At 46.2% G+C, this 143,847-nt stretch overlaps 1 protein-coding gene across 1 annotated transcript; it reads right to left on the reverse strand.

Annotated features, from left to right (window-relative positions):
• Positions 1-765: 765 nt before the first annotated feature.
• Positions 766-80,969, reverse strand: HS3ST6 (heparan sulfate-glucosamine 3-sulfotransferase 6). Its single transcript, XM_079952636.1, has 2 exons — positions 80,178-80,969; positions 766-2,869 (listed from the first exon to the last, which is right to left on the reverse strand). Exons 1-2 carry the CDS (start codon positions 80,717-80,719, stop codon positions 2,251-2,253), a joined length of 1,161 nt encoding a protein of 386 aa, XP_079808762.1. The 5' UTR covers positions 80,720-80,969; the 3' UTR covers positions 766-2,250.
• Positions 80,970-143,847: the final 62,878 nt, after the last annotated feature.

Genomic DNA, 143,847 nt, shown 5'->3' on the forward strand with positions numbered 1-143,847 from the left:
CCGGAACGTTCCACTTTTTCTTAGGATGCCCCTATTTTCATTGGGGAAATGTTGGAGGGTATGCAGTTATGCAATCCCCAAGCCAAGGTTCTAAACAACCTTTAGAAGACATCTGAAGGCAGCCCTGTATATACAAGCTTTAAAAATGTTTAATGTTTCATTATGTTTTTATATACCGGTATGTTGGAAGCCGCCCAGAGTGGTTGGAGGAACTTCTTCTTCTTCTTCTTCTTCTTCTTCTTCTTCTTCTTCTTCTTCTTATTATTATTATTATTATTATTATTACTGAATAAGACAACCCTAGTTTCATTGGAGAAATGTTGGAGGGTATGCATAAAATTTGCAAGCCCCCCCCCCCCCCTTGAGCAGAAAACTAGGCATGTTGTAGAGGCTCCAATCGGACATACATTTGATTCATGTCAGTATGGCTCTCTGCTTTTTCAGTCAACAGATTAACTAGCTGTCTGAAGAGGGCTTGTGACTGTGTGCAGTCCTCAAAGAAGGCTGAAGAGTCCTTAAGCAACACCTGTACTAAATTGCTGGAGGGCTAAATAGTTTGAGAAAACAAAGACTTGTTAAGTCTCCTGTTACAGGCACTTAAGGCTCATATAACCCTCTCTAGATTTCGCTCCAGGGAATTATTTGTCTCGGGTATTGCCTTTCGATCCTGTTCCTAGAAGCATCCATCTTGATCCGTGAGTTTGCACAGCCCATGCAGGACAGTGCCTGACATGTAAGAAGAAAAGAGATCTTAAACATTTGGAGTCTATTCAGAGCTTTTGTATTTTCCCTTTTATTAGTTCATATTTCTCACAGAAATGTTTTGAGGGGCCATAAAAAATGGGTTAGCGTTTGCCAGATCTGTTGTAAAAAGAGAACAACAGGCCTCTTCTCTAAAAGGTTTGCATGGGGATGTTATCCTACGATGTAGACCTCCTCACCCTGCAAAGCAAGAGTGAAATGAACACCCACAATGCTTAAAAGTTGTTAGGAGACCCCCTATTCCCTTTACAGGGCTTCAATTCCAAGAGTTCCTAGGGAAGAAGGACTGATTGTTGAACCTCTCTGGAAACTGTAGCTCTGTGGCAGGAATAGGGGTCCCTGAACAACTTTCAGTGCCCTTGACAACCTGCAGTTCCCACAATTCTATGACTGTTCAAAGTGGTATAACAATGCTTAAAATATATGGTGTGGAAGTGACTTCAGAGTCCACCACTGAGCCTTTTATGAACCTACCACTTCCTTGCTCAGTGTTCTTTGATAATAGATGCAGATTCTGGGCATGTGTGGGGCAACTTTGTGTGTAGTTGTGCATCTTATGATATCCACTTGTTGCAGTGGTCAAATGGGCCAGAACGTGCTGGCCTGCTTGCTCCACATCTTAGAACATTATTAGCACAAAAGGAGGCTCTTCTCACATGCCACTTGGAGAACACTGATCGTCTCCCAGGTGGATGAACTGGGAGAGCCGTTAGGAGACTCTTATTCCACTCAGAGAATTACAGTTCCCACTGTTCCTCAGGGAGAGGGACTGATTCTTAAACTAGTTCTGGGGGAAACAGGGTTCTCCTAATCACTCTCAGCTCCTTTAACAAATTACAGCTTCCAGAATTCTTTTGGAGAGGGAGCTATGCCTGTTTATGGGACCCTAGTGCTTTAAATGTATGGTTTGAATGTGGCCTTAGTTCTGCCCAGAGCACATCAATTGAAATCAGTGGCTCAACATTAGTTATGTCCATCAATATCAAAAGGCTGACCCTGAGCAGGACTAAAGTTGGATTCATCCCAAAGGATGTGTGGAGAAGAACATAGTGGGCTGTGCCATTAGTCAAGGCTGTGTTCTGCGTTCTTCCTCCCTTGCTCGCATTCTCATTCACTCACACTCCTTCAAAAACTTCCATGCCTTGTCTATATTAGCCAGGTTTATTCAGCAGAATATTTTGTCAGATCTGGGTTTCCTGGACTTGATCTCTTCTGTTGCTGATGGAGGTTAAAAAACGAAACAAAAACAAAACTTAAATACTTTCTCTCTACTCGGTAAGCGTACATTTCTTCCTTACTGGCAAGAGGTGATATAAATTATAAAGAAAAGGAGACGTCCCCCCCTGACCCGAGACCCATTTCAGACGTCCCTTGCCCTACGACTGTGTGTGGGAGGGGCCTGCAGCATTCAACAGGCTGCTGGGAATAGGGCCATTCCACCCTCTAGCAAGTTCAACTTTCCCCCTGTCACGTGAAGGGGTCTCTCCATCAGTCCCAGCCAAAGTCCTGCCCTGTCATCTGGTAAAATTTCATGTTAAAGGGTCTGTAGAACTCCTGCAGGCGGCGGATGACCTGCGGGTCGATTTTGGGGTGCGGCCTCCCTTTGGATTTCCCTAGGCACCGGGGTCGGCTGCTCCCTTCGGGCTTCTTCAAGCAAGGGAAGCCCTTAGTCTCGTTGAAGTAGAAGTGCTTGTCCGTCACCACCCGCTTGATCCCCAGAAAGTCTTGGACGCGGGCCATCTCCCCGGCTGGGTCGCTCACCAGCCTCTCCCCACTGACAAAGAGGAACTTGGACAGGGGGAAATACCGCAGCCAGCTGTCCAGGTGTTTGGCATAAATGCCGATCCGCACGGCACTCCAGGTGGTGTCGATGAGGCCCGTGCTGACGTTCTTGAAGGCCAAGGCTTGGAAGCTAGGGATGGTGGGGTTCTTGGAAAGGGTCTGAGTGTAGTCTGAAATGGCCCGCGTCACCGGGTTGCGCACGACCACAATCAGCTTGGTGTCCCTGGACATGTTGTAAATGCGCTGGGGGGCTTCCTTGGTCACAAAGTAGCTCGGCGTCTTCTCCATGGTGATCTGTCCCTCCAAGGTGCGGGGCATCAAGTTTCTGGGGAAATAAAAGGGCACTGGTAAGGATCCTGCCTCGATAATTCTACATCCTTCAGACCTCCACCAACTCTCTATGGGTGCAATCAGATACAACTAAGATCACATTGGTTTTCTTTTTTCTTTTTCTTTTTTTTAAAAAATTATGTGTATCATTGATTTGTCCGCAGGCACAAAAAATGCAAGCCTAAGAAAACCAAAAATTAAAAATATAAAGCATAAAGCACTGCAGCCTGGAAGGACAAAAGTACAAACATATAGCACAGATCCGACAGGATAATCAAGTATTTACTCATGTAAAGATTCTCTTTACAAATAATAAAGACATATAAAAATATAAATATTCTCCACCTGTGAATTCCATACTGCTTTGGTTTTCCTGATTATAATGCAAGTGCTTCCATCCTGTTTTCTAACATTCCTTTCACACTGCAGTGACTGCTGTATTATGAGGGGACTGTGGCTTTACCAATATACTGGCATTGCACCAAGACTGTAACAAGGAGCTTTTAATTTACTTTTTAAAATTTTCAGAACAATATATATTCTGAAAAACAAATAATAACACTATTTTAAAGCCAGATATTTTTTTAAAAAAATGCGCATATATGAATATGAGAGAATCTGTCCACTCAGTTTTCTTATTTGTTGAATCATCTGTTCAAGTTCTACAGATTTCCACATCGATTTGTGGATACATATATATATATACACACACATATAGTCAGCAGGAATTTTTTCCTGTTATTTTATTTTGAATTCCCCCTAATTAATGCATTTTTGGATGTTACTGTCTCCAATATATTGACTTTAATGTTCCTTTCCTGCTGATATATGCATGGGAGAACTGAATTGCAAAATTCAGACATGGGCAGATTTCGCAGGGGAACTGTGTTTCATTTTTCATATTGTTTCAGAAAAAAAAAATGAAATTAAATGTGAACAGAATTCGGTTTTTCTTCCCCACCTCACACCAGATACACTGCATTGCAGTAGCCTAATCAGGAGTTACCAGAGCATGCATTACTGCTATGGAACAATTAACTTTCCCCAGCTGTTGTGAGTCTGTTGCAGCATAACAACAAAGAGGACTTGGAGTCTTTGTTGTGTGTATTCCCTTTTGGTGCTGTAAGGACAGAACCCTCTCCTGTGTTTGTGTGTGGCTTGCCACCTGGGGCTCTTTTACAAACAAAAAAACAAGACCTGCATTCATGCTTGAAAGCTGCGATGACCTGTTGGGCATTCTTGATAAACTTGAAAACAAGCTCTCTGGGTTTCAGCCGCAGCCTTGAAGTGAGTAATACTCTTGGGAGCTGCAAAGATAACACTTCTTAGACGCAGAGGGGAGCGGGCACTCCAAATTGGGCACGGTTTGAAGAGCCAGGTCACAAGACGATACAATGCCATGTCCTCAAGCTACCAAATCAAATTGCCCTTCCAAGACCGGGCAGTCAGCAAACACTGACAGCTCTTGCTAACTGGCTGAGGTTTCTGGCACGGCACAGGTTTAAAAAAAGGGACCATTGTTCTTCCGTTCCATGGCGCCTCCAAACACCAGTTTGTTCTCCTGTCACTTCATGACTTATCTGCCAGCCTCGTCCTCAGGAAAACGAGACCCACTTAAAAGCCTTCCCAAGATGTTGGCGCCTCCCTGACTGGAGTGCAGAAAACATGGGACGAGCAACAGGGAGCAAAGTGTGGTGGCTGGTGCAAAGTTGGAGGGTCTTAACTCGGCGGCAAAGCTCCTGCCTTGCATGCAGAAGGTCACAGGTTCAATACCCAATGGCACCTCCAGGTAGGGCTGGCAATGCCCCCTGTCTGAAATCCTGGAGAGCTGCTGCAGTGTAGACAATACTGAGCTACTTGGACCAGTATGAAGCAACTGCTTGTGTTCCTTCCCATGTACCTCAGCTCAGCGGTAGTTTTTTCCTGGGCTCTTCCTATTCCATTGTTCCTCTTCGACCTCAATGCCTCTACTTCTGTCTTGCCATTATCGACCTACTGTTCATTCACATCATTCCCTACCTTTCAGCTTCTGGACCCTCTTCCCTTCAGATTCAGATTAGAGAGCTGGTGTTGTGGTTAGAGCGTTGAACTAGGGTTCAAATCCCCACTTAGCCATGAAGCTCTCCAGGTGACCGTGGGCTAATCACTCACTCTCAACCTAACCTACCTCAAAGGGTTGTTATGAGGATAACATGGGGAGGCGGAGAACTGTGGATGCCACCTTGATTAATTAATTTTTTTAAACCCCCCTTGCTGTATATCAGCAGTGCAAAGCTTTCTCCCATCTGAAGTCTCTGTGCAATATATATATATATATATATATATATATATATATATATATATGGAAAAATAAGACTATTTCCCTGAAAGGATTTGAATGACTTGTCCGAATTTTGTCAATGCAGGAAGTGGGCAGAACATCCATGAACACACCATGACATCACAGCAGTTCTGCCAATAGCTGGAGATGGTGGACAAATGACAGGCAGGATTTAGTGTATTAAAATATTTCATCAAACATTCACAGTTCCTAACCAGCCCAAAACCCTAGAGCCATATTGAAGGGGAATCTTCCCCTTGCAACTAATATTTGCAGATTATACTCTTTTCCATACACGGTCAGAGCCTTAAAATAAAAATAAAAATCAGTCATGCTCCTGCTCTCTTCCTCGCCGTCCCCCACCACATCCCATGCCCACGGCTTCCACATGTCAAACATTAACGCTCTGCGTTCTTTCAGATCCGGGCTTTGGTCACAGGACATTTCTGAGGGGTGGGGACGGCCATGAACCCATTTCAACGAGACTTTCGGGAGTGGAGCCAAGTTCCCCTTCCCCCACTGGAAAAGGAATACCAAACAGTTCAGTTGCATGTCAATTATTTTAATGACAATCAGATGTCAGAAATTAGGAAAGATCTGGGGGAGGGAGGGGTGTGTGAGAAGGAATAAGTTTAGCATGTACATATGTGAAATGTGTCAGAAAGCTTTCCTGTTTGGAAAAAAAAAACTTCTGGAGGATATTCACCTTCAGACAATACGCTTCTCCTTTCCTGTAATACTGCTATTTATTTATTTATTTATTTATTTATTTATTTATTTGTATCCAGGGCTGCACAGAGTTCCACTCGCACAACTTCTTTTCTTTCCCCTGCGAACCCCTAAATATTCTCTGATTTTGAGGGTGCCTGTGGGTGGGGCTGGAGGGGACAGGAGAGGCAGAGGGAGAAGAGGGGGCTGGAGGGACAGGAGAGGCAGAGCTGCAGCCACATAATAAGATATACCAATATTATTCAGTTCGATGTTGCTAGCTTTTCCAAATGGTCTGCCACTTGCAGACATTAACAGCAAATGATTGTGTTCGCTTCCATGCTTTGGAAAAACACTCATGCAGGAAATCTGCACTGAAGATGCTGACAAAATTTCATGAGAAAACACACACACACAAAAATTGATGTGAAAAAGTAGCAAACTGAATGTAAAGATTTGAAAAAGGAGAAACCGAAATCATGAGATGCAATCATCATCATTAGACAGCCCCACATAAAGCGTGTTACAGTAATTGAGTCTTGACGCAATGAGCAAATTATCATGGGCTGTCTGAGTCAGGACGATACAGATTGCGGATTGGCCGAGAACCTGGGCGGCTAAGCAAGGACTGGGGGCAAGGCTTCCCTCAACCAGCTCTCTTGTCTCATCTGTTCCCAGAATGAGAGCCACATGTCCTGCCTCCCTCTCCATCCCCAGCCCTCTCCATCTGACACTCCTATGGTGCTCATTGCACTGCCCATCTTGTTGCTGGGAGTAGCTCTGCCTACCTCAAGGGAAAAGGTTCACCCATCCCAGACACTATCTCAGGAGGCAGAGACACATTCCCCATCACCTAGGTCTAGGAGGAACCAAAAGAGAAGAGAGCCTACTTGGCGTAGCGAGAGATTTCAGAAATGCTTACTGCCCAAAAATGAGCCTGGCTCATTCCTATATATAGGATGCCAAGGGGTGTGACAGTGTCGGATCAACGTCTAAAACTTTGGCAGTTGGAGCACCTGCCTTTGTTGCAGCTGAATTTGGGATTAACCGTGTGCATTGCCTGGGGTGCCTTAAGCCAGCAATTTGCATCTGCACTGCAGTGATCTAAGCATTAAAGCCTTTGGAAAGAATCCTTCTTCAGGTCTTTGTTCTTCAGCAACTGGGAGCCAGGACATGAATGAGCCGCTGTGTTCAGCGAAACAGGTCCAGGAATGGTAGCAGCTGGTGTACCAGCTAAAGTTGGTAGAAGATGCCCCTCCATTCCATGTACTGAAGCTGAACGGGCCAGCAGTTTAGACAGGGTCTTCCGACAGGCTAGCATAGGGGAGAGTAGGAGGGAATACACACAGCTCTGCCTGGGTCCCATGACTGCCACCCCTATGCATCTGCCACCTGAGGAAGCAGCCTCACTCTGCCTAATGGTAGGGACCGGCTCTAGTTTGACTGTATTACCACTGTACATGGACATGGATTTTGTTAGCTATCATAACACAGTGGTATAATAACATGAGCTATTCCACCAGAAGCCCAGATCAAGAGTGAACATCTCAAGGATGCTTTTTGGAAAGAATAATGTACAAAAAGAAAGGGAAGTCCATCAAGGGGGCTTATTGATCGTTGGTTAAAATCAAAGCTTGTTCCAGTTTCATTTGAGCATCTTCGAGACAGATTCAGGACTGATCAAAGAAAGTCCTTCTTCACACATTGCAGAGTTAAACTATGGAACTCGCTCCCCCAGGAGGCTGTGATGGTCACCAGCTTGGATTGCTTTCAAAGAGGACTGGGCAAATTCATGGAGAGGGCTATCGATGGCTACCAGCCACAATGACTATGCTCTTCTTCCACTGTTGGAAACAGTAATTGTTTCTGAATACCAGTTGCTGGAAATTGCTGTGCTCTTGTGCTCAGGTCCTACTTGCCAGTTTCTCACGGGCATCTGGTTGGCCACTGTAAGAACAAGATGCTGGACTAGATGAGCCACTGGCCTGATCCAGCAGAACTACACAGACAAATATGACTCCTTTAAATGTTAGAGGCCCTCTTCAGATTCCTCCTGTGTTTGCTCTCGGCTGGATCGCATCTGAGCTCAGCCAAGCCCGTTTCTCCTTCACCCAAAAGACTCTCCAATCATCACTTTATTGTTACGCCAATAAATATTTACTGAGCGTTCAATGGCTTTTGTTCTTCATTTAGCGAAATGCAAGTTGTAAGTGTAACTGTTAAGGGCTCTTTTCTCCAGCCAGGCATTTTCACAACTATAGAGCACCTGTCTTAATGATGGATGGGTAAATCACTCCGTGTTAAGTGCTTAATCAATGCTGGCTGTTAAGGGGCCAGCAAGGGCTGGTCTTGAGGCTGCCAGTGGCACAGAGCTGAGAGCAAAGAAACAAAAACACCCCACATAAAGCCAGGCCGAGCTCTAATTCCTTTATTAATTCTCTCCTCTACGCCTTCTGCTAAGACCTAGTTTGTTCCTTGACACCTTATTCTTAGCTGCCTTCAGTTTGAGACCCTAAGGGATTGAAGGATGGAGGATAGAGCCCTTGAATAAATAGGGGCTCTAGAATATAAGTGTGATCAGGGCTGGCACAATGCTGACTAAGATGGGCCCAGTGCCAGCTCCAAGCCACTGATTCCTGGATGATGATGATGATGATGATGATGATGATTATGCCTTTCTCCCAAGGTGGGATTCCAGGTGGCTTCCAACATTTAAAAACACATTATAAAACACAAAGTAATAAAAGCAAACTAGTTAAAAACAATAACTAAAATACAGCAAAACACATTTGGAAGCAACAATTAAAATGCAGTGGCCAGAATCATCTGCATCTTCCCCAAGCAAAGCCTTCAGAACAGGAAGGTCTTAGCTTGCTGCTGGAAGGATAAAGAGGGGGAGCCAGTCTAAACCCTCCTGGGAGGGAATCCCACACTCTGGGCACAGCCACAGAAAAGGCTCTCTCTCATGTCACCACCAACTATGCTTCTGATGTTGATGGGAACTGAGAGATGGTGCTCATTCGAGGGTCTCAGCACCCAGGCAGGTACAGAGAGGGAGATATCATATTTCAGGTAGCCTTAGCCCAATCTATATAGGGCCTTATAGATCACAACCAGCACTTTGAATTATTCCCAGAAATGGACCAGTAGCCAGGGACTTATTTGCTTATTTATTTTAAAAAGTAAAAAATAATAATACACAAATAGAAACGTTAGTATGTAAATTCATGAACATGACCAACAGTCTTTTTTTAAAAAACCAAACAGAACACATACACATTTTCAAAATAGGGATATCATATCCAAATCTCAGTTTATTATCAAGTTTTAGAGTGGTGTGTGCGTGCTCCAGAATTTGCACACCGTTCAGAAATGTCCAGATTGCCTAAACCCTTCACAAAATGGTCATCAGTAAAGGCATCATAATAAATGGCACAGTTGCTGGTGTGATAGAAGGTCCCACTGAGCAACTTAGATACCCCATTCTGCACCAACTGCACCTTCTAGGCCAACCTTGAGGGCAGCCCCACATGAAGCGTGTTACAGTAGTCCAACCCTGAGGTTGTGAAAAAATGGGTCATACAGCACCTTCCACTTTGGCAAAATGGTCAGAGTGTCAGACTAGGATATGGGAGACCTGGGTTCGAATCCTCACTCGGCCATGAAGCTCACTGGGTGATCCTAGGCCAGTCACTGCCTCTCAACCTAACCTACCTCACAGGGTTGTTGTGGGGATTAAATGAGCATGGGGAGAACTATGTAAACCACCTCGAGCACCTAGGTGGAAAAGGTGGGATAGAAATGCAATAGGTGGATAGATAATTCATTGGCAACTCTAGGTGATACATTTTTCATCCCTTTGTAGGATCCTCCTTGCTCTCTTCTGACTCTTGCTTCCGCTTACCAACTGCCTTTGTGAAATCGGGAGCCCAACGCTGAATGCAAGCATTGTTTGTCTTCTGCCACGGCCCCACCCACCTTACCCCATAGGTGGTCTTTGGCACCTCTTGGCCCCACAGAATCCCCCTCCCCCTGTGTCAGGGGAACTGTTGCTTTGTTGGGTCAAAGCCAAGGAAGAGGAAACGGAGCTAAACAGCTGCCCAGGAGGCCTCTGCTAATCACTACTTTTTCTTTTTCCTGAGAAGCAATATGGGATAATCATAATGACTTGTAAAAAAACACACACACACAGCAGTTTGATCTGGAGCCAATCTGTCTCATTATGTCGGCCTGTACAATATGCAGACTTCTTTGATGTACAAAGCAATGGGAGATGCACGCCATAAATCCGAATGGGGGCGGCAACATCTCGTTGCAGCCCAGCCAAGCACCGATGGCCTTTCTCAGCCTGTTCTCTGGGAACATCCGCTTTGCAATACTTAAATATTTCCCTCCCCACCTTCTCACTATATAAAAGGGTCTGGTGACTTCTGTTTCAGTGTATCTGAAGAAGTGTGCATGCACGCGAAAGCTCATACCAAGAACTAACTTAGTTGGTCTTTAAGGTGCTACTGGAAGGAATTTTTTTATTTTGTTTTGACTATAGCAGACCAACACGGCTACCTATCTGTAACTAAATATTTCCCTGTTAGCAGAAGGAGTTAAGAACTGCCTTACACGATTAGCACAAAGGCTGACCTAGAACAGGCAACCTGCAGCTCTCCAGGGATTTTAGACTATTGCTCCCACCCACTCCCTGGCATCTTACAGCCTGTGATGGATGGAGATTTCACCCAGAGTTCCCTGCGATAGTTGAGATTCCTGCATTTCAGGGGGTTGGACTAGATCAATGATGGCCAAACGTGGCCCTCCAGCTGTTTTGGGACTACAACTCCCACCATCCCTAGCAAACAGGACCAGTGGTCAGGGATGATGGGAATTGTAGTCCCAAACAGCTGGAGGGCCAAGTTGGGCCATCACTGGACTAGATGATCCTCGAGGACCCTTCCAACTCTACAATTCTAAGATAAACCAATCTGAAAACTGTAGCTTGGTAAGGGGGGTAGGGGTTTCCTAAGAACTCTCAGCACTATTAACAAACTATACTTCCTAGAAGTCTTTGGGGGAAGCCATGACTTTTTAAAGTGGAATTATATTGCTTTAAATACATGGTGTGGGAGTGACCTTTGCTGTGACTGCTCTCTTCTCTTTAATAATATTAAATATCACCTTCTGAGGCCCTTATTTCTGTGCCTCATCCATGAGAGGTCTGGAGGGTGGCAAAACAAGAACAGGCCTTTTCTGTAGCGGCTTTCTGCTTATGGAATGCGCTCCCCAGGGAGGTTTGGCTGGTGTCTTCATTATACACCTTTAGGCACCAGGTGAAAATGTTCCTCTTTAACCAGGCCTTTGGCTGATTGACATTAAAATGCTTTGGGGAGGGGGCAATTATAGGGTTGTTCTTGTTTTTATTTCTATTATGTATTTTGTGTTTTTATATCGTGACTTTATCTTGTGAGCCACCCTGAGACCTGAAACTATAGGATGGTATACAAATTCTCCTCCTCCTCATCTCTTTCATCATCATCATCATCATCATCATCATCATCATCATCGCTTTCATTTAAAAATGCTTAAAAATGCTTTTTGATTCTTGTAGGCCATCTTAGGGCTCATCCACACTTCTGCTTTCTAACCACAGGTCCAATAAGTTTTGCCTTTGCTTCTCTGCTCTTCCCCAGAAAACCTGCTCTTTAGTACTGAATCACAGCAAACATCATTTCGGAGGAAACCTGATGGATGTTTTCTCCGATTTAGTGGTAAACAGTGGGTTCTCCAGGGGAAAGCGGCAGGGCAAGTGGAAATTCGGGTGAGCCCTTATAGGTTGGTACACACTATACCTATAAACCCCACTGAAAGCAAATCCCCTCTCAAAGAATTCTGGGCACTGTAGTTTATCCTTTACAGAGTTACAATTCCCAGTAACTCTTAACAAACTACAGTGCTCAGAAATCTTTGAGGGGCGGGGGGGAATGTCCTTCGAATGGACTTTAAAGTTGCAGCCTTATTCAAGAACAAGTTGAACTGCAGATGTGAATAGGCAGCATAGCTTTTGAAAGGCTAGAGGTGAGTGAGGGTTTTGTGCTGTGAGTAACAGTTTCAGAAGCAATCACGAGCGGTGAGAAATTCAGGAGCCATCCAGTGAATGAGTCAGCCAGAAGAAAATAATTTTGCTTCTGAACTCCTTTGATCTTGCCTCCTGCCCACACAGAGAACGGAGGCGGCTGCCCAGGCAGCTGTACTAAGCAACAGGCTCAACATTGCCCAGCAAAGATTTATTAGGGTTTATACTTCTTTCCCACCTTATCCCTTTGGCACGTAGGGTCGGTAATGTTTCCTTCTTTCCTGGTTTAGAAAGTTTATTCCTTGCCTTTAAATGGATTATCTGGTTGCCTTGAATAACAAATTTGCCGTTTGCCATGTTTGACATTAGTTGTAGAGCTAATATAGAGAGTTATGAAAGCAGGTGGGGGGCATAGATGGTGACACAGAGGTTACATTCACACCAGACATTTAAACCACTTTATACACTCATTGGTTCCTCCAGAGAATCCTGGTGAGGCATCTAATCATAAGCCTGCATTTTTATCAAAGCTTATATTTTTGATTAAGGCCTGTGTATTAAAATGAGCTTAAAGATTTTCAAATGTTTCATGCCAGGCAGAAGACCAGCTGCCTAAGAACCTTGGCAATGTTTATTCTCCTGGACAAGGGGGCCCCCTGATTTATAGCAGAAAACAATTCTCAAAGTCGTAAAAAGGGAATTACAGGCTGAGAGCCAAGGTTACACTGACCCTACATATTACAGAAGATAAAAAAAGAGATAAACATAATTAAGAGTGGGTAAATAGTAAAATGGGACGCAGGTGGCGCTGTGGGTTAAAGCCTCAGCGCCTAGGGCTTGCTGATCAAAAGGTTGGCGGTTCGAATCCCTGCGGCGGGGTGCGCTCCCGCTGCTCGGTCCCAGCGCCTGCCAACCTAGCAGTTCGAAAGCACCTCCGGGTGCAAGTAGATAAATAGGGACCGCTTACCAGCGGGAAGGTAAACGGCGTTTCCGTGTGCGGCTCTGGCTCTGGCTCTGGCTCTGGCCAGAGCAGCGATGTCACGCTGGCCACGTGACCCGGAAGTGTCTCCGGACAGCGCTGGCCCCTGGCCTCTTAAGTGAGATGGGCGCACAACCCCAGAGTCTGTCAAGACTGGCCCGTACGGGCAGGGGTACCTTTACCTTTAAATAGTAAAATAAAACCATGTGCCTCCCATTAAACTTGAGCCATATTTTCCTAAGGTTAAAAGGCCAAGAGCATCTGGCTGGCAGAAAGGAAGAGAGTATTTTGGGAAGTCTTTTTCTAAAGTTGTTTCTTTCTTAAACTGAGATCCTTTTAAGATTTCTTTTCCTTTTAAAAGGTTATTTATGTTATGTATTAAATATATTGGCTTAAATGTAATTATGCAAAGGATTTAGAAACTAAGAAATGTTAAATCCTTATGCTAGATTCTTATTTCATATAGTTGAAAGAGATCACAGGGGCCACCAGCCCAGCCCCCTTGCCAAGCAGGAAACATCATTAGAGCACACATATGGTTGTCAGGCCTTTGTTTAAAGACCTCCAAAAGAGGGAGATCTTTCAATGATGATGTGAACTCAAGATCCTTGACATCTGTTTAAGATAAAAATTTAAGATTAACCATTTGTTTTGGAGGGCAATAGGGCAAGGAGGGCAAGAGGTGAGCTGGTAATTAAGGTTCCTTGTTGAGACACATGTAAGATATATTACTACTTATTTGTCATTTATAGATAGAAGAATATATAGCTTTTTGTTTCCCATAAAAGGGCAAAAGGAAATGGGTGTATCTTTTGTGATTGGTTCTAGCAAACAGCCAATAGGAATTTCAACCAGGCTGATTGGACAGAGGCAGCCACAGGAGGAGCAAGGGGGCTGGATTAAGGAAATATAAGTGCTGGCCAGAATGGCAGGAGGGCAGGCCAGAGCTTGGTAACCATATACCACTGTGCCTCTCATTTATTTGTCTGACAAATAAATTATTATTTTAATTTCTCTATTGCTGCGTTGAATATTTCATTCCAGCTAAGCGTTAACCACAAGCAGGGTGCTACACTGGGATCTGAAGTTTGTTAAGGTGCTGAGAAGTTGCTAGGAGACCCTCATTCCCCTTTCCAGAGTTGCAATTCCCAGAGTTCTCTGGAAAGAGGTTTTGATTGTTAAACCACTCTGGGAACTGTAGTTCTGGAAGGGCAGTTGGGGTCTCCTAGCTACTCTCAGCATTATGGGTGCTCACTTCACTCTTTTACTTGCCTTCCTTTTCCCCACAAAGAGCTACAATTTCCATAATTCCCTGTGACGAAGGACTGATCATTAAACAACTCTAGGAATCATAGCTCTGTGAGAATTAATTATTTGGGGGTGGGAAGAACCCATGGCGATTTAAAGTGGTGTCATAGTGTTTTAAATGCATGATGTGAATGTGGTTCTGTCCCAATTTCTAACATTCCTTTTGCGTGGTTTTACCTGTTGCATTATGGAAATGTGTAGCTTTTGGCTTGATGTACTGCCATGCCATACTAAATTTCATTCACATCTGTGGTTTGACACAACATCGGCCCTGACTGGACATGTTGCCACCCTTCTTTTCCTCCAGGATTCCCCGGGGGGGGGGGGGACCATACATGCTGAAATATTACCCCATTTTTCCTCCACATGACATGATCCACGAAAACGGTGGGAAAATTACAGAGCAAAACTCTCCTGACTTTCCAAACCAACAGGGTTGCAAAGAGTTTTCTTCTTCTTCCTGGAAGCAATTAAGATGTAAATGAGGGCTAAACTTCCTCTAGATTTTCAGAAGTGACCTTTACGTCATGTGAAAGATGTAAAATGCGAAAATTATCGCAGAGGCATGTCCTGCAAATACCGTGTTATTAGGAGGTCTGTTCTGCACAATGTAAGAACTGTGGCTGCTACCCTTTGGAATTCCCTCCTGTTAAATCTTAGACAGCCATCTTCTCTTATGTCTTTCCACTGCCTGCCGAAGACCTTCCTCTGTCAAGAAGGCTTTTAAACAGAGATCGTGCCCACTCTGCAGCTGTATTGGAATTGTTTTTAAGATGCTTTAAATCTGTTTTTACTGTTTTATTGCTTGTCGTTGACTGCCCTGGGCTCATTTGTGAGGAAGGGCAGGGTGTAAATTGAATTAACTAAACAACAACCTTTCAGGCTTGCCCAGGTGGAGCGATATCTGTGTTCAAAACCTCTGACTTTGGCATGGACAGAATGTACAATGTACAAAAGTAAATTGTGTCTGTTGCCCTGCCCACTTTTGCCTCTGGCCCTGCCCACCCCCAGCATGTGGCCCCCCAAAAGTTGGCCATGAGACATTGGGGCCCTTGGGCTGGAAAAGCGTGCCCACGCCTAGCCTACAGGAACAACCACAGTCCCCTCAACCCCACAGTTTTGCCCTACTCTACCGATCAAGCAGAGAGTTTTAGATATAATATTACACACAGCTACTGTGTGCCGATTTATGGAATAATTTATGTCCTTTCCAAATGTTTTTCTGAGTTTCTCATTGAATTTTTTTTTTAGTAGTATAGGAAAATGATTCTTTCCATGTGTTCCTTCCGAATGTTAAAAAAATATCACTCAGCAAACACAAGCTTAGGAACTAAATCAATCATTCTGCTTAACGTGCAATAAAATGTTCATTATCAAGTGGGGGCAGGGGGGAAAAACCCCCAGGCCGTGATGTCATTTGAGATACTGGAAAGGACTGCATTAAACCAGGCCAGTAAATCCTTCCAGCCTATCTCGAAAACACACGAGCGCATTCATTCAGCTCAAAAAGTGGAGGAATGTAATATTCTGCCCAGACTTCTTTCCCTTTTTCTTTCAATAATAAAACATGCCACTTCAGATTTATTTTATACGCCATAACATTTCTAGCTTCAAATAAACTCAGGAGGGAAACTCGCAAGATGCACTAACAAGCTGGGAAACCCTCCTTGCTTTTGGAATTGCCTCTTCCAATGTAGCTGTGGAAAAGCAGCTCACTCGCTCGCTCTTTTTTGGTGATGTGGGCCGATTAAAAACTGATTTTAAGCATTCCCCACACAAGGGGAAAAAGCTGCTTTGCATATATAATGTAACACCTTGGCTGGAAGAATAAATTCCTTCAGCAAGGGAAGTCGCCCACCAGAGACCAACTTCTGTTTATAAAAACCAGGAACTACCAGAATAGTGAAAGAACATGGGTGGTCAGAAGAGCTTGGAACACCTCTCTACAAATCTCTTTCTCCCCCAGCCCAGTGAGCAGCAGCACTCAGCTGTTGACTCACAGCTCTCTGTTCCATAGTTCCAGTTACAGATAGGTAGCCGTGTTGGTCTGCCATAGTCAAAACAAAATAAAAGAAAAAAAAATCCTTCCAGTAGCAACTTAAAGACCAACTAAGTTAGTTCTGGGGAGATAAGGTGGCGCTGTGGGTTAAAGCCTCAGCGCCTAGGGCTTGCCGATCGAAAGGTCGGCGGTTTGAATCCCTGCGGCGGGGTGCGCTCCCGCTGCTCGGTCCCAGCGCCTGCCAACCTAGCAGTTCGAAAGCACCTCCGGGTGCAAGTAGATAAATAGGGACCGCTTACCAGCGGGAAGGTAAACGGCGTTTCCGTGTGCGGCTCTGGCTTGCCAGAGCAGCGATTGTCACGCTGGCCACGTGACCCGGAAGTGTCTCCGGACAGCGCTGGCCCCTGGCCTCTTAAGTGAGATGGGTGCACAACCCCAGAGTCTGTCAAGACTGGCCCGTACGGGCAGGGGTACCTTTACCTTTACCTTTAAGTTAGTTCTAGGTATGAGCTTTCGTGTGCATGCACACTTCTTCAGAAGTATGCATGCACACGAAAGCTCATACCTAGAACTAACTTAGTTGGTCTTTAAGGTGCTACTGGAAGGAATTTTTTTCTTTTATTTTGTTTTCTCTCTGTTCCATGTTATCTTCAGCAATAGCGGAAGCAATACAGTGCAGCCAGCCTCTTCCTGAGCTGTGCAGTAAAACTGGGCAGTAGCATCTGAATAATGCAAATTCACACTGGACACCTTAAAATCAACAGACTTTAGGGGACAGGATGTAGCTCAGTAGCAGAGCATTCGTTTTGCATGCAGAAACCCCCATTTTCAACCCCTGACATCTCCAGGTAGGGCAGGGAAAAGATTTCTGCCTGAAATCCTACAGAACCACTGTCAATCAGTGCAGACAATCGTGAGCTGGATGAAGATGAGGGTGTTAGATTTATATTCTGCCCCTCATCAAAAGATCTCAGGGTGGTTCACAAGTTAAAAATGCAAGATAAAAGCACAAATAAATAGTTAAAACAGGAACAACAAAGCAACGACCCCCTTCCACAAACACATTTAAAAAGCGGTAGAATATAATAAGCCAAAGGCCTGGTTGAAGAAGAACGTTTTCGCCTGGCACTGCAATATACTCAAACTGTCTTGGCATGCTGAGCAACTGGGCTGCCTAATTCTGTACCACCCAAAGTTTCTGAACCATCTTCAGAGGCAGCCCTACATATAACACATTGCAGTACAGTCGTACCTTGGATCTGGAATGGCTTAGTAGCCGAACAAATTGGCTCCTGAGTGCTGCAAACCCAGAAGTAGGTGTTCCGGTTTGCAAACGTTTTTCGGAAGCTGAACTTCCTACATGGTTTCCATGGCTTCCGATTGAGTGCAGGAAGCTCCTGCAGGCAATTAGAAGCTGCGCCTTGGTTTTTGAACAGTTCCAGGAGCCAAATGGACTGCCCGAATGGATTAAGTTCAAGATCCAATGTACAACTGTAATCTAATTTAGAGTGTACCAGAGCATAGACCACAGAAGTTAGACTATCCCCTTCCAGATAAGGGCACAGCTGGACCACCAGTCAAAGCTGTTGGAAGGCACTCTGAAGGAAGCTTCTTATGCTCCTATGTATTCAGATAAACAAACTGCAGGAAGCGGCATCACCAGGAGTCCATATGCATCTAATGGTGTGCAAATCGAGAGAACTGTATGTGGCAATGCAATGGCCTGTAGCACCTCCAAAACTAGGCTATGAAGTTGGAACCGCTGAGCCTGTGCCAAAAACCTACACCTGCATATGGTAGACAACAGGGGTGCCAACTTGAACAAAATATTGGGGGGGGGGAGGTTTGTCAGGTAAGCCCCGCTCTGCATAATCGATCACATGATGTAGCACATGCACACCATTTGAATGGCAATGCCCATCAACTTTGTGGGGGCCCAGTCCCCTCAGTATTTTATGGGGGGGGGATGAAGTGGCATTGGCCCCCAGGAGTTGGCTCCTATGGTGAACAAGCCACACGGCAGAAGTATTAGAGGAAATAATTGTTGAAGCAAGTGCTATTGGGAACATACCTATGGATTCTACTCAAGTTTGAGGTTCCCTGTTCAGCCTCCTAGTAGATTTAGACCCCATTTAAAGCAGTACCATACCCCTTTAAATAGTCATGGCATCCCCCCACAAAAAAATCCCAGGAACTATATTTTGTAAAGTGTGCTGAGGGTTGTTAGGAGAACCCTTCCCCCCATAATTTCCAGAGTGGCTGAATTATCAGTCTCTGTTCCCAGGGAATTCTGGGGATTGGAGTTCTGGGAGGGGAACAGGAGGTCTCCTAACAGCCCTCAGCACCCTCAACAAACTACATCTCCCAGGATTCTTTGAATGTATGGAGTGAAGGTGGCCCAAGTATGACAGCCATGCACATCAGAGCACCTAACAGAGCTGCTCTTCACTGCCTGAACAGCATTCTCAAGGCAAGTCTCGGCTGAAATGCCACAGTGCTTCATTTCCCTATCCACTCTTTCCGGCAACTTGCAAGATAATTTCATGTTTCCCACATTTTCATTAAGTCTCTAATTCTCCCTCTGAAATTACCTCTGTTCATTATTGATAACCCCCTTCAAGCTCGAGTTAAGTTCTTTTTCCGGGGTGGGGTGGGGGGGTGGGTGGGCGGGGTGCTGTAGCGGGAAGGCCAGATAGAAGATACCCATTACACACCACTTTAAGCAAAAGCACTGGGAACTTTAATTAAATTTCCTGTTAATTTGTATTGACCTTAAGAGAATGCCTTTGGAATGCTAAGCATTGCCTGCAGGTAGAAAGGGTGGCAAGCAACTGAAACGAAGGAGCCATGTTAGATTTCAAGAAAAGAAGAGATGGAGGGGAGGAAAGGATGAAGAACCTTCTTTGTATCAGCTGAGACAAAGGTTGTACAAATCAATTAGACAGTAAAGTTCCCATTACGATCAACTGCAGAACTGTCTTCTCACTCACAACAAATAAAGAAGTTTATATGGTGGGTTGCCAACATGCTGTCCATGAGCTCATGTGTGCCTGCAAAGGTTCCTGTCTGGGCACCTGCAGGGTCCTGCTCCCCTACTGAAATTAGGCTGGAAAGACTCCTTAAATTGTAGACAATATATGACTTTTCCCATGCCTAACTGCTGGGGTGGGAGGGAGAGTAAGTGTGTGGGGGTACAATTTTTGGGTGCATGCCTGCATGGTTGTGATGTGTGCATGATTCCCACACCACCATGTGCCCACAGGTGCAAAAAAAGATTGGCGACCCAACAGATGTTCCCCAATGCAGATCCTAACCTCCTTTCTGCTGTACATGCCTTGCCTCACTCAGGGTACATCTGCAGTTCCACTTGACCATCACTTTCTCCTGGAAAACTCACTGCTTAGTGCTGAATTGGAGCAAATGTCAACTAGGTTTTCTTCTGATTGATGCTTTCTACGATTTAGCGTCAAAGAGTGGGCTTTCTAGGGGAAAGCAGTGGGGCAAAGGCAAAACCACTTGGACCTCTTGCCTAGAGAGCAGGGGACAAGTAGAAAACTGGTTGGATCCATGCTCACAAGGCACAAGCCCTCAGTGTAAGCAAGCTAGCCAATTCCCACCCCCAAATTGTGGATATATGTAGATCTGCTTCTCCATTTGCGAATGGGGCAGTACTAGCGGAGACCTATGGTTTCTCCCTCTCAGTGTGAATAACAGAGGCAAGTAAATCTTGTAGCTATTAAATCAGTGGCCAAGCTTAAGATTCATCATACTACTCAGGTCTCTATTTTTCGATGGGAAGCGGTGCATACTCAAACCAGAATCTGGGCTTTTTACCAGGAGAATTGTGCACAAAGAAGTCAAATGGGCAAGCAAAACACAAACAACAATTCTGCAATCCTGCTTTTGATTAAAAGTGTCCCCACCCATAACTGCTTGATATTAGGGACCCCACCATATTGGATGGCTCTGCACATGGGCTGTGAAGCCACAACGCATGTCTCTCTGGGTGTGTAACAAGTGCAAAATGGCAGAAGCCACGCCACGTTGCTGAGAACCATGGAGCTTGCTGAGTTTGTAGCAGGAACCAAAAACAGTACAGCAAAGGCTGCTGTCTATCAATGGGCAGTGAGTTCCAAAGAGTAGGTGCTGCCCCTCTGAAGGACTGAATCTTTAGAACTGCAGAACAAACATAGAAACATGTCAGTTCTGCCATTTTGAACTGAAAATATAATCCTGTGGAAATCCGAGGAACCTGGTTTTCCTCAAGGCTCTCTGGGCAAGGTCTCATTCAAATCCAACCATCTCTTCTCAATAGTTGGACAGATGCATTTGGGCAAGCAGCCTTGCCAAGCTTCCATCTGATGCCACCAGCCTGGAGGGGCAGGTTTGGCAAAGAACGTGAGAGGGCACCTAATTTTATTCTCTCCCGAAACATCGGTGGCTATAGTTCTGGAGAGGCCAGAGGTCCAGGTTCATTACGAGGCAGGATTGATTTCACATCAGGCTCCCTCATTAGAGCTAGGATGCACGAGGGCTGTTTGTAATGACACCTAATGGCTCTCCAGGAAGATGCTCAATTATGGAAGATAAACAGGCCTCCCCTGTCCCTATCCAAATGAACCGACTGAGATGAAATAATGGAATCTGCTTGGGGGCAAAGCACACCTTAAGTCCCCCCGCCCCCATTACAGGAGGAACAATTGATCATTGAGGATCATGGACGAGACATTATGCTTAAACTCTGATGAGCCAGAAATCTACAATGGAGCCAAACGAACTGGGTGCCTGCGGCACACCATCATGGTTTGCTGTGTTGGCTAAAAAGGACGCCTAGAATAAGGAAACAAAGTTTAAATGCTACTGAAACTTTAACATCTCCACACACCCACGCCCATTATTTTAGACATCATGGCCACCAAGCAAATCATGCCATTGGCTCAGGCCACCCCACCCAGAATGCTTTGCTCTAAGAAAGGACTTTGGCCCTTCCCAGAGCTAGACAGAGAGGGAGGAGGCAGAGGACTTTGCTGGCGCTGCAGCAGAAGCCCAGAAAATAAGAAAGTGGAATGGGGGTTGGACAGCCACCACCATAAAGAGAAGGGATGCGGGTTGGTTGAAGTGGCTGCACCTCAGGAGGCATAATTTCTTGCGCCAGAACTCTTGCTTTCCCTAGGAACTCCACTGAAAAAGCACCCTAAGAATAATAGAATTGTAGAGTTGGGAGGGATCCTGAGTTTCATAATAATAATAAATAATAAAATTTTATTTATATCCCGCCTTCCCCAGCTGAAGCTGGGCTCAGAGCGGCTAACAACAACAGAAGTAACACAGCATTCGAAAATCAATTCATTTTAAAATCAATTCAAAATCAGACTAATGGCAACCATTGGGCTAGAGTTCTGTGAGGATTACCAAAGGAGGGGGGTCAGACTGTGCCTTGGTCAAAGGCCTGGTGGAACAGCTCTGTCTTGCAGGCCCTGCGGAAAGATATCAGGTCCCGCAGGGCCCTAGTCTCTTGTGACAGAGCGTTTCACCAGATCGGGGCCACAGCTGAAAAAGCCCTGGCTCTGGTTGAGGCCAGCCTAACCTCCCTCTGGCCTGGGACCTCCAAGATGTTTTTGTTTGAAGACCGTAAGGTCCTCCATGGGACATACAAGGAGAGGCGGTCCAGTAGGTACAAGGGTCCAATCTAGTCCAATCCCCTACAACCCAGGAATCACAGTTAAAGAATCTCTGACAGATGGCCCTCCAAACTCGGTTTAAGAACATCTAATGAAGGGGGTCCACCACCTTCTGAGGGAGTCTGTTCCACTGTTAAACAGCTCCTACCCTCAGAAAGTTCTTCCTGATATTTGGTCAGAATAACGTATCCTTTCTTGTCATTTGAATATCATCTGTTTGGGTTGCATCCTCTGCAGCAGCAGAAAACAAGCTTGCTTCATCGTCCATGTGGCAGCCCTTCAGATCTTTGAAGATGGTTCTCATATCTTCTCTCAATCTCCTCTTCTCCAGGCTAAACATACCCAACTCCCTCAACCATTCCTCATAAGGCTTGGTTTCCAGACCCTTGATCCTCTTGGTCGCTCTCCTTTGCACATGTCCCAGTTTGTCAATATCCTTCTTAACCTATGGTGCACAGAAGTAGACACAGGACTTCAGGTGGGTTCTGACCAAGGCAGAATAGAGTAGTACTTGGGACTCAGCTACATTAGTGGATTTATAATGTTATAAATGTGTTATAACAATGTGACACCAGATGACACTGTAGAGCTGAAATCCAAAGTCCATGATATAAATAAAATTTATGATGATGATAATTTCCATTGTGAACGTTTATAACTCTCCCCCCCCCATAGTGTTTTAAATAGCTGTTTAGAACCAGCCTTGGTCTGTACATCTGTTGATGCAGCCTAGATATGCATTAGCTCCCCCCCCCCCCGCTGTGCATCTGTGGCATCAACAACACATTCATCCCAACAAAGACTAAGGTCACATTCAAACCATACATTTCAATCACATTTGAAGCACAGTGGTACCGTGGGTTACATATGCTTCAGGTTACATACTGTCAGGGGCTCAGGAGCAGAGGCACAGGGAAGAGAGGAGATGGAGAGCGAAGGGGAAGAATCTGAGGGGAGCGTAGGAGAAGAGGACAGTGGACCGAGGGATTCCATGAGCCTCTCCAGCGAATCGGAAGATTCACAGAAGGGGGCGCCAGTGGCCAGGGGTAGGGGGTTCCCAAGGGGAACGCCCCAGGAGCAAGGGGGCAGCAGGGACTCCCAGAGCAGTAGTTGGAAATCAGGACCAGCTTCCCCACCAGAGCAGAGTGGGGGGGAAGAGTCCCAAGGATCGGGGCCAGTGCATTACCCACCAGGGAGAGAAGATGAGGCAGGGCTGACCACGCCTCCATCAGAAAGTCGGACAACGGAGGGGAGGTCAGATCCGGTCAGTATCCCGGAAGAGGGAAGCAGTGACCGAAGTAGTGTAACGGTTAGGAGAAAGGTCACTGGGTTGGCGCGAGAGGCAAGTTCAAATGTACAGGAGCGTGGGACAGCAGAGAATGAGGATTGGGAACCGGGTCCTAAAGCCCGCCGGAGGCAGGGGGAGGAGCTAAGCGACTCAGCGTCGGAAGAGTCCAGAAAGGGCAATGCCCCAGCGGGCAGGAGGACCCAGAAGAGGAGAGAGCAGCGGAAAAGGTGGAGCAGGGCTAGGATCTTAAACTGGTGTCAGAGGGGAGGAGACTCAGACGGGACTTCGCCGATCTAGGGTTTAGGACGTAGGGCTGCGCGCTGCGGCTTTGAAATGGAAATTGAACTTCAATAAAGACTTTTGTACATTACGACAGCCTAGCGTTGGTCCTCTGTGAGCTGGGACCTAGAGGCAGCTCTGACACATACGCTTCAGGTTACAGACTCCGCTAACCCAGAAATAGTGCTTCAGGTTAAGAACTTTGCTTCAGGATGAGAACAGAAATTGTGCTCCGGCGGCACGGTGGCAGCAGGAGGCCCCATTAGCTAAAGTGGTGCTTCAGGTTAAGAACAGTTTCAGGTTAAGTATGGACCTCTGGAATGAATTAAGTACTTAACCTGAGGTACCACTGTATATGGGTCCCCCACAAGAATTCCAGGAACAGTCATTTACCCTCACGGCGCTACAATTCCCAGCACCCTTAATGGACTGCAGTTCCCATTATTCTTTAGGAGAAGTCATATGCTTTAAAAGTATATAATGGGCCTCAAGTGTATCCTGTGGATGATTTTGGATTTGCCAGATTTTGCTTTGGACAACCCCAAGGAACAAAGTCAGATGCCCCAGATTTTGTAATGTAGAGGGAAAGATGAGTGGCATTAAAACAGCCAGTAATGTGCCCCAGTCTATTGGTCTGAAGGCTTCAGCTGACAATAATTCCAGCATCTTTTTGGAAGATTAACAGGCATTGGTGTCATGATGTGTATGTGTGTGTATATACGCCTGAATTTCCTCTTAATTTTGCCCCAGTTAAGCCCCCTTTTATCGCTCCCATAATTCTTCTCACCAACTTCAGCATTTATATCCTTCAAATATTTCCAGACATTTAACATGCTCACCCCCCGCACCCTCCACACACCAGCTCCTGATCCTTCCTAATGAATTACCGCTTAGGTAAGCGGAACGTATTTCCCACTATTAATCTCTTCTCATAAATCAGGCCCTCACCACTCCCAGGACTCCTTTACAAACTTCTTTTTCCCCCAGGGTTCTCCCAGGTGCCCGAAAGAAAGCCTAATGTGAATTAGCACCACACACACCTTGAACTACCTGGAGACGGAGGCACTGGGGAAAATAAATATTGCATTCCTAGCCATTGCAGAGTTATAATAGCCAATCCCAAAGTGTTTTGAGCTCTAAGAAGGCTGGGTTGCAAGTAGCATTGAGCCCCGGTGCTTAAAAAACCACCCAAAACTAGCTAGCCATAGGCCATGGAGGCTGTGACTGATCCACCCCCCCCCCAGCTACTTTGTTATTAAAAGAGCAAAGTGAACCTTAATGCCTTCCCAGGAGGTCCAACAGACTGGCTGACCTGTCATATAGAAGTATTTCCCCTGAGCAAAAGAGGGGACGAGTTGTAGCTCAGTGGCAGAGGATCTGTTTTGCATGCTGAAGCTCCTGGGTTCAATCGGCTGGTGTCTCCAAGTATGGCTGGGAACACCCCTTCTCCAAAACTCTGGAGAGCAGCTGCCAGTCAGTGTAGACAACACTGAACTGGATGGACAAGGGGTCTGACTAATTATAAGGCAGCTTCCTATGTTCCTAAATTGCTGGAATGGTTAATATAATCCATATTTGGGGAACAACAGACCACGTGGTGTCTAGACAAGGAATGAGGGAGCATCAGGTTCACAAGCCTAGACTGTCCTCGGAGTCCCTCTCCCTTAGACTAGCTTACCTCTCAGGGTTGTTGTGATGGAGAGCAAGAATGACGTATGCAGCCATAAGCACATTCAAAGGGTGGGATAGAAATGTAACAAATGGCTAAAATATATTTGTTTGTCAAGCTGCTTCCCCAGTTGGCCAAAGAATAACAAATAATCCTGGGAACTATAGTTTGTTAAAGGGTGCTGAGAGTTGCCGGGAGACCCCTATTCCTCCCACAGAGCCAGACCCTCCCAGTGTCCCTATTTTCCAGGGACATCCCTGATTTAGAGAAGCCATCCTGGTTTCTTATTTGATCCCGGAATGTCCTGCTTTTCCTTAAAAGGTAAAGAGTAAAGGGACCCCTGACCATTAGGTCCAGTCGTGAGTGCTCATCTCGTTTTATTGGCCGAGGGAGCCAGCGTACAGCTTCCGGGTCATGTGGCCAGCATGACTAAGCCGCTTCTGGCGAACCAGAGCAGCGCACGGAAACGCCATTTACCTTCCCGCTGGAGCGGTACCTATTTATCTACTTGCACTTTGACGTGCTTTCAAACTGCTAGTTGGCAGGATCTGGGACTGAGCAACGGGAGCTCACCCTGTCGTGGGGATTCGAACCGCTGACCTTCTGATCGGCAAGTCCTAGGCTCTGTGGTTTAACCCACAGCGTAACCTGCATCCCTTCGCTTTTCCTTAGGAGGTCCCTATTTTCATTGGTGAAATGTTGGAGGGTATGGAGTTATCTGACCCCTGAGCCGTTTAAAGGCAATCCTGTATAGGGAATGTTTTTTTTAAATGTTTAATGTTTTATTATGTTTTTACATATGTTGGAAGATGCCCAGAGTGCCTGGGGCAACCCAGTAAGATGTGTGGTGTATAAATAGTAAAATTATCCTTATGGAATGGGACATCCCTATTTTCATCAGATAAATGTTGGAGGGTATGCAGAGCTACAATATACAGAGTGGTTTAACATTCAATCCCTCTTCCCAGGGAAGTCTGGAAACTTTAGCTCTGCAAGAGAGAATGGAGGTCACCTAACAATTCTCAGCACCCTTAACAAACCACAGCTCCCAGGATTATTATTTTGGGGGGAAGGGGGACCCATAACAGTTTGAAGTTGAATGTATAGTGTGGGTGGGGACCTTAAAGTCCTTTAGAGGTGTTGTTCTTCCTCTGGCTAAATATTTTGTGCCAGTGGAACATTGTCACGCAAGAGAACGCATAAGCAGGTTGCTCGTAACTTTGTGATAGATTGAGCCATCTGAGGTGAAACAAACTCCCACGAGCACAACTGTTGCATTGGATTCCTATGGTATGCTATGCAACATTAAAACGCAACCACCCACTAGCACAAGAGCCCTTGCTCTGGTGGACAGAGAATGCCAGATATGGCCCGAAAAGCGTCTCCTGCCCCCTTTGAGGTTAGATGAAATCAAGGATTAAATCACCGCCTGTTTGACAGTGAAACAGACCCCCTCAGAAAGGTAGTGGACTCTTCTTCAACAGAGATTTTTAAACAGAGGCTGGATGGCCATCTGTCAGGAAATCGTTAACTGTTATTCCTGCATTGCAGGGGGCTGGACTAGATGACCCTTGGGTCCCTTCCAAATTTAAAATTCTATTATGCTAAGGGCCAGAGCAAGTGACTTACCATCAAGGAGACACAGTATATTCTTTCCCATTGGGGAATATTCACAAGAAATGTCTTGCTACACCCACCTGTCTTGAGTTATGAGGGGACATGGGAATACACACACTCACCCACTGAAGAAAGCCAAGGCAAATTAAAAGCAAAATACTGTGATTTGGTTGATAGAAGCCTTCTGGGCTATGAAGCACCACCTGTAAGACTTGGATAACTTTGCAGAACTATTTTTTTTTTTTTTGGCGGGGGTGGGGGGGACGCCAACTGAAGGAAAGGAAGATTAACTTCTGTGTCTGTTTCAGCCTCTGTCCCACCCCTGCTCCACCCCTGTTAATTCACACGGTCGGCAAGGGTGACATTCTCAATGAAGTCCGGGCGCAACCCCTTTTTGAAAAGGCACCGTGACAGGCTGCCCCCAGAACGCAGATTAAAGGGGACAGAACCTTTTTTGTATAAAAATGTAAAGCAGGCGAGATCCATGACAAAAAAATAAAAATGCGGGGGACGGGAGCAGAAAGGGGAGCGGAGAGTGAGGAGATGCGTGTAGATTTATCCCCTCAGCCTGGAAACGCAGAACCTCCCAGATCTGCATATCAATTGCAATATGCAGGCCTATCTGCCATTTCTTTCTTAAAAGAGAGGGAGAATAAAATCAGGGAGGAACAAGGAAGCCTTTGTCGAAAGGGAAAACAGAGCTCTCCAGAGTGGCTCAACTGGGGCTAAAATGGCCTTTTCCAGACAGCAGTTTTATTGCGCAAGGAAGGCGTCGCCATTCATGGGCTGAGGTGGGGATTTGCAAATGCCTTTCCTGCTGGGAATGTGGCTGTTGCATTTCTCCAGCGCTGGAACCATGCCTCGTAGGCAGCAGGAAGTTTGAGGGTGGTCTTATCAGTGGGTTTCTTTGCAGGGAGGGATTGTAGGAGACCTTGGCACCCCAAGTCAGCAAGGGATGCAGGCAGGCATTCCATGTGACTAACCTACTGAGGGCTTTATTCAGCTAATGCATACAATCTCTTGACTGTCTACACACACACACACACACACACACACACACACACAGCCCTCTGATTCCTGTATTGTGGGGTTGGGCTAGATGACCCTTGGGATCCCTTCCGACTCTACAGTTCCATGATTCTATCCGCCCAGCAGTAGTAACAAGTGCTTTCAGAGAGGGAGCAGTTAGGGATGTAAGCAGGCAGCCACTAGCATAGCTGGGAGATGGCGAGGGCAGCTGAGGGGGCGGCACTTACCACGGGGGGCTTGCAGCGCACCTGAGCCACCTGTCTCTCCTGGGAGTGACATGGTGGCTTGGCCGCATGTGGGCACCGTGCCTGTAGCTGAGGGGGAGGCAGTGGCTGGAGCAGACTCCACGCAGGCTCCTTGCGCCCTGCCATGGCTCATCTCGAGTGGCAAACTCTGCCACTGCAGGCAGCAGTTTCTCCCTCCCGCTCTGTGTTTTCATCACAATCGGTGCTGTTTCCATTACCACAGCAGTTTTGGCGTCTGCTCAAACCTACATTATTTGTCTCGCCATCCACTATAGCCGAAACTAACGTAATTAATTATGTTGCCAATTACATAATTAACTCCAACACATTTCAACGGAAGGGAAATGTCAAAAATGACACAGAAAACAACCCAGTGATTTATGTCAGGTTCATAGACTGGAGAAAAGAAAAAGAATAGCCCAGCGACAGCTGATACTGCTCATACTTCCACCTCCTTCCTGACCTCAGGCGAACATGCAAATTTGGGCAATCGCTGCTCCTATATTCATTTCCAATGGGATTCTCCTGACACCCCTGGGCAGCAGGAGGATGGGCTGAATCCTCCCTTGGCCCCTTCCATTCCCCATAACAGCTGATTGACCTTTCAGAGCAGGCCTCATCTGAATCCAGATTGGTTCTGGCAGGAAGGTGGCAGGGCTGGACACTCTGAGGAGGACAGGACCCCTCTCCTCCTTTATCCTTACAACAACCCTGTATGGTAGGTTAATTTGAGATGGGGGGGCCTCTGAGCATCGTGGCCCAGTGGGAATGTGGGTCTCGCCATTCCAAGCCCAACATTCAGACACCTACCCTATGCTGTCTCTCTAATATGCCTAGCTATCCACGAGAGGTCCATTTCTGCAGCAAAATACCAGGACCACCTTCAGAAGAACAGCAGCCTTCACAATCACAGCCCATCCTTGTTCTACAACAGGGAAGAGAAAGCTCAGGTCTGGGGGAACAAAAATGCCCCTCAAGCCTCTATATCTGGCCCCCAGGGACTTTCCACAGACCACGCCTCCTCCCCAGGCAACAACCCTCTTCTTTGGCCACACCCCAAATGGTCCACCCCCCCTCCTCAAGCTCTTTCGCCCTAGAAGGCCAGACACAGGGGGATGTGGCCCGCAGGCTTGCCCCTCCATTGGAGAATGATGTCTGAGTGATCTGCCTGGGAGACTGTGGATGGTTTCAGCAACAGGTGGGTAGGCAGAGGAATTGAAGATTTGATGGTGGAGTGGTCCATAGGTTGGAACACACCAGACGCTTGATTACGGTCCAAGCAGGCGGCTCAAAGTTTCAGCCACAGGACTTCCCTCCCTCCCTCCTAATTACCGTATTTTTCGCTCTATAAGATGCACCAGACCACAAGACGCACCTAGTTTTTGGAGGAGGAAAACAAGAAGAAAAAAATTCTGAATCTCAGAAGCCAGAACAGCAAGAGGGATCGCTGTGCAGTGAAAGCAGCAATCCCTCTTGCTGTTCTGGCTTCTGGGATAGCTGCACAGCCTGCATTCGCTCCATAAGATGCACACACATTTCCCCTTAACTTTTAGGAGGGGAAAAAGTGAGTCTTATAGAGCAAAAAATACGGTACTTGCCTCTCTCTCTCCCCCCCTCCCCTCCCGCCTCCATAAGGCTCGAGCCATTTCCCCACCCCTCTTCTCACAAAAGCAGCTACGGAAACGAGTCCCCCACTGGCGTCTTTATTGAGACCCCCCCCCCCGCTCTGAGTTTGTTATTCTTTCAACGATTCCAACGTGCCAATGAAGCCGGTGGGTTTCCAATCAAGCTCGGTCCATGAGCTAATTGGCTTTGAGAGGCCGGACCCCATACATGCTAATGGAGGCCAACGTGAGCTTATGATACGGCCCGTCCGTCCTTGGCACGAACGCCTCTTCCTTCTCTTGGCTGCACAACCTCCCAGTTTTGAGACATGACAATTAACAAGAAGGAGAATAATTTATTAGCACCCCTCGCCCTCTCCTCTGCCAACCCCATCCTTTGCCCTTTATACCTAATTAGAGTTTGATACAAGGGAGTGAGATCGGGGTGGGGTGGGGGTGGGAGAGAAACACCCCAGAGGCAAGTGAGGACTGCGCCCCTCATGCCCTCCTCTTCCTGCTCCAAGACCGGCAGGCGAGCAAAACAACAGTGAGTTTGAGAGCTGAATGTCAGTGGGGGCTCAGCCCCAGAACGCCCTTTGAATGCTGAGACGGAAGCATCTGGAAGCCCTGGCAAATGCGGAAGTCCTTTTGAGTGCGTCTACCGAGCCTTTTTCTCACCATTCAGCTCTTGGGTGTGATTGTGGGATTCCACCTTATACAGAGATGGATGATTGGCACATATACCGTATTTTTCAGTGTATTGTCCAGCCTTCAGTGTATTGTCCACACTGATTGGCAGCAGCTCTCCAGAGTTTTAGACAAGAAAGTATCTCCAGAAACTCACCATAAATCCAAGGCCCAAAAAAGGTTGGCAAGACTTGGGAGACCCTCACCAGGCTAGCAAAGGGCTTTGTTTTATTTATAAGACGCACTTTTCCCCTCCTAAAAAGTAAGGGGAAATGTGTGTGCGTCTTATGGAGCGAATGCAGGCAGGAGGCTCTGCTCAGCGCTCCCTTTACAGAGCCGCGTGGAGCGTGTGTGCGGCTCTTGGGGGCTTTTCCCTGAGGAGGGAGAAGGGCTGCCCTTCTCCCACCTCGGGGGAAAGCCCCCAAGAACCGCACACATGCTCCATGCAGCTCTTTAAAGGGAGCGCGGCTCTTGGGGGAGCCTTCCTCCCACTGCCCGGAAGAGGCTGTGCGCTGTCCTGGCTTCTGCCTTAGCCGCCCGTAGCCTCTTCTGAGCAGGGGGGGCCTTCATCCCGCTGCCCGGGAGAGGCTGCGTGCGGCTATCACATAAGCCAGGACAGCAAGAGGCTATCCCAGAAGCCAGATCCCTCTTGCTGTTCTCACTTCTGGGATTCAGAATATTTTTTTTCTTGTTTTCCTTCCCTAAAAACTGGTGCGTCTTATGGTCTGGTGCGTCTTATAGAGCGAAAAATACGGTAGCTCAGTATTGTCCACACTGACTGGCAGCCACTCTCCAGGGCTTCAGGCAGGAGTCCTTTCCAACCCTACCTGGAGATGCCACTGCGGATTGAACCTGGGACGTTCTGCATGCAAGGCAGATGTTCTACCACTGAGGCAAGGCCTTTCCACAAAGGAGAGGATGGACATGTGTCTGTGCAGAAACCTCTTATTTTACATGTCTGGAATGTAGCTCACTGAATGCAAGGCTGACATTCCAACACTGAGTTATGGACCTTCCCTTCAGAAGCCCAGCCTTCAGTGTATTGTCCACACTGATTGGCAGCAGCTCTCCAGAGTTTTAGACAAGAAAGTATCTCCAGAAACTCACCATAAATCCAAGGCCCAAAAAAGGTTGGCAAGACTTGGGAGACCCTCACCAGGCTAGCAAAGGGCTTTGTTTTATTTCTTAGACTTACGATCAGGATCGGGAACTTCTAGAGAAGTTAAACCTGACTGTAATTAAATAGCATAATAGAAAAGCTATTATGTAGCATGATGTGAAGCGATAAACCTCCCCAGCTTTCCCAGCCTTTGGTTTAGCTAATAGCTAAAGATGATGTTTTAATGGACAGAAGATGCTCGCTTAAATGAACATTAATGGCTGGTGGCTACTAGCTACGGTAAACTGCGGCACTCCCAATCCTCTGGGAGTCTGGAGAGAGACAGTTTGGGAGCCAGTAAAGGAGGCCAATGTCAGTGTTTCGCAGCTTCCGCACCATACATTTGTGAATTAGCAGAAGTAACAAAAATAAACATGACATCTTTTTATCTCTGGTAGATCCCTGCTGGATCGGATCAATGCCCCATCTAGGACTCAGTTACATTACTAAAGAAAAAGCATTTTAAATGTGTTATAACACTGTGACACCAGATGGTGCTGTGGAATTCGTCTTTGCCAACGTAATTTCCCTTTATGAGGCTTACAACGTGTTTTCCTGAAACATTTTTTTTAAAAATGTGTCTAGATCCGGCCCTAGTCCAGCATCCTGTTCTCACAGTGATCAACTGGATGCTCCAAATGGAAGCCGACCAGCAGACCCTGAGCACAAGAGCCCTCTCTCCTCCAGAAACTGCTATTCATTTCTGCCTCCAAGTGTGGGAGCAGAGCAGAGCCATCATAGTGCTCCTTCCTTCCAATGAAATGTACCCTGTAGTAGTTGCCTCAGAAACTACCTGCCACTTGAAGAAGTAAGGAAATACAGTGGGATCCACATTAGAGGTGTCAGAATCCCTACGAAGACAGAACCGGGAGCAGAAATTGCCAGTGCCCACTTACTCACTCCATGCTCAGAATGGACATAAATCCAGTTAATATGATTGACAAGTGTCGCCATCATTGCTTTCAGTCTGGAAATGATATGCAACTGAATATGCTTCCACCCCAACTTGCATTGCATTTCGCTTTACATTGAAAAATAATTGCATGGAATAATGTGATTAATATGATAATTAAATAAGTTGTGTAATTTTGCCAGTGGACAGCAAGACAGACAATGTATTTATTGGAAGAAGACTGCAGCAGAAAAGAAACAGGGCTTCATGCAGCAAATGCAGTGAAAAATGGAATATGGTGCCCTCTGACATCTCTTGTCCATGCTGTGAGCCAGAGGAAGAACCTTTCAAAGCACCAGCCCTTTCTCTCATGCAAGAAAGAGGAGGAGATGCTCTATACAAAAGCAGAATCACGGTCCGGTGACTACAGACCCAATCAGGATTTTTCTACAAATGAAAATCTCCACAATAAGCTGTATCCAGATTCCTGGCCAATATTTAAACACTGGATTACTTTTCCACATTTTGAAGTTCAGATTTCGATTTCTCCTCTTTAACCTAAATTACAAGGTCCATTTCGATTCCCTTGGTAAATTTAAAACAGATCCTAATTTGAGAAGTAAAGTTTCCGAAAACCACTAACCAAACACAAGAGAGGAGAGAAGAAGAAAGAGCGAGTGAGAATGTCTAGATGTAGAACCACAAGCTGAGTTTGCAGGATCATCAGAAATATTAAGAAGAATAGATGCTTGATGAATTCAATCGCCGTAGTGAAAAATATGCTTAGAAAAGCATATTTTGAGAGAAAACACATATCTAACCCATGCACAATTTTTGTGTGGTTTTTTAAAAAAACAAATCTGCAGATTAATGCAGAAATAGGATGATATCAAGTGGCCACTGAGAGACTCCACTCCCTGACTCCCAGCAATATATATATTGGCAATATAATGGCAAGGGGGAAACTAGCCTGGCTCATTCATTGGCCAGAGACGGAGCAGCTGCAGGGAGTTGCCATCCCCACCCAGAAAGAGCCCTTGACTCCATCTCCTTGTTTTGCTTGGGACTGCAGAAGCGAGGGCAAAAGAAACTCTGGCCCCATCCGCTGGTCAACGGAACAAGAGTCACACACACAAAAGCGACAAGGAACCAGACTCATTGGACCACCATCTCTACCAAACAATTCAGCATCTCTTTGGAGAGCTTTGGGCTGAAAACGCTAGTGACCTTTTCAAAATTTATCCTAATCGGTGCCGTGTGAGCCCCTTGATGCCCCCTCTGAAAGCGACATGCTGTGTGCGTGTGTGCATAAAGGGGGGTTGCATTTGTGGGCATCGCCCAAGCAGCAGACATTGCTTCAATCACTCTTTGCTTCAGTGCTAATCAAAGTGAATGAAGTTTAAACAATCTGAGCTGTAAAGTACACACAAGTCAACGATCACTACTGGAGGTCACAACCTGGAAGTGTCTAATCACAACTGTGAACACTCAAGCAGGCTGAGGGGGGGAGGGGGAGATTCTCTTTCTCTCCCAGCTATTTACTTTAAAGATCTGGAGGGATTTGGAGTGACAGAACTCTCCGAATCCTGACTCAGAGCCAACATTATTTCCAGCTGGAGTTGCTCTTAAATTAAATAGTTTGATTCAGTGACCTGGTTATTAACTTCAGATAACAAGAGGCTTGAGCTCCTGAATGTCAAGTAGCAACAGCCCCATGTGAGACGGAAAAGTTAATCGGTGTCACGGCAAACACTGGCGAGAGAGAGAGATGGACTGCTCTTGGAGAACTTGAGCCATTGGGAGATGCTTTGTTGGTGGTGACAGATTTGGGCGCAATCCCCCAGGCAAACCCCCTGAGATTCTGGTTTTTATTATTCCCTAGGAAAGTAAGAACCTAAGGGGAGTCTGCAGGGTCAGGCTAATGGCCCATCTCGTCCAGCATCCTGTTCTGGCAGTGGCCAACCAGATGCCCCAATGGGAAACCCACAAGTAGGACCCGGAAACTACAACTAATCCAGAATGCGGCAGCTAGACAGGTGACTGGAAGTGGCCGCTGAGACCACATAATACCGGTCTTGAAAGACCTATATTGGCTCCCAGTACGTTTCCGAGCACAATTCAAAGTGTTGGTGCTGACCTTTAAAGCCCTAAACGGCCTTGGCCCATTGTACCTGAAGGAGTGTCTCCACCCCCATCGTTCTGCCCAGACACTGAGGTCCAGCTCTGAGGGCCTTCTGGCGGTTCCCTCACTGTGAGAAGCCAAGTTACAGGGAACCAGGCAGAGGGCCTTCTTGGTAGTGGCACCCGCCCTGTGGAATGCCCAGATGTCAAAGAGAACAACAACCACCAGACTTTTAGAAGACATCTGAAGGCAGCCCTGTTTAGGGAAGCTTTTAATGTTCGATGCATTACTGTATTTTAATATTTTGTTGGAAGCTGCCCAGAGTGACTGGGGAAGCCCAGCCAGATGGGCGGGGTATAAAAAATCATCATCATCATCATCATCATCATCATCATCATCATCATCATCATCTTATGATTTCCAGCAACTGGTATTCAGAAGCATTGCTGCCTCCAACTGTAGAGGCAGAGCATAGCCATCCTGGCTAGTAGCTATTGATAGTTTTCTCCACCATGAATTGGTCCAATCCAATCCAAGCCATCAGTGTTGGAAATGGTTCCAAAATGCCAGAAGACCAGGACACTCTAGCTTTTCAAATTTGGTCCAGCTCTTTGGGAAATTTCTCTTAGCTGAGCCGAGGGCATAGTCTCACAAACTGACCGATACAAACCCCTCCACATTGAACCAAATGCTTTGCGCACATGTACATGCAAAATTTAAAAACCTCCGATCGAACCTATTGATTTGCTTTTGCTGTTGCTTCCCAAGTGCCACAGACCTAAGCGCTGGAATCCCCGCGCGCTCTCTTTTAATCTCTGCTTGTGAAAACGAGAAAGTTCCCAGAGGGTGGAGTGAGTCTTGGCTTCTGCCCCTGGAGACGCTGGCGAGGAGTCGATAAAGAGCAATGCTCGGCTCCTGGGGGAGGAATTAGAATGTTTTGCTTTCTAGGCCCCCAAAGCCAAACTTTGATTGCACGAGATCATTATGGGCAGAGGCCGTTTTAGCAAACACGTTGGAGAATCAATTGTGAGCTTCTCCTACAAGCAGCATCAGGGCAATGCACAGCCCGACTGAGGCCAGGGGAAGGAGAAACCATTGGCCCAGATACAGTTCAGGCTGCTATTGCCATAAATGAGGGTCTAGGGTTCAACCCCTGCCACCTCCAGTCCATGCAAACCAGGGATGGTGAACCATTTTCAGCCTGGTGGCTGCATTCCCTTCCAAGCAGCCTTCCAGGGGACTTCATCCTAGTGGTGGGCAGGGCCTGAAGCAAACCTGGGCAGAGTAGTGAATATAAATTTTACAAAATAGGCACTCTGCTTCTCTCTGTTTTCCACCCAAATGAAGCAGGTGTTTTATATTGCTTTTTTTGCTGGTTTAAGGTTGAGTTTCTATGTTTTAATAATACATTGTTTGTTTTAGACTGTACATTGCATGATACCCTCCAACATCTGGGTGCTCCTGATTGGGACGGTAGTTTTGGTCTGGTGCTCTGGCACGAACTAGCTGACTCGTGCCAAAGTGCCGGACCAAAAAGTGCGACATTCCAGGATCCAATCAGAAGCAAGGAATGGCTTCTGTAATTCTGGGGTGTTTGCTTAAATTTGGATGGTTAGGCTTAGGGTTAGATTTTTGAAATATTAAGTACAGTGGTACCTTGGGCTAAGTACTTAATTCATTCCGGATGTCTGTTCTTAACCTGAAACTGTTCTTAACCTGAAGCACCACTTGAGCTAATGGGGCTTCCTGCTACCGCCACGCCACCGGAGCACGATTTCTGTTCTCATCCTGAAGCAAAGTTCTTAACCTGAAGCACTATTTCTGGGTTAGCAGAGTCTGTAACCTGAAGCGTATGTAACCTGAGTACCACTGTAGTATATAAATGGCTTTTAATAATTTTAAAATCATGCTTTCAGTCATCCTCACAAAAGAAGAATGTGAAAATTTATTTTTCCATTAAACCTGCCTTGGGACTTCATTGGTGAAAAAATCCAAACAACAATAATAAATAAATTTGTACATACAGATTTGCATGCACAAATCTTATGCAAATCTGTGCTCTCTTTTGCCCTCCTTTTTTGCCCTCTTTTTGGCGATCCACTTCCTCTGATTTGATAATACCTAAATGGTCACCCTACCCAAAGGTTAATGAGAAATCTCTCCTTCCTTAAAATTGGCCCATGTGCTTTGCCACCCCAGTTTCACCCAACCACCACAGGTTTGGATAAAAAACTCCTGTGAAGTCTCTCCATCCCTGTAGATCAGCGGTAGTCCATCTGCCATTGGACTACAACTCTTATCACCCCTGACCACTGGCCATGCTGGTTGGAGCTGATGGGAGCTCCAACCACACCTGGAGGGTACCACATTGGCTACTCCTGTCTTAGGGCCGAGGTCTGGATCCTGTGTCTCTCCAAATATTGTTGGACTGTGACCATTCTGTGATCATTCTTGACCATTGGGCATGCCGGTTGGGTTGGTAGAATCCAAAGACATCTGGAGCTGGCCAGTTAAGAAAGACTGCCACCCTATAATGCAACTTAGATTATTTTGACTCTGCAGAGGACTTTATTGTTTCAGTCCTGATTTGGTTTTCCATTTATGAGCACAAATCCTAACATTCTCATTTCCATGCTGTGTGTGGCAGGGTGGGGTGGGGGCTGCGATGTGCTGTGGTTTATTTCTGCAGAAATCATCCTCTATTTTTGCTAACAACCAGCAGATTCTTTTTAACCGAAGAGGGTGATATGCTCCCCTCCCAATGCTCCTGTCTTTTTCCTTTTTCAAAATAAGAACTTCTTCCAAGGGCTGATTTCCAAGCCCCAAATCCTGAAAAGAATGAGCATGTTTACGGAGAGCTGAGCAAGACAGAGGAGGAGGTGGCAGCAGCGGGAGAAAGCAGGAAGAATGAGATGGACCAAAACCCTCCCCAGCCCCCAGCATGAACTGTGTCTGGAAAAGCAGCAATTAGAAATCCTTTTATTGATATTCACTCCCTGGAGTCCCTTTGATTCACAGGTCTGTATTGCCACTGGGCGGCGGAGGGTTGGGGGGGGGGTGTTGCAAAAGAGGGAAGAAAGGGGGGCAGCTCAGTGACAGGTGTCATGCCTGTGACCCGGGTCAAGCGAAGGCTGTGATCGCCCAGTGACCCTTGCCATCAATGACGATGTCGAGCAGCGCCAAACAGCTTGCAGATGAAGGCGCAGCCGTGTGGAGATGATATATTCAGGAATTAAAGGCCCAGCTCTCCCCTTTAAAGACTTTTCAGACACCCCCACTGTCAACCTCCATTGCACGCAATTAAAAGGGTGCATGGCGGGCCTGGCTCCCTTGCTCTCTCTCAAAGGGAAATTGCAAGCAAGCGAGTGAGCAAGCAAGCAAGCGAATGGATGCTTCTCCCAGGCAGCCATTGCCTCTAGCACAGTCTTACAAAGAAAAGTTTGTAGTCTGAATTGTTTTTTCTTAAAGTCGGCTAACAATGAGAGGGGGGAAATTTGCCCAGCTTGCATTTTTAAAATTTTCTTTATTTTTTAAAAATATTTTTATTTCACTAATTCATAAAGAAAACAGCAAAGCAGTTTACAATAATTGTGCATAAAAGCATATAATGAAAGCCCCACATTGGGCAAAATATTCCTGCATTGCAGGGGGTTGACCTAGATGTCCCTCGTGGTCCCTTCCAACTCTAGAGTTCTGTGATTCTGTGTTCTATGATTCTATATTTTAAAAGCTGAAATCAGAAATCAGCCAACTATTGAAGAAAGATGCATTCTTAATGGCCTGCATAAGCCTGATGGAAAAGTTTTCAGCAGGCTTTTAGAAACTGAAACAGAAGGAGGCACCTGCTGAATCTGTGTTGGCAGAGTATTCCACAAGACAGAGCTGATGACACTCAAGGCTTCATTTCATGTTGTTGTCAAATGAGCCTTGCCAAGTCAGAGAAATACTAATGATGCTCCTGCAGATGATCTCAGTGACTGAGCTGGGATAAAAGAGTTCAGGTGATCCCTGAGGTAAGGTAAAGGTAAAGGGACCCCTGGCGATTAGGTCCAGTCGTGGCTGAATCTGGGGTTGAGGCGCTCATCTCACTTTACTGGCCGAGGGAGCCGGCGTACAGCTTCCGGGTCATGTGGCCAGCATGACTAAGCCACTTCTGGTGAACCAGAGCAGCGCACGGAAATGCCGTTTACCTTCCCGCCGGAGTGGTACCTATTTATCTACTTGCACTTTGACGTGCTTTCGAACTGCTAGGTTGGCAGGAGCTGGGACCGAAAGACGGGAGCTCACCCCGTCACAGGGATTCAAACCACCGAACCGCCAAACCTATCTGCAGTATGAAACATGGCACAAATCTGCATTAGTTTGCGACCTCCTTTTTTTTTTTGCAAGCAATGTTCCCTAAGAGAATGCATTTTTGTATGTTATTTTCACCAATATATGCATGCTTATGTACACCTTCTCCAAATGGACACACCTCCCCTTTGAATTATTTGACTGGAGAACTACACCACAAAATTTGGACACGTGTGGATTTCAAAATATTTTTGCTTTGTGTCTTGTTCTGGAAGTGTAAATTGTGAGGATTTGCCTCTCTGGTCAGACAGCAATGTTTCTGATTACTGGTTGCTGGAAACCACAGGAGGGGAGAGTAGCTCTTATGTTTGAATCCTGCTTGTAGGTTTCCTACAGACATCCGGTTGGCCATGGTCAGAACAGGATGCTGGGCTAAAATGAGCCACAGGACTGATCCAGCGGGGCTCTTCTAACCTTATTAAATTCTGCCAAACTTGTTTGAAACCTAAATATTACTCTGGATGTCAGACCACACCTGGGTAAACTGCTGCTGATTGTCCAAACTGCTTTCAGCTTTATTTCTTTTGTGTGTATGTGTGTGTGTGTGTGTGTGTGTGTGTGTGTGTGTCCCCACCCCCCACTGCCAAACTGCTGGAATAATAGCTATTTACAAGGATTGCTTAATGGCTCGGTGGCAAAAGATCAGGGCAAAGCGAGGCCTCTGAAAAGCTATCCCAAGTCTTCCTCCTGCTTTTAAGCTTCCCACTGAGCTTCTCGCCAGCATGACAGGCATCCAATGAAGGAGAGTGGCTCAGGTCCAACTGGGATAATTAATTGAGTTGACTGGATAATTTGTAGCATGCAAATTTAGTCATCAACGCGGATGACTTCTGCTGCTATGAGGCATCCGAAAACTCCCTTGAACTGTTGCGACTCCTCTCCTCCCAGCACCTGATTCATTAAAGGAAATATTTAGGATTTATGCATTTCATTATCCATTTTATACAGTCTTCAGAAAGCTCTAAGCAATTTAAATGGGTGTGTGTGTGTCCTGGAGGTCTCATCTACGCCCACTTAGCTTCAAGTTGTGCTACTGTCTCGGGTGCTACCAAATCACTCACAGACACATAAGACCTTCACATACAGCCTGCAAACTGCTGCCTCCCAGATGGTTTGGGCTACAACTCCCGTCAGCCGCAGCCAGCCAGGGGCAGCCCATCCCATTTCACCACCTGAGGCGAAATGGGAATGTGCCCCTGCTCTCCCCTTTTCCCGCCGCGTACCAGAACGCTGTCCCCTTTCATCGAACACGGCAAGAGCATTCCACAAGGCAACAGCAGTGGTGGGTTAGGGTGGGGTGTCTGCTCTTGCGCTCCCGCCACCTGAGGTGGGTGCTTCGCCCTGCCTCATCAGGAGGCCGGCTCTGCAGCCAGCACAGCCATGTTTTGAACTACAACTCCCATCAGCCTCAGTGCTCTACAGCCATGCTGGTGGGGGCTGACAGGAGTTATAGTCTAAAGGCATTATTGCCTCTGACCATGGAGGCAGAGAATAGCCATCCTGCCTAGCAGCCATCACTAGCCTCCTCCATCTCCATGAATTTATCTAATCCTCTTTTAAAGCCACTGAAATAAAAAAAATTAAGGTCTTATATATATAATAAATGTTCATAAATGTACCAACCAAGCACGTACATAGATATGTGGACCACATGTCTGGAGCAGAACAGGAAGACATTCCTGAAACCATTCTGACTCCCAAACTGACCAAATGTTTTCTCTGCAAGGAGGGAGGGGTTGAGGGAACCTTCCCATTGTCTCAGGAATTGGGTAATCACCATCTCAAAGGAATGTCCAGACTACCAGGAAAGGCAATCAGATAAGGCATTATCAGATAACCTGGCAGACAGGAAAAACAACAACATTCAAATTTCTGTTGTAGACCACCTTTTCTGTGATGTAGGTATGATGTTTGTGGAGGGTGGTCTTGGGTTACACGCCTTCTGTGATGTATGTATGATGTATGGAGGGTGGTCTTGAGCTCCAGGGAAGGCAATTTAAAATGTCTATATAAGGGCAGGCACATCTTTGTTCTGGGTCATCCTCCTTTCTCCTGTGTGTGAGCACCCTGTTGCAACAGTTCAATAAAGATCAGGCTTACTAGTTGCTTTGTTTCTCAATATTCTCTGGTTGGCCTCTGCTATTTTCTCCTACCGATGGAAAACCTGCAAAGGACTCTGTAAGGGCTCTTGTGTCCCCCATAAGAGAATAAGGGCAGATTTTGTTTATTACACCATTCAAACTGGTGCTGATCACTACCTCTTGCAGTTGTGGAATCCATAGTTTTAACTACAGGCAGTGTAAATAAGTGCTTCCTTTTATTTTTATCTTGTACTGAAGGTTTCTTTTCTGAGCTGTTGGGACAGGGCGTGTGCTTTTATGCTCTACTAAAAAAGGAGGGGGGGGGGAAATGGAATTCTTTACATGAGCGGAGGCACTCAGGACTGCAGGCATTTTGGAAAGCAAAAAGACGCCAAACCTTCCAGTCCATCAGACTCCTCTAGATGAAACCTTGAAGTAGGAAAAGTGTGAGTCGGTGCAAATTTTGGGGCCTTAGAAGTGGAGTGTATTAAGAAACTGATGACAGCTTAAGTGAAGGCTTGCTGCAGATGCCTTTTAAGCCACTTAGCACTCCTGTTCCAGACTAATCTCCTCTCCACCAAGTGGCCAGAAAGCCCACTTTGGAAAAGAGAAAAGGGGGCCCCAGCCCCACACCACAATGCAAGCCCCTAATTCGAGGCAGATGAGAGAAGCCACCATGTGCCTTTCATCAGCCCCCACAAGAAGAAACCCAGATCAGCATCCAAGCTAATGCTTGGCTGTGAAGTCTGAAGGCAAAGCACTCAGTTGCCCCACTGGCTGCCCTCAGGGATGGGAGAATCTGTTCATTACGCTTTCTCTCCATTTCTCATTTTTGCAGCACCCCACATTTCCGTTTTCAAAAAGCTATTGTGAAAATTCACCAGGGTCTTAGTGCAAATTTCTCTTAATAGACACATTTTTGTAAGCAGATTTAAGCAACACACACATATTTCTGCAAAACAATTTTCTTTAGTATAATGTACATTATTTTTCACTAATATATGGATTTATGTGCACACTTTACCCTGCCGTATGCATTTTTGTACTTGGCTGGAGAACTGTACAGCAAAATCGAGTGAAGTATATTAGAGCAAATATGCTTTGCAAAAATGTGTATAAATTGCATAAAAAATGTGTATTTTAGCTGCTCTGTCTAAGCTACCTTGCAGAGTTGTAATGAGGTTGTAATGGTTAAACCCTGCACTATGCTCCCCGAGTTCCTTAAATGAAGCACAGGATTATCACTATAATATTCCTTCCCCTGTATGCATATTTTAGCTGTTTTAACAATCTGCTTTGGAAAAAGACAGGGGAGTGGAATACAAGTTGCCTCTAATGCTCACTTTCCTTTATGGAATTGGTAATGGGGGGTGGGTGGGAAGGATCCCTATCCTTTCATCCCTGTGCAGGTGCTTATTTCGGTTTCCGGAACAGTCATGCAAACAATGTACATTAGGATTCAAAACCCAAGGGCCTTCCACCGCGGAAGCTTTTGACTGCGACCAGCACTCCCAGGGATGGCGGAAGCAACATCTGTTCCCTTGCAACCACGGTGGGGAATCAACGCTTTTGTGCTGAGCAGCTGTTTAAGGAATTTTAAAGAGAGGGCAGATCAGCTGTGAAAAGGCCACAACCCACCTGGGAGGGACCCTTCAGCTGGTGCTGATAATTCAAAACCAGTTGCCAGCACCAGAGCCATTGGGTGAAAGGGTGAAGCTCTGAACCAGAGAGGAAACTTGCTGAATTCTGTCCCGTTTCAGTTTCAATGACAGGAAACACAGCTCTGTCCTGTTTTTGAAAATTCGTCTGAACACACAAAAAGTCCTCATTCAAATTCTCTGCACGTTTTTGAATGTGTTTTCCCCAAATTGCATAAGTTCTGTGCATATACAGTGGTACCTCGGGTTAAGTACTTAATTCGTTCCGGAGGTCCGTTCTTAACCTGAAACTGTTCTTAACCTGAAGCACCACTTTAGCTACTGGGGTGTCCTGCTGTCGCCACGCAGCCGGAACATGATTTCTGTTCTTATCCTGAAGCAGAGTTCTTAACCTGAAGCACTATTTCTGGGTTAGCGGAGTCTGTAACCTGAAGCGTATGTAACCCGAGGTACCACTCTGTGTGTGTGTGTGTGTGTGTGTGTGTGTGTGTGTTAAAGTATGCATTTTGCAGGCATATTTGCAGCACAGTACAGTCAAACCTTGGTTCCCGAACAGCTTAGCTGCTGAGCAAATTGGCTCCTGAACGCCGCAAACCCAGAAGTAAGTGTTCCGGTTTGCGTATGTAAGCCGAATATGTAAGCCGAATGTCCGACGCAGCTTCTGCTTGGGTGCAGGAAGCTCCTGCAGCCAATCAGAAGCTGTGCCTTGTTTTTTGAAGGATTTTGCAAGTCGAACAGACTCCCGGAACGGATTAAGTTTGAGAACCAAGGTGCCACTGTATGTAGTTTTGTATAGACCAAGACTGCATAGCAAAATCTAGAAAAGTGCATAATTCAATTGAGAACTGTGTTCCAATCCACAAATGCATTTGAAACTGTTGAATTAGGTCAGCCTGCTGCAAAACGTAGACAGAGTAGCTTAACCAGCAACACCTCTTCTCAGGGAACTCTGGGAACTGTGGCTCTACAAGGGGGAATAAGATCTAGTAACTCACAGCAGCCATAGCAAACTACAATTCCCAGGATTCTTTGGGAGAAGCCACGAGTGGGCGCCACTCCAACCCCACGAAAGGACAATAGATTTCTACACCACACACCCTTTCCTCTAGGAGAGCCAGAAGCATTGCACTTCAACAAAGCTTTGCAGCCAAGCAAAAGAAGCACTCAAGGAGAAGCAGTGGCGTAGCGTGGGGGGTGCAGGGGGGGCCGGCCGCACCGGGCGCAACATCTGGGGGTTAGGGTTAGGGGGCACAAATCCATGGGTTAGGGGGTGCAAATTACCTGCCTTGCCCCGGGTGCTGACAACCCACGCTACGCCACTGAGAAGGCAGAGGATATCTTTTTTAAATCCCTGAGCCTACTAAAAGTTTAACCAATTCCCCCCGTTCCCTGCAGCAATCTGGAAAACACATTAGTTCACACCCCAGACTCAGAACTGGATACAATTATATTTATATATATGAAGGGGGAGGAGTTCAAAGCTTTACAGAACTTGGCCCTGAGTTATCCTACGTTGTATCGCGAATTTTGGGCAGAGGCTACATCCTCAGAAGTCACAGCCTGGCCAAGGTGCAGGAATTCAAGAGTCCAGAATCCTGCCAGAAAATAAAGTTGCTGCTGACTTTCCACATCCGCTCCACTGTGACGCCCAGACCAAATAACACTTGATAAGTCTCAGCATTTTCTGGCCAAATGGACAAGTCTAGAACACCTACTTTGCTTATGTTTCCATTTCCAGATGCCAATTTTAGCAGTCTTTTTAGAAGGAAGAGGGATATTTGTGTTTGTGTGTGTATTATATTAATGATATTACATTATATTATAGCTACTAAATGTTTTGGAAAGTAGTTTGTCTCTTCATCTGGTCTCCATAGGTTTGGCTCCCTCTCAAGATACTGTTGCCAAACGTGGCATGAGGGTTCCTGAATTGGGTTTGGCAGCCATCAGTGTTTGGATGCCAGCCGCCATTTTGAATCAAGATGGTGGACCAAAATGTGACTTTGACATGACTTTGCCTGGTTGTGTTTTTTTGGCACAAGTTCAGTGAAAATCAGGTTCACATTTAAATGCAAATCTCTCCCCAAGCCCTAGTTTCCATCCCTTGCAGAAATCACAACCTAAACCTCATTTTTATTCAGTAGGAAGTTGCGAACTGCCACATCTTTGCTGAGACCACCATGGCAGAATCACAGAATCATAGAAGTGTAAAGTTGGAAGGGACTCAAAAGGATCATCTAGTCTAACCCCTTGCAATGCAGGAGCCTTAATTCTTGAACACTGGAACCTGGCTCGTGCAAAGGCAGCCTGCAGGTTTAAGCCTGGGGGCGGGGGATGCTATCTTTTATCTATGTTGTCCTGAAAAAAGACCATCACTTTCTGCGCCAGACCTGTTGTCCTCCCAGGGAAGGCATGGAATGTTCCCAATATTCTAGCTGACGGTGACCGCTGAAAACCAGCATAGATGATGGGAGGGTGGGGGAATCAATTTGGCAAGGGGGGATGGAAACAAGAAGAAATTCTGACGAAAGAAGAATGGCAGACGAAATTAATGGACTATGCAGAATTGGACAAAATGACAGCAAAGATTTGAAACCTGCGGAACCAGAGATTTACAGAAGACTGGAAGAAGTATATGAATTATTTGAAGAGCAACTGTAATCAATAAATTACGCTAGTAGGACTACAAGAAGGGGAAATATACGAAGTGTTACAAAGTAGAAAAAGATAGAGATATTGGTTATGAGTTTGAAATGTAATAGGGAAGATAAGAAATGCATACTGAGAGATTAGATTAGAAAATTTTCAGACAGGATTGATGGAAGTAAAAAATTTGAATAATATGTAAAAGTATGTTTAATTACGGTTGAAAATGATATTTTTTAAAAACTAATAAAAAATTATATCTATAAAAAATTGGCAAGGGGGGCAGAGGAAACTTCACACTGCAATTAGGGACAGAGTGATCCCTAGTGAGCAAATTGCAAAAGGTTAAGCTCATTGTGATTCAAAAGCAACCCGATTGCAAGAGTTCCCCAACCCCACACTCCCCTCGCAAACATTAACTGCTTCATCTGTTGCCAAATATAAACTGAAAAGGTAACCTGGTCAATCCCAGGAAGTGCAGCTCTTTTTCAAATCAATGTCTCCTGCTCCCTGGTGGGATAAACGGGTCACTTTCCCCGCCTCAGCCCCTCTGAACCGCTCCGGAGAGTGTTGTTCCTCGTCCTAAATTTATCAGCAGCAAAATGCTTCCATGTGTCAGCTCTGCTCTGCCTTGCAAGTCTGGCAGGAAAGAAAATCACACACGCTCTGGGAGTAAATTACAGTTGGTGATTTTGGGATGATGTTTGTGGTTTGGGCCCAGCTTTGGGTTACCAGTTCTGGGATGGGCTCAGGAGAACAGGGCCAGGAGAAACAGCTCTCCAGACAAGCAGCTGAGCCAAGAGAAAAAGGAGCAGGGAATAGCTTGCCTTTGGTACGTTCAATGGCAAAATGGTGGTCACCAGAATAAAGATCTTGAATTAGAACAGACTTTCTCCAAAAGGAAAAGGGGGGGGGGGAGGCCAAGCAAACATTTTTGTGGTGCAAGCACTCCATGCCCAGCAATCACCAAACACCAGGCTGCCATCGCTGGAAGCAGGGAGACCACACAGAGACTTTAATATGTGGCACTCTCTCTGGGGAAGGCCACATCACTTCATGCACATAATGCTCTCCAATAATGCCGCAACCTAATGAGGCCATTCCATGAAGCTGCAAGCTGGAACTTTTGGGAAGAAACCAAAGGAGGTACTTCTTCACACAGCACATAGTTAGACTAGGGAACTCACTGCCACAAGATGGGCTTAATTCACATTCGGTTCCCCCAGCAATTATGAGATCTACATTCAGGTACGGTCTCGAGATTTTTTGAACAAATTCAATGAAGTTTGTTAAGGACACCAGGCTGGTGGCCCATCTAGTTCTGCATCTTGTTCTCACAGCAGCCAACCAGATGCTTCCATGGGAAGCCTTCAAGCAGGACTCAGGCACAAGAGCTCTCCTCTGATGCATTTTCCAGCAACTTGGTATTGAGAAGCATTATTGCCTTTGGCTGTGGAGACAGACCCATAGCCATTGTGGCTGATAAAAGGTAAAGGGACCCCTGACCATTAGGTCCAGTCGTGGCCGACTCTGGGGTTGCAGCGCTCATCTCGCTTTATTGGCCGAGGGAGCCGGTGTACAGCTTCCGGGTCATGTGGCCAGCATGACTAAGCCGCTTCTGGAGAACCAGATCAGTGCACGGAAACGTCGTTTAGCTTCCCGCTGGAGTGGTACCTATTTATCTACTTGCACTTTGACGTGCTTTCGAACTGCTAGGTTGGCAGGAGCAGGGACTGAGCAATGGGAGCTCACCCCGTTGCGGGGATTCGAACCGCCGACCTTCTGATCGTCAAGTCCTAGGCTCTGTAGTTTAACCTACAGCGCCACCCACGTCCCATTGTGGCCGATTGCGTCTGTGTTAAACTGAACCAGATCATTCCATGCACGGCTTGAAGCAGCGTAGCCATCTTCAAGGCAGGACTGAAATCTTGACACAAGCCGCCCTTTGAGAGGTGGGTGCATTTGTGGAGAGGGAGGATGGGGTGCTGGAGACTTGATGCATTCTTCAGAGCCTGCTGGAAAAGCCAGGCAATGGGTTGCATCTTGCTTAGGAGGAGGTGGCAGCAACAACAACACAACTACAGGCTTGTGATCCTGACCTCTCAACCTTGCCTCATGGGTAGGCTGGTCCTGCGTTCATCCCAGCCAGGAACCACCAAGTCAAAAAGCAAGCAAACGTAAAGGCTTAAGAGTCTGAAAATTCAGACTGCTGCCAATAAATATCCACAGAAGGTTTGGTATCTATGTCTGGATATGCAGCGAAGCTCAGTAGTAGAGCGACTGCTCTGCATGCAGAAGACCTCAGGTTCAATTCCTGGCACCTCTAAGTAGGAATAAGAGAGAGAGTTTGTATTTGATATCCCGCTTTATCACTACCCGAAGGAGTCTCAAAGCGGCTAACATTCTCCTTTTCCCTTCCTCCCCACAACAAACACTCTGTGAGGTGAGTGGGGCTGAGAGACTTCAGAGAAGTGTGACAGGCCCAAGGTCCCCCAGCAGCTGCATGTGGAGGAGCGGAGACGCGAACCCGGTTCACTAGATTACGAGTCTACCGCTCTTAACCACTACACCACACTGGCTCTCTAACTGAAACTGTGCATAGTTCAACTATAGAACTCACTCCCGCAGGAGGCAATGAGAGCATCAACTTGGATGGCTTTTAAAAAACGATTGGATAAACTCATGGTGGAAAAGGAGGGGTCTCTGCCCCTACAGTTGGATGCAGTAATGGTTCTAAAATCCAGATGCTGGAAAACACAGGAAGGCAGAGTGCTGCCGTGCTTGAATCCTGCTTGCAGGTTTCCCATGAAGCCATCAGGTTGGCCACTGTGAGAACAGGATGCTGGACTAGGTAGGCCTTTGCCCAGATCCATCAGCGTTCTTCTTCTTCTTCTTCTTCTTCTTCTTCTTCTTCTTCTTCTTCTTCTTCTTCTAAAAAATTCATTTTTCATTTTCGTTCATTACATGCATCTCAAATTCTTAACATTCCCCAACTTGCGTTTCTGGTTTGCTTCTATTTTCACCTGCTTTGCTATCTCTTAACAGAAAAAGTTATTAATAACATAACATCAAACCTTAAAAACATAAAAATAAAATTAAATGCATCATCTTATTTCACTATCTTCCAAACATTTTCTGATGCTAATAATGCAAATGTTTATTTAAATCCTGCCATCAAGTCTATTGCCTTTCTTTGTTTCTGCAAATATAATATGAATGGTTCCCACTCTTTTTCAAAGTCTCTGTTGTCTTTTTCTCTTAGTCTTTCTGTCATTTTTGCCAGTTCAGGGTTCTTATGTTCTTCTATTAAAGGAAATGGGCACTAAATTGCCAAGTGAGCTCAAGAGACCCTTAATCTCAGGGTTGTGGGTTTGAGCCCCACGTTGGGCAAAAGATTTCTGCATTGCAGGGGGTTAGACTAATGACCCTCATGGTCTCTTCTACAATTCTACAATTATATGATTTTTTTTTTAAAAAAAAATTGTGATACAGAAATATGGAGAACTGAGGTTAAGAGCAGAAAAATGAGAAAACTAAAATGGGCAAATGCACTCATCCTTCATCTCTGGCATTTCCAAAAGAAGATAAATAAAGGAGCAAGTTAAGTTAATTTGGATGTGCAGAAGATAGTAAAAATAAACTGAAGGAACCACAGAAAGAGAGGGAAGGAAGTCAAGTTTTAAAATGTCAAAATGAATGTAAAATCAGTGAAATGTATATATCTGAAAAGTATATATATATATATATATATATATATATTTTAAAATAAGCTCTGGCATTTCCAGGTGGGGAGAGGAAAAGCTCCCTGCTGTACTGAGCTAAATGGCCATTAGCCTGTTTTGGCATCATGCTTCCAATGTTCCCAGGTAAGGTGGCGTCTCCAGCTCCTGCTATCAAGGGCCAGCCTTCCTGATCTGGGGAAATGGCCCCTTCCCAACCCCTGCTCTTCCATTTCAAGGCCCAAGTGAAATTGCAACCAGCTCTCCAAACTATCATGGGAAGTGGTGCAGATTTTCTTTCTGCACCTCCTGCTCTGCACATCCCATAGGCACGGAGCCCTTTGATTCTCCATACGTGTTCGCTACAGCCCCCAAGGGTGAGTGCCATTTTATGACCTCCTATTTATTTCTTTTCAAGAAATCAATCTTTTTAATTATCGCAAAAACACTTTTCTGGCTGTTCTGAACAAAAGAGAGCTATGGTGCTATAATGTCAATTTATTACGGCGATAAACTACAATAACGCTAGATCATGCCTTTTGGTCTGGAGGGCTGCGGGGAGGGAAATGGCCAGATTGTGCTCAGGTGAGCAGCAAATGGACATAAGGGGTGGCGTGGCAGCCAGTGTAGTGTAGTGGAAAGAGCATCAGACTAGGACCTGGGAGGTAAAAGGTAAAGGTAAAGAGACCCCTGACCATTAGGTCCAGTCGTGACCGACTCTGGGGTTGCAGCGTTCATCTCGCTTTATTGGCCAAGGGAGCCGGCGTACAGTTTCCAGGTCATGTGGCCAGCATGACTAAGCCGCTTCTGGCGAACCAGAGCAGCGCACGGAAATGCCGTTTACCTTCCCGCCGGAGCGGTACCTATTTATCAACTTGCACTTTGATGTGCTTTCAAACTGCTAGGTTGGCAGGAGCTGGGACCGAGGAATGGGAGCTCACCCCATCATGGGGATTTGAACCGCCGACCTTCTGATCGGCAAGCCCTAGGCTCTGTGGTTTAACCCACAGCGCCACCCACATCCCAGGACCTGGGAGACCAGCGTTCAAATCCCCACTAGGTGCCCTTGGGCCAGTTCCTGCCACAGGGACCCTGTTTTAAGTCTGAGGGCCACATTCCCTTCTGGACAGCCTTCCAGGGGCCACATACCAATAGAGGACATGGTCAGCAGCAAAAGTGGGGAGAGCAATAAATATAAATGTTACCTTTGTACAGAAGGCTAGTAGCTATACATGCTCTCACACCCCTCAGAAAGCAACACTCCAAGAGGGGCAGAGCTGGGCAGGTGAGGACTGTGGCTTTGGGAGCACCCGAAAGGGCAGCTAAAGTGGTCCCAGCCCCTGGTATTATGGGCTGATTTTGTACTTACCAGATTTTCTTTGGTAATGTGAAGTGCAGGTTAAATCTTTAAAAAACAACCCAGAAAGAAAAATGTTTGGCCTGGCAGTTGGATGGTGGTGATAGTTTAGACAAGAACAACCAAAATTATTAAGGAGATGGAGTGGTTCCCCTCTGGGGAAATGCTGCAATGTTTTGAACTTTGTAGTTTAGAGAAAATAAGAGGCAAGCTTGTAAAGATGTGCTTGGCCTGGAGAAAGCAGACAGGTGAAAGTCTTTCTCTGTCTTCCATAATACTAGAACTCCATTGAAGCTAAATGTGGGATTCAGGGCAGATAAAAGAAAGTCCTTATTCATGCAGCATATAGTTAAACGATGGAACTCACTCTTGCAGGAAGCAGTGATGGCCACCAACCTGGGTGGTTTAAAAGACGGCTGGACCAATTCATGGAGGAGACCACTATTGATGTCTATTAGCCATGATGGTTTTGCTCTGCCTCTGCAGTTGGAGGCAGCGATGCTTCTGAATACCACTTGCTGGAAACTGCAGGAGGGGAGAGAACTCTTGTACTCAGATCCTGCTTTCAGGTTTCACCTTTGGGACATCTGGTTGGCCACTGATAGGACAGGATGCTGGACTAGATGGTCCATTGGCCTGATCCAGAAGGGTTCTTATTATGTCCTTAAGTCGTGAAAATGCTGCAAAAATACTTGCACAGAGTCCAAAAGAAACTAGTGCCTAACACCCCATATCTCTTGCACAGAATGGTCCATATTCTGCATGAGTCCCAAGATGCTTTTCCTGCTGCCTTTCATTCACCTTACTTATTTTATTTTAAGCCAGGCAAAGAGAGAGGGGTGTGGAGGTGGGATATGATCTCAGCTCAGCTGCAACCCGTTGCCCTTCTGCAGCTCTCCCCTCCTGGCAAGGGCTCTCCAGTGGTGGTCAAAGGCTTTCCTATGAACAAGCGTAATGACAGCTCTGCGGGGGGATGAACAGCACTCGAGGGGCCTGCAATCTTGGATGCACAACCCCGAACAACAACCCTGCTCTCTGCTGCCAAATCTCAGCCACTCAAATTAGCAACAGAAGGAGAGTTGCAGAAACCAGCCCCCACATCAGAAAAGTGGGAAATTACACCCCAGAGGACTATCGGCATGCACAACACAACACAGCTGGTTCTGGCGAGGGACAGGCAAATCTGTCCATTTTGGTTTCTTGTTTTTCCAGTGTGGTTGAAATGCTTTGCATTGGTTTGTGATGCCTGGTGATGCTGATGAATTTAAAAGTCATTGTGAAAACTCATCAGTGTGCACTAATATACGTGATTTTCTACAATGCCACTTAATACACCCCAAATTGCAAGCCATCTTCCACCAACGCAGTGAATTTTTATAAGTTATTTTCACTAATCTGTGCATGCTTGGGCATCCTCTTTGGTTGGAAAACTGCATCCCACAATTTGGAGAAGTACAGATTTTGAAGGGTCTGCATGCATGTTTTGGGGAACTGATTGAAGATAGCTGAAATCGTATTTCCACATTGGTGATGGGACAACATTCTCCACAGCACCTGAGAGCACCTGGCTAGCTTAGAAGGTGCAAAGAAAACTAGTTTAGGGCACTGGTTCTCAAACTCCCCCCGCTCTCCGGACCACTTGAAAATTGCTGAGGGTCTTGGTGGACCACTTAATGATTCTCCTGCCCATTGTAGCCATTGCAATGCACTGTGCTAGATACTGGGTGGTTTTTAATTGGGTTGCGGGTGGCGCTGTGGTCTAAACCACTGAGCCTCTTGGGCTTGCCAATCAGAAGGTTGGCAGTTCGAATCCGCACAATGGGGCAAGCTCCTGTTGTTCTGTCCCAGCTCCTGCCAACCTAGCAGTTCGAAAGCATGCCAGTGCAAGTAGATAAATAGGTACCGCTGTGACAGGAAGGTAAATGGTCTTTCTGTGCACTCTGGTTTCCATCATGGTGTTCCGTTGCGCCAGAAGTGGTTTAGTCCTGCTGGCCACATGACCCGGAAAGCTGTCTGTGGACAAACACTGGCTTCCTCGGCCTAAAGCAAGATGAGCGCCACAACCCCATAGTCGCCTTTGACTGGACTTAACCATCCAGGGGTCCTTTACTTTTAACTTTTAATTGGATTTTTATGGCTTCCTTTATTTCTTATGTTTTATTTTATTGTATTACAACCTGAATTCTGTAGAATGCAAATGGTAACACGATATAAAAAATGAAAGATGCAACAAAAATACAATTCTATATGAATATTTACTGCGACAGATGTACCATCTCCTGTCTCTGAGAACAAATCCACAGACATGCCATGGTCAACCTGAATGAACTTGTGGCCCACCAGTTTACAGGATTCAGGTGAAAAGGTGGCAGCAGTGGGACTGTGGCTGACCCCTGCATCTGCTCCCTGAGGCTGCTGTTTCACTTTGCCTAATGGCAGAGCCATGTCAGGAGTCTGAACAGAGGAGGTAATGGGTCCTATGTGAAATAAGGGGAGATAGCAGGGAGATGGCATGGAGTGAAGCTGCAGAGGAGCTTGAGCTGGATTCAGGAAGAGAGGCGAAGGGAGAGGGGAGCTTTCAGGCAGGGGAGACAATGAGAGACACAAAACCCTAATTAGAAGGAACAGGGACAGATGCTATTCCTGAACGCAGCCCATCATCATCCGTGCCTCCGTGCTCCTAAGCTCATCCGTTCTGCTGTTTCTCTTAGTGGTTTAGTGTATTAAATGTATGTGGCTCATCTTTCCTGGTGATGAAAGAGGGTTGCCTTGAAAGCTCATGCTCACCCATCCCATTTGCTAAAACCCTCACATTTTAAACCAGTCTCCCCCAGCCTGGTTCCCCTCCAGTTATTTTGGATGGCAACTCCCATCGGCTCCAGCCAGCAGTCCAAAATGTCCAGAGGGCACCGCGTTGGGGAAGGCTGGTTTAAAAAGTGTGGGCTCAAAGCACAGAAGTTGCCCTCGCCCTTTTCCTGCCCTGTCCACTGCCAGCCTCTCTCTCCCTATTCCAGGAGGTGCCAGTTACGAGGGATCAGCCATTAAGGGGACACTAGATCCCTCGGCTTTGGAGTCAAGCATCTGAAATCCCGGCGTTTCCCCTTGGCTTGGTTTATAGGCACAGCCAAAGGAAATTATTTCAGTGAGGCCCAAACCATTTCTGCAGGAAGAGAAATCCACTGTTCATTGTCAGGCCCTGGGAACCGCTTGTGCAAAGGGTTCCAGAAAAAATATTAGAGCATCTTTTTCTAATCGAAAGCAGTTTCAGACTCCATTGCGCAGACTCAGAAAGACACGAGAAAAGCAAAAAATGCAGAGGTTTGATGTGAAGTTCGCCCCATATATTGAGTTCCATGATTTGTCCATTATTCACATATGGTGGAGTCCCCCCCTCTCCTGTCCCCATCTCACAACTGCAAGCAAACTCTAAGTCTAAGCTGTTCAGAATAACTTTCTTGGGTCAGGAGACCTTTGGAGGAGACAATGACAAAGAAGGTGTGAATTCCTTGCATATGCAAATATAAGAGGCAAGGATCTGATCCAGAGTTCTGTCACTTTAGAACCCCAGCTTTCCTTCTGAAAATGCAATAGGTTCTAGGCCTATGGCTAAGCAGGCCCTTATTTCCAATAAGGTCAAAGCTACATGACCAATGAATGCCTGGTGAAACATCAAGAGCCCAGGAGAGGTGGAGGGAAAGTATCAGCGACCAAGGCTGCGTTGCAAAGCTTCATCCTCTCTCCCTCTCTGTGGCTCAAGGAAAGTGAGGCAAAAGCAGCTTAAAGTATTCAAGACACCCAACGGAGGTATGCATGTTCTGTGTAAAGAGACAACCTTGCTTAGAGCACCTTTGCAAAAAAGAAAAATAAGAAGTTAATCTATTTATACATTTACACTTCAAAGCATTTATTAGAGGGCTACAGCAGGCAGTGCGAGTTCTGACATCATACACTTTCCTGCAAAAGAGGAAATGAATCACCGAGAAGAAAGAAAAGAGGGCACAGGGTTGCATATGCGAATCCGCTTGTGCATAGATGCACATTTATAGATAACGGCTATTGTTTTTAGTAAGAATAAGCTCTGCTGGATCAGGCCAGTGGCTCAGCATCCTTGTGGAAACCAGATGCCCCAGTGGGAAGCCTGCAAATGCAACAGGAGCACAGTGTCACTCTTCCACTCATGATTCCCAGCAACAAGACATCAGAAGAGCCTGGCTGCTGAATCAGGCCAAGTGACCCCTGTTCCCCTTCCAGGCAGTGCTAGATTACTAAATAGGCAGAGTAGGCACTGGACTATGACCCCCCCCCAGGCATTTTAGGGGCCTTGTGACAATGGATCAAAATAATATTGATTTGATCTTGAAAGAAAATTGCAATCAAGCTTTCTTAGTTTTAGGAGATAATTTGTGAGGGTCCCCCACCCCTGAAATTTTGATAGCCTAGGGGGCCTCCACAGGGTTTAATCTTGCACTGCTCCCAGAGCTACAATTCCCAGAATGCTTAGCAGTCAAACCCTCTTCCCAGGGAACTCTGGGAACTGCAGCTCTGGGAGTCTGCCCTTAAGAAACTGCAGCTCCCAGAATTCTTTGGGGGAAGCAGTGAGTATTTAAGTGGTATCATAGTCCTTTCAATGTATGGGGTGAATGTGGCTCAGAAAAAAAAGCATCCAAAGCAGCCTCCCCCAACCTGGTGCCCTCCAGATGGGTCAGGCAGTACACCTGTGCTGGCTGGGGGGGCTGATGGGAGTTGTAGTTCGGAACATCTGGAGGGCACTAAGTTGAGAAGGGCTGGCCCACAGAATCTAAAGGAAAGCCAAACCAGGTTTTGGATGATCAGCATCTCTCTGGGACCTCATCTCTCCGTATCTCTTCCTCTCCAGTTTTCTGCTTTTATAGCTTTTCGGCTTTTGCTTTTTATTATAGTTTTTAAAAAGAGTTACAGCAGAAAATGGTTTGGGCTGGAACGCTCTGCTCCCTGACAGCCCTGACAGCTTCATCAGGCAGCCATTTGAAAAATTCCCTTACAGTCCTTGATGGCAATCGGATATTCTTGGGTCAGTGGAACTTATTATTCACTCAAGATTCCTCCCTCCTCCTTTTGCCTCTTTTTTAAAAAAATAATAATAAGCAAGATGGATTATTTTAGCCTTACTGCAAACCTAGAAACATTATCCAAAATATAGAGGGAGGGGGGGAAGGAAGGAAGGGGAAAGCAAGCCACATCTCTCTTTCCTTCTCAAAGAACAAGAGAAGCTGGACGGAAACTGTCAAAAGCAAAAGAAATTAATCAGAAACAGCTCCTGAAAAATTCTAAGTGGCCACAGTTTACATTTGTTACCAGCAAACACAGAAAACGTCTCCATCTGCAATTCCCTAGGAACTCATATTCTTGAATGGAGACTTGCTGGTGGGGGGGGGGGGGCTAGAATTAAATGGGCGGCTTTTTCAAGCTGCCGGTTCAAACTTCAGAAAATGAATCATCCCATCAGAACGGGGATGCTGAGAGCATTTGGGGGCCCCTGAGAAAATATGAGGCTGCCCATCCTAATCCTTGGAACTGGGCAGAATTGCCCCCCCCCTTTCCCGCTCATGAATTCTTCCACTGATGAACTCTGGGCTCACCCGCAATTACCTTTTGCCCCATCTTTCTAGGCACAGGCCTAAGATCTAAAGCTCAGGGTCTGAGTACTTCCCCACCCTCTTCTGCTTTTCCAGGAAAACTGGCTCTTTAGCGCTAAATTGGAACAAATGGCAGTTCTGGTTTCCCATGGATTGCCGTTTCCTCCAATTCAGCAGTACAGAACAGGGTTTTGTGGGGAAGTGGAGGGAAGCACTCAGACATGGAGCTTTAAAGCACAACCTGTGCCTAGAAACATGGCACAAAAAGAAGTCTGGAAGAGGTGACATCTGGGATCCAGCTGCAGGGTTCACTCCCCGCCCCCCCCCAATTTCTTCCTCTACTCTCCCTTCTGGTTTGGCCACTTAAGCAGTGGCAAAACCCAAAGCATATATTTGCATATGCCAAGGTATACACGCTGATTCAAGCACAGTCTTTCTTGGAAGTCGAACGGAATCTGTTCTGGAAATCCGTTCAACTTCCAAAATGTTCGGAAAACAAAGTGTGGCTTCTGATTGGCTGTAGGAAGCTCCTGCAGCCAATTAGAAGCCACAGAAGCCCCGTCGGACATTCGGGTTCCAAAGAATGTTCGCAAACTGGAACAATCACTTCCAGGTTTGCAGCATTCAGGAGCCAAAACGTCCGAGTACCAAGGCATTTGGGATCCAAGGTATAACTGTATAGAAATAAGGACTATCCTTTAATAAGAAATACAACAGAGAGGGTTCATATGTTATGTTTTCAGGATTCAATATGGTCATAAAAATGGGCCTGCCGGTCTACCTATTTCTCTAATTAACCTTGTTGCTGTCAAGATTAAAGATGGAAGGATCTGCCCATTTTGGCTCTCTCAATTCCAAAAGTGAATGGATCCAAAAAACCTCTGAAGGGCACCAGGTTAGGGAAAATCTGGGATAGAATCCATGGCTTTTTAAAAGGAAGTCATTCTCATTTCCTGCACTCACACATTCCCCAAGAACAGACTAAAGTTTTCACTCCCTGAAGGAGCTTACTCTGACGCTTGGCTTTTTCCACGGGACACCCAAATTTCTTGGAAACGAGAAGGAATGTTTTTGAGCTGTGCAGAAGTTTCCACTCTTAAAAACAGGTGAAAGTTCATGGGAGCTCCTCTTCTTCGTCTAAGCTGGTTTTGCCTAGCCCAGCTATGAGGCCGCCCCACATCCCACTTGGCTTGTGAAATCCAACCACGTTAACTTTCAGGGTGGCTACAGGTCTGCAGACTTTGGAGCCATCAAATGCTTTGACTTTCCGCTTCACGATCAAATAAAAATCCCAAGGTTAGCCGTTCCCTCCCTGATGCCTCACTGTGGTTTTGGATCTTCTGGTCAAAAAAACCCCCCTATCCTTCCTCCCTTTCTATAACTGAAGTGGAAGTTTTGTGCTTTACTGGGACCCATTTAAAAAGAAAGAAAATACACACACCCACACCAAATAACACACACGCTTGACTGCATGGGAAAGGTTTAAAAATGCTCCTGGAACTCAGACCGGCGATGCTTGATGGATTCGGGCCTGCCAATTCTTATGTGAAAAGGCCTGATCAGCACCTCTCGGGCCAATGTCCAGATCATAGCTTTGCTACCCACTGGATTTTGCAATTCTCTGAATATCTTCTTATGTTCTTACATTAGACAAATTCAGGGATGATAAGGCTATCAATGGCTATCTACAGTTGGAGGCAGCAATGCTTCTGAATACAGTGGTGCCTCGCAAGACGAAATTAATCTGTTCCGTGAGGCTCTTCGTATAGCGGTTTTTTCATCTTGCGAAGCAAGCCCATTGACAGCTTAGCGGATTAGCGCTATTAGCGGTTTAGCGGCTTTTAGCGGATCAGCTGATAAGCGGCTTAGGGCTTAGGAAAAGGGGGGGGGGGAAACCCCGCAGGAACTCGCAAGACATTTTCGTCTTGCGAAGCAAGCCCATAGGGAAATTCATTTTGCGAAGCGCCTCCAAAATGGAAAACCCTTTCGTCTAGCGGGTTTTCCGTCTTGCGAGGCGTTCGTCTTGCGGGGCATCACTGTACCAGTTTCTGGAAACCACAACAGGGGAGAGTACCATATCCTCCAAGTGTCCCGATTTCCCAGTGGCAGTCCCAGAATTGCCACCCCGGCTTCTGATCCTGGAAGGTCCTTATTTCCCCTGGCAGTGCTGCCTCAGGGAGGCTTGTCCCAAGTTGCAGCGGTGGCTGTGAGGGAGCATCCTGTTGCCTCTCTGTGGTTGATGCCGGCCTCCTGCTGGAGAAGGGGGGAAGGAGGCTGCCGCCACTATGGCCCAATCCCATGTGTCACACACCAGCTTTGAGGGGCAGACACAGGGCAGGGCCACCCTGGGCAGGAAGATAGTGGGAGCAGAGCAGAGAGCAAGCAGCCCTGATTTTTTAAAAGACAAAATTGGTGCATCTTGCCCTTTTCTAAAATGTATTTACAGTCATACCTCATGTTACCTTTGCTTCAGGCTGAGCATTTTCAGGTTGCATCCCAGAAGTACCGGAAAGGGTTACCTCTGGGTTTTGCCACTCGTGCATGTGCAGACATGCAAAATAACTTCACGTACATGTGCAGAAGCGGCAAATCGCGACCCACGCAGACATACAAACGCAGGTTGCGTTCTGCTCATGTTGCAAACGGGCCTCCGGAACGGATCCTGTTCGCAACCAGAGGTACCACTGTATTGGTGTGTGCTGCCCTTTTTGTAAATCTACTGAAGAATAAAATAAACTACAATTGGGATTAAGGGTAGGTTTTTTTCAGGCACTTGCCCTTCTTCTGATAGGAACTCCTCTACAGGGGGCACTGAAATTGGGGGATTGGGGAGGGCCAGTTGTGGGGAGTGAGAAATGTCCCTATTTTCATCTGAGGAATGGTAGAGCATAGGGAGTGCTCTTGTGCGCACGTCCTGCTTGCAGGTTTCCCATGGGCATCTGGTTAGCCGCTGTGAGATGAGGATGCTGGACTAGATGGGCCACTGGCCTGATCCATCCAGCTGGCTCTTCTTATGTTAACATGTTCTTACCATGGGCCATTTAAGTGTATCCAAAAACAGTGGTACCTCGGGTTAAGAACTTAATTCATTCCGGAGGTCCGTTCTTAACCTGAAACTGTTCTTAACCTGAAGCACCACTTTAGCTAAGAGGCCTCCCGCTGCCGCCACACTGCCGCCATGCGATTTCTGTTCACATCCTGAAGCAAAGTTCTTAACCCGAGGTACTATTTCTGAGTTAACGAAGTCTGTAACCTGAAATGTCTGTAACCTGAAGCGTCTGTAACCCGAGGTACCACTGTACGGATTTTGGGAAAACAAATGTCCCAATAAAAATACAGTGGTACCTCAGGTTACATACACTTCAGGTTACACACTCCGCTAACCTAGAAATAGTGCTTCAGGTTAAGAACTTTGCTTCAGGATAAGAACAGAAATCGGGCTCCAGCGGCGCGGCGGCAGCAGGAGGCCCCATTAGCTAAAGTGGTGCTTCAGGTTAAGAACAGTTTCAGGTTAAGTACGGACCTCTGGAACAAATTAAGTACTTAACCCAAGGTACCACTGTATGTGTTTTGATAGGAATTATTTTGCAATTAATACAACAGGGCTACATTCCCGTCTGGACAGCCTTCCAAGGGCCGCCTGCCAGTATTGGGCAGAGCCAGGAGCAAAAGTGGGCCGAGCCAGGAATGTAAATCTTACCGTTGTACAGTAGGATTTTTATTTTCCACACACTCACACACCCTTTCTCTGTCCTCCATCCCAGAAAGCAAGAGGCAGGATCAGAATTCAAGGACGCATTCTGTGTGGGTGGGTGTGCATATACCTCCTGAAATTCACATGCTGCAGCTAAGTAGCTAGTCCTCCTGGTGCTACCTGGCCTTCTGTTTGCCAGGCCCACAGTAAACCGTAGCCAGTAGCTTTTCACCAGTTACTTGAACCGACTGGGCTGATCTTTCTACCTTCTGCAGGATATTCCAAAAAGACAACAGGCAGCTGAGGAAGTCTCCCAACAGGGCTGGGTTGCTGGTTACATTTAATGGGGCCTCATCAGCAGAGTCTTAAGTTTCAGGACAAGTGTTGCCAGATGCCGGACCGGGAGCCAGAGAGGCAGGGAGCTCTGTCAGAGCCATCTACCTGCCTTGATCCCTGTTGGGCCCTTTTGCAGGTCACCTCCCCCCACCCCACTGGTTCAACGCCAAGAACTTTAGATACTGATGTTATACCATTCTCACTCCCCCTTTCTCCTCCTGTGACCTTTTAATCACACCATAAATCATCATCGCTTCTCGTTGGAGCGGAATCGCCTATCGGAGGCCTTTGAAATGCTTCGGCCGGGTTCTCCTTCCCTGACACAGCTTGGAGCTCACGAGGGCAAGTTTCCTTCCTGCTGGGAAGACAACTCTGGAAATGGGAGCTCGCTTGCACACTCCAGGTTGGCTCTGAAAAGGACACACACACACACACATACAAAACCCTCCATCTCCATCACAGGCTAATGTGCTTCAGGTGTCTCTCATTATGGGGCTGGAGAGAGACAAGGAAGGGGAAGAAAATGATACAGAGGAGACCGGGAAGTGGGGGGGGGTGTGCAAGCTGGAGTCACCGATCTTGACCAAGGACTCACCTCTGCATTCCTAAGCTGCATACACACCATACATTTAGAGACCGTTTCCCCCTAAAAAAGAATTCTGGGAACTGTAGTTTGTTAGGGGTGCTGGGAATTGTAACGCTGCCCATAATTCTTTGGAGAAGCAGGTAGAAGTGCTTGAAATCTGCTTTAAATATGTGTTTTGTATGCAACCTTGGAAAATAGATAGATGATAGATAGATTAGATAGATAGATAGATAGATAGATAGATAGATAGATAGATAGATACATTGGTATCTCGAGTTAAGTACTTAATTTGTTCCGGAGGTCCGTACTTAACCTGAAACTGTTCTTAACCTGAAGCACCACTTTAGCTAATGGGGCCTCCTGCTGCCGCCACGCCGCCGGAACACAATTTCTGTTCTCATCCTGAAGCAAAGTTCTTAACCTGAAGCACTATTTCTGGGTTAGCAGAGTCTGTAACCTGAAGCGTATGTAACCCAAGGTACCACTGTATCTCCAATGTCACAAAAGCAGAGCAAAGAGGCTACATATGTTGTAAAGTGTTTTTAATGCTGCATTTTATATTGCTGTAAGCTGGGACCATCTGTTGAGGGGTGGGTAATAAGTCTAATAATAATACGGAACAGCGAACTGGCTTCGTCTCTGTCCCAGGTCTTTAATGGAGGGGAGCAGCTCCACCAGCCTCCGCCTCTGCTATGCTTCTCTTTCCCTGCTTGGTTCAAGATCAAAAGCCCAATGTTGGGTCAGGCCAGTGGGCAATCTCGCCGCATTGGCACACTTGCACAAGAGGCGCAGCCGGGATAGGTCCCTACTTGATTGTTCCCCAAGGTGTTCACAAGAACCAAACCAGCTGCACTCCCTCTCCCTCCCTCCCTCTCGCTGAGCTGTAACCAACTCACACGCCGCCCTCCGGGGATTGGGATGTCAACAGCTTGCATAACCCCAACATGCAGAAAATGCCTCTCCTTTGATCGGCCCACCAACCTGTCAACATGCCAAATTTAGCCCTCTCCATTTTGCGCTGAGAGAAATGGTTGGTGGATGTGCTCATCAACCCCAATGACTTGCAGAGAGCACAAGCTGTGCTAGGCTTTGGTGACCAAATCATCTACCCTTTGCGTCTTATTTTTCAAGAAAAAGAGGTGCCGGAACTCAATACAAACGCCTCCCTTGTTCCCTTATAATGGAAATGGCGCCCACTTGAGAGGTGCCAGAACTGAGCTCCAGGGAGTTCCAGCTGGAAAAAAGCCCTGCCCTTTGCCAACCTGGTGCCCTCCAGGTGTTTTGGACTACAACTCCCATCAGCCACAGCCAGCATGGCCATGTTTCAGAATGTAATAATGTCTGACTGTAAGAAGAGCCTGGCTTTTGGATCAGTCCAGTGGCCTGTCTAGTCCACCATCCTATTCTCACAGTGGCCAAGCAGATACCCCCATGGAAAACTCACAAGCAGGACCTCAGCACATGTGCCCTCTGCCTACCTGTGATTCCCATCAACTATTATTCGGAGGCATATTGCTTCTCTCAGTGGACACAAAACAGAGCCATCCTGGCTAGTAGTCACTGAAAGCCTCATGAATTTATCCCATCCTCTTTTAAAGTCATCAAACTACACCCATCAGCCCCACCCAGCATGGCAGTGAGAGTTGGCATTTAAAACATTGATCCTTGGAACTGACCTATCACAAGTTGGCATTGGACTAGATGACCCTTGGGCCCCTTCCAACTCCACAGTTCCATGATTGCCCAAACTGTGATGCTCTGGTGCTTTCGTCTGACAAAGCAACAGGGAAGCCAAATGATGGAGTTTAGTAGAAATCTGAAGCAGGGAGTAGCTGTCACTTCAGGAAGAGGTAGGAGGTCTCTCGGAGGCAAAAAGGCTTGCTTGTCTATCGATAACTGTGGAGTGTGCCATTTCTTGTGAAGCAAGCCACACAGAGAAAGAGAAAGAGGAAGCTCAGTGGTGCTATTGGCATGGGAGTCAATCGGTTGCCAATTCCTGCATCTGAGCCAGGATCTATTGACAAGTGTAAGTAATGAGGGGGTTCGTACGCTGACACACCCCAGAGAACGCCTCGTCAACGCTCGGATCAATGCCGTTTATTGAGCCCTCATCATATCCCCCGATGGCTGGCCCCACCCTGCTCCTTGAGAGACGGTAATTGGGGGGTTCATTTCACTTCCAGGGCTATCGATGTTCACTCTGTCAGGACGTCACTCAAGACAACTTGTCACTCAGAATTACAGTGCAAATTAAATGCAGAAGGGTCCCCTTTGGCAATGAGACGGGGATGCTTACAGATCCATCCGGCAGATATTATTCCCCTTCCTCTCTTGCAAACTAAGAAGTGACTTGGCTGAGGACTGAGGCTGGCGAGGAGCTTGGAGGAGCATCACCAAGGGTGGGGCATCACCAAGGGTGGCTGAGAGCCACACAGAATTGACTAGTTGGATTCCACACATTCAGGGAGTTCTCCTCAGTAGGAAAGAAGGGAGGAACCTGCATCACATAAGGAGAGGCCTGCTGGATCACGACCCATCTAGTCCAGCATCCTGTTGTCACAGGGGCCAAACAGATGTCCCATTGGGAAACTCACAAGCAGGACCCGAGAAGAGGACTCTCTTCCCTCCGTGGTTCCCAGCAACTCAGAAGCATTGCTGTGGGGGCAGAGGATAGCCATCATACTAGTAGCCATTGATAGCCTTCTCTTCCTCCATGAATTTGTCCAATCCTTTTTTAAAGCCAGCCAAGCCACATTGTGGGAAAATCCCACTGGGAATTAATGGAACAAGAAGCCATGCCAATTTTCTGCATCCATCACTCAAAACTCTGGGCCTGGCTACGAATCAGGATCTCTAGACTTGAGTCTTGCCCACCAGATGTTGTAGACCACAGCTGGCTGGGCTTGATGGGCACCACAGTCCAAAAACATCTGGAAAGCACCTGATTGGGAAAGGGGGTTCTGCTTTCTCCTTGTTTTCCTACTTCCCAGGAGCATCTTCTAGCTCAAAGCCCAAACGTTGGCAGTTTGCTGGAAGAGGCGTTGTGTTCTCAGCACGAAAGGCTAATTCAGCTTGCAAAAAGAGCTCAGCGGCAAAGCATTTGGCCGTGGCTTTAAATCCAGCCCTCCCAGGCGCCTTCATTCCCCCAGACATTTCCATTTTGGGGAGGGAGGTAATAGAGAGTTAGACTATAAGGCTTCATAGTGGGAAAGGAAGGGAGATGGGCTCCCAAAGAAACCTCCTCACACTCAAAAGCAGGTTTGCCATCATTTTATATGCCAGGCAAGGGATGTAGCTCAGTGGTATAGAGCAGCTGCTATGCATGCAGAAGGTCAGAGTAGTCAATACTGAATTGTCAGTATAAACAGAAGTGAGTTAAACAGACCAGTGGCCTGAGCTGGTGGAAGACAGCTTGCTGTGTTCTACAGTCACTTAAAGGTAAAGGTACCCCTGCTCATACAGGCCAGTCGTGTCCGACTCTAGGGTTGTGTGCCCATCTCACTTAAGAGGCCAGGGGCCAGCGCTGTCCGGAGACACTTCCGGGTCACGTGGCCAGTGTGACGAAGCTGCTCTGGCGAGCCAGCACCAGCGCAGCACACGGAAACGCTGTTTACCTTCCTGCTATAAAGCGGTACCTATTTATCTACTTGCACTTAAGGGTGCTTTCGAACTGCTAGGTGGGCCGAAAGACGGGAGCTCACCCCACCGCGGGGATTCGAACCGCCGACCATGCGATCGGCAAGCCCTAGGCACTGAGGTTTTACCCACAGCGCCACCCGCGTCCCCCAACAGTCACTTAGTTCTGCCCTTATTCAGAATCATGAGGACTAGAATCTTACTTTATTTTTAGGCTATGTAGGGCAACTGCACAGCATACAGAAGTTCCCGGGATCAATCCCCAGCACTTCCAGTTAGGGCTGGAAAAAGACTGCCTGTCTGAAACCCTGGAAATCTGCAGCCAGGCAGTGTAGACCATACAGAGTTTGACTTGGCATCAGACAGCTTCAGAAGATGGTGGTGATCGATGGAGGGAAGAGGGTACATGCTGGCTTTCAACCATCCCCTCTCTCCCAAGTGCCAAGTACTGGCCCAGTGAGAAGCAAGTATATCACTCATCAGGGCCTATTGTGAAACACAAGAAAAGCCTGCTGGATCAGACCAGTGGTTCATCTGGCCCAGCATCCTGTTCTCAAAGTGGCCAACCAGATGCCTGTAAGATACCCTCAAGCAGAACCTAAACAAAAGAGTACCCTTCCTCCCTGTGGTTTCCACCAATTGGTATTCAGACACATTACTGCCTCTGACTATGGAGGCAGAACATAGCCAGCGCTATGGATAGATAGCCATGGATAGATAGCCAGGGATGGCCATGGATAGCCATGGATAGATAGCCAGGGATGGCCCGCCCCATTTCACCGCCCAAGGAGATACAGGATGGTGCCACTGCTGCCACTGCCCCCTGCAAGTCTCGCTTACCAATATATCACTGGAAGCTGCTGCCGGATGACCCCAACACACACCAGAGTGCAGCCCCATGGGATTCCGCCACCCAAGGCGGCTGCTTCTGTCTGCCTCATGGGCCGGCTGACCCTGTGGAAAGCCTTCTCCATGAATTTTCCACTCCTCTTTAAAAACAGTTGCAGACTGTGCATTTGTTGGCAAGGCCAGGTGGAAGGTATTTCACATTATATGTTATCTTGTCGCCCTATGTGCAGATTCAAGGAGCAGCTTTCTGAAACCCCTGTTTGTACAGTACAGCAGGTTCTCCCCAAGTGAGAGGCTTCAGTGACACATAAGGTGGGCCCTTTTGCTCTGAAGGCGAAAAAGAAAAGAAAAGATAAGGAAGCAGGAGCTGCATAAAATAGCTGTAAACTGTAAGGGGCAGAGCCCTAAATTAAAACTCAATGTAGACATGGAGGCATCCTTGTTATTGGATACATTGCATTATATGTTCACTGTTTTTATTTGCAGATGTCATATTTTAAATTGATTGTGATTGCATGAAATTGTTGTGGCCTTTGGCTAGTACAATAAACTTATTTTGATAGTTTTAAAAAAAACCACTAAGTTGATGACCATCACTGCCTCCTGTGGAAGAGAGTTCCACAGTTGATCTTTGTTTTGCACGAGGAAGGACTTTTTTTTCTCTGTTTGAATGTTGCAGAAAAAGTCTGCAAGTGCAAAAAGGGATGTCTGAATTGCACACATCAAGCACAAAGTGGGGCATGTCAGGACCTGACTCTTCCCCCAAAATAGCTGTAGATGCTCCTGCTGCGGCTGGAATGCAGGGTGCGCCAAGAGGGCATTTATGGGTCTCACGGTAGTAAATCAATAGCAGCCGGGTCAGACTTCCCCCATCTGCAAGGATGCTTAACAAGGTCACCTCCGTATTCTCCGCAGATTAATGAGAAGAGATTACTAATACGGCCCAAGTGACAAGCAAGTATATTAACGTAATTCTCCTCTTGCTTGTAATCAATTTGCTCTGGTAGAACAGTTGCAGCTCTTTTTGGGGGAGGGGGGATGCCAGGGAAAGTTTAAGGGCTGCCCCTAAAGCTTTTCCGATAAAGGCCACAATTTTTTGACACATGCCAACCCCCTCGTCCCTCGCTGTTGAAACCGTGGGTGTTCAAGAGTTTTGACAGAAATGCAGGGTTCAGTTTGTCTTGGAGTTGAACTCTAAAATTAGCATGGAAGTGGGTCCAATATAAGCATTTTCGAGGGAGTTTTGAATGTCCCCCCCACCTCCAAGTTATTGGGGCATACTTCCCATTAAAAATCCCAATTACATAAACATTCATTATATCCAAACATTTTGTATCCAAAGGTGAGCGAAAGAACATTAGGCGGCAATAAAGAAGCAGTCGAGTATAAACAGCTGGTTTTCGAGCTGCAGATTTCATGCAAACCTGTGTCTGCTTTTGGAGCAATGCAGACATGGCCTGCCTAACTCTAGGCAGGTGGGCACATTCTCTCATCCAGTGAGGCCATTCTGATTTCTTTTAGCTCAAACTCTCCCATTTAGCTCAAAAAGCAAATGGCTACGTTTTCCATCGGGTCTCTAAAATTCTTTGAGAAGGAGGAGATAGAAAGAGAACACGAGATGGCTCCCCAGTGTGACCTTGCTTTCAAAGATGGCTTTAACGAATTGGTTTCAAATTTGGAGAGAGGCCTCCAGTTGGGGGGGGGGGGGGGAGAAATGGAGGTGGGTGGGGAAGAAACAGACAACCGCAACCTACTGCTGATGGGCTCTCCACGCAGAAACAGACTCCCAGAGTGCTTTCAAAAGCCATTTAGGAGCTTAAATCCTGGTATTAAACCAAGCCTTTCATTAGCCAACTTCTCAATCCCCACCCAGGCTTAATACACTGAAAAAAAAGTTCTCTCCCCCTCTCCCCCACCTCCCCATTTGACAAAAGGTCAGTCATAAGCTTTTAAGCCGCCTCTCCAATTAACTTTTTCTGCCTCCCTGGCCCAGCCCAACTTCCGCCAAGTCGCCCACTTCCTTCTCTGAGCAAATGTGGCATAATTATTATTTAAAAATAATGAATTAAACACACATGCATGCATGCACACACACACACACACACAGAGAGAGAGAGAGAGAGAGAGAGAGAGAGAGAGAGAGCGCAGGCTTGGAACAAATGTTTCAGGAAGAGCTTCCCATTTGCCTGCAGCTGACACCATTAACGGCGACTCTTGCTCTCCTGACATCTCTTAACTTATAAAGCTGCCAGGTTTTGAGGGAAAGCGATGATGGGGGAAGAGGAATCAGCCAAGCAGCAGAACATGAATAGGTGCCTCTTCTACCTTTCAGGGTTTGGACAATTGTGCTGTCCTCGCAGCCAAGAGGACCAGATCCTTTCACACCCATAGGGAAATCAATCAGCCCACTGAGAAAATGGACCCAGAAAGAAAGAGAAATAAAGAGTTTGGATTTGATATCCCGTTTTATCACTACCCGAAGGAATCTCAAAGCGGCTAACATTCTCCTTTCCCTTCCTCCCCCACAACAAACACTCTGTGAGGTGAGTGGGGCTGAGAGACTTCAGAGAAGTGTGACTAGCCCAAGGTCACCCAACAGCTGCATGTGGAGGAGCGGGGAATCAAACCCAGTTCACCAGATTATGAGTCCACTGCTCTTAACCACTACACCACACTGGCTCCATACTGGCTTTTCAGAAACCTGGAAAAGTGGATAGACAGAAGTCGTCTCCCCCCTCCCTTTCCCATAACACTACAACTCATGGACTTCCATAGGAGAAAGCACTTCTTCATGCAATGTCTAATTCAACTCTGGAACTTGCTCCCACAGGAGGAAGCGAAGGCCACCCACTTGGATGGCTTCAAAAGAAGACTAGATCATGGGTAAGCAGACTAAGGCCCGGGAGCTGGATCTAGCCAAATTGCCTTCTCAATCCGGCCCGCGGATGGTCCGGGAATCAGTGTGTTTTTACATGAGTAGAATGTGTCCTTTTATTTAAAAGGCACCTCTGGGTTATTTGTGGGGCATAGGAATTCGTTCATTTTCCCCCTCCAAAATATAGTCCAGCCCCCCACAAGGTCTGAGGGACAGTGGACCAGCCCCCTGCTGAAAAAGTTTGCTGACTCCTGGACTAGACAAATTCATGGAAGAGAAGACTATCAATGGCTACTTGCATGGTCATAGCCAAGGGGGGCAGCTGCCCCCCATATCAAGTAAGACAATAGAAATACTTAACTAACTGACCAATCACGTTGGTTCTGCCCCCATAACAAAGGCCTGTTTCCCCCCCCAACAAAAATCCTGGCTCCTCCCCCCATGGCTACTAGCCACAGTGGCTATGCTCTGGCTCCATGATTACTCTGTGGCAGTAATCCCCACTCAGTTATGAAGCGCGCTGGCTCACCTTGGGCCAGTCACGACCTCTCAGCCTAGCTTACCTCACAGGGTTGTGGTAGGGATTAAAGGCAGAGGGGGAGAACCACAGACACCATCTTGGCCTGGGGGGGGGGAAAGGTGAGATATAAATGCAACAAATAAAACACTTTATAGTCAATTCTGCTCAAGTTCAGGGCAACTGTGCACCTTTATTGACGGGGGGGGGGGAGGGGATTTGCTGATCGGCCCCAGGGAGCCTCTGGAAAGAGCCCTGCTGGATCATATCCTGCTTCCAACAGTAGCCATTGAGATGCTTCCAAGGAAGTGATAAACAGGCAGGGCATAAAAACACCGAGCAACTCTTCTGCATTGCACACCAGCAGGAACTGGTATTCAGAGGTACACTGAATACCAGTTCCTGCTGGTGTGCAAGGCACATGGAGGTTCTAACACACTATCATGACCCAGAGCCATTGAGATACAAATTCATATTCTAACACAAGTGGGAATCAATGCCACCCTGTGACTGCGCTCCACAAGTTTCCCTATGTGTGCTTCCTTTGGGGAAATGCCATAGCTCAGTGATACAGCATCACCCTTGCATGCAGAAGGTCCCAGGTTCGATCCCTGCCATCTCCAGGTAGGGCAGGGAGAGACTCCTGCCTGAAATCTTGGAAAGCAACTGTCAGCCATTGCAGACAATACTGAGCTAGGTGAACCAATGATCTGAGTTGGTGTCAAGCAGGTTCTTATGTTCTTTAGCAGAGAGAACTGAACTGGGCAATGCCATGATGAAGAAAGAGCTTTCTCTATGCACATGATCCACTCATAGCATACATTTATAAAAACCCCTATTATGTTCCCATCCCTGCCCCAAAACTAAAACCCTGGTGTCTTCCAGATGCTGCTGGACTACAGCTCCCATCAGCCCCAGCCAGCATGGCCAGCGGCCAGGGATTGTGGGAGATGTTGTTCAGCAGCATCTGGTGGCGCACCAACTTTGGCAAGGCTAGCTGAGCCTTCCCTATCAGAAGGTGTTCCAGGCCATTAATCATTTTTGTTGCCCTTTTCTGCACTTTCTCCCTTAGCTCTGAGATACCGTTTTTGAGTCAGAGCCACTAGTATCGCACATGGGATTCCAAACTCAGCTACACAATAGATCAGCCTTTGCCAACCAGATGCCCTCCAGATGTTTTAGACTACAACTCCCATCAAGGTGGGGGTTTTTTTTTGTTAAAAACCCCCACAACACCATGTTTTATTTATAGCTCCCTGCCTTAATGGTTTTGTTGCTTCCCCCCTCATCCCTCTCACTGCACAAAGAATTGACTTTTTGGGAGAGCCAACTACTACAATCCCGATATCTTTTTCCCAGTCATACCCGATACTGTTGGTGAATATGCAGAATAGGGATGGGTGGATCTGTCAATTTCATTTTCTCACTTTCCCAGTGTTACATTCTCCACATTTCCACATCAGTTTGCAAATTCATCGACATTTTAACACAAATTTCTCCCAATATACCCATTTTTCAGTGCATTTTTGTCTAATATACACATGTTTGCAAACCAATTTTCCTGAATATAGCGCACTTTTGTGCATCATTTCCCCTATTATATGCAGTTTTTCATGCACACTTTACACTAGTATATGCATTTTTGTACACATGACTTTGCCGGTGAACTGAATTGCAAAATTCGGAGAAGTGCAAATTTCAAAGGATGGCTGTGTGTCGGTTTAAGTATTGCTTTGGAAAGTGTGAATCAGGTAGGTTAAACATAAAATGCAAACTGAATTTAATTTCTCCCCCGTCCCTAAAAGTTAGGGTTCATTTTTCTGAGTGTGTGACACTTTGCAGTTACATTAATTCTCATGTGCTACTTTCCTGCTGGTGTGCTCAGTTCGGAGAGATTTTGCTGGTCCATTTTGGGTTTCAGTATCCTAAGTAAATGGGCACCACCTGCAGTCACACATTTGGCTACATCACTGCTCACTCCTGACTTCATTATGAAGTTGGTATGCAAATAACCACTTAATTTTTTAAAAATATTTTTTTTGCTAAATCTTACAAAATTATTCAGACCTACCCAGAAATCCTACACACGCTTCACCTGAGACAGAAATCCAAATTTTGGATTTGCTTTAGAGAGAGAAACTGCTTCTGGTAAATGGCACAGGTTAAGGCCTGTCTGCTGTTTGTTTATGCCTTATGATAGCAGAGGAAACATTCTGCAGAGTAATGATGTTCAAACTCTGACATGCAGGGAAAGACAAGCAAAACACGCTCCTCCTTTGGAATTGCAAAACAAACAAACAAGTTCTCCAAGGCTCCAAGGACAGAAGCAAACTATGATACTTCATATACCAGGAAAGCTGGAGAAAGAGTTTTGAGAGAGAACGTGTTCGTTTCTTCACCAGCAGAGAATCAACTTAAGGGTCACATCAGTATGCATCACGTATTTAAACAGTTATTCTGCAAAACAAAATAAATACACACACAGGTGAGAAGATAGTTTGCAATGGGCTATGTTCTGCTGGGAAAGGATTATGCAGACTTTTAGACCACACATGGTTCTTCACATAGAAGTGTCAAACACAACCAAACCTCTATAGCTCTGAAATCAGGCATGCCCTGCATTTAATATTTTTCATATCCTAGGGCCAATGGTAGGTAGAAGGCTAAGAGAGCCAGTGTGGTGTAGTGGTTAAGAGCGGTGGACTTGTAATCTGGTGAACCGGGTTCGATTCCCTGCTCCTCCACATGCAGCTGCTGGGTGACCTTGGGCTGGTCACACTTCTCTGAAGTCTCTCAGCCTCACTCACCTCACAGAGTGTTTGTTGTGGGGGAGAAAGGGAAAGGAGAATGTTAGCCACTTTGAGACTCCTTCGGGTAGTGATAAAGCAGGATATCAAATCCAAACTCCTCCTCCTCTTTTTCATTGGTTAGGTTCAATTGTAATCCTTCTATCCTCCTTTGGGGTAGGTTTGCCGGTATGGCAGAGGAGATAGGTTCTGCCCATGTGATGCCCACCTGGTGGAAACTCTAGCTCACATGGCCCTTAATAGTAAAATATATGATCTCCGCCAACAATTCTTAGACCACCTATGTATCCCAACATGGAAACCAGAGACGGAGGTTATACACTTCTTATTACAAGGGAGAGACCAGGAGCTCACCAAGACAGTAGCCAAGTTCCTGTATTTGATTTTCTGCCGCCAAAGAAACTACAGGACCCCGCCCTTGCTGGAGTTCCACAGAGGTGAAATAGATTGCTCGCCTCTTCTTCCCTTTGGCAAATGACTGTACTGTTGAAATGGCAACGAGATTGCATTGACCTATTTATTCTGAATGTTTGTAAGTGATGCCAATAAAGGTTTGATGATGAATGGTAGGGATGAAGGCAGGGAGACCAGCAGTAGGTGGAGCCAGGGCCAATGAACCACCCCAAATAAACCAGATTTTAAATAATAATCCAGCACTAATGTCAGCACCAGGCAAGTCTATCTAGGGAGAGAAACTCATAAATTGTGTACTACAGCACAGAAGGCCCTTTCCCAAATGCCACCTGCCTCATCGCAGGTGATGGGGAGATCTGCAAAAGCACATTTGAAGATGACTTCAGCATACGAGTGGCTCAGGCGCTGAGGCCATTTTTAAAGGCCTTCCCTCCAGGTGGTGTCACCGTGCAAGATGAATAGATATTCAAACAGCAGGGTCTTAAGCAGATTTAAATGGGACTTGTTGATTCTAAAATAAAATGGACATGTCCAGGATAGTGGCCACCAAACTCAAACAAAAGAAAAACAATTATGGAATGCCAATGTTGTGTTTATCAGCGAAAGAGAGTGAGAAAAGGTAACCCTTGGAAAAGTTTTCATGCTCATCGTGGAAGAGGCAAGCCTCCATCAATTGCCTCCAAGCTAGCCTCTGCGTATATTTTGTGTGTTTAAAGATAGTTGGTTCTCTTTCCTTGCAATGTTGCCCTAATATGTTTGCTAAAGAAACATCCTGGCAACCGTCAGACAATGGTGTACAAAGAGCAAAACTTAAATGCTTATGACATTTCAACGGCGCATACCAAGACTTGGTATCTATAGAAATCTATGCATTGGCCCAAATCCAAGTGTTCACACCCCTGGGTGGGAGTCCATTGCCCTTGCCAAAGGAGACAAAGCAATCATTGATTAGTTCAGGGCATGGCAGCTGAAGACTCTTATCACGGTCCCACAATGCACTGCTGCTTCACTTATCAAATGGCAGCTCGGGACTAGAGAAAGCTCTTTCAGTTATCAAGGGTGGCAAAGTGATGCCACATTACTGGTTGGCAGCTATGAATAGAGGATGCTGGACTAGATGGGCCAATGGTCTGATCCAACAGGATCTTCTGAAGTTCTTTATACAGAGCTAAATGAACCAATGGCTAAAGCTTTGCCTGCAGAAGCATGTTTGTTAAAGAAAAATCAGACTTCACAAAGGTCAAGTTTAATCCTATGTTGAAGGTGAGTTTAGATAGATAGATGATAGATAGATAGATGATAGATAGATAGATAGATAGATAGATAGATAGATGATAGATGATAGATGATAGATAGATAGATAGATGATAGATAGATATGCTTCATCCTGTTCAACTGGGTACAAGTGGCAAACAACTATACCCCTACCCATTTTTAAAACACAATTATTGATCACCTACACCAGCCTTTACCCAGCCTGCTGCCCTCCAGATGTTTTGGGCTACAAAACAGCTGGTGGTTCTTGAGAGTGCCTTCTTGGTGATGGCCCCAAGAAACTCTCTTCACACAGAGATGCTCCTGGCACCATCTTTTCAAAGCTGCTGGAGAGAAACACATCTTCACCCTGGAAAACAATTCTAAAGAATTGAGTTTCCTTTCTCCCCTGCGATGTGCTGTGGGGGTTCTGACTGGGGCTGCGTTAATTGCTTTAACTGCAGTTTGAAATGAGATAATAATAATAATTCTCTTGTAAAAAAATCTTAAGTTATGTTATTCCTGTTACCGCATTGAAAGCAAAAGAACATGAGAGGCTGCCTTATAGTCTATCTGGCTCAATATTGCCCATGAATGGACTGGCCCCAGCTCTGCAGGATTTCAGGCAGGCAACATTCCCTGCCATACCTGCAGATACCAGGGATGAATCAAACCATGTGCTCTCCATCAAGTTGCTGTCCTTCCTTGATGCTGCTTTATATAGAGTCAAACCACTGGTCCACCAAGCTCAGTATGACCTACACTGACTGGCAGCTGTTTTCTGGGATTTCAGACAAGGGCCCTTTCCAGCCCTATCTTGAGAGACTGAGACCTTCCGCATGCAAAGCAGATGCTCTATGGCCCTTCGCCTGAAAGCCAGCTTCCTTCTTCCCCTGCCTCTACATTAAAGAGTTAAAGGGTTTCGCAACCTGAAGATTTACTTCTGGCTTTCTAAACCACCCGTTTCTTTTGTTATTTAACAAAGAGCACAAGTTCCCGTAGAGGTAGGGCAGGGAAACGGGAATCAAAAACATGTCCGCAGAAGAAAAAAAAGAGATGCTCCTATTTTGCTTTTGTTGGTTTTATATATTCACTGACTGAAATAACTTCTGCTTGAAAGGATGCCAGGTGCCAATCATAAGCCAAAGATATACGAAATCTAAGAGTCGGAGCCACCAAACTCCAACTGGGATTAACACTGCATGAGAAAATACAAAGAGGGTTATATTGCAAAGAGGGAATTTGTTGCTCGACATAGTTCCCCACTTTTTTTGAAGAAACAAAAATGTACTTAAGATGATGAACAATTCCACAGGTGCCTCGGGGCCCCAAGATGTTGGCAATTAAAAGCTATTGGCACCGGTTTGGGGTTTCTTGGCTTAGTCAACTATTTCAGAAATGTTGACACTGCTGCGAAAGATTCCCAGGAGCAAAAAAGAGGAGCTCAACGTTTGTTCTTTCACCCAATACATACACACGCACACCCCAAATTTAAATAGCACCTGCAATCATATGTGATCTCAAATACACCCCAATTAAGAAACATGTTGTTTTCTCTCTGCCAAAAAGGAGGGGAAGAAGAAGGGTGAAACAACAGGAGTTCAGTAAGCATAATCATGTGGAAGGCTATTTTTGCTTATTATTATTATTTTTTAAAGGGGTTGCTTTCTACACATTTCAATCCAACCGAAGTTTTCAGCAATTTCAACGAGAGATTTGAGCGTGTCTTTGCTTAAACTTTTCTCTGATGAAACCAGCCAGTTCTATGCCAGTTCAGCAGTTCTATGCATGCTTACTCAGTCCTAAGACCACTGGTTTCAAAAAGGGCATATACCCAGAACACACAGGACTGGAGCCTTAAAAGTAGGTAATGTTTGTTACCTTTCAACCCTCCGCATTGTGCATCAAAAATAATGCAACTGTTCACAGCTGGCTGCATCACAACCGCCACCTCCACCTTACATGTTTAATTGATCTAGGTGCAGCTAGGCCCAATGGACAATAGCCCATGAAAATATAAGGCCAACCCAGAAGCCAAGCAAATGGTTTATACTCATTCTTAACATTTACCTTAGGATAGCCCCATAGGCACTAAAATGATGCTGCGGTTTTAATTAAATGCTATTATCATTATGAGCCAAGCCCATTACATTTACCTCGTCATTTGTGTTTTTGTTTTAATCAGACTTGTCCCTGTAGCATTACAGGTAGGCACAAATCTAAGGAGTGAGATTAGAGATTACCATAATATTTTTTGTTCCATCCATTAGAACACACACACACACACAGAGAGAAGCATGCAAGTTATAGTTCCTTGAAAACTGCAGCGATACTTTTAGACACAAAATCTGAGTAGTGCAGAAAGTGTCTTTAACTCTATGGTTCAATTGACTTCCAAGTTAGAGTTTCTCAGCAAAGCCACAGATGTTCAAAATAACAATTCCTGCAGATGGTATTAGACCACCACCCATTTGTAAGACCTAGGGTAAGCTGTCATCACGCTAAAACCCTCGTTTTAGGAATATGTACAATTAAAAAAATATTGGCCATGAACCAGCTAAAGGCTTACATGCCGTGCATGCTAAGCTGGCAACTGAAATGAGTGGGGTTTACTTGGAGTAAATTTGGGGATCTAGATGCTGCATATTTGATTGGGAATAATGGGATTGAGTTAACAGCTACTTTAAATGAGACCTTGTTTCCCACGGGATTTAGTCAACGATTGCCTTTACATGGATCAGACCCATTACTCTGATTTGCTCCAGAGGAGACTGGGCGGGTTGGGAAGAAAACAGGTTCAGACATTTGAAAAGGTAGCCATTTTAAAGTCTTTGCTTTTTGCCCCATTCCCTGCCCCCTCTAAGATAATGTACCGGATACAATAATTGACTTCTAAGAAGAGATAAATCTGCTCCAGACATTTACCCAGCTGGCCAAGAGATGAAGGTTTAATATTAAGCATATGAACAGTAGCCAGACATTCTCAGAGCTGGGCTGCCTAAGGAGAGTTCATTTGTGCTATTACAGCGTTATATCTCCCGGATCAATTCCACCTCATCGCAATTTAATTGCATAAGGGACCCAACTCAGATTTTGAAAAATGCCCATCTCCTGGCTTGTACTAACGCTTTCAGGTGCTAGAAAATATCAAGTTTTGCAATCCTTCTTTTTAAAAATATTTTAAAACACTGAGGGTTCATACATAAGAAATGAAAACCAGTAATACACACCCCCATGTGTACTGGAGCACCCGTTCAAACATATGCAGACACTAATTATATTAATTCCTATAAATCTGAAAAACATATGCACATTCATGTCACTTGATAAGATGCACAAGTATGACATAATAGTTACGCTTACCAAACCAGGGGGAGCTGCGTGTGGGGAAGGGGTTTTTTGGTGTGCTTTTTACAAAGGTTAGTTGTCAGATTTTTTTTAGGAGAAGAGTTTAGATCTTGTTAATTTTCCATTACACACCCTCCAGATGTCTTGCAGCAAGATGTGCTAGGAGGCACAACCTATTGAGTTCCAGGGAACTTGCTTTCAAATACACAATATGAGGACTGCGTCTTTAGACCACAGTAACTTAGGCAAATCTTGCACCTCCGGCAAAATGGACTTGGGCATTTTATGTTGTGAATCGCCCTGAGATCTGCAGGTATAGGGCGGTATAGAAATTTAATAAATAAAAATAATAAGCGACACTTTTTTTAAAAAAAACTTACATTGACCATTACCAACCCCCCCTCCACACATTGGAAAAAGCTGTAAACAGTTAAACCTGCATTAAAAAGCTGTAAACAGTTAAACCTGCATTTCATCCCAGAATTACCCAGGGTTGTTGTTTTTTTGCAAGGGCCTTCTGTAAAGTCAAATGAGATTGTTGCCTCCCAGTGTTCTGTTGAAAGGAAAGGGCATGCAATTGTCCTTTTCTTGGGGTTTGTGCAGCGGATGCTCCCAAAAGATTAGGGTCTTCGCCATCTACTCCAAAGCTAAAGTAGAGGGGGCAACACCCAAGGATAACTGCTTCTGCATCATTATTGCTTCTTCCCAACAGCCTGGCAGGAGTAGCAGTCCCATAGCCCTCACACCAACCAAAATGAAGCATAACTTTATGGCCTCACATTTGCTTCCCTTTCCAAATCTGCCCCTTCACACTGTTTCCACCCACCCCCTTTTGCTGGCCTTTAGATTGTAGACTCTTTGGGGCAGAGACCTGCTTTGTTGTGTAACATTGCCCTTCCAAGCATCCATGGACTACATAGATCAGGACACATACATAAATAAATAAATAAATAAATAAATAAATAAATAAATAAATAAATAAATAAAGCTAGGCTAAACACATACACACAGAATTCCCAGCATTTAATTTTCTATTTTTAATCTGTATTTCTTGAAACACAAGCCTGCCAAAAAGCCAGATGAACTCCGGGATTCCATCACGACCCCAACAGGAAAGGAGCTCAGCTGGCAAAAAAAGAATCAAATGGATACCAAACAACAGAAACAAGTCACTTCTCTTGGCAGTCTCTTGCAAATGCCCCACTTGATCCAGGAACTGTGTGATTCCACTAATGCGTTCTTGCATGCCATTTTTTGGAAATCCTTATCAATGGGACTTGTGCTGGAAGATTTTAAAGTGGATCATGGCCATTGTACATTGGCAAGACTCATGTCAGAGTGCCATTAACCACAGAGGATGCAAAAAGCAGCTGATGCCCCCTTTACACCCATGAACTCACTTTCTGCTAGGGCGATGGGCTGGTTCTGTGCCTATCTTAGTGGCTGTGAAGAGGAAGCAATGCGGGCGGGAAACCCTATTATCCCCAGAGACATATACAAAGTGAGGAGGCAAAGGAAGGATGGGAAAAATTAGATACACTTTAATCAGACTCATTCTAGCATGGAGGTTCTATCCTTGTGTCTCCCAAAAAGGACGCTTTGTTAGTCTCCGGTCTACAAAGATCTTGAAGATTTGCTTAATTGTGATGGTCTTTCTCAAGATAGGAGGGACACCAAACTCAGCTTAAACTGTGGTTTCCTATGCCGTTGCTGCCACTGGAGGCTTTGCTCAAAAGTCCCAAAAGATGCTAAAATTTAAAGTGGGGGAAAGAGGAAATTTAAAGTGGGGGAAAGAGGAAAGAGAAGAAGAGGAAAGAGAAGGAAGGAGAAGAAAGGAAGGAGGGGTGAAGAAAGAGTGTCAGCTGGGGGACGTTGATGGGCTTGTGATGTCAGTCTCGCTGCGGTTTGAGTGGGGAAATATCAGCTAGTACAGAAACTTTCTGCATCATATTCAAAAGAGACATTTGAACATTTGGGAGCTGGGCAGGTACCCTGGTCTAAGGACACTGAAAAACCCCCAGCTCATTTGTTTTAAAGTTTGCGATTTGCCTTCCAGCCCACAGGAGTCCTGCATGAAAGGGCAGCACCTGAACCCTGATAAATCGCTTTGGGGATTTTTTTAAAAAAAGCATTTTCAATAGTCGGTCAGCTTTTGTTACCTTGGTCTTTGTGAAATCTAGACCCCTTTGAAGTCCATAAAGGCAGAGTCTCCGCCATTGACTTCAAACGAAGACAGCCTTCCACTTGGAAAGTTAAGAGTGTCTTTCATACCTTATCCCATAATGGAAAGTTTCATAAAAGAGGCACAAAGGTGGGGAGATGGTAACATGAAGGGAGAAAGACCAGAGAATTCATCCGGTGTATAAAACAAGAGGCTTGCTCACGTAATTTGGAGTGTGCAGTTGGCTGTTAAATTTGTGGCCTGTGCGCACTGACTATGCGGAACAAGAAGACGCTTTTAAGGAAACTCTGGAGACAATGGCGACCCAAACATTTGGGAAATATTTGGATGAGTACACCATCCGGGAAAGGCAGCCCTAATATGGAAAGGATTTATCGGAATTCCTAGAGGGAGGGGACAACAGCTGTGTTTTAATTTGGATTAACATACATATTGTACCAGCAGTTTTCCAGCTCCAATACGTTGATCCAAAATTTACCTCCATCGTTAAACAACACTTCGGGTCTGTTTGAGGTTGCTTTCCACTTATAAGTTTGTGTGCTGAACAGGGGAAGCTCTGTGTAACGGTGGGGAACAAATGATCAAAAAAAGGACATCCCGTATTTATTTATTTTTAGTTTCTGCTTCTCACATCCCAAAAGCTCAGAGATTTAAGCAGATTTTTTTTTTAAGGCTAATGTTAGATCAATAGTTTGTGTTCCAATCTAGTTAATTGGGGGCAAAATTCCCCGTCCGTTCAAGCCGTGATTCTTATTGGCAAAGAGGAAATATCAACCCCAAGTAGCCATTTCCAGCTCAGAAATAGGACTGACTATTACTTCGAGTTAATTAATACACTGATGCACTATTCTGAAATAATAGAGCTTTTTATATGGATAAAGGGAAGACCTGTAGCTCAGTGGTAGAGCATCTAGTTTGCTTGCAGAAGGTCATGGGTTTAAACCCTCCACGTAGGGCTAGGAAAAAAAACTTCAGTCTGAAACATTGGAGAACCGCTGCCTGCCAGTGTGGGCAGCATTGAGCTAGGTGGACCAACGGACTGACTCAGTGCAAGGCAGCTTCCGGTGTGCCAATGTTGATGCCTGCCTAGCATGCTCAGATTCATTTCTGACCTTTGGGTGGGAGGCTGTAGCTCAGTGACAGAACTCAAGATTGACCCATGACAGCTAGCTTCCGGTTCATTCCCTCCCTGGAGCCCCTCGACAGTCAACTGCTGCCAGTCAGTGCAGACAGTTCTGAGTTAGATGGCCTGACTCTGTGTTTCCATGCTCTCTGATTTCAGGAGGGAGGTTGAGAGGGTGTGAGACTGACATCCTGTTACTCAGGCCAATCTATTCCACCCCCCCAGACAATGGGCTGCTTTAAAATGTCTGTTTCATCTCACCCCAGAGTTGTGATCAAACTCTGATCTGGTCGTAGCAAAGAGAGGACTTCAAATATAGATAGAAAAATGAAATGCAATGGACTCTGCTTAGGGACATGTGCCTGCCTGCCTGTGCTGGGACTCCTAGCGACACCCTTGGTGTGTGTGTGGATGTCGATAGGAGCCAACTCCTAGGGGCCGAGGTATCTTCGCCACTCGCCCCAAATGAAACATGCAGCGGGACATACCTGCCCCCCAATATTTTATTCAAATTGGCACCTTAAGTGTGTGCTTGTGCACGCACGTGTCGGGTGCCCCCTAAAACCGTGGGAAAGGAGTAGGTGGAGACGGAGGCACCTGCCTTACCTGTACCAAAGCAGCCCTTTTTCGTAGCACCTGTCGAAGAAATGCGGCTCGGCCCCGACGGCTCGGACGTCCGGGTGGATGCGCAGGAACTCCAGCAGCGCCCGGGTGCCGCCTTTCTTGACGCCCACGATGATGGCCTGCGGAAACTTTTTACTCCCAAAGCCGTTGGCCACGGGCAAGCCTCCTCCGGCCGAGGGGCTCCCGATCCGGCCGTCCCCCCCGTCGTTGTCCTCCTCTTCCAGCCTGGCCCCGCCGGCCGCCGACTCCTCGTCCTCCCCGGCAGCGGCGGCGGCGGCGTCCCCGCCCAGTCCCGGGAGCAACAAGAGGAGCTTGTGCGGGGGGTTCCCTTCGTCGTGCGGCTGCGCTTGTCGGATCAGGCCCGCTCCCCCCGGGCGGAGGGACTCGCAGGAGCCGGTGAGGCAGTAGAAGAAGTAGCTGAAGAGCAGCAGCATGGTGAGCAGCAGAGGGGCGCGGGGAGGGGCGCGGGCACCCAGCAGCCCCCCGACGTGCGCCCGGAGAAGCCCGCCGCGGCTACATCCCATGGAGGGCCGGCCCCGGGGGACGCGGGACCACGGCGCCGCCACCCGCGGCAGCGACAGCAGCAGCAGGAGGAGCAGGAGCGCGGCCCGGAGGGGACATCGCTCCTTCGGGGAGCCGCCGCCGCCGCCGCCGCCGCCGCCCCGGGAAAGGTCCCCCCTCCCGCGGCTCCCGCGGCTCCTTCTTCTCGCTCTCAGTCTCAGCCCAAGTGGAGCTTGCGCCCGCCTGTCCTCGTCCAGAAGGTCCCCAATTCTTCTCCCCCGCCCCCCCGTCTCCTTCCTCACCAAACGGAGGAGTCCCCCCCCCTACTCCGCGAGGAGAGTCAGCTGCGCCCTCCCCCACCTCTCTCCCTCCCGGCACCATTCAGCAGGCTCCGGTCACTTTCACACCCACCGCTGGCACCGCCCCCTCGAAGGGCTGGTCACTTTCACTTCGCGCGGCTCCCGAGGAAGACGCCGCGCCGGGAAACGGACTAGCCCAGAGTCCCTCGGAGATGCGCGCCAGGAGCGCCTGCCATCTCCCCGGGAACCCCAAAGAGCTGAAAGGGGCGATCCTGGGCGCCTGCTTGAGTAACTACTCGCGCGCGTAGGATCGGGTGCTGCGAGGCTGGGTTTCCATGCGCCAGGATAAAACACCGCTGGTTTTTATTCCATTTTTAAAGAGGGGTTACTTCCCAGTAAGTATGGAACGGGCCCCTCAAACTTTGCAAATTTGTCAGCTCGCCAAGCAGACGCGCGTTTCAGCCCGAGCTCAGGCAGGCTTCGTTGGTTTCAATGGAGGCGCCTTCCCTCAAATAGATACAGGTTTGCAGCCCCGAGAGTGGTCCGGAAGCGTTTAAATTTTTCGTGTGGTTGAATTATTTCAAAATGCATCGCCATAAGACGTGAAGGGTGCAAAAGAGGACACCTCGACCTTATTTAACTAGGGGTGCCACAAGATGGGGTTGGACTGGAACTGGGGTGACGGGAGCAACATCTGGAGGGCATCGGGTTGGAGAAGGATGGAGTAATAAAAGCCAATAAAGCAAAGCACCACTGACCCGCCCCCCCCCGCCCCCAGTTATGGAAGGGGCATTTTTCCCTCTTTCCCACTTACTTTGACCCAGATATTAGACATTCAGTGAAATTGGACGTAGGCTCAGGATTGATGGCAATTAGCTGCTTCCTCAGTTGAGGTGGGGGTGGATGTGTGGTCCCTCCAGACATTGCTGGACAACCCTACCCAGCATGGCCCAAGTCAGTGGATGATGGGATTTGTAGTCCAGCAACATCTGAAGGGCCACAGGTTTTGCAGCCCTGAGACAGACCAACAGTCTAGCTCAGTACAGTCTTCCTCAACCCTCTGGATGTTTTGAACTACAGCCCCACCCCAGCCACCATGGCCAAAGGTCAGTGGATGATGGGAGTTGTAGTCCAGCAACATTTGGAGGGCCATCTGGATGCCTTTTGGTATTAGGCACATCAGCTAGAAATTAAAGACTTCTTCAGGCAGCATAGGTGCCATCTCGCACCAAAGATTGTAGGTGCCCACAATGAAGGGCTTTAATGTTGCCTGTTGACTTGGGGGGGGGGGTGTGCAGCCCCACAAATATATTATTGTGGGTGCCAAAGCACCTACTGTCCCCTGGAGATGGCTCCAGTGTCAGGCAGCACATAGTTCAGCTATGGAACTTGGTCCTGCAGAGGGCAGTGATGGCCACCCACTTGGATGGCGTTAAAAGAGGATTGGACAAATTCATGGAGGAGAGGGCTACCCGTGGCTGCGAGCCACAATGGCTATGCTCTGCCTCTATGGGCAGAGGCAGTCATGCTTCTCAATACGAGTTGCTGGAAACCACAGGAGGGTAGAGTGCTGTTCAGCTCAGTTCTTGTTTGCAAGTTTCCCACTAGTGTATCTGGTTGGCCACTGTGAGAACAAGATGCTGGACTAGATGGGCCATTGGCCTGATCCAGGAGGTGCATCTTACGTTCTTAAATTTAAACACCTACTGACCTTTAGTATGTCTAGGAGTCTCCAAATGGCTCTCTATTATCACGGAGGACTGCAAAGTGAATTCTGAGGTTTGGGGGCAGTTGGAGGTGACTGGAGTCATCTGTCAAGGTGAGACTACTGCCATATTATTTCCATCTTGCAGAACACCTGAACAGCAGGTCTCCAGAATGATCTGTCACAATGCCATGAAGACCCATGATCTCTGAAAGTAAACATAAAGCGCATTGAAAATCTAGGGGGAACTCATTCTCTCTCTCTCTCTCTCTCTCTCTCTCTCTCTCTCTCTCTGTGTGTGTGTGTGTGTGTGTGTTGTTTTCTATTTCTAGAGGAACAGGACAAAGGTGATCATTTTAACATGTTACAAAATATGTAATTTACAATCTGTCTTGAACCTTCAGGATGGGGAACGATACAAATCAAAGACAAATGTGTCTTTACTAGTTTTATGACTTCCCTGCCCCCACCCAAAACTGGAATTAAAGGAAGATCAAACAAGATTTGAGCAGAAGAACTGCTAGGTTAATTGAGAGGGGGTGGGGGAGAGGATGTTTTACAGCCTACATACAATGAACAAATATTTTCACATCTGATTTCCACCGCCAGCAACAACAACCTCCACATTTTGGGGACTGTAATTATTGTTTCAAATCACTTGCCTCATGGGAAGTGATTTGCCACAAAAGACCGCCTTTTTCCCTGCCGAGTTTTAAATCAAAGATGGGAAACATGTCATAAATAAACAGCAATTAGTTTGATGATAGCCACATGCTGGGCAATTAACAATTAGCCCTCACAAATGTCAGCTTTAATTAAAGAGGTACAGGAGTTTTTGTGTAGGTGCGCGTAGACACACAAATACATGCATTATACAGATTGAATGCGTGTAGTTCCATTATCAACCATCAATTTAAAAATGAGTTTAAAGGAAAGGCCTGGTGACCTGGAGCAATTTTTTTTTTTTGGGGGGGGGTATTCAGCTGGAGAATGTTAGTTGCTGGGGAAGGACACATTCCGTCAGAAAAATGTTCTTTCGCAAGTCTCAAATGTTCCACCCTGTGAGCAAAGGTTGCAGCATCTGGGACTTCTTAGCTTAGAGAAAAGGCAAGTAACAAGCAACATGATAGAAGCTTTTTAAAATGGTGCATAAGATTGGAGACTGTGGCTAGAGAAAAGTTCTTTCTCCCTCATGTTGCTAGAAGTCGTCCACATCCAATGAAGCTGCATGTTGGAATATTCAGAGCAAAGGGAATAAAGTGCTGCATGCGGCATATAGTTGAACTATGGAACTCACTCTTGCAGGAAACAGTGATGGCTACCAACCTGGATGGTTTAAAAGATGACTGGACCAATTCATGGAGAATGCTAGCCACAATGGCTATGTTCTTGTTATGTACTGAGTTGAATAGGATCCAAATTGCAGCAGTCTAATTGGTCCTAGAAAAATAGAATTCAGAATGCAGCAGTCTGATTGGTCCACAGGAGCCACCCAATCCAACTCCAGGTGAAAGTGAATCCGCAACCTGATTGGCCTACAGGAGAATCCCGGAATTACCCAATCACGTGAGGCCCATTGTGTAAATAATGTATATAAAGCAGACATTTTGGGGGAACTTCCATTCCTCCTCACTACTATGAGCTGAATAAAGAGCATGAAATCAACACTCGACTCTGAGTATATTTCAGTTCTAAATACCAGTTGCTGGAAATCACAGGAGGGGAGAATGCTCTTGGGTTTTCCAAACTTCTGTGGAAGGTGGAGCTAACCAGGGGTCTCCTTCAGCTGATTTTAACACCAGGGATGGTCTGTAGGGAAGGAGGTGGTCTCTCAGGAATGTTGGAGCTGGATCCAGCTGACATTGTTGTGGGACTGGCAGGGTGTACACCTGCTGCTGCGTATCTGAAACACCTTGGTGTTTCACAAGGAGTCTCCAGGACTCCCTTTTCTGAAGGGTACTGAGCCAATAAAGGCTGCCCCAAACTACCCGCCGGTCATAGGAATGGAAGCATGGAGCCATTTCTATCTTTCACAAAACTAGAAATGTAACCCTGTGGAGTATAGAGAGTAAAATCCAGTAGAAGATTCCCATGGACAAGTCCAACACCAAGATCACGGCTGTGGTTTGTGCAGGAGACGTTCCCACTGGACTGTGTCCGGAAAGTCTCTGTGTCTGAGAAAGATCCCAGAGGAGCCCTGCTGGATCAGACCAAAGGCTGTCTAGTCCAACATCCAGGAATGTTCTCCCAGGAGCCAACCAGATAGATGCCTCTTCTGGAAAGCCTTCAAGCTGGACATGAGCGCAACAGTATTCTACAAAAGCACCGTCCGCTCTCGTCTTCATTGAAATGCATCTGTTTGCTTCTGTACATCTGCTTCCCAGCACCAAATCCCCATTTTGTGCCATCCTTTTTTATAGCTACAATCAGCAAAAACGTTAATTAGCCCATTAATATAATTATCTGTTTTGAATATAATTAGGACTTTTGAATCTTCCAAGTGATAGCATAGAGGGAAGAAGATGTCTGGCTTTGGGGGGGGGGGAGGAAGGGAGCGTCTTTGTCACCACGCAGCAAGTGGATCCATTCTCCCTCCTCAGTTGGAGGCAGGGGGCCTCTGCATACCAGTCACTAGAATCACAAGAGGGGGGAGTTGTTGCTACACACAGGCCCTGCTTGCAGGCTTGCCATGGGTACCAGGGGAACAAGGTGATGGACCTGATCCAGCAGGCTCTTCTGATGTTATGCAACAATTCCAAAACAGATGACTTGCTGAGCCAGTTTGGAAAACGTTCCTTCCAGCCCAGCACTCTGACCACTCAGGAGCAAAATATGAGAGGGATGGTTGTCTGCTGTTAGTCTCCAGCTCTGGCATTCAGAGGAATCTTGTCTATGCATGCGGAGGACTGGGATGTTCCAAAACATTTGGCTGCTCAAGGAGGAGGAGGAGGAGAAGGAGGAGAAGGAGGAGAAGGAGAAGGAGGAGGAGGCGGAGGAGGAGGAGGAGGAGGAGGAGGAGCCTGCTCTCATTGCTTGTACAGTGGTACCTCGGGTTACATATGCTTCAGGTTACAGACTCTGCTAACCCAGAAATAGTACCTCGGGTTAAGAACTTTGCTTCAGGATGAGAACAGAAATCGTGCTGCGGCAGCACGGCAGCAGCAGGAGGCAGCATTAGCTAAAGTGGTGCTTCTGGTTAAGAACAGTTTCAGGTTAAGAACAGGAACGAATTAAGTACATAACCATAACATAACATGAGCCACCCAGTGGGGCACTTTGTTCTTACCACAACACTCAGCAATGGGGCAGTATATTCACCATACCTTAGGGGAGCAGGCTAGCTTAGGGGTGTAGATTGGCGAGGCCATATGGCACACACAGCTCCATCTTTACACATCTTCAGAAAGTAAGAAGAGCCTGGCTGCTGGATCAGACCAATGGCACATCTGGTCCAGCATCTTCTCACAGTGGCCAACCAGATACCTGAAGGAATCCCACAGGCACAAAAGCGCTCTCCCCTCCTGCACTTCTGAGCAGCTGGGATTCAGAAGCACTCCTGCCTCTGACCATGAAGGCAGAGCAAAGCCATCCTGGCTAGTAGTTGCCGATAGACTTCTCCTCCTTCACGAATTTATCTAATCCTCTTTCAAAGCCAAGTGGGTGGCCATCCCTGTCTCTTTTGGCTGCAGGTTCCATCCTTCAACTAAGTGCTGCATGAAGAGGGATGCTCTTTTCTCTGCCCTGAATCCTCTAACATTTGGCTTTATTGGATGCCCACGAGTTCTAGTGGTGAGAGGCAAAAAAACTTTTCTCTTTCTATTTTCTCCATGCCAGGCATAATTTTATATAAACTTCTTTTGTATGTCACTTCTCACTCACCTTATCTCTAAACTAAAAATGTCCCAAACGCTGCAGCCTTTTCACATAGGGAAGTTGCTTTGATCATTTTGGCTGCCGTTTTCTGAACCTTTCCCAACTCTACAATAGTCTCTGTTTTGAGGCGAGGCAACCAGAACGGAACATCTAGCCGTTCATCTCTCTCCCCACCCTGATCTGCTGCCTGAAGCAACTGCTTCACTCTGCCTAATGGTAGGTGGAGGGTTATGTTTTGCTGCTCAGCTCCAAATCCACAGCTCTGTAAAAGGATCTGCAGCGGACATTATCAGCAGATGGCAAGGGAGCAAAGATTCTAGTGTGCTTTCAAATATGGAGACCAGAGATGGAGCAGATGTGGGGGGAGGGGGCAACAACAGTCTCACTTTTCGGTAAAGCACTTTGAAGTCAGCTGGTTGTTTTGCTCTCGCGGTTTTCTTCAGTGCTTGCTGGCTATGCTTAGAAGAGACCCACTGAAATCAATGAACATGACAAAAGCTGGCCCATTCATTCCCATGAATTTAATCTGGTAGGATTTAGCTGGATACAACTCTTCACCTTTGGCATGTCTCCATCTTAATAAGAGAAAGTGACTTGCCCAAGGACACATAATAATAATAATAATAATAATAATAATAATAATAATAATAATAAAATTTATTATTTGTACCCTGCTCATCTGGCTGGGTTTCCACAGCCACTCTGGGCAGCTTCCAACAAAGACCAAAAATTGACTAAAATGTCACACATTAAAAACTTCCCTGAATATTGAGTCTGTGGCAGAGATGGATCAGAAATAGGAACAAGGGGCCTAAAAGTTCCATGTGGTTAACTGCAACCTCAAAAGGGGACTTCAGGAATTCTGTTTCTGAAAAATCAATCACTACTGTCCATGCTTCATGTCTTCAGTCCTTTTTTTTTTTTTTTGCCAAGTCCTTTTTAAAAAATGTGTTTTAATACCATTCCTCACGCAGTTGGATCCCAGATTGTTTGGCCACTTCATTTCCAAGTGTTTTTGGACAGCTTCCATCTCATACTTTGAAGATGCTCAACATCATACTCTTTAAGGGTGCGCACACACCCTACATTTAAAGCATGTTTAAAGCTCATGGCTTCTCCCAGAGAATCCTGGGAACTGTGGTATACCTCTCACAGAACTACACTTCCCAGCACTCTTAGCAAACTGCAGTTATTAAAGGAATAAACATTCTGTCACCCAAAAAGGCCTAGCGAGGCAAGGCAGCCAGTCTCTGTGCATACGGCCTGACTCAGCAAAGTGCATTCAGAAACCAAATCCTACAAGAGGGAAAGGAAAGCAGGTGACACCGGGCAGCAGGTGACCAAGCAGGTGCACAAGTGTGTGTGCTTTGTGCAACAGTAGGTTAGGCAGGGAGGTTGCAGTTGGCTCAAGGTGACAGATGTAGATGTGTAAATGACAACTATGTGCACGGGGAGATCAAACATGGGAGAACCCTCCTGATGTGGAAGAGAATGTCCCTATTTGCATCTAAGAAATGTTGGAAGATGTGGCCTAGTTTGTGAACGCCTGCTCTACAGCCATTCTGAACTTGCTCTGGTACTGGTTCCTGGGCAGGGAAGAGTTGAGATGAGGCCTTACTAGTTACAGCACTACTTTGCCCTGCCCACCCCTGAATTCCCAGTCCACCTGACCAGTTGCATCAGGATTCTTTTAGGAGAGCGCTTAAGTCTTCCGGCTACTCACTGGAGGCAGACTTCTCCTTTCTTTTCCAGCAACTTCATGCTTCGGCTTGTTGTTCCATTAGTTTAATTGACAGTGTTGATTTTATGGCATGATTTTACATGCCGTTAGCCACTTTGCGAGTCCGTTGGGTTGGGAATGCAGATTATAAAACCCAAGTGGAGATATTATTATTATTAGCAAGGATTGAGAAATATGGAACGGTGCGTTGGGCAATCCGTCCAAAGGGCATTTTTACAGCTCTTGCATTTCCCAGTCCTGGGAAAAGATGGGGGAAACGGCTCCCCCCAGTGGGCAAGTAGAAGCTTGCTTGAACACACACCCAGTTAGCTGCTGGGATTTGCTGAGGGACTTAACAATGCAAAAAAAAAAAGTACACAGGAGGTTTTCAATGGGAAGACATAGGAGCTACTGCATTAGGACTAGATAAAGTCCCCAGCTCACTTTGCTTGTTATCCAAAGGCCTTGGGGAGAAGAAAAGGAATATTAGGGAAAGGAAGTTAGTCTGCAGATCCGGAGAGCTCCAAATCCTACCTCAAACACCCACACCAATCCCCAGCAGAAGCTGTGATGTTTACAATACTAATCAGAGATGAAAACAATGATCTACATAATCCTGAAGAGGATTGCTGGGAACTGCAGAGGTGCTGAGAACCTTGTGTGCTACATTTACCAAAGTTTGCATCTGGTGAATGGGGAGAAATTCAATTCAGTTCACATTTAGAGACGAATCTACCTAATTCACACTTTCTGAAACAGAGTTTTGCAAAGCGAAACACAGACACCATTCAAAATTCACAGAGTTCTCCAAATTTTGCAGTGTATTTCTCCAGCCAAGTGATGTGTGCAGAAGTACAGAAGCTGGGGTGTGTGGATAAAACTGTTCGTATGAGTGAAAAATAGCATGCAGAAATACATTTGTTTCATGGAACTACGTAGCAAAAATAAATGTATCAGGCCTTATACTGAGTCAGACTATTGGTTCATCTAGCTCAGCATTGTCTATACTGACTGGCAGCAGCTCTCTAGGGTGTCAGAAAAGCAGGGTCTCTCAGGCTTATCTGGTGATGCCAGGGATTGAACCTGGGAACTTCTGCATGCAAGGCAGGTGCTCTACTCACTGAGCTACAGCCTTTCCCACTAAAACGCAGATGAATTTTCATGATTTAGAAAGGAAACCACAAACTGATGGAGTGATGTGGAGAACCGAACTTTGGACTGGCGGGAAAGGGGAAATGAAGAGAAACCTACCTATCGGCTCAGCTGGTGGAGCACGAGACTCTTAATCTCAGGGTTGTGGGTTCAAGCCCCATGTTGGGCAAACGATTCCTGCATTGCAAGGGGTTGGACTAGATGACCCTTAAGATACCTTCCAACTCTACAACTCTATGATTCTATGAAACTGAAAAGGACAGGTTAAGCCATTCTCAGGCACAGCACCCTTGGGTCCTTCCTGAGCATCCCTAGTTCCATTCCTGGGTCTCAGGTGAGGCACAGTTTGTTCTGAAGTGGAACTGGTGTGGGTGGGCAGACCTTTAGCTCTCTTGTCCCATGCCATACCCTGATTTCCACAATTCAGTGTTTGTTTCTTCCCTTATGTTTGACCACTAGAAATCAATAAAGAAGATGAAAGCCAGCCAGCCAGCCAGAGTATGCCTCTCCCTGTGGCTCCTGCCCTGGATTCACCTTCAGAGCAGACTCCCTTAGCGAGTTGCAGCCTGATGAGGTGACACACTGGAGCATTTGATTTTCTGGGGTGTTTTGTTTTAAAGTCATGTTTTCTATGTAGAGCAAAGAGGAGTCGGGGTCCCAAGGGAAAGAAGCACTTTATGATCAAAGAAGCTCCCTGCTCTCCCGCTGATTGGCAAACAGCTCTTTCCAAACAATCCAATTAGGTGAGAAGGGGAAATATGGCTTGCACATTGACATGGGGGATGAAAGAGATGGGCTCCAGAGCTCTCCCCTAATCAATGAAATGGACGGAGACCACCTTATTCGATTAGCAATCTTTGCTGCAACCAGAGGGTGTTTTGATGATGCTGAGAGTCCAAGCAGAATCATAGATTCGTTGAGTATAATCTAGTCCAGCGCCCTGCAATGTAGGAATATTTTGACTAACATGGGGCTCAAACCCATAACCCTGCTCTACCAACTGAGATATCCCAGAGACCCACACAGATTGCCTATGGTGAAAAGGACAGACCTGTTGCATTGTGTGGGGAGGGGCAGTGTGGGTGGGAGGGAGAATGCTGCCCACTCCCACCATCCTGAGGCTAGCTGACAGAGCCTCACTCTTTCCCATTCTGTCTCCACAACAACCCTGTGAGGTAGGCTAGCCCGGGAGATAGTGACTGGCCATAGGCCTCCCAGTGAGCTTCATGGCTCATGGGAGAAGTGAATTGAACTTGCATCTTACCTGGCCGTAGGTGAGCACTCTAACCACTACACCGCACTTGCTCTCAGTTCCTATTTTGCTTTGTTTTATTTGTGGCAAAGGGAATCTCACTTTCCAGCTGAAAAAAATTTCCCATATGATCAGTAATTACAAGATGCTCCTCCTGGCAGGCTGATAAGTGATGAGATAATCTAAAATGCAGTTCTCTGGACCTCTTTGCCAGGCCCCGAGGACTCTTCCAGGGCTTCCTGACCTTGGTTCATACCGTCCTTGAGTGTTTTTGCCTGGGATGTGCCCACAAACCCTGACCATGCCTCTTGCTATCCTGGATGTACAATAGAGAGGTGTTGGACTGGTTGGATGCAGAGGCATGGTGGGAGGAATGAGCCAGGGAACCCCCAAGGGAAGAAGGCTCGGCTGCCTGGGTACTGGTGGTGGACAATGATGCGTGCTCAGAGGGAGAAGACTGAGAGGAGGAGGTGTCAGAAGCTGAAGAAGAAGTAACAGGGCTTAGTGAGCTGGGAGAGTCTGTGGTAGAGAGAAGCCCAGAATCAGAGGCAGTGGCTGAAGCAGGAGAGGAGGGAGGAGGGAAGCCAAGAGACAGAGATTAGTCTGGCTGCTGAAGAGGCACAAGTGTCTCTGCCTCCTGCTGCTCCCTCCCCTCTAGTCTGCCAGAACCAGAAGAGGCCTGAAAAGGGTAGAGGAGAGATTAGTTGCACACAGACAAGGTCTCTGATTGCTTGGGGGAGGGGACGGACCTGGAGAGGAGATTAAGGAGGTATTATTTTTGCACTTGCACGGTGTAATTTACTGTTGGCTCACTCCTGGCAAAAGGGCTACATGAAGAAAGTAGACTGCTGTGCATAGGAAAAACTGCCTTTGTTGCCCCACCCACTTTTGTCTCCAGCCCTGCCCACCACTGGCCTGTAGCCCATGGAAGGTTGCCCAGAAGGGAATGTGGCCCTCAGGCTGGAATGATGTCCTATCCCTTCCTTTTCAACCTTCATCAGCTTCCTGCATGAAGCTTCCCTTCCAGCCATGCCCCACTATGTGTGCAACAGCACTCTCCCAACCTGCGAGCCCCAATATTAGTGTCTCTGACTGTCAAGGTATCATTAGCTAGTAGTTACTGAAAGCCTTCTCTTCCATGAATTTGACTTGCCATTTTTCAAAGCATCCAAACTGATGGCTGTCGTTTCCATTTTATTTCTGTTGAAAATGCTCTGTGTCAAACCAATGCTCTCTTGGAATTCCCAAAACATTGAGGATGATGGGAACTTAAATCTTGTCTCTTAAATAAAAGCAGAGAAATCCCCCTTCAGAGAGCAGCAAAGTCTGGAAGACGTTGGCCCTCCGGAGATAGATGTGTTTGGAGCAAGTGCAAACAAGAGATTCCATGCTGAGAAGTCTTTTGTAACCTCACGGGCAGAACTGCCATCCATGCTCGCCTGTGGATTTCGTGGGTCTTTCTGTCAGAGTCAGATCACAAATGGCTTTATAAAGGAACGTGGTGAGAAATAAAACAAAATCATCAGAGAGCTCAAACCTGTTTCTGGGATGTGAGTTCTTTCTCTTTGATCCATATTAACAGGCAGGGTTTTTACCGCAAAGACAGAGAAAGTGGATTAAACTGTCTCTCATAGAAGAAACATCAGCTGCTGTGGTTGCGTTGGGGTGTGAAAGGTTTCTGGTCAGGGTGGACAGACATTTCCAGACTACCAGACGTTGAGGCAAGGTGAGAGCGGTGATTCATGCAGAGATGAAGTGGGCATACTCCTCCGTGCATGGCTGCTTTGAGTTTTCAGCAACCTTTCCTCAATTCGCTGATTTCTCAGGGAACATGTCTCTCATTCCCTTAATGGTGTGCTAAGAGAAATGAGTAAGTCAGAGAAAAGTTGCTGAAAACCGAAAGCAGCCATGCACAGAGGAGTGTGGTCACACCATCTCTGTACGAAGTACCGCTCTTGCCTTGCATCTTCCCAATTACCCTTAGCCCCACAGGATTGAGGCAGTCGAGAATAGTCTGATATTTCTCAGCACCTTGAGAAATATCTGGGCATGAAGGTGGCTGTTCTGGTGGCTTTATGGAAATCATTAAGAAGCCAAACTTGATGAGTGATTGTAATTGAGAAGCAATAAAAATGTAGCCATCAGGTGGCCAGGATAGAAACCCTCCTACGGTCCTGCAATGCCATTAAAATCCAAGGAGAAGAAGGCATTGGCTGAGACAACATCTTCCAAACCTTTGCCAGCAGGACTCACAGGGAGTTGACCAGGGTCCTGATTTGCTTTGATCTTTTGGTGGACTTGTTTCTTGATTCATCTTCCCCTGTGAGTCCCAAGACCCAGGAGAGCAGGTTGGCAGGCAAGAGAGGCAAAACCTTCTCAGCAGTAGCCCGAAGTCTATGGAACTTCCTCCCTTCAGAGAGCATGCTGTAGCTCAGTGATAGAACATCTGCATGCAGAAGGGCCCAGGTTCAGTTCCTGGCATCCTTAGTTACGGCTGGGAGAAACAGTCATTGCTAGTCTGTGTGTGGACCATACTGAGCTCAATGGACCAATAGTTGGAGTCAGTATATGGCAGCTTCCTATGGTGCCAGGATTATTCGGGCAGCATTTCCTGCCCGCATACTTCTCAACTGATGTTGACATAGGAACATCAGAAGAGCCTATTGGATCAGGCCAATGGCCCATCTAGTCTAGCATCTTGTTCCCAGATGCCTGTGGGAAACTACACTTCCCATCAACTGGTATTCAGAAGCATTGCTGCCTCCAACTGTGGAACATGGCCATTACATCCAGGAGGCACTGATAGCCTCCTCCTCCTCCATGAATATGTCCAATCCTCTTTTAAATCCAGTTATCTTGGGGGCCACCACATTTGCTATGGGAAGAAATACTTCTTCTTATCTGTCCCAAATCTTCCAACATGGATGTATACAAATTCTAGTGTTATGAGAGAGGGAGAAGAACTTTTCTCTGCCTCCCCTGCACCATGCACAATTTCATACACTTCCATCAAGTAACCTCTTGTCCTTTGGTCTCTGCCCACTAGGCAGCAGCTGCCATTGATGTCCACTCTGAAGCAAGGGAGTGAGGCTGAACAGCTGGATTTCTCTCAGCCCATGATGGAGGCAAGTCGTCTCCTGCTGGCACATCAGCATTTTGGGGGATGTGGTGTGGGCACAGATCTCCGGGCTCCACAAATCTTTGGCCCCGGACCCATTTGCACAAGATGCTGTCTTCTGAGAAGTCCTGCTTTTCAGATCCACTGACATCCGTTTCCAAGCACCCACAGAATCTCTCTGTGTGTGCATGACCAGGGAGTGCGCATGCGTGGATGGAAACCCTCAGGGAGCGACTCCAGCTCTTGATAACGGCACTTGCAAGGCGAGGAGGTTGGGTTTCCCGCTGAGAAAGCATCCTTCCCAAAGAAATCTGAGCAATAAAATGTAGCCAGACTGTCTTGCTGGGTGAAATATTGCCGAACCACAAAAACTAATAAAAGCGGGTGGGGGGAGAAAGAGTTGGACTTCCAGATGCAAACAGACATGCACTTTTTTTTTTTTAAGCTGATGCCTTTGCAAAGCTGCCTCTGTGGGTGGGAAGGATGGGGCCTGGGTGGAATAATGGAAAGCTGGATCCAGGAGGTAGCAGGAAGCCAGAAACCCCAAAGACTGGGAAGTGTGTTGCTATGCTAGCTGTGCTGCTTTGTTCCCTTGCCACCAGGCAAGATAATACCAGACTGTGGTAGGAAGGGCAAACCCACCCCACCCCACCCCACCCATGTTGAGATCCCCCTCTCCATAATGGTTAGCAAAACTTACCCCGTGCTACAGTTTCATCACATAAGAGTATCAGGAGGACATAGCTGCTGCATCAGGCCAGTGGCCCATCTAGTCCAGCATCCTATTCTCACAGTGGCTAATAATAATAATAATAATAATAATAATAATAATAATAATAATCATAATTTATTATTTATACCCCACCCATCTGGCTGGGTTTCCCCAGCCACTCTGGGCAGCTTCCAACCAAATATTAAAAACAATACAGCATCAGACATTAAAAACTTCCCTAAACAGGAAGTTGTCTTTTAAAAGTAAAATACAGTGGTACCTCGGGTTAAGAACTTAATTCGTTCCAGAGGTCCATTCTTAACCTGAAACTGTTCTTAATCTGAAGCACCACTTTAGCTAATGAGGCCTCCCACTGCTGCCGCGCTGCCACCGCCTGATTTCTGTTCTCATCCTGAAGCAAAGTTCTTAACCCGAGGTACTATTTCTGGGTTAGTGGAGTCTGTAACCTGAAGTGTCTGTAACCTGAAGCATATGTAACCTGAGGTACCACTGTACATTTAAAGCAGTATCACTGTCATGGCCTCTTGGGAAATTTGACCTGTTAAGGATGACCAGCGTGGCAGCTGAATCTTATTCCTTCATTCCTAGTAACAGGAAAACATCCTCCATTGCCCGTGAAGGGGTGCAGGGCACAGCAGGTGGCACACACAGTTCTGGCTTCTAGCTTGTCCCTTCCCCACAGCATCTCCTGCCAGAGGAACAGCTTTACACCCTTTTCCCTGCCAGCATTTACCTAATGTTGGAGCAGGCCCTGGATTGCAACAAATGCAATGGGTTACAGACTATAAAGTCCCAAGAGGCTATGGAAAGAAACCAGTTCTCAGCAGAAGCAGTCATGTTTTTAAACGATGTCTTTGAAAGACACCATCTGCTGTTGGGCCATTGGTAAAACCAGAAAATAATGGCTCTGTAAAACACACTCTATTATTTTATACAAAGACTTTGTGCCCCGTGGCTAGGAATAAATCAACATCAGCAAGGAACATTAGCAGGGGGCAAGCATTTTTCAGGGTTTTTTGGGTTTTTTCTTTGCTCTCGGGTTTACCTCCTTGCTTAATCGCTATGGAAAATGCTATTAACGCAGAGGGGAATCTGAGAAGAATCCAAATCCACTTCCCCTCTTCTGCGAAGAATAAATGAAAAATAGCTGCAGAAGAATCCTATATGAAGACTACAAGGGCGAGAAAGACCCAAATCTGATTCCTGGAAGTTGTAAAGGGATTTTTGGCATGCAAGTTGCGCACCTCTGAACCCCTGGATTTGTCACACATCAGAGATGCAAAGTAAAAGTCACAAGGACAGCTGTGAATCCACGATTAGAACCTGAAAATGGGGTTCTTGAAAACAGAAGAGTTGAGTCTGAAATATATATGGCAATAAATAGTGGAGAGTCTGGACCTCCTCTCCCGATATAAATTGACCCAGAACTTGTGATCAGTATCAGAGGCCCTTCTCCATGCACCCTGTCCTTGGGAGGTCCAGAGGGTACCAACTTGAGAACAGGTGGCTCCCCACCTGCGGAATGCTCTTGCCAGGGAGGTTCACCTGGTGCCACCATTACATAGCTTTAGGCGCCAGGCAAAACATTTCCTTTCCGCCAGGTTATTGGCATTTAATTATCTGTGGCCTCTTTCAGTGGGTGGGGTGTTTTCACCCTGCCTCATAACAATACGAATGTGCTTTAGATTTTTATCTGTTCTGTTTTATGCTGGTTTTAATGTATATGTTATTTAATTATTGTTGTAAGTGGCTTTGAGCTGCTTTTGCAAAAAAAAAGAAACAAAGGGACTAATAAGCTTAATTAGTAGATAATATTTAATGGATGCTTTAGCTGAGATTCCTGCATTGCAGGGCGTTGGAAGAGATGACTCGTTGGGTCCTTTCCAACTTTACAATTCAATGATTCTATGGAATATTTCTTTCTGACAAGCATTTAGGGATGTGAACATTAGGGACGCTGATATTAAAATGATTTGCAAAATGAGTAGCTTTATTTGTTGCCATTTTTACGACAACAGACTAACAGGGTGAAACAACATCTTAAAGGTATGGTGGCATCAGCATTTATGGGCCAGTGCCCACTTCGTCACTCCCAAGAAGACTGCTCAGTGTGGACTGGCAAAGCAGGAAGGCTATGGTACCTTTAACTAATAGCTTCCTTCATAGCACTTCTGCCCCTTTAATTAATTCCTCCCTGTTCCCTTGCAGGGTTGTGGTATTCTTGCATTCTCCTCAGTCAGTTCCTATTTTGAGGGGGTGGGGGCTTAATTACTAGTTTCCATTTTGCTGCTTGTTACTTTTACTTATTTTATTTATTTATAGAAAAAGCATTTTTTTTGAAAAAGAAGAAGAGCACGGCAACAATACCAAAAAAAAAAAAAAAAGTTCATAAAATGCACATTGATATGTTTCACCTCTCTACACCAGATGAAAATGTTCAAACTCTTGGCTATTTCTGTTGATGCCAAAGCAAGGGAAAGTGTGTAGAAAGACAATGCTTGTCTTTCACCCGTCTTGAACTCCTAGCCAAAACCTGTGTTTAAGAGCCTCATTTTCCAGCCTTTACCCAACAACTCAGCACCTTGCATTAATTCATTGTGGAAGATGGTTTTGATTTGCTCACTGGGAGACTATCCAGCCTATGGTACACCAGGCAAGGAGATGCAACTGGAAGGGAGGGTGTGGAGGGTGGCCCGACTCTGGGTTCACGCAATCTAAACGTTGGCCCTGAGCCTGACATTCAGACACACACACTTCCAAAGACTGTCCTTCCAAGTTAAAAGTGGGGAAAAAGACAAGAGTTCAAAGCACTTTCTGGTGCCAGTTAGAAGGCAGAGTTCCAAATGTCAGTTTATTATTGATTTATTGGGTTATTTTGCAAGGCCAGGCGGGGTGGGAGGGGGGGATGAAATAAGAAAGAAGGCTTGTTGTCATTGGGCTTGGGTGGTGGGAAGGATGGAATAGCGAAAGGATTAAACATTAACGTTGGCAGGCTCCTCTGCCCTTTTGCCACGCTAAGAAAATTGCAGCTCCCTTTGCCACTTACAGGCTTAGCCAAATCCCTGGGATTTGTGTTTGAATCCAGTCGCAACCCTTTCCACTCAATGGGCCCAAGATCGTTTTCAGTTGTGTCAACAGAAGCTTTGTCTCTGGGTCTCGGGGAAGCGAGAAACCCTCTCTCCTTTGGCCTGTTAAGACCACATGAAGGGACTCCTGTTCAGCCCTGCGCAAGGAGAGTACTTTCCTTTCCCTTTGCCATATTTTCTTTAAAAACGTTTGCACAAAAAAAATCGCACACAGCTTTTGTACACACATCTTTGTACACGATGTTGCCTGCAACATGCAAGTAATTTTCACTAGCAGAATGTCGTTTGGCATGTCATTTGCACTACCACAGGCATCTTTGTGTGCACTTTAGGTTGAAAGAACCGTGTTGCAAAAATTAGGTCGCATTCACATGCCAGTTTATTCTATTTTCTCAACGTTTTCGCTTGATGCCAAAGCCGCTTCTGGAAATATAGTGAAATATTGCTATTTGCAAATAACAATATCTCTTTGCAAATAACTTGGAAATGAGGGCTGAATTGGCACTATAATCTGCTATTCAGCAACTAATAAACAGAAGGATATTGCGTTTCAACTGCGGAGGCATAAACATAGCTATTGCTTTTGTAGCCATTGATAGTGTTATCCACCTTGAATTTATCTAATCCTCTTTTAAAGCCATCCAAGTTGTTGGCTGTTCAAACTGCTCAAAACTGTGAGAATGCAGAGTTATGCAGAAAAGAGATAAAGTTATGCAAACACATGCAAATACTTCAATTCCTCCAATTTGTAGAACAGCCTTCAACATAACAACACACCGGTAATCCCAGGACAGTTTCCAAGAACACACAGTAATACAAAAAATAAATAAAAAGAAGCAGTATATCAACAGCAAAGACAAAACATTGGTTATTAATATACTCCAAATGCCAGAGAGGAGAGGACTGCTGTTATTGCTCAGCAGAAACCATTGACCCCAAAGCCTGAAAAGGACAACACGGAGAGAGGCATGTTATGAGTTTGGATAGAGGTAGGCTGTATGCCTGAGCCCCATTCTAATTCCTGGATCTAGCACAAATCCAGTTCCTGGAATAGCCAGGCTAGCTTCCTCGTGAGGTAATGGCCCTCTAAGTATGGGCTATTAAGGCAACAAAGGAAGTGGCTCTGTGCCAGACAGCAAACGGGTGGGGTTCCCTCCCTTAGCTTGCTGGTAGTTAGAAAGACAAAGGCCAGATGTCGGATGCTGTGTGCTCGAAGTTGGAAACTGAGCAGCTGGGAGATACATAACCATGCTTGATTTCTGCATGAATCCAAGACTGTGGCTATGGGGAAGCAAGACCCTCTTTGGGTGTTAATGCTGTGAGCCTCTCCATTGCAAGATCAGCTTGTATATATGTGTAAAGAAGCCATATATCATAAAGACACCACAGTCTACGCTGCCCCTCATTCAAAGGAAACCAAATTCTAGGTAAGCAGCTGGAACCCCTGGAATCTCACACTGCTTGGAGATCAGTGTGGCATGCAGCAGGCATGTTGACAAAGAGCTGGGTACTGACATAGCCAGGGGGCAGGGGGTGAGGCATATTGGGCAGCAACTTACCACGGAGGCGGCACTTACCACAGTGCCTGAAGTGCTCCCGAGCCACACATCTCTCCTGGAAGAGACACGGCGGTTCAGGCATCTGCAGGCATCGCCCAGAAAGGTGGCATGGGGCTCGTGTCCGCCTGCCCTGCAGCTGAGGGGGAGGTGGGAAGCGGGTGTGAGCCTCACATTGCCTTTTTGGGTGGCACGGTGCCTGCAGCTGAGGGGGAGGCGGGGGGCAGAGCGGACTCCATGCAGCGCACCCTGCCCATGGGTGGCCCGAGAGGCTAGGTACGCCACTGTAGCTGGGTCCTTGGCTTTAATGCTCATACTGCAACCTTGAATTGGACCCAACAGTACACGCAGCCAGGGTAGCGCCTGAAAAATCAGTATTACAGTGGTACCTCGGGTTAATTCATTCTGGAGGTCCGCTCTTAACCTGAAACTGTTCTTAACCTGAGGTACCACTTTAGCTAATGGGGCCTCCCGCTGCTGCTGTGCCGCCGCCATGCAATTTCTGTTCTCATCCTGAAGCAAAGTTCTTAACCCGAGGTACTATTTCTGGGTTAGCGGAGTCTGTAACCTGAAGTGTCTGTAACCTGAAGCATATGTAACCCGAGGTACCACTGTATAATCAAAGTGTGCAGATGCGCCCATTATTATCTGGGCAGCAATGTTCCACACTAGATACGATTTCCGACAGCCTTCAAGGGCAGCCCAATGTAGAGCACACTGCAGTAGTCTCAGCCTAAGATTACGATGTCATACTTGCAGGACAATTATACCCCAATTTAGAAATGGCCTTAAAAAGGTAAAGGTAAAGGTACCCCTGCCCATACGGGCCAGTCTTGACAGACTCTGGGGTTGTGCGCCCATCTCACTTAAGAGGCCAGGGGCCAGCGCTGTCCGGAGACACTTCCGGGTCACGTGGCCAGCGTGACATCGCTGCTCTGGCGAGCCAGAGCCGCACACAGAAACGCCGTTTACCTTCCCGCTGGTAAGCGGTCCCTATTTATCTACTTGCACCCGGAGGTGCTTTCGAACTGCTAGGTTGGCAGGCGCTGGGACCGAGCAGCGGGAGCGCACCCCGCCGCAGGGCACTATATAGACACTCCTTGCCACTGCAGCACATTGCATCTCAGGTCACTGTGCTGGAGCCAGGAGTACCTCCTGGCATCAGACCTGGTCCTTCAGGCCACCTGATCTAGAGCAGGCTGTATAATCAGTTACCTGGATATGGAAACCACTTAGCTCTGTCTTGTTGGGATTCAGCTCCAGTTGATGCAGGCAATTTATGCAGCTTGTGAAAATCAGCTCATCTTCGAGGAGAATCTAACCTTTTTAGCATGGAGTAGCAGTCAATGGGACCCTTTGCTTCATTGCTGAAAGTTGGGCTCTCAAGTTAGTTTCCGCTCGCCTTTAAAAGGCTGAATGAATGATTGCATCTATTCTACTCTCGGCTTTGGAGAAACAAATAAATAAATGCGCTTCATGCAACTTTGCAACCGATGGAGTGGGTGTGGGGTGGGGGGGAAACAAGGCCCATTAAGAACAGGTAATGAACACATAATGAAGCAGGTAATGAATGCAATTAGATAAAAATCCTAATTTCCCTGAATCGTTGAATACTTCATGGCAAGGTCTTAAATCAGAGCAGTTGGAATTATTGGCAAAACGATTCCCTGGCAGCTGGGAATTAGCTTCTCAAGACTGGGATGCCCACTGCGGCATGTAACTGATGCAGCTGGACTAGGTGGGAGGCCCCCATGCTCACGGTGGCTTCTTCTAGTGCAAAACCCATCTCTGAGAAATGGAGAAAGTGGATAGAGAAAGCTTTTTCTCCCTCACCCATAACGCTAGAACCCATGGACATCCTGTGAAGCTGAATGCTGGAAGATTCAGTACTGACAAAGGAAAGTCCTTCTTCACGCATCACAGAGCTAAACTGTGGAACTCACTCCCACAGGAGGCAGTGATGGCCACCACCTGGATGGCTTTAAGAAGACTGAACAAATCCATGGAGGATTAGGCTATCAAAGGCCATGATGGCTATTGCTCTGCTTCCACAGTCGCAGGCAGTAATAATGTGGGATAAGCAACATGGTTAAGTTTAATTAATGCATGAAGGGGTTAATACCACAGAGTAAGCTGTCTTGTGAGGCTTAGTGATGTCACTTCCCCTTACCTTGGGAGGAAGTGGGTAATCAAGCTTCATCCTGCTTTCTACCTAAGAAGCTCAATATGTAAATATGGGTGGGGTGAAGAACCATTTACACCACCTTGAGCTTCTTGGAGGAAAAGATGGGATAAAAACACAATAAACACATTATTAGTATTAGTATTATTGTTATCATCATCAGCATCAATTTCTTAATTGCCTTCTAAAGCACCATTTCAAGGTGATTTACAAATAAGAAATTAAAAACAATTAAAAATGCAAAACAACCTATACATACTTTTACAACAAGATTAAAACCCTAAGAAGTGGTCACTAGTTTATCCAAATGTCACCAATTGTTTCCAGAAAGTGCAGATAGGGAGTGCCTGTCATATCACAACAGGAGATATGCCAAAGCCCTACTCCAAATTGCTTTAGTCTATCCCATTTGCTTAGCACAAATTAAAAAGAGAAAACTCCTTTGTCTACGATCCCAGTGGCTGAAATTCTGGAAGGAGAGGCCAGTTAGAGCCTTCCGGAAGCCATTTTGTAGCCAAAGAGGGCCAGAGGCAAAAGTGGATGTTGCAAGGGATGTAAAGTTTACCTTTGTCCTGTAGGCTAGTTTTATATTGTGGTTTTATATTTTGATTTTGTTCTGTGAACCACCCTGAGACCTCCGGGTATGTGGTGGTATATAAATTCAATAAATAAAAATAATAAAATAAATAAATAAATACATCCACACAGGCAAGCAGAATCCATTATCAAAGTTCAAGGGCACATTCTAGCCATGCCCAAAACACCTGAGGAAGGAGGGAAGCGTGAGCAAGTGAGGGGCATGGCCTGGGCAGAGGGGGTGTGGCCTGAGGAAAACCCTAAGGGCCAGTTAAGAGGATTGGAGGGCCTTATTTGGACCCCGCTCCAGGTGTGAGGCTCCCCTAATAAAAATGGGCAGAGACTTTATTTTCAATGGCCTGAATGTTCAGGAACAGGGCCTGCAACATCCCATGGAGACCAGTGCTGAAGCCATGATCCATACACTCCGAGGCTTAACTAATCAATGGCTCTTTCTGTAACTTTACCAGTTCTACAATCTCTATTTTTTAAAAAAAGAACATACAAAGAGCTGCTGAATCAAGCCAGTGGCCCACTGAGTCCGGCATCCTGTTCTCCCAGAGGCCAAACAGCTGCCAGTGGGAAACCTGGAAGTAGGAGCTGAGCAACAGTACTCCGTCCACCAGCATTTCCAAGTAATGGGTTCCATCATGGCCAGCAACCTCTGAGAGCCTCCTCCTCCATGAATCTGCCTCTTCCTCTTTTGAAGCCATCCCAAAGTGTTTTGAGTTAAGCAGCCAGAACCGTGCGTGATATTCCAAGTTTTCCCTCCCTCTCCCGTAAATCGACTGCCAACCTCTTGCCAAGCATTCCCTGGGCAGGGACGCTCCACATGTGTGCAACAGTGTACCGCTTTAGGGGTTGATCATGTACCTGTTTTAATTTAATTTTTTTAATAAACAACAAAAAAGAGAGAGTGAAGGATGTTTCATGGCTCCCATCCCAGGAGATGCACATGCTAAATTAATCATGAGAAAGAGCCTTGGACCCTTTCCAGGTACGAGAGGGAGCAGAGTACATTTTGGTTCCTTGAGCCCTGGGGCTGCTCTGTCTTTTGCGCCGATCAAGGGCAGGTGCTGGATGCAGAAAAGGGATGTGGCGGGGGGCGGGGGGAGGAGAGAGATTGCCGGCACTTGTCTGGACGGCCATCAATAGCAAGAGTGCCGGAGTTAATAAAGTACAGAATGTTTAAGGCTCTTCCTCTCTCCCCCCCCACTTCTTTCACCCCTCCCTTACCCACACACCCAGAGGGCATCCCTGTGCTGTTACTTTATAGGCATTAACTGAGTGATTCACCTGCGAAACAGCCATTAACATCTGTTTTTTTGGAACACAGATGAATGCAGGCAGCGGCTTTCTCATATGTGCCAGGGACATGGCCCAGAGGTTCCTCCTTTCATGGAGGAGGAGGAGGAGGTGGAAGAGAAGAAGAAGAGGAGGAGGAGGAGGAGTTTGGATTTGATATCCCGCTTTATCACTACCCCACATGACCCAGAAGCTGTATGCCAGCAACCTCAGCCAATAAAGCGAGATGAGCGCCACAACCCCAGAGTCGGCCATGACTGGACCTAATAGTCAGGGGTCCCTTTATCTTTACTTTAAGGAGTCTCAAAGTGGCTAACCATCTCCTTTTTCCTTCCTCCCCCACAGCAAATACTCTGTGAGGTGAGTGGGGCTGAGAGACTTCAGAGAAGTGTGACTAGCCCAAGGTCACCCAGCAGCTGCATGTGGAGGAGCGGGGAAGCGAACCCGGTTCACCAGATTACGAGTCCACCGCTCTTAACCATCACACCATGCTGGCTGCACCTCAGGGGTAGAGTACCTGCTTGCATGCAAGAGCTCCTGGGTTCAGTCCTCTATGGTGTCTCCAGGCCAGGCTTAGAATGACCTAAGCAGGGGGAACGGACGGGTGACAAAAATGGAGCATTGAGGAGGGTCAGTTGGCGGGGAGTGAGAAATGTCCCTATTTTTGTCTGAGGAATGTTGGTGGAACCTCAAAAAGCTTCTTGGATGAGGCCAGTGGCCAATCTAGTCCAGACTCCTGTTCTCTCAGTGGCCAACCAGGTGCCTGAGGGAATCTTGCAAGCAGGACCTGAGCACAATAGCCCTCCCATACATGAATTTGTCCAGTCCTCTTTTAAAGCCATCCAAGTTGGTGGCCATCGCTGCCCCCTAAGGGAACAAGCTCCATAATTTAACTGTGCGCTGCATGAAAAAGTCATTTCTTTTGTCTCTCCTGAATCTTCCAGCATTCATCTTCGTGTTCACAAGTTCTAGTGTTATGAGAGAGGGAGAAAAACTTTTCTTTATCCACTTCCTCTATGCCTGGCACAATTTTATACACTTCTCTCTGACTTTTTAGAAAGGGCTCCGAACACGACAAATGCACCCAGAGGTTTTCCTTGCCTGCTTGCGTTCAGCAAGATCCTGATTTCTCAGCCCTTGTGAGGTCTGTGCCTCTTTGACCTTCCTCACCACTAATTCAAAACCCTCTCGGCCATCTGCTATGCAGGGATGCCTCACCTCTGCCTCCAAGTTCAAGACGAGCCATCTCTGTCTGCGGAAAGGATGGATTAAGTCGGGAGCTGGGTTGTGTGGTTTTGATCAGTCGGCCTGTGACTGGGGGATATGTCGAGGAGACGGCATTAAGGGGTTATTATCTGACTCTTAAACTTTCCAGCCCATTGAGAAGCATTCCAAAGCAGTGAGATCAAAGCTAAAGAGGCATTTTGGGTGGAGGGGGGATTTTTTAACTGGCTGGGTGCCATTAAGAGTTCAGTCTGCCAGTGAGTGCCTTTCCCCTTCCTCATCGGACAGCCTCCGCATCCTTCATAGGGGCTCTTGCCTTGCACATTATCTCCCTCAACCTGGGCTCAAATATTTGGTGGCAGGAGAAAAGAGCACCAGATTATGGAGATGGTTTGCAGGACTCATAGTGTCTGGAGACTCCAGACTTTCAGACCTAGATCTGACAGGCTGATTCAAATTATAGTCTAGAGAATTCAACTCGCGCCATGATGAAAACTGGTTTCATCAATTGTTTTCTTCCTCTGCAAAGGAAGTTCCTACCCTTCTTCCTTATTCTCAGGGCAGTTGAGACTTTCCTTAGAATTGTGGGTTTGGGGCTTGCTTTTAAATCATAGAATCATAGAAATGGAAGGGATCCTGAGGATCATCTAGTCCAGCCTCCTGGAATGCAGAAATATTCAGGTGGCCCATACAGGGATTGAACCTGCAACCTTGGAGTTGTGAGCACCGTGCTCTCAACCAACAATTTCCTCAGTTTTGAGCTTCTCAAACAATGCCCTCAGTTTTAACCCTAGAGAGGCAATCCAAAGTTGTGTGATCTTGAGAGCTTAAAGCTAAGCACAGTTTTCTGCATGTTTTGTATTTAGTGTTCAAAATGAGAAGGGCGCCATGAAATACAGCGGGCAATGAGCTCTGTGTGGCTAGGAAAAGGGATTCGGTGAAAATCCAAGTACAGTGGTACCTCTGGTTGCGAACGGGATCTGTTCCAGAGGCCAGTTCGCAACATGAAAAGAGCGCAACCTGCAGCGGTGCGTCTGCACACTGCGATTCGCTGCTTCTGTATGCACGTGATGTCATTTCACGCTTCTGCACATGCGCGAGTGGCGAAACCCGGAAGTAACCCTTTCCAGTACTTCCGGGTCGCCGCAGGACATAACCTGAAAGAAGGTAACATGAAGCAGACGTAACATGAGGTATGACTGTAGACACTAGCTAGGCCCTTTTTCCAATCCTGCAGGAGGGCAGCTTTTGCTCAGATTCATTCCTGCTCATGCAGATGGCACTGAACTATGGTTTAGCATTGCAAACAGACACAGTGTGAAAGAGTGGAATTGGGAGCAGTAGTATTATTATACCATAAGTGTTGTTATGTCTGAACATTTTCATTTTTCATTTTATTTCACTGCATTTCTATCCCACCTTTTTCCTCCAAGGAAATGTGGGCTGTTATCCCACACCCTCCATGAATTATTTCCCCCACCCACCAGCCCTCCTTGGCAGCCTCCCTCTAGCCTGCTCCTGTTACATGTGCTTTCTGCAACACAATCCTGTTTTGGATCTTCTCAGATGCTATTCTTAGATGGATTGGGATGAGGAAAGTCCCCCAAGGGCCAGGCAGAAAGGCTTGGGGGCCACATTTGGCACCCCTGCTTTACCAAATGCTACCGGCTCGAGATTTTGCAAAAATTTATGTGTAGCAAATGAAATCACTCCCCTTAACTAGGGAAGGCAGGAAGCATATGCTGCAACCCAAAGGCTAATCTGAACTCCCCCATCCCTGGTCATTTTTAACCTTTGCTCTCTTAAGGTTTCTTGGGAGCATGCCTGCATTTGTGTGTGTGGGAAATCACTCATGGACCCCGTGGGATAACATCTGGGTGCGATTCATCATGGCAGCCACCATACGATTTCATGCCACAATTTCTGACACGGAACGAAGTCTGGGATAAACTAATGCACATGCGGACTCCAAGCTGCACCCTCGATAGATGGGATCAAGATGCACTGTTGGCCGTATGGATTTCATCTGCTGGCAGGCTCTCTGTTGCCCCCTCCCCACCCAGATTCCCCCTTTCCCCCTTTCTCCACCCACCCTCTTTCTTGCTCTTAACTGGATCCCTCTTCAAGACATTCTTTTGCACATGGGGAAGTACCAGACATTTCTTTACAACTCAGAATCTAATCACACAAGTAGAAAATCAAATTCCTCCAAGGATCTTTGCAGGAAGGGACGGCCTTTCTGGGTCCTTCAAGTCAGGCAAGAAGATAGCTCTGTCTCAGGACAGAGAAGAATTTGTACCCCCCTGGACACTTTCCTTCTTCTTCCTAAAAAACTGACAAGACCCTACAATTTTCTACAGGGAAAAGAGAGTTTGCGCCGTAGCGAAACAATGACAGTAGTGGCCCATTTCATATGCAGCCCATTTCAAGAACAAGGGCATGAGTGCTTGGTTCTCTTATGATGGAGCAGCTGGGGATGGGCAAGAAATTCTGTTCTGGTCATGTTTAAAGGTAAACTTAAGAAATCCGCACGTTTGGAGAAAATACACAAACCATACACAGCCATTCTTCAAAATTCGCACTTTTCTGAATTTTGCAATTCTCCAGCCACACAGTGTGTTCAAAAAATGCATCTATTAGGTTGAAGTGTGCCTATGCACACACACAAAAAAGCTACAAAAACCATGCATTATAAAAAGGGAATTTGCTTGCAGAAATGTGGCAGTTACTCAAAGCTGCATGCAAAAAATATTTCTATTAGGAGAAATTTGCAGTATAATGCTGACAAATTTTCACAAGGATTTTTTAAATAGAAAAACTGAAAATTGCTGCAGAAATGTGGAGAACTGAATTTAAGTCTGAAAAAAAATGAGAAACAGAGAAGAATGAAAGTTGACAGATTCATCCATCCCTAGGAGTGACTAACTTTCTTGATGCGAGGGCCACATCCAACCCTTGGATAGTCTTCCAAGGGCCACATGCCAGTGGCAGGTATGGCCAAAAGTGGGCATGGCCACCTCACACTCTATATGCACTTTCTCACATGCACATGTGCACGCGTACACACACACCACTAACATACACACAGACACATATCCCTCCCACACATTAGTGGGGGTTTTTAATCCATTAAATTAGGGGAAATTGCTTGCAAAAATGTGTATACTGGGCAAATTATAAATATCTTAGGAGAAAATGCATGGAAATCTGCACAAAATTTTCCATGGCCTTCTAAAACATGAATGAATGCATAAATAAAATGGAAAATCATGTGGCTATGGGGTGAATTGAACATAGGTAAAGGTAAAGGTAAAGGTACCCCTGCCCGTACGGGCCAGTCTTGACAGACTCTGGGGTTGTGCGCCCATCTCACTTAAGAGGCCAGGGGCCAGCGCTGTCTGGAGACACTTCCGGGTCACGTGGCCAGCGTGACATCGCTGCTCTGGCCAGAGCCAGAGCCGCACACGGAAACGCCGTTTACCTTCCCGCTGGTAAGCGGTCCCTATTTATCTACTTGCACCCGGAGGTGCTTTCGAACTGCTAGGTTGGCAGGCGCTGGGACCGAGCAGTGGGAGCGCACCCCGCCGCAGGGATTCGAACCGCCAACCTTTCAATCGGCAAGCCCTAGGCGCTGAGGCTTTAACCCACAGCGCCACCTGCGTCCCCTGAATTGAACATAAGTGGAGAAATGAGAAACTAGAATCCACATGCCCTACACAGGCATTCATAGGCTTGACTTATGTCCCTCAGCTTGGATAGCTCAGTTGGTTAGAGCTTGGTGCTGATAACGCCAAGGTTGCAGGTTCGATTATTGTATGGGACAGCTGCACATTCCTGCACTGGAAGGGTGGGTTGGACTAGATGATCCTCAGGGTCTCTTCCAACTCTACAATTCTATGATTCTATATACAGAAGCCTGCAAGCCTAGCCCATTCATCTAAAGACACACCAAACTACTAATTTCAGTGTTACTCTCATTTATTGAAGTCCTTAACATCACACAGACCTGTGGACAGAACTCAGACGTTTTGAGCTTCCTGCTGTCTCTTGGGTGAGAAAAGGCCATTGAATTCTTAATGCTCGTTTCCTCTTGCGGCTGCTGTAAGGAAGGATGTTGCTGTTTCTTCCATTAACAGACAGCTCTGCTCTGTGTGAGGGTGGGGGGCTTACTCCCCCCCCCCCACTCTCCAAGAGAAGAGGAAGCACCCTCTCTGCTACAAACAAAAGATAACTTTTTCTGATGCACATTGAGATAGTCCTCCTGGTAACAAAGGCCTTCAGAGAATATGCAACGGAAAACTCTCGCAGTCCCAACAAGCCCTTTTACAGTGTGTTTAATCAGGAAACAATAGGGCATTATGCAGTAGAAACATGTTGAGGTCTTGCGTTAAGGGCAACATGTATGCTGGGCCATTTATGACCTGCAATTCAACTGGGGGGGGGGCGTGCCTGGCCAAGTGACAACTTTTGAGAATTTGAAAGCAGGAGATTTACATCTGCTCCAATCATTGCTCAGCTTAGCAGTGCACGTGAACAGTCAGCTAAGGTTGATCATTGAGAAGAATGCATCCTGGCCTGTCTGATTATTAGGGTGGCCCACTTTTATTTATTTCATAAAATTTATATGCTACTTGCCTACAAGAATACCAAACAATAAAACCAAGAAAAAGTTGCAACTGTACTTTAAAAAAAAAAAAACTTTTGCATCATCGTTCTAAAAAAAATTAATAGTGGGTACCTGTTGTATCTTGATAGGGAAGCTATTCCACAGAACAGGAGCAGCCATACTAAAAGCCCTGCAAAGTTACTGGGGAATGGGCTTCGGAGATCTTTGAAACTTGTAGGAGACACTCTCCCACAATCTGCAGCAACCTGCTGGATGTGTTGACATCATTGAGCTTGACATCATCATATAGCGCCACTGAGTCCTTGTACCTGTGTGTGTGTGTGTGTGTGTGTGTGAAGCAGCTTTTATCAGTGGGACTGCTGGGTTGGAAGCAGTGGCGTAGTGTGGGGGGTGCAGGGGGGGCCGGCCGCACCGGGCGCAACATCTGGGGGTTAGGGAAATCCACGGGTTAGGGGGCGCAAATCTATGGGTTAGGGGGCGCAAATTACTTGCCTTGCCCCGGGTGCTGATAACCCATGCCACGCCACTGGTTGGAAGGCAGGGAGGCCAGCACTAGGTGGCGCCAGAGCCAATGGCAGGAGGAGCCAACTCAATCTGGTGTTGTCACCATCCTCTTCCTCCAGACCCAACTGCTGCAAAGGCAACTGAAACTGAGGAGGAGGAGGAGGAGGACGAGGAAGCTGACCTCCACTACCACCCTCTAGTCTGGTTGTAAGTAAGGAGGGGGGCAGCTGGCTGAGGGCAGGCAGTGAATTGTGGGGCAATGCCTCACTCGCCCTGGTGGACCAACCTGCACCTGCAAGAGCGAATCCTGCCAATGATAACAGTGAAACATTTGCTCTTGCTTCCTACTGTGAAAAGCAGGTGCTTTCCCCATCCTTGGTGTGAACCTGAGACGCCACATGTGCCGGCCTCTGCTCACTGTTAATCAGCTGCTAATTTGCCCAGCTTTTAAGAAAATCAGAACCACAAAGGCTTTCATGTGGCTTGACATGCAATGCTTTGATCTCATGCTGCAGGAGGGAGGAAACAGAAAAGATTTTGTTGTTATTAGATGTATAAAGGCTAGTTTGCAATATCCTCTCCACCACCTGCCCTGTCCTGGCCATTCAATGGAGCGACAAAATTAATCTCCAGTCATGGAAATGAAATCCAGAGGAAGGTTTAGTGCTAGGGTCTAGAGAGAATGCAAAGGTCTGCTATTCTTTCCTTCTATAGCAGTTGCAGGTTCTGGAACTGGGGGAAGCCCATAGTTCCCTAGCAATGCACTAGCTTTGCCTTTAAAGGGTTCTAAGTTCAATCCCTGGCATCTGCAGGGAGGCCTGGGAATGTCCTCTGTCTGAAATCCAGGGACACTTCTGCCAGTCAGTGCAGAGAACACTGAGTTGATGACCCAGTGCAGAAGACACCCGAAACCCCACCCACCGGTCTAGAAGGTCCCGTATGTGGGGAGGAAGACATGCTGTCCCTCCTGCACTGCCCCACCTCACACTTCTGTCCCATCACCAAACCTGCCTGCAAAATCTTGTTTGGAAATTATGGCTCTTCAGAGAGCTTTGGACCGATGTAGACACCAGCCTCTACTTTATTAAAGCATTAGCAATGCATCTTCACCATTGGATGTCAGAGAGTTATATTACCCAATATTCTCCTTGCTTTATGTCCCAGACTTTGGGGAGGGAGGGCACACTGCTGTACTGTACAGTCACTACATCTATTAGAGGATAATTCATTCCTGACATTTACTGGCATTTATGAGAGTGCCATTGTTCTTTCATTACTATTTTTTTAAGTACTCAAAATGTGTAAAAGGAAGGAAGGAAGGAAGGAAGGAAGGAAGGAAGGAAGGAAGGAAGGAAGGAAGGAAGGAAGGCGGCTCTAACATGACTTGTAAAATTGGGTCTTGGGAAGTTTAACATTTATTACTGATGTGTTTACAGGGAGCTTCTAAGCTGTCACTGTTTGAGGGGGTGGGATTCAATGACATACCGGCAAGTTCAGGTTGCATAATTTTATACAGGTTGCGTAATAATATACAAGTTGTCTGGGAGGCTTTGTACAACAAATCTAGACATTTTGCAGTAAGGAAAGTGACAGAGAAATGCCCTGGAAAGTGTGAGAGGACACTTCTTTTATTGGGTGTTATAGTCTGGATGTCCTCAAGGTACTATTATTGGCGATATTGGTTAGAGTCCAACATCTGGAGTGCACCTGATTGGCTACTCCTCACATAGGTGATCTAAGCCAGAGCCAGAACTATGGTAGGGGGGCACAAGGTGTTTTGCCCAGTTGAAGCCTGAAATAGGTGCCAGTGAGTGAGTGTGTGTGTGTACACAAATGTGCATGGGGGTGCCAAATTGGGTCTTGGACCTGGGTGAAATAAAGCCTAGCTTCACCCCTGTCTAAGCACCAAAGTATCTGGGGCAGGAATGTGCAAGCAAACCTTTCCATCTTGCTCTATGCTCCTTCTGCAACTAGCCCGCTGGTTTTAAGTTTTCATTCTTAATTTGGGAAGGTGAGGAAAGTTTGCCATCTGAGAAATTACTCCTGGGTGGAATGGAAACCCCCCTGGCAGAACAGCTCCTGTTCTCAGCACGAAACCCGATGGGGCAAATCTTGCTTGTCGGCAGTTGGAAACCCTTTGCAAGAAGGCACAAGTAAATCCAAGGCTCTTCACTTAGAATATTTGCCATGGGGTGAAAAGGGGGAGAGAAGTTACAAAAACAGACCATCGGGGAGGAAGTTTGAGACAAATGTGAGCATGCAATTAGCCAGAACAATTTAGATCCCGAGAAGATGGATTTTCATTTTAATCAGCTTGTTTTATTGCTACCCACATGTTATGTCACTCCCAGACATTTTAGAGCTAAATGGTTTTATGTAACAGCACTACACACGCGAGAAACACACCCACCCTATTCTCTAGTCTAGAAAGCATCCGGTTGGTACCAGTTGGTGCAAGGAACAGATCCACCTTGGGTTACTTATTACCACCGCTCCACAGAGTGCGGGGGGTGAAGGAAGAGGGGGTGTTCTGCTGTATTCCACTTTGATTGCTGTCAGTTACAGAGGGATGTTTTTTAATTAAGTGCAATCCCAAAACATGAAGTCATGTCATCAGTGATGATCAAAAACATTCCACTTGGTTTAACCTATGGAGTGGAGGCCACAATATTATTTCAGAGTCATTGCTGCCACAGAGCTATCTCTCAGTGTAGGAGTAATGCATGATTCACAACAGAAGATGGCGGCGGTGGGGTGGTGGGAGAGAGATTCAATATCAGTTTAGCGGTGGGTGAGGAGAATTATGAACTTGGAGACTTGGAGACAAAAAGCTGGGCTTGTTATTTTGGGCCAACGTGAAAAATTCAGTCATCTTAACCCATCGTTCCACAGACATACGAGAATAGAACTGGCTCTTCCATTTGGCAAATGGAGGCAATGGCCTCAGGTGGAGAGACTCCCAAATCTGAACACACCCATGCACACACCCGTGATGTAGTGGCAAATTTAGAAGTGCAGGGTCCCTTCATAATATTCACCGCCATGCCCCTCATAGCCACAGCTACATTCCTTCCAAGATGATGTAATTCTCTAAGAACGTACAATGATCTTATAATTAAACAACAATAATGAGTAGGGATGCATTGCAACAATCAATGCAGATCTCCATGTGTTGCCTTTCAGCCAGATCTACTATTTTCTGTGCACATACATGGGGAAATGATTTGGAGGGCTCCAGTATCTCCTTTCAGAGTGACTCAATTTGTGTCTTCTGCAAAGTTAAACTCTATGACTAGCGCACCATCCTCTTGAAACTGAAGCTCTTTATGTTTTGAGTTTAAATGCTTAGGTTTGGAGCATGCACAACAACTCCTCCTCAATGTTCTTCCCATGCGCCTTCTCCAGAGTGACCCTCAGAGCGCATCACAAAGGGCCAAAGCAACTTCTTTCCAGTGGCTAGAAAGCTCCCTTTTTTGTTATTGGAAGGCTCTAGGACACTGGAGACAGGGGCCCTGCTGGGACCCCGCAGTGGAAATAGTAACAGGTCTTCAGTCATACTGGGAGATGCTGGGGATTGAACCTTGGCGACCTGGATGCAAAGGAGATGCTCCACCACTAAATTACTTCCCCTACCCCAGCAAGAGTTTGCAGCCTTGGAAGTTGTCCAGCGTCAACTATTGTCAAGTGCCTTTCTAGATAATGATGCCAGAGAAAGTGGCACAGACCAGGCAAGCCTCCTCCTTTGTAGATAGCTTAGCCTGCTGGGTAATCCAGCCCAGAGATTCAAAGACCTTCAAGATGAGCTCAGTTCTCTAAGGAATGCAGGTGAAGCATCCCTATTCAATAAGATCTGAAGTCACACCTCCTATATTGAACAGCATAAAAGCCAGGCTTTTTAAAGGATGATGAGAGCACAGAAAAAGAAACCCCAATACTGAGTGTCAAATTGATAGCATGGGGAAAGTAAAAGGTTAATCAATGGTCTATAAAGCAATAAAAGGGCCCAAAAATATATATATCTTTCTGGCTGGGACTATTCATCCTCACCCAGTGAGGGTCATCAGGAGAGTTTAATGCCGTGCAGGCCTTGATTAAATATTTGCTTTGTTTTAGTGCTGCTCATGCAACAGACGTTGGCTTTGAAGTTTTCCCCCTCCTCCAAAAAAATAAGAGGGTGGATGTTCCTTTGTTGCAGGGTGAAACATGATAAGACATGGAACCGGGAGACTGAACCGCAGTTAATCATTGCGGTTTTACAAGCAACAAATCATGGATTTCAATGGTGAAGTGGAGGACTTAACATTTTGATAGAGGGAGAGACAGAGGGAGAGTGGCTGCCTCTCCTCTCCTCGGTGTCCCAAAGGATGGGGAGCCTTTTGTGCCCGAACTTCTTTGCAGAAGTGCAGGGAAAGCCCTGGGCAAAACCAGCTCTTCTCTTGTGAAAGGAGGTTCCGTTAACAGGTGTGGGAAAACCCCAAAGGAAAGGAGGCTGTCAAGTCCCAGGTTGGTGCTTTCGGGGCTGATTCCTCTTGGGGATGTTGCAGGTTGAGTTTTCAGCTTCTGTTTAGAGAGAAGTAAAAAAAACCACGGAGCACAATTCAGCCCATTCTGACATTTCAGATCACACTGATTTCAAGAGCAGAGTGAGTGAAGTGGGGCAATCAAGAGGCAGAGCAGTAGGGAGTGCCCCTCAAATGTACAAAGGAGGGCACTGGCTTGCATAAACTTGGCATATGCTGATGCATATGTATAGCAAATTGCTATATGTATATTTTATCTAAATTGGTTGCATTTGCACAACAGTTTATTCAGTTTCTTTGAAGTTTTCCTAACTGTTAATTTCCATGTTATAGCTGAGCTTTCACACGGTGTCAAAGCAACCTCTGGAGATCTAGCCGAATATAGAGCTCATTTCTGTGTTGTTTTTTTTAATTCCAGAAAAAATCCATTTGCAGCCCCTTTAACCCAGAAAATTGTCTTAGTAGAAGTGATGGAATTTGGGGCCATATACCAGCATGCAGTCGTTTCCGGCTGTCTCCATGGGGGAATCGGGGAAACAGAAGCAGGCATGTGCAGAAAGTGTGGGGAAGCAGCAATTGATTGATTGATTGGTTTATTACGGCCATTGGCCCATATCTAAAAACAATACATCAAAATTTATCCATAAACAATACAATTTAAACAGTTCCAAGCAGCAATCTTGTCAATGACAGCTATTGTTGTGCCACACCACGCCCACTGGTAAGAGTGAAATTTGGCACAAAATGCTGGCATCTTGGTCAAAAAGCCACCATTCCATAACACAGCAGTCACTGCAGTGTGGAAGGAACATTAGGAAATGGGACAGAAGCACTGACCATATAATCAGGAAAACTAACACAATATTCCCCATGTCTGAAAGCACCCATAGAAATGCAATCCATCTCACCATAAGGGGGAACAAGATGGTGAACAGAAGACTTGTGTGCCTGCTCAGTTGGCTGTCCCACTGTCTGTCCAGTGGTGTTGCTGTAACTTACCAGGATAGGGCAGGGGGAGGATGAGGAAGGTGGTCAGGGTAGCACAGGGACACCAGTAAGGCCAACTGGTGCTTCCCCTGGTGACCCCACACCCACTCTGACCTTGCCACCCTGTTAAGTGGCAGCCACGCTTCTGTTGGGAGATTGGCATGGTGGTGCTATCCTTCTGGCCAACCCTGGATAGAACCCTGTAAGACCATGTAAAACTAGACAGACTGGTTAAGGCACCTTTTAACACTCGATTGGGAGCCGCCCAGAGTGGCTGGGAAAACTCAGCCAGATGGGCAGGGTATAAATAATAAATTATTAAATTATTATACATTTGTTGAATCGTAGAATTATAGAGCTGGAACAGACTGGACTGAGGAGGAATAGTGGAGACCGCCTCCCCCTCTTCCTCCTGACAGTGGCGAAGGTGCATGCTCTGCTACTGGGGGCAGAGAGAAGGCAGGGGCGTGGCTGGCACCCCCTCCAGTGGGCGTGATGCACACCCCAGGGTGTGGCACGCTGCCCATGGGGCATGGCGTGCATCCCGGGGGGCGTGGTATGCCACCCACAAGGGCGTGGCACACTGCCCACAGGGGCGTGGTGCGCGTTCGGGGGGCATGGTGCGCTACCTGTGGGGGCATGGTGCCCGGCGTGCGGGGGGGTGCACAGCGCATGTCGGGGGGGCGCCGCAATGGCACCCTACTGGAATAGTGGTGCCAGGGGCAGTCCCTCCCTCCGCACACCCTTTCCTCTGCCAGTGCCTCCTGAACCTTCCAGAGAAGAGGAAGACAGTATAGATTTACAAGACTGGTTTGCAGGAGGTCAAGGCTCAGAGATAGAAGAGGGACAAAGCTGGGAAATCATCGGAGAAGAGGAAGGGGGAGAAGCAGAGCCGGAGCAGCTGGCTGATACATTATCACTGGAAAGCATCCCAGACCCCCCTTCTCCCAGAACCTGGCAAGCAGTGAAAGTAGGAGAGCAGAGAACTAAGAGGCAAATGGCCTTCAGCAGCCACCATAAGGGTGGTGGTCCTGTTGACGACTGAGAAGAGAAGTGGGGTGGAATTTACTCGGACCAACGCCATTCCTCCTAGAAGCAGCATTTCTAAGCCTCTCTCTGTAAATATGGAATAAAAGACTTGGTAAGAGCTTTTCGTGTCTATCTGTCCCTGGCAGCCTCCCATGTGGGGGAGGATCAGACTCCCTGACGCCTGACACCAGGGGTCATCTAGTCCAACCCCCAGCAATACAGGAATCGCTGCTAAAGCCCCCCTGACAGATGGCCACCCAACCTCTGCTTGAGAACCTTCAATGAAGGAGAGTCCATCACCTTGCAATGGAGTCCGTTCCACTTCCAACATGCTCTTGCCATCAGAAAGTCCTTCCTAATTCCATGTTCCTGGTTCTGATGTACGCGCAAATACAAAGGGTATCATTAGGATTAGGAGATGTTAGTCGGGATCATCAGCTCAGAGCTCATTTCAAGTCATTAAGAATGACTGATTAGCAAACACATTTTCACTAAGTGCTTGGAAAAGACAGACCTCAGCAACCCCCTGGAAATAAATAAATAAAAGCCCAATGTTTTCCTCAGGCAAAACATTTTTTTCCTCCCAACAGGCTCAGACTAGTGGCAAACAATTCAAGTCGTTACCTCCCTAATTAACATGCAAGTGGGATGAAAACAAATTTCAGCGCCTCCTCTGATGCACCAAGGTGGATTCTTTTCCCTCTGATTAAGCAAAACTTTGTGGAATGGGCCGCCCTTGCTCGGCACGCAGATCCTTTGGGGGGTTCTTGGGCTCGGAATCAAGATAGATGGAGTTATTAGGAGAGGACGGAGGCAAGCGGAGGCTTTAATTTCATCCAGATGTTTGGAGGCTTCCCCTCCCTTGACAGGTGTGAGCTCAGGAGGATAGCGAGCGAGAGTTTGCAAGGGAAGATGGCTTTCATTTAATACCTCCTTTTATGCTCATATGTTTTTAAAAAAGAGAGTATTTTTTTTATTTAAAGGTGTGGGGTTATGTGTGGTGATAGTGGGGGTTACATTAAAAAAAATGATATACCCTCTGGGCAATACAATGAGGATTTGGGGGGGATTTGGGGGGAGAATATAATAATATTCAGTATTTACACGGCACTTTCAAAGGGGGGCAGTTTTGTTTGGTGTTGGGCTAGGACCTGGGAGAGTAGGGTTCACATCCTCACTTGGCCATGAAACCCGCCTGGTGACCTTGGGCCCATCACTGTCTCTCAGCCTAACCTACCTCACAGGGTTGTTGTGGAGTTTAAATGAGGAGCGGGGGAACCATGTATGCCACCTTGAGTTCCTTGAAGGGAAAAGAAGGTATAAATGCAATAATAAATAAATACATAGAATTGCTGCATGTATGCTATTCCCATCCCATTTAGGCCCGGGGTTGAAGAGTGAATTGGTTAATATTTATTTATTTGAATGGGGGAACCAGGGGATGAATGTGGCCATCTATGCCTTTCTATTTGGCCCTCATGACTCCTCCCAGGCCACACCCCTCACCTGCCATGTTCCAAATGCCTTTTAGGTGTTTTTGCCTGGCTAGAATGTGCCACTGAGCTATGACAATGCCTCTTGCTTGCCTGAGTGGAGCGAGATATGCATTTGGGTGTGGCAATAGAGGAATCCTGGATTCTGGCATGACTGGAATTTGGCTTCCTGCGCAGAGGTAAGAGTTGCATCTGTTACTCTGCCCATTTCTGCTTCTGGCCTCACCCACCACTGCCATGCATCCCTCACAAAGTTCTCCATGAGGGAATGTGGCCAGCTGCTCAGCCCACCAGGGGGCGCAACACTTGCCCCGCCCTGGGCACCAGCAACCTACACTATACCACTGCCTGTGACAACAGAATGCAGGTCTAGATGGGCCATTGGCCTGATCCAGCAGGCTCTTCTTATGTTCTTATGACCTCCCTCTGAAAAGCAGAACAGCCACTCACCCTACGGCTGGGTAGTGGTTTAAGCCAAAGCCTCGTTCCAAGTCCTACATTCTGCCCATTGTTCTGCAGCCACTTGCATTCTTTGTGACGTTTCCTTCCACGGTGGTCCAGCCAACTCCAGGAGTCCTGCTCACTCAAATAAAAGCAACGCCTCTACAAGAATGTGCGCAGGTTTGAGGCTCTCGTTTATGCTGCCAGTAAAGATGAATGCGAAGTAGCTTTGGTGCCCCTTTCGAAGGTCAGCCTCCGAGTGGAGGTTTCATGGGGCCCAGATGTTTTCGATACGTCCTCAGGGCTCTTAAAGCATTTGCGGTTCCTGAGCCCGGTGGGGAGTGTCTCCAGTCCAGGCCGCTGGTGGGAAGATGAAATATCACGAGATGAGTCTGGGCTGACTTTTATAATGTTTCCTCAACGTAATGCGGCAACTCTGGACGACTCCACAGTAGAGCATGGGATTAAACAGGGGCTGGAGAAGCGAGTTCTATGTGTCCATGACAACACAGGGGGAAATAAAAATATGAAGCTGGACTCACCCTTGATGGAGACCGAGAGATGGTTTGTAGGCCATCTACTCTTAAACCACCTGCCTCCACCCAAAATCCAGACCCCACTCCCATTTGGTTGACTGCAAATGGTCTGGTAAATTTGGAAATAAGAATGGGAGAGAAAATTGATTAACTTTTTAATGCAAGCCTACCTTATTATTCCTGAAGCACCTGAGGCTACAGTTGTAGTTTGTTATGGGTGCTGAGAGTTGTTAGGAGACCGCTGTTCCCTCCCATGGCGACAATTCCCAGAGTTCCTTGTGAAAAGAGACAGAGTGTTAAGTAACTTTGGGAACTGTCGCTCTGGGCGAGGAATGGGAGTATCCTAACAACTATCAACAACTTAACAAATTACAGCTCCCAGAATTCATTGAGGCGAGCCATTGAATGTTTAAAGTGGAATCATAGCACTTTAATTGTGTGGTTTGAATGTGGCCCAAGACACAGCGATGCTTCAAGATTCACACTTCTCTGAATTTTGAGATATTTTTCGTCCCTCACTAAAGCGTACAAAATGTATATACTAGAGAAAAGTTTGCAGAAAAATGTGTACATTGCTGAAAATAATGTACAAACATTTACATTATATTAGAGGAAACTGCTTACAAATAGATTAGGAAAATAAAAGGTAAAAAGATAAAGGACCCCTGGATGGTTAATCCAGTCAAAGGCGACTATGGGGTATGGCGCTCATCTCGCTTTCAGGCTGAGGAAGCCGGTGTTTGTCCACAGACAGCTTTCTGGGTCATGTGGCTAGCAGGACTAAACCCCTTCTGGCACAACGGGACACTGTGACAGAAGCCAGAGCACATGAAAATGCTGTTAACCTTCCCTCCACAGTGGTACCTATTTATCTACTTGCACTGGCATGGTTTCGAACTGCTAGGTTGGCAGAAGCTGGGTCAGTGCAATGGGAGCTCACCCCATTGCACGGATTTTAATCACTGACCTTCCAATCGACAAGCCCAAGAGGCTCAGTGGTTTAGACCACAACACCACCCACTCCCTCTGATCAGGAAAATAATTGCATTTTAAAATTGTGTATCAATTAGGGTGGTATTGGGACACGGGTGGCGCTGTGGGTAAAACCTCAGCGCCTAGGGCTTGCTGATCGCATGGTCGGTGGTTCGAATCCCCGCGGCGGGGTGAGCTCCCGTCTTTCGGTCCCAGCTCCTGCCCACCTAGCAGTTCGAAAGCACCACTAAGTGCAAGTAGATAAATAGGTACCGCTTTCTAGCGGGAAGGTAAACGGCGTTTCCGTGTGCTGCGCTGGTGCCGGCTCGCCAGAGCAGCTTCGTCACGCTGGCCACGTGACCCGGAAGTGTCTCCGGACAGCTCTGACTCCCGGCCTCTTAAGTGAGATGAGCGCACAACCCTAGAGTCGGACACGACTGGCCCGTACGGGCAGGGGTCCCTTTACCTTTACCTAGGGTGGTATGGCTGTGAACAAAAGGTGTATATTAGGGGGTAATGCACATTAAAAGACTACTGAAAAATTGTCAGGACTTAAAAATAATAATAATGCAAACTGATGTAGAAGTGGTGTAAACTATACCTCAGGAATTGCCTGAACCCTTTTATCCCAGCTTGATTGCTGAGCTCATCTGCAGGAGATGCCACTGGTTGTTCCCTGAGCTGGTGAGGCTCATTTGACAAGAGCGAGAAGCCAAGCCTTTAGTGTCATTGGCCCAGTCCTCTGAAATACTCTACTGAGAGAGATCCAGTGGCTGCCTTCTGGGCCAGCTTTAATGCCTGCTGACAACCTTACTATTCCAGCAGGAGTATGCAAGCAATTAAGAAGAGACCCTTCCACAATGGTTTACTGGTGTCTGTTGTTGTTGTTGTTTTTTAAAAAAGCTTGTTTTTAACTTTTTATGCATTTATTGTATGGTTTTACTGCTGTAAACTGCTTTGATTTTTTATGATACATTTTAAAAAAAATTTAAAAGCTTTTCTTGAATAACAAAAGCATATACAGCATCTCTGTTTTCAATTCATAGAGCCCTCGCTACAGATCAATATAACAGACAAACAAACAATCTGAACTGAAGATCAGAACAATGAGAAATGGAGATAAAGGAAAATTGTCATATTTGTCCATCTCTAATTGGAGGGGAGCCCTTTTAGCTCAACATATATTTTTCAATTTTTTTTTTTTTTAAAAAGAAGACTACAATTCTGGACTTTAATTACTGGAAATCTCAGCTTGAAAACTTGTGGACAGTATTGGTTTGGTTCCAGAAGTCACTGCAGGGAGGCAGTCATCTCCTGCATTTAGTGTGGATGGGAGGCTACAGGGCTCCACAGAACTAAGCAGCTGCAGCCGCGTGCAGGTTTGCTTAATCTGCATATTTTTGGCTTGCAAATGGTCGCTCCCCTTTGAGCTACCTGCCTGCAGAATGTCAGATTTTTTCTGGATCGGTTAACTCCTGGGCACTGTGATGCCTGTGCCAGCCCAGCCTCCCTGCCAGGGTCTCTCCCTTCCGTAACAGCTGGCGAATGCCCTGCTTGCCGTCACCAGCTGAGGCATTTGCTTCGAAATAAATCATTATTTACTTCCTTCATGACATCCCCGAGCTTTCCCCGTGCCAGGCTCAACTCTGAACAAGTCTTGGCAATCCCTGGATCGAGGTGCATCTGTTGAGTGACAGCCCTTATTTAAGAGATTTCACTGAGCACCTGGAGACACGGAGCAGGACTTGGCTGGGGAAGCAGGTGAGGAGTGAAGCGAGGCACTTTCATCTCTTCCACAGGTGCACCGAAAGCAGGGGACAAAGGAGTCGGGACCGGTAGAGAGCACCTGCAGAGCTTTGTGTACCGAACTTCTGGTCACTCCCAAGTCAGGCATTCAGCGGAGAGGATGCTTCTCTGCTCTTCCAGTGTGGTGTAGTGGTTAAGAGTGGCAGACTCGTAATCTGGTGAACCAGGTTTGCGTCTCTGCTCCTCCACATGCAGCTGCTGGGTGACCTTGGGCTTCTTTGAAGTCTCTCAGCCCCACTCACCTCACAGAGCGTTTGTTGTGGGGGAGGAAGGGAAAGGAGAATGTTAGCCACTTTGAAACTCCTTAGGGTAGTGATAAAGCAGGATAGGTAAAGGTAAAGGTACCCCTGCCCGTACGGGCCAGTCTTGACAGACTCTGGGGTTGTGCGCCCATCTCACTTAAGAGGCCAAGGGCCAGCGCTGTCCGGAGACACTTCCGGGTCACGTGGCCAGCGTGACATCGCTGCTCTGGCGAGCCAGAGCCGCACACGGAAACGCCGTTTACCTTCCCGCTGGTAAGCGGTCCCTATTTATCTACTTGCACCCGGAGGTGCTTTCGAACTGCTAGGTTGGCAGGCGCTGGGACCGAGCAGCGGGAGCGCACCCCGCCACAGGGATTCGAACCGCCGACCTTTCGATCGGCAAGTCCTAGGCGCTGAGGCTTTAACCCACAGCGCCACCTGCGTCCCATAAAGCAGGATATTAAATCCAAATTCTTCTTCTTCTTATCTCCTAAGATAAGAACATCCAAAGAGCCTGCCTACTGAACTTCTCCACACAGCATGCCGTCAAACTATGGAACTCACTTCCACAGGAGGCACTGACATCCACCAACTTTAAAAGAGGATTGGACAGGTTCATGGAGGAGAGGGCTATCCATGGTTACTAGACGTGGTGGCTATGTTCTGCCTCCACAGTTGGAGCCAGTGATGCTTCTGAAGACCAGTTGTTGAAAGCCATGGGGAAGGTGAGAGTGCTCTTGCGATCAAGCTCCCTGCTTGTGGGTTTCCCACATGCATCTGGTTGGCCAATGTGAGAACAGGATGCTGGACTAGATGGGCAAACGCCACAGCACATTCCCCTCTTGTCATCCTTAGCAACCAGCCTTCAGAGATATGCCATCTCTGATGCTGGACAGAAGGACTTAGTAAGGCGTGAGAAAATGAAAGTTGGCTTGCTACAGAAGTCATAATGTCTGCATTGACCAAATATTACTGCATAGTCTTAAGAACGGAAGAGGAACCCCGCTGGATCAGACAAAAGGGGGACTCATCTAATCCAACATCAGATGTCCCAAGGCATTTCATCACTGATGGGAACGCCTAGTCTTTTAAGCTAGCTATACTTTGATTTGGAAAGCCGTCTTTGATTTGGAAAGCCGTTAAAAGGAAATGCATGGAAACTCAACCAAGGGGAAGCGAGGAAGTCACTTAACTATGTTAATAAGCCTAACTTTAATAAGGCTATGATTTATGTTTGTTTGTTGTGTATTTGTTCGTTTGTTTATAATTTTGTGAAAATCAATAATTTTTTTGGGGGAAAAAAAGCTAGCTATATTTTGAATAAACACAGTGAAACAGGGCTGGTGGTTTGTTGTCACCAGGGACAGTCCCTGTCAGTCTAGGACCCTGTCTGACTCCTCTGTGTGGGTCAACGCAAGTACTTTCCAGACTCGACCAGATTCCCCACCCCACCCCCATCTTCCTGCTCCCCTTCATAGGCATCATTACAGCCTGTTATCGCTCGTGATGAGTCTGGGAATCGGCCTCCCTGCTTCCCTGTGTCCTGCCATTAAACCCTCATTTGCTTATTACGGTAATGATCCTTCTGACTTAATAGGAATATTTTTTGCTTAGCCGAGTCAAAGAGATTTGGCGTCAGCGCAGTTAATTAAAGGAGATACAAGGCAGGAATTGAATTATCCTGAAGGCCAAAGTAAACTTTTCAAACAGTTTGAAGAATCATCCATATATCCTCCCCTCGGTAGCCCCGATGTGACCTCCTGATTAGTTTCTCGTGATGGACTGAGGGATGTTTGCATGCATGTAAGGTGAGGCTGGGTATAATAAAATGGACATTATTGTCTGGCTCAGCTTATGTGGCAAATAGCGATGGACCAACCTAGGGGAGTCTGGTGCATTCCCTTTCCACATGGATACAGGACTACGCCCATCCCATCCCATTTCCATGCAGATTTAAAAGGGGAAATGAATATATATATATATATAAAATAAAAGCGCATCATTGCATATACATCTTATTGCATTTACAGTCGTACCTCATGTTATGTTTGCTTCATGTTACATTTTTTCAGGTTGCGTCCTGCGGCAGCCCAGAAGTACCGGAAAGGGTTACTTCCAGGTTTTGCCGCTCGCACATGTGCAGAAGTGCTAAATCGCTCTTCATGCATGCGCACAAGCACCAAATCGCACCGCGCACCTGCGCAGATACGGCGCTTCAGGTTGTAAGCTTTTCATGTTGCAAACAGGCCTCCAGAATGGATCCCGTTCGCAACCAGAGGTACACTGTATATCCCACCTGCAAGCAGCTCGTGGCAGCATACATGGCTCTCCCCGTCCTAATTTAATCCCCCAAAACCTTGTGAGGAAGGCTGAGAGGCAGTGACTGGCCTGAAGTCACCCAGTGAGCTTCATGGGGGATTTGAACCCTGGTCTCCCAGGTCCTAGTCTGACAGTCCAATCACTACACCACCACTGGTATTCCTAAATGGCTAGTCAGACTTTCCTTGATGATGATGTGACCAACAGAACCTCTCTGCCCGATGTCAAACTTTGGGTAGGATAATATTGGGGAAGGGTTATAGCTCAGTGGTAGAGCATCTGCCTTGCACGTAGAAGGTCCCAGGTTCAAATTCCCAGCATCTCCAGGTAGGGCTGGGAGAAACTCCTAGTGGGAACCCTGGAGACATGCTGCCTGTCCGTGTAGACAATATGGAGCAAGATATACCAATGGTCTGACTTGGTACAAGGCATCTTCGTATGTTCCTTTGTATTGCAAGAGGTGCTTTGCAGGGGAGCTTAGGGCTTCATATGTCAAGGTTACCCCCTTGAATTGGGCTCAGCGGCCACTGAAACTGTCCTGCTAACTTTTAAGATTTTCAGGGGAAGAGAAGATCCTGAAATGGTAGCAGCAAGGAAGGAGCTGTCTCCTGCTGAGCTCAGCAGAAAGAAAGAAAGAAAGAAAGAAAGAAAGAAAGAAAGAAAGAAAGAAAGAGCACGGAAGGAGGGATGGTCTGCACTGGTGGGAGCAAGAGCATAGGGAATCCCCTCCCCACAGTCTGCTCTCTATGTATGGAAGATGGAAAGCTTGGCAGGTCAAGACCCCCCTCTAGTGGAATTTTGATCAGCTCTTTCTTTTTAATCACCATACTAATTATCTTCATAACACATTTAGGAACAACAAGAAGATAGCAAGCTGCCTTATAACAAATCAGGCCATTGGTCCCTTTAGCTCAGTATTTTCTCCATCGACTGGATGCTGTTTTCCAGGGCTTCAGGCAAGGGGAAAGAGCAGCAGCAGCAGCAGTAATGACAATTCTGTTTAGGAGAAAAGTCAGTGCAGGGGACTTCCGGGTTAGCACCATCGTTTAATGGCGGATTCCCTCCGAGCTCCGGAGGGAATCGGCTCTGCAGGATTGGGTCTTGCCCGCGACGGCGACGCGGGGACCCTCAAAAATCACAGGCGTGGATGCCTGTGAACCTGGTGACTCGGTGGGCACCATTTGCGCCCCCAAACCGTGAAGGAGCCTTTTTAAAGGCTTCTGAACGGAGACGGGGTGCGGCGCGGTGCTGTGAGTCCACTGCTCCTTCTGCGGAGCGAAGCCGCAAGCCATTGACGGAGAGCACTGACTTTTTCCTTGGAACAATTGGACTTTAAACTAAAAACCCGTGAATAACATGGAATTTGGAATTTAAAGAAAAAATTTATTTTGAATCAGGAACGAGTGGGGAAGGGTTAAAAAGGAAGTCCGCCCCCCCCTCTATGTAGATAATTTTAAAGCAAAGAACTTATTACCTAAGGTCGAGAGGATCTTCTTTTTTTATTAAATGATTTCAACCCTCATGGTTTGACACTATAAGAAATTTTACCGGAGGATATAAGACTAAAGTGTGGGAGCTCAAGTTTCACCCCCCTGGACCCGGGAGTGTCCCACGAGAGAGCCTGCTGATGAAGCACTGAGGACTGTGACAGCTGTCAAATTGGCTGTCAGAGGGAAAAAGAGAACTTTGTTTCTGTTGTTTCTGCTGGTTATATTTGTTATAATTTGTTGTGAATAAGGAAGAACTGATATAAATAAATTGACTTTTGGACTGGAGCTGAAAAATACTAACAAACTAAAATCCCCCTAGAGGGGGTTTTGGACATTACAACAATGGCTGGAGAAGGGAAAATCCAGACTGAACTGGAAAGAACATTTGTTCTCTTGGGATAATTACAAGGGGAAATTCGTGTTTTGGCTACAAGTGTCACAACTCTGGCCTCAACAGTAAACAATGTTGTTGGAGCTGCTAAGGATTTGAAGCAGGAAGCTCATATATTTGAACATTTAGGCAAACTTGAATGCTATGAGAATATGGAAGAGGAGATATGTGCTGTTTCTGAAGCCAAGGAAGGAGGAGTTGTAACTTCCCAGATGTTAAATGAAAGCTGTTATGAGAGCTGCAATTGGTGGCCTGACATGAAGGCAACAAAGGAGAATGACAATCTGATGTGGAAAGCCTGGCCTGAATTGCTGAGCCTGAAACTAAGAGATCCCCTTTTGTGGAGATCTGAAGACCGAAGGATTACAAACTTGATCTTGGGGACATTTGGACTTGACAGGAGTATGTTGGGGTACCCTAGAGGTTTTAAGTATGGAGGGCTGGCTGGGAAGAATATGGACCCTGTTGGGCCAAAGCCTTTTCGAAATCTGGGGTTTAACATTAAGGACTATCAAAAAGGCCGGCAGAGAGGGGCTGAAAGAGATTTAAAAGCCTCGGACGTGAGATCTCCAGGCTAGACAAGATATTGAACTGATGAACATCTTTTGGGGACTGAAACTGGGAAAGGGGTGGGTGGGGTCTGGGAATCCAAAGGGTATATAACTATAACTTGCTTTATTTTTACTATGTTTTGTTATTTGTTTGGAATTGGGGAAAGCCATGGAAGGGATATTTTGGTCGACTTTAGGAAAAGTGTAATGAGCAATGTCGTTTAAGTATCTGATGTCTAATTTTGAATATAAGGATTTGTTGAATTAAAAATTTAAATTGGAATACAAGAAGGGGAGGTGAGAGGAGGTCTGAGAAACAAGTTAATGGAAATAAGTATTGGAAATTGTATCTGTTTTAATTTTGTGTTTTTTGTATTTTTGCTGTTTTTTCTTTCTTTTTGTTTTTTAAACTAATTTTTGGAAAATTCAATAAATATATTTATATATATATAAAAAGTGCAGTGCTAGGATTGGGCCCCAGTGTTTTTGTTACAATCCCCTTCTCATTTAAGTAATCAATTTTAATCTAGAATTTAAATTCTCAAAACTTTCTTATTTGTTATAACTGCCTCCATCATCTGGGGCAACAGGTTGACAAAGGCTGCTGTAGAGTCTCAGGAGTTGAAGCAGCCCAGGAAAGGAGATGTTAATAATAATGGAGAGCTTGTTCCTTTGAAGTTTGACCACAGTCACGGTTCTCTTCTGTTTCCTCAACACCTAAGTGTAAATGTAAGTTAAACCTAACAATTTCTATGGGGAGCAATTCTAAAGCTCAACAACTCTGGGGGGAAATCCTAAAAAAAGCCCAACAACTTCAATCCTAAAAACAACAACTTTGGCTGGCCCTCACGCATGTTCACTTCATCAAATCTGGCCCTCTTTGAAAAAAGTTTGGACACCACTGGGCTAAAGGAAAGAGACACAAAGACTCATTTGCAACTGTTTTGTTGATTACTTGATTAAGGGAAGCAATACTGAATTTTCACAGGCACCCAGACTTGTTTCAGTTACTCTGGGTTAAATCATCTGCACTTTGGACTGCTGGCTGTGTATTCTTATGCAGCACTTTCACTGTATGCCTTGAGATTTTTTTTCTTAACAGAGGTGTTTAAAACAAAAAACCCAATGACTTTTTTTAAAGGAGTAATTTTGCGTTGCTTTCAGCAAACTGTCATAAACTGCAGCCATCCGTTTTGAAGAGTAAGCTTAACTTTAGTTCCTATATCACTTCCAATACTCCTTTCCCAACATTCTTCTGCCTCACTTGATGATTCCAGTGCTGAATATATCCATGCCAACATCGTAAAAAGCCATTGTAAAAAGTCATTTTCAGTTTCTTATAATATGATATCTTGTGCATTTGTGTTCAATGCCAGATATCTGTTTTCCATTCTCTCAGAGAAGGAGGCTGCCGACCCTTCCAGCAACTGGCTACCAATATCTGAGCAGCTGACAATATTTTTCCTTACCACTACCCTGGGATTATTTAGTAATATTTCACATACGGCTTTCTAATAATGCATGTAAACCAAGAGATTCCTGACTGATGCTTATCCATGAGATCTCCTTAGCCCAAATGTACCCACATAAGACTTAAATCCTTGGAATGGGCACTGTTACAGGTGCAACACAAGACCCCTTCCACATTTGTAAGAATGGCAACATCCGTACTTTGGAACTCCCTGCCTATTGAAATCAGGCAGGATCCTCCACTGTATGTCTTTTGGTGCTTACTTGAAACATTTTTGTCTCACCAGTCCTATCCAGACGTGTAGAATGCTGTCCTGCCTTTTAATCACCTTCTTTGCATGCAGAAGACCCAAGTTCAACCCCAGGAAAGAGCCGTGGTCTGAAACCCTGGAGAGCCATTGCCAGTCAGTGTTGGCAATACAGAACTAGGTACAACAACAACGTCATTTGGTATGGCAGCTTCCTTTTTTTAAAAAAAAAAATTAAACAATTTCAACATAACAAATTATCAGTCCAAATAATCAATTACATTTTCCCCCCCTTTCCCCCATCCCTCCCTCTCCCCCCCCAAGGACTTCCCTCAGCTCCCTTCTCTGATTTCTTTGCACATATTATTCTTTGCATGTTATAAAATTGTACATATCCTTGCCTTATCTACCATGTGTTCAACTAATAAATTTGTGGATGTTTATTCAAAACCTGCCAAGGAGTCCAGTTCCTTTTGCTGTCTTTTTAAGTGATTTGTAAAAAGTTCCCATTCTTCCTTGAAGTCACGATTGTCCTGTATAAGGCAGCTTCCTAATTTCCTTCCCATTTATTTTTTCTTGAAAGTGGGAGCACAGCTCACTGGTGGAGCATCTGCTTTGCATGCAGAAGGCCCCAGGTTCAGTTGCCGGCATCTTCAGGTAGAGCTGGGAAAGTTTCCTGTCTGTACCCTGTTACGGAAATTACCGGGGGGGGGGGGAGGGGCACATCTTTAAAGTTGTTAAATGTTACAAATATTATGCCTGAATGTATCCTTTCAACTTGACAGCTCAGGGAAGTTACCTAGCTTTAAAAATCATATAAAATCAACTCCTTTGCCAGTTTGGAACTCCATTCCAAAGCTATTTTGCCCTTGAAAAAGGGACTCCAGGAAGTGCCCAGAGGTGACAATTGCTGAGCTGATTGTTGGCCAAGGAAAGCTTAATCGCATCTCCATACTTGCCGAGGGGTCCAGACATGCAAAGTAAGTTCTATTGTACTTTGGCTGGTGGGATTTCAGAGGTGTTTGCCTATGCTAATCTTATACCTGGGTCTTGCCCTGACATGTCTGCTTATGCTAATCTTGTAACCCCCGTCTACCCTTCCCCTTTTGTGACATGACAATGATGTAAAGATGATGTATCAATGATGCTGTGCGAACTGTATCCTGGGATGCGGTGGGAAGTTTTAAAAGTTATTGTCACCCCGTTCTCGGGGTTCAAACTTTCTTATTTGAACCTGTTGTGCAATAAACTTTGGTCTATAGCTATTTGCTCCGGTTGGTGGCTGGACTCCTTCCTTTATTCCGCAGGGACCCACGGGTTCTGCCCGATGAACTGGGTGAATGAGCAGTCTCGCACCTAGATCTTTCCGTAACAACCCCTAGAGAGCAACCACAAGCTAGCAGGTAGATAATACTGGATGAAGCAGTGTTTTGACTTTGCATGAAGTGACTTCCAGTGCTCAAACTTCCTAAACTAGCTTTTCTCAAACTTGGGTCACTAGATGTTCTTGAACTACAATGTCCAACAACCCTCGCCACTGGCCATGCTGGCTGGGAACGATGGGAGTTGTAGTCCAACAACTTCTGGGGCCTGAGGTTGAGAAAGGCTGTCCTATGACGAACTGTTTTCCTGCAGTGCCATCTCCTGTTCAGTGGCTGAAAATCCAAGAACCATTTGAACTTAACAAAAATCACACTGATTTCAGGGTTGCACTTGCAAGCATGAACCTTTTGTTGTTGTTGTGTTGTTTAGTCGTTTAGTCGTGCCCGACTCTTCGTGACCCCATGGACCAGAGCACGCCAGGCACTCCTGTCTTCCACTGCCTCCCGCAGTTTGGTCAGACTCATGCTGGTAGCTTCGAGAACACTGTTCAACTATCTTGTCCTCTGTCGTCCCCTTCTCCTTGTGGCCTCCATCTTTCCAAACATCAGGGTCTTTTCCAGGGCGTCTTCTCTTCTCATGAGGTGACCAAAGTATTGGAGACTCAGCTTCAGGATCTGTCCTGAAGGTTTGCTCTTCTTGCAGTCCACGAACCTTATATTTATTAAATACTGACATTTGCTTTGGTTAGGCTCCATTTTGAAGAACTGTCCATTCAGCAGCTGAAATGTGAATAAAAGCACATCAGAATGCAGCAGGGGAAATCTTCCTCCCTTTAAAACTTGTTCTGTTCTTGAGTGGCAAGAAGGAGGAGCCATTTCCATCCTGAGCACCACTTCTCCTTCCAGACAACCTTTGAGGGGCCACATGTGAAGCAGTGGGTGGGATTGGAGACAAGTGTGGGCAGAGCAAACAAGTGTCAATCTTATCTTTGTACCAACAGGCCTGTTTCTGCACACCCACCCACCCACACCACACACCCTTTTGCCAAGGAAGAAGAAGCCGTTTTGGGACACATGCCAGCCAGGCAGTAACACTCAAGGAAAGGAGGACCAGTGAGGGACATGGCCTAAGGAGAGACGGTGCAGCTGGGGAAGAGGGTGTGATATAGAAGCACCCTGAAGGCCATATAAAAAGGCTTAGAGGGCCACATTTGGTCCCTGGGCTTGAGGTTGCCCACCTCTGCTCTCCACCAAAATCTGTGTATGGTCAAGGACAACTGAAGCTTCCTCAGTGCTCATAAAGATCTGTTTGCATGAAGGATTATCAGCCTCTGAAAGTAATAAATAAAGTACGGTAAGCAGCTGGAAGAAATGATCATCCTTCGCAGGAAGAGGAGACTGATCAAACACAGAAGAGAACATGAGCTCTTAAAGGGCTTGTTATTCTGTTACAAGCACTAGATGGTAGCACAACCTCGTCATAATTTTCAGGATTCAGCAAACTGCAAAACGGTCACAGTAGAAGCCCGTAAAAACGGTGGCACTTCCAGAACTCCTCATTCCCTGGAGTTCAGACAGCTTTAACAGCTCCCTAGTATGCTATGAGGCATCAACTGTCCCCAAACTGACTGTTGCTGGTCCTAGAAGAGGTCAGGTTGTGGGGAAACAGCAGTCATTGCTCAAGCCTAAGGCCAATAACGCCAAGTGCATGGAATAACAGGTACCTCGGTCAAGATCTGCTTGTAAGACCTTAGATTTGAGCTGTCTAGTGACTCAGATGAAGCTCAGCTTCTGCAAGGGTCACTAACGCTAGGGAAGAGTTTGGTAGAGTGCAGAAAAGGGCTGAGCAATAACGCAACGTCTGTTCCTTGATCTACCCTGAGGCAGTTGTATAGAGAACCACAAATAATATCGCTATGACCATGCCCTGCAGAAATAGACCTTCCACCAAGGCTTTTGTTCAGCTAGTTAGTAGTTCAAAATGCTTCTTTCATGGCCAGAGATGGCTGGTTGCTACAAGCTACTGCACACACCTAATATATTGGGGTGACGGCTGGAGAAAATAGATTGGCAAATTGATTGAACATAGGCAGCTGCCTTGAACTGAGTTGGACCATTGGTCATTCTAGCTCAGTATGGTCTACACTTGCCATGACTTGCCAGTGTTTCGGGCAGCGAGTCTCTCACAGCCCTGGCTGGAGATGACAAGATCTGAACTGTGGTCCCCTTTGCCGAGGATGTCCTAAGAAGAGGCAGAAGTCTGTAATTTATTTTTGGATAGCTGGTAAGAAGAAATGCTGCAGGGTCTTTGCTTTCAGGTGGCGGCTGAATCTTCTTTACAGACCAGCACTCTCTTTCAGGTCCCCAGAATCTCCAGGCAGGGCTCCATGAACTTCCTGCATAAAAACCAGGAGAGTCACTCCCAGTCTCCTAGGGAGCTAGGTGATCAAGTGGTCAGACTCCATATAAGGCAGCTTCAGGTGTTCCTAGAAACAGTTGCTGGATTCAAAATCCCATCATTCTTGGCCATTGACCATGCTAGCTGGAGCTGATGGGAGATGGAGTTCAGCAACAGTTGGGGGTGGTCACAGGTTTCCCTTCTGTGCTTGCAGAAGGCCCCAGAATCAATTCTAGTATATCCAGTTTAAGGATTTTCAGACATCAAGTTAGAGATTTCTCTCTGACCAGGACCCCAGAAAGCTACCACCAGTAGGAGCATTGAACTAGAATCTGATGGGAGTCATAGTCCAGAACATCTGATGGCAACCAGGTTAGGGAAGGCTATACTAAGCCAAACTTCTGGTCTATCTAGTTGCTAGATAGACTAGGGGTGGTGAACCTGTGGCCCTCCAGACATTGCTGGACTCCAACTCCCACCAACCCCAGCCAACATGGACCAAGTCAGTGGATGATGGGCTTTGTAGTCCAGCAACATCTGAAGGACCACAGGTTTTGCAGCCCTGAGACAGACCAACAGTCTAGCTCAGTGCAGCCTTCCTCAACCCTCTGGATGTTTCGGACTACAGCTCCCATCAGCCCCAGCTAGCTTGGCCAGTGGTCATGGATGATGGGAGTTGTAGTCCAGCACCATCTGGACGACATCTGGCCGTGGAAGGCTGTACAGCAGCTCCGTCTGTTCATACATTTGGCTGAACGAAATCACGAGTTCAGCGTGGGAGAGGGCAAGGGAGGAAGATGTTTCCCCACTTCGGCAAGATGCCGTCCAAGAGCTCCTGATTTGAGAAACAGATGAATGTTGGCCGTGTTGGAACACTGTCAAAAATCTGCTAACACTCTCCTCCCCCACCAAAAGCTCAATAAATCCCCTTTAATATGCAAGCACCGATCAAGAAGCTGAAATAATAGCAGAGCTTTCTGACACACTCCTTGCTATCTTAGGCTCCCTGGCCCCCCTTGCCCAATACATTTCCTCTACCTTAAAAGAACAGTTGAGGGCAATAAAATGTGTTTGGTTCAGTCAGAGGCCGACACTTCTCTGACACCTGGGCAACTGGGTCTCCTTGAATTTATATAGCATTTCTACAGAGTTTGCTTTAGGGGTTTCTGATAAGGGGTTTTCTTATTCCTTCATTGTCTCACAGAAATTTCAGGCTGACAGCTTTATATGCCTCATATGGAGTAGCAGAATTATTATTATTTTTACTAATTTATGCCCTTTGTTCTTTAGTGCGATGCTAAGAGGCACAAGTCTTTTCCTTTTGCATTTTCTGTATATAGGACTGTAAGCGGAATTTACTAAAGGTTTAATATGCACAATATGCATGGAATGGCAGTGCAAGTCTCTGCGAAATCTAGAATGCAACATATATTCTTAAATAGGCTTGTCATAGAAACATAGAGTTGTAGAGCTGGGGTGTATGGGGCGTTAGGGGAGGGGTAGTACCTCTTGTGGGGGACACATTCTGGCCCTTCTGGGGTAGTTTGTCCACCTTTGGTCCCCACCCTGCACTCAGCTCCCACCTGTGGCTCCTAGAGGCTGTCAGCATGTGACAGTGGCCACACCCTGGGAACGGCTTTGATTGGCCAGCTAAACCAGATGAGGTTAGCTGATGGGTCTGCAGTACCTCAAGGACCGCCTCTTTCCATATGAACCATGTACCCTGAGCTCGTCTTCTGAGGCCCTCCTTCATGTGCTGCCTCCTCGAGAGGATCAGAGGGTGGCCGCACAAGAAGGGGCCTTCGTTGCAGTGGCTCCCGGTCTGGAATGCTCTCCCCAGGGAAGTTCACCTGGCACCTTCATTATACACCTTTAGGCACCAGGCAAAAACGTTGCTTTTTAACCCAGCCTTTGGTTGACCTGATCAACATCCCATACCCTTTTAAAATGTGGCTTTTTTTTGTGGGGGTATTATAGGGTTATTGTTTTATTTTTATTTTATATACTGTGATCTTTTTATGTGAACCAGCCTGAGACCTCTGGGTATAGGGCAATATAACAACAACAACGACGACAACAACAATAACAACAACTAATTATTTGTACCCCGCCCATCTGGCTGGGTTTCCCCAGCCACTTTGGGCGGCTTCCAACAAAGATGAAAAATACATTAAAATGTCACACATTAAAAACTTCCCTGAACAGGGCTGCTTTCAGATGTCTTCTAAATGTCAGGTAGTTGTTTATCTCTTTGACATCTGATGGGAGGGCGTTCCACAGGGTGGGCGCCACTACCGAGAAGGCCCTCTGCCTGGTTTGCTGTAGCTTTGCTTCTCACAGTGAGAAGTGTGGTTTCCAGCAACTGATATTCCAGGCTTATCTTCGGCAAGATGGCGACCTTGCGAGCTTTCAGGTATCAGCCTGGGCCCAGCTCCCACCTCTGCACCTTTGTGTATCTGCCGAATGAGTTTCCCCTTCTGACTGTGAAAACTTATGCCAAAATAAATACAGTTGTTAGCCGTTAAGGTGCAACAGTTGCTGATTTTTCAGTCCCACCGATGCTGACTTTTTACCTGACGTGAAGCAGAGACATCTTCAGCTACATTCTAGAAGTCTTGACTCCCATGATCTGTGGATTCTGGGTGCCAAATTAAAACCTGTCCATTTCACACTCACAATTTCTGGCAGGGCCAGTGGGTCCCGCTTCTTGCTCAGAGCTGCTAGACATGCTTCCTAATAGCCTCCCTGCTGAATTCTAAGTTTCAGTCGCAGCCTCTAAATTTTCATTAAGGCCAGTCACCCAGAGAGGATGATGGATTAGATTTTATTGTTGGAAAACCTCCAGATAAAATTAAAGTGACTCTCTCTCTCTCCCCACCTATCCCCCCATTTCTTCAAAAAAAAGGGGGAGGACTTGAAATGTTTCCCTTTTTGCTTGTGGTGCCCTATATACAAGGTATCGATAATGTTTGTTTTCTTAAATGTTCTCATCACATGTTCTTGGTCATCTTTTCTGCCATGGTCTAGACACTGGATTCCAGAAAAGAAATTAGTATGAAAGAGCAAGACAACATTTTCTTGCCAGTTAAACTCCAGAAATGCTTAACTGCACCTATATTCCCCCCCCCAAAAAAAGGTAAAAATGATAGTGTTTTAGTTGACATGGGGCTAGCAACAGACATTTTGGGTGTGTGAGAAAGAAAATCTAAAATTGCACCATCTTCATGGCATTCATTGACAGAGGGCACGATGGAAACTTAGGACAGTGCACTATACCAGCAAGATTAAGGCAATTGCTCCATCTAACTCAGTATTGTCTACACTGACTGGCAGGGTTACAAAACAGGGGCTTTTCCACCCTACTTGGAAGGGCCATCAAGGATTGAACCTGGGACCCTTTGCATGCAAAGCAGATCCTCTGCCTCTGAGCCACAGCCCTTCCCAGAAACTGCCTTTCACCAAGTCAGACCATTGGTCCATCTAGCTCAATACTGTCTACACTGACTGGCAGTGACTCTCAGGGATTTCATACAGCAGGAATGTAAAGAGTCTGTGTTTTCCATCCCATCCTGTATTCATAGCAATCAGCTACTGTTCCGCTTCTGCTAAAACCTATGTTATCTCGCTTGCTCTTCACTATGGCTGACACAAAAGTAATTAATTACCAATACGTAATGAATTTCAGTACAGTTCGGTGGAAAGGGGATATTTTCTAAAACAAAATGTGATAATAAGAAAAGAAAGTGATAAGGAAAAAATGGGACTGTTGGAAGAAATAAGGAAAAAAGAAAAGGAATTAACTAAACAACCAAACAATGATAAAATTAAAAAAGAAATTAGACTATTACAGGCAGAATATACATTGAAAGCAGAAGAAGAAATGGAATGGAATTTGAAAATGTGTAAACAGAACAACTTTGAGTTTGCCAGTAAATCAGGTAGATATATGGCATGGCAATTCAAAAGAGGAAAAATGAAAAACAAATAAATAGAATAACAATAGGAGAGAAAAGCACAGATGACCCTAAAGTAATAATACAAAAATTTATAAAATATTATGAAGACCTGTACAAAAAGATGTAGTTATAGAAGTAGAAGTAGATTACTTATGCCAACAGAAAATCCTAGAGATTAAGAAAGAAAAAGTACAAATGTTGGATGCCCCGATATCAGCAGTAGAAATCAGGAATGCAATCAAGAAAGCTAAAATAGGGGAAACACCTGACCCAGATGGCCTTCCAGCGGAATTTAATATAAAAAAATGGAAGAAATACTAATAACACCACTAACCAAAATAATGAATAATATTCTTAATCAAGGAAAAATTCCCAGAGTCAATATCCAATTATAGGTCAATATCACTATTAAATTGTGATTATAAACTCATTGCCTATATATTGGCAAACAGACTTAAAGAAGCTATTAAAGAAATTATCCACCCAAATCAGTCCGGGTTCCTCCCAGGAAGACAAATTTCAGGGAACACCAGAAATATTGTTGATATTTTAGAATATCTAAAGCTAAAAGTGACAAAAAGGCAGCCTTACTATTACCTGATGCAGAAAAGGCATTCGACAATGTTTCTTGGTACTTTATGAAAAACAGTTAGAATCAATGGGATTAGGAATAAAATTAGGAAAGGAATAGAGGCAATATATAAACAACAGAAAGCTAGACTTTTAATAAATGGCAACCTTACAGATAACACCCCCACTACAAAAGGGACCAGGCAGGGATGTCCTCTGTCACCTCTGTTATTTATACTAGCTCTAGAACCGCTTCTACAAAATATCAGAAAAGAGGAAAATATAAAAGGAATAATGATTGGGGAGAAATCTTACAAAGTCAGAGCATTTGCTGATGATATAATTATAACAACACAAGGAGCTTTAAATCAGAAAGTATATGGAGAATGGAGACTATTTAAAGAATATTTAAGACTACTGTAGAAATAATATCATACTAGCAGAACTTGAATGATACCTGTAAGTAAAAAAAAATGTAATAAATATCTTGCTGGAGTATATGAAAAAATATGATATAACACAAAGCTGTGTAAGAAAACAATGACAGCATAAACAGCATAATGAGACCGATTGGAACTTTTACATCCAAAAATTTTAATTGATTGTTATCCGAGAAGATGCAGTTTCCTCTTATACAGTATAAAGTTTTCTTTTCTTTTCTCTCTTTGTCTTGACTTTTTTTGCTTTCCTTTTTCTTCTTTGTTTCTGTTGTAAACAATCTTTTATGTCTGTATTTTAAACCAATAAAGATTTTTTTTTTAAAAAAGGAAATAAAGGTAAAAGGTAAAGGACCCCTGAACGATTAAGTCCAGTCAAAGGCGACTATGGGGTTGTGGTGCTCATCTCATTTTCAGGCAGAGGGAGTCGGCGTTTGTCCACAGACAGCTTTCTGGGTCATGTGGCCAGCATGACTAAACCGCTACTGGCGCACGGAGGATCGTGACGAGTGCCAGAGTGCATGGAAACGCCTTTTACCTTCCCGCCGGACTGGTACCTATTTATCTACTTGCACTGATGTGCTTTCAAACTGCTAGGTTAGCAGGAGCTGGGACTGAGCAACGGGAGCTCACCCCGTCACATGGATTCAAACTGCCAACCTTCCAATCAGCAAGCCCAAGAGGCTCAGTGGTTTAGACCACAGCGTCACCTGCGTCCCTTACCTGGAAATACCAGGGAATGAGACTTCGGACCTTACCTGAGACCTTCTGCAGGCAAAGCAAGGGCTCTGCCACTGAATTATAGCCCTTTCCTTCCACATTTAATCAGCACTTTGTCCTGTGCAAGGAACCACATAGCTTCCTTTCTGATATCCTCATTGTCATCATGAGAACAGTCCTGCTGCACTGTATAAGAGACTGAAGCTTAGATTCTTTCAAAGAGGACTGATATGAAGTCCACAGTGGGGGTTTGACATTTGGGGGGGGGAATTAGTAGATTATATTTAAAAACCTGTTAAAGAGGAGGAAACTCAATATGAGGGTACTTTAAAATGCAGTTATATGTAATTATATTTACAAACATTGAGGATGGGCAAGCGGGAAGCCATTGGTATTGTAGGATTCTAATTATGGAGTGTTAAAATGTAATTTTGAATCTTGAAACCAAACAAAATATTGGATCTCATATGCCTTGGCTCCTGAATAAATCGGCTCCCTAATGATCGAAACCCGGAAGTGAGTGATCCGGTTTCCAAACGGTTTTCAGAAGCCGAATGTCCGGCACGTCTTCTGCAGCTTTCGATTGGCTACAGGACACTCCTGCAGCCAATCGGAAGCTGCGCCTTGGTTTTTGAATGGTTCCGGGAGTTGAAAGGAGGCAGAGCCTAGCCAGTGTGGGCAGTAGCCATTGGTAGCTTTCATCTCCTCCCTGAATTTGTCTAATCCTCTTCTGAAGCCATGCAAGTTAGTGGCCCTCAGTGCCTCTTGTGGCCGTGAGTTCCATAGTTTAACCAAGCACTGCATGGCCATCTCCTCTGGCCTTCTTGTGTTCTATTTCTCCTTCCTCTCATTTACTTCCCCATCATCTTCTTTTCCTTTGTTCTTCTCCCTTTCCCTCTACACAGTCTTCATTCCTCCCCTCGCCCCTCCTTCTCTCTGCCATCCACCCCCACACAGACACAATTTTCTCACGTTTCATCACCCCGTTCCGTAGTTGCCATTGACTTCTCCCTTGTCTGCCTCCCCCATAACTGGCACGTTTCCTTTGAACATATTTAATCTCCCCAGATTGTAGACAGATGAGACAATGCTTTCTTCGGGTACTATTTCTCATTGCCATGTGACCCAGGCGTCTCCTCTTTTCAGAACGAGCCACTGTTTCAAATTGCCATTTTTTATTTATTTGTTTGTTTTTTGATAAGTCCTTATCCACCATTGCGGCTCTTGGGCTGGTCGATTTTTCTAGCAGATGTTCTTTCTTACGATGCCGAGGAAAGGAACTGAGGGGAAGATTACAGTCGGCTCGGAACGGGGGCTTAAAGGCTGATCAGGAGCCTTTTAGGGTGTCACTGTGACTCAAGGAGGCGAGGCGGGTGCCGCCAAGGCAGAATTAGGCTGCCCCAGCCCTGGTAGACCCCCCTGGCATGATTTGTGCTGGTGTCAGCTCCTGTAAATTAAATTCCAAAGGGATTTTATCCGGCAATAGTGCGGGATACAACTTACAGACTGTGCTGCCCGTCTCCCCTCACTGTCTCTTAAATTAATATAGTGCTGAAAGGCAGCATTTGGCCCAAAGACTGAGACAGACTCCTCTGCTAAATCCCCACCGCCACCCTCAACCCCCAGTTTTGTGTCTGCTTCATGTCTCAATACGAAACGGAGCAATCAGAAGTGGTATGCTGACTGCGATGGGGCCATCGCTCCAGCTTGGCCACAGGTGGGATGTTGTGGCTTCCTAGGAGCACAGAGGGGCAAGGCTACCCAGAAGACTGGCACAGTGCAAGAAGAAGAAGAAAGGTTAAGGAGAATGAAATTTTGCATTGCAGACACGTATGAGAGGCAGTGTGGTGTAACAGAGTGTTGGACTAGGATGTGGGAGGCCAGGATTCGAATCTGTACTCAGCCATATGAGAATCACTAGCTATGACCTTGGGGGTCAGGCACTGCCCCTCAGCCTAGCCTACCTCACAGGGTTGTCATCAGGATAAAACTGGGAGGGAAGAACTATGTACTCCTTGGAGGAAAAGGCGGTATATCGGCGTGATAATATATAAATAAGCACAAACTGCTGTGCATTTTTTCTAGAAAACGACATTTCCACCCTGAAGTGTGCATTGTGTCTTCTCCTTGCCCTAAATTTGCTCAGGTGGAAATAGGTAGATGCAACAAAAGCTTTTTTAAAAAACTGAATACTGGATCAAGAATGCAACTGGAAATTGGAAATAAATTTCCTCAAGGGGGATTTGCTCTGCTTCACTTTGTGGGATGTAATCCACTGGGAGCAGTCAAGTACAACATTCCTTGCTTTGCTAGAGTGGGCATGCAAGGGAATGTTTGGTCCAGCCAGTTGAACTTCCTGGAGCATCCTTCCTTGCATGTGACTAGTAGATGGGCATGACCTTTCCAGACCTGGTAAAAGGCCAAGTCACCCTGCTATCTTCCTCTTCTCTTTTCGACCTTCCTATTCATCCTGTCTGCTTCCTGCATCACCTGGACTGGACTGCTGGCTGCCACAGCAGTTCCCCAGGTTATCTCCCATATGGACTAAACCTGTTTGCACATGTTTGTAACTTTAAGCCTAAAGCCTGCCTTCAAGGATCACACTGTGCTCTGCCTGATCGTGAGTAAAACTACTTTTTGTTACTTATGAATAAGACTGTGGTGTCTTTATTTTTTTAGGAGGGATTCAAAAGGGGTCTTACCAGGAATATTAGAACATATCTCAATCTGGACAAGCCAGACTGAATTGCTTATTGTCTTAAGAAACTCAGGCGGGTTTGCAACTAGCTTTCTGCTGCGTAATAAGGGGAATGCACTCTGCTAAGTGAAGGAACTTGCGAGCACAAGTTAGGAAGGATATTAATAAATAATACATATCCTCTCCTGCCACCCTCAACATTCCTACACACTTCAGTTCTGTTCTGAAGCAGCTACTTTCAGTGGTTCTTCCATGCCATGTTTCTATATCCAGAGGTCTCAGGGCGGTTCACAGAAAAGATCACAATGTATAAAATCAAAATAAAAACAATAACATCCCCTCCCAAAAGAGCCACATTTTAAAAGGGTATAGGTTGTCAATCAGGTCAGGCAAAGGCCTGGTTAAAAAGGAACATTTTTGCCTGGCGCCTAAAGGTGCATAATGAAGGTGCCAGGTGAACTTCCCTGGGGAGAGCATTCCACAGACGGGGAGCCACTGCAGAGAAGGCCCCGTTCTCGTGTTGCCACCCTCAGAAGATGATCTCAGGGTCTGGTTAGATTCATACGGGAAGAGGCAGTCCTTGAGGTACAGTAGTACCTCGGGTTACAGATGCTTCAGGCTACAGACGCTTCAGGTTACAGACTCCGCTAACCCAGAAATAGTGCTTCGGGTTAAGAACTTTGCTTCAGGATGAGAACAGAAATCGGATTCCAGCGGCATGACAGCAGCAGGAGGCCCCATTAGCTAAAGTGGTGCTTCAGGTTAAGAACAGTTTCAGGTTAAGAACGGACCTCCAGAACGAATTAAGTACTTAACCCGGGGTACCACTGTATTGCAACCATGCAGCTCTAGAACCGGGGTCATCTAATGAAGGAGGCCAAAGGTAACCTTTTTAAGAGAGTTAAACCGTGGCCTTTCCTGCCAGTGATGGCTACCACCTATAACAGGAGTTTATGGGGGATAACATTGGAATGGCTTCTTGTTTCATTAATTCCCGGTGGAATATTCACAAAGCATAAAGGTAAAGGTAAAGGGACCCCTGACCATTAGGTCCAGTCATGGCCGCCTCTGGGGTTGCGGCGCTCATCTCGCTTTATTGGCCGAGGGAGCTGGCATACAGCTTCCAGGTCATGTGGCCAGCATGACTAAACCGCTTCTAGCAAACCAGAGCAGCGCATGGAAACGCCGTTTACCTTCCCACCGGAGCGGTACCTATTTATCTATTTGCACTTTGACATGCTTTCAAACTGCTAGGTTGGCAGGAGCAGGGACCGAGCAACGGGAGCTCACCCCGTCGCAGGGATTCGAACCGCCAACCTTCTGATCGGCAAGTGCTAGGCTCTGTGGTTTAACCCACAGCGCCACCCGCGTCCCTTGCACAAAGCTTAGATGGCTTTAAAAGATGGTTGGACAAAGGCTAAGGCTTTCAGTGGCTACTAGCCATGACGGTTATGTTACATTCTGCCTGGAGAAAAGCAATGTTTCTGAATCCCAGTTGTTGGAAACCTCGGGAGGGGAGAGGGCTCTTGTGCTCTGGGTTTCCCTTTGGGGCGTCTGCTTGGCCCCTGTGAGAACAAGATGCTGGACTAGATGGGCTGCCTTTGACTCGATCCAGCTGGGCTCTTTCTCTTGCTCTTATCTATGAATTAAAGCAGCACACACAGAAGGCTCTGCTCCAAGCTACAAAGCCCCCAGCTGGGCAGCAGCCCAGTGTTATTTTGAGGCAGGTTTCGTTGCACATTCCAAGGGAAACTTTGAAAGGGAAAGAAGGGGAAAGGCTGGGTGTGTGTGTGGAGGGGGTGTAACACTGCCGGAACTGAAACACAGGCCAAAAACTTATGACAGCCAACCTGCTAATTCTAGCACTTCTGGGTGGAAGGTTACTATGTGTAAAGGCAGTTTTAAAGACAACAGCAAACAAACAAACAAACAAACAAACAAACAAACAAACCCCAGGCAAAGCCAATGAGACCTTAAAACCATATAAAGAAATCTGTGATGCTACAATATCACAAAATTGTCAGAGAATTAGGATGAAAAGAGGAACAGGAGCAGAAATTGCCCACCTATGCTTATTTATCCCATGTCAGGAACAGAAATAATTCCAGTGAATATGATCGATATTCACTGCTGCCCAATGAGTATGCAATTATTTATATATCTATATATTGTATTCTGTTAAAGTTCCAAGTGCCTTTTGGGGTGTGTTCACCCCCACCCCCCATTTCTTTCACTTTATTTGTCCATGGGAAATTTTCTATCAAATATAAATTTTAAAAATCGCTGCTGTCACTGCTGCTTTCAGTCTGAAAATGATAAGTAATTGAAGACATTTTCCCTTTCCTTTGCAATGAAATGAATGAGGTGGGATAACATAATGGCACTGGAACTTATGAAATTAATAACCATACTTTTCCATGTATAAGACTATGTTTTTTAATTTAAAAATCATGCAAAAAAGTTGGGGATGTCTTATATATGGGTAGTGAATAGGGTATTGTGCATATTATTGAATGCTGCATCAAGGGTTTGGTGTTGATTAGCTGATGCTCTGGCAGTCTGTGCCATCTTCCCCCATTTCTTAAATGTGAGTCCTCAAATAGGGGATGTCTTATGCATGGGGGAGTCTTATAGATGGAAAAGTACGGTATGCATATTGCATAAGCTATGTAATTTTGGGGCAGCAAGACGAGGAACGTCCTTTTGGGTGGGAGAGATAACTTTGGAGCAAAAGAAGCAGGGCTGCTTGTGACAAACACAGGACAGAATGGGAAAAAGATGCTTCCATACACCACTGAAAAACAATAATAAAAGGTTAAAGCATGTGTGAGAGAGACTCATATAATCTCAATAAAAAACCACATATGAAATAAAACATCTTGCAGCCAAAAAACGTGAACTGCCCTGAGATCTTTTGATGAAGAGTAGTATATAAATATTTCAATCTTTCCCAACATCAGGGTCTTTTCCAGAAAGATTGAGGGCACAAGGAGAAGCGGACGACAGAGGACGAGATGGTTGGACAGTGTTCTTGAAGCTACCAGCATGAGTTTGACCAAACTGCAGGAGGCAGTGGAAGACAGGAGTGCCTGGCATGCTCTGGTCCATGGGGTCACGAAGACTTGGACACGACTAAACAACAACAAAGTATATAAATTTAATAAATTAATTAATGATGATGGTGATAAAACCACCAGATATATACCAAAATACAATCCCCGCCTCCAGTGAATCTGAATCTGGAATGAATGGATAGTAGAGATGCTGGTGACATAATCTCCGAATTATATTGTTTCTTTTGTTCATCAAAACCAACTTAGAAATGAGGAATTCCTCATTGATGAAAGTTGAAGATCAACCTCCAGCCTCTTATTTTAGGATGTAAAATATTCCAATATAACTGAACCAACAGAAGTCTCTCAACTGAGATTTGTTGTTCCCTGGAAGCTTCAACACAACATCAATCCCCCCAAATGATCCAGACATTAAAAACGTAATTAAAAAGGACTCAGCCACTGAAAGGCAACCCAAACACAAAGTTCATATGCCACGGCTTTCAGGAGAGCCTCACAGCTAGATTGCCCTGACTCTGACAGGAGCGGACTCCATAATAGAAGTTCAAATTGCCACAGCGAATGCCTCT

Source organism: Podarcis cretensis (assembly GCF_951804945.1).
Source record: "Podarcis cretensis genome assembly, chromosome: 14".
Classification (NCBI taxonomy): Eukaryota; Metazoa; Chordata; class Lepidosauria; order Squamata; family Lacertidae; genus Podarcis; species Podarcis cretensis.

Excerpts from the sequence above, each read along its gene's own strand:
- HS3ST6 (XM_079952636.1), bottom strand. The coding sequence starts at position 80,719 with ATGGGATGTAGCCGCGGCGGGCTTCTCCGGGCGCACGTCGGGGGGCTG. Across the intron at positions 2,870-80,177 it reads AAAGGGCTGCTTTGGTACAG|AAACTTGATGCCCCGCACCT; the intron begins GTAAGGCAGGTG and ends TTATTTCCCCAG.